This window comes from Furipterus horrens, unplaced genomic scaffold, assembly GCF_987537825.1.
Source record: "Furipterus horrens unplaced genomic scaffold, mFurHor1.1.pri manual_scaffold_7, whole genome shotgun sequence".
Classification (NCBI taxonomy): Eukaryota; Metazoa; Chordata; class Mammalia; order Chiroptera; family Furipteridae; genus Furipterus; species Furipterus horrens.
This window is the reverse complement of record NW_028327177.1, coordinates 34,589,113-34,733,291: the sequence shown is the minus strand read 5'-3', so window position 1 is coordinate 34,733,291 and position 144,179 is coordinate 34,589,113. Positions and strand designations below refer to the sequence as shown.

Here is a 144,179-nt window from a genome sequence, read left to right as displayed (position 1 = left end):
GGCTACTTAGCCAAAAATAATGTCTCTGCACTGAAGCAGATGAATTGTACAGCATAATTTATCCAAAAAAATGAAGCTAAACTTTCTTAACAAACAGCAATTTCATTTATGGTTCCTTTTTTTCTCCAAGGATATAATTCATGTAAAATAGGGATAAATGTTAACTTAATGCCAAGTAGAACATCTCTCTACTAATAATTGTTTCATAAATGTGTTCTATAAACTATCATAACCCTCATTTTTTTGAAGTTGTTTTATGACCTTTGCAAACAAATGAAACACTCACATTTGCTAAGTTCCCTTTACTACCTAATTACTAGAAATTTAAGGACCTAGAAGAGGCTGCAGCTGTTCTGAGTTTCAATTATTTTTTGCTTATCTCCCAAGTTAATAACTTGGAGCTCTAGGCTGAATGCATTTAATTTTTAGCAATGGGAAGCATCAAAAGAGTCTTGTTTCCCATATAACTGAGTGGAACAGGAGAAGTGGGTCACCCACAAGCTTCGGGAACTGACCCCCTTTGCCCCCGCCTCCCAGAAGGGCTCAGCAGATAAGCAGGAACATTGATACCACTGGGAAAAATTGGTTTTCATCAGAAGTCTCAGCAATAAAAGCAGAAAACTGGGTTGGAACAGAAGGGGTGGTAGGAAAAACTTCCTGAATTATAAAAAGTGCCTGTGTAAAATAATAATATACGTTCTTTTGGTGAATCTGAGCACTACTGTTGTGGTTTAGCACCAAACTGTTGAATCACATAGAATCATAGATTTTTCACAGAGCTTAATTGGATCTCAGGCATTAATTGGATCAATTTCTTTATGGCCAGGGAGACTGGGGCCTGGAGAGGTGAAATGATTTATCCAAAGTCATACAGCTCATCTGCAGCCAAGCTGGGAACAGAACACATTTCCTCTTCCCAGTCAGTGCACTTCCCCCCACCGCATCTGCTTCCTCTGCTCCCGAGAGCACCAGTTCTGGGAGAGTCTCAGCAAGTCTCCAGATGGCTGTTTTTGACACTTCTGTGTCTGGGCACCTCTTGTCTCCTAACTTAACAAATCATGTTTTTATAAAATTATTAGGTTTTGTGGTAGATCCAGGCACTTACGTTGAGATTTATTGGATTTGGACAATATATAGATGGCAACTGATGATTGTAGCTGTGTGCTATTGAATTCGTGTGTTTAGAGAATCATATAGCTGGAAGAAATTATTTGGATCAAGTAATCTAAGTCTCTGCTTTGCAGATTAGGAAACAAAACCTTAGAAAATCTAGTGGCTATCAGTTTTAGTACACAGAAGTTTTAATGTCATGTTGAATATTCTATCAAAGCAAAGTTTGTGTGTTTGAACTTTGACTCTATCAAAGATTTAACAGAAATAGTCAGGGGTTTTTATTACATCCTAACTAAGGTTGTTTATATGTATTAGGTGTTGATGAATGTTATTATATTATTCATTGTTTTATTCAATTTTAATGGGAATAGCATGAAACCATTAACCATTAAAAATTATTGGAATGCTGGGGTCAGTGTGTAACAGGAAACCAAATAGTTTAATGTAATTTGAGCAGTAATGGATTGCCACGGTCATCAACATTACCATTTTGATGAGATTGACTGTCAGTGTACTTTTCACACATGGTTCTGTCTGGACACCACTGCTATGCTGTTGCCATCTCACCATCTTACACCTTCACCTGTGAAGTCCTCCCCATCCTTCAACACTCAGGGCAAGTGCCGCTTCCTCCAAGAAGCTTTCATCAGTTCCTCTGAGCCTAGGGTCCCTCGTCCATCACTTAGACCAAATAAATGCTGGTGTACTCTATTCTACATTTTAAGCTCCATATGGGAAGAGATTATCAATGTATCTTGCATTCTTAACATATGCAGTATTTATTAAATAACTATGAAAGCACTTGGCTGGAAACAAAACAGTATATTTTAGAATACTAATGTCGAAAACACAAATTTGAGGAGTCCTAACTTATTAAGGTTGAGAGTGAGTCAATTGTGAATTCATGGAGAAACTGTGTCCAGAACAACTGTCATAAAAAATGTTTTCTTTCAGTTCCTCTCTGCGATGTCTTTATTCACAGAATAATCTGGGAAGTACTGTAACAGTTTCTGAAATACTAAATGATGCCACAAATTATGAGTGGAGTTTTTTAATAATATTCAGTTCCCTGTAATTTAAAAACCACATGGTGGCCTTTTAATAACTATTTTAGTCGTATCAGGTGCATGAACAGACTCTGAGAACCATCTGCTCTGTGGCTGCCAATTAAGTTTGGTGTGTTCTTCCTGACAGGCTGACTGTTCCATTAAAACAAGTGGCTTTTCCAGGAAAAAAGATCTCAGGATTTTCTTCGGTCATCAGATAGCTCTACACCAGATAGGAACATACAAATTTTCTTTGTGTAGGGAAAGGAGAGAATTCTCCTGAAGTCTGACTCATGTTACAAAAACGGGGGGAAAGGGATTTAAGTGCTTATTTCAGTTCCTTTTCCAAACTTGGAAAATTAAATAGTAGCTCAGCCTCAGTCCTTTAGAGGAAGATCTCATTGCAGATGTCAACGTGACTACTCACCCACAGTGTTTAATATATTGTAAATACCCTAGACTCAAGACCTCAACAGCCAAATGCAAATCCTAGTTTAAAGTGTAGAAGTGTTAGTGAGGTCAAAAGCAAAAGAATTCTCCATATGCTCTTAGGTTCTGATTTAACCTAATTTCTTTATAACTGTCTACATTATGGACCCCCCTTTTTTATCTTTTGAATTGTAAAACAGATGAGAAAACTAGTATCACACTGTTATTTATTGGCCATAGAGAAAATGAGTGGCAGAAATGGAGCATGGCCTTTGCATTTTAAACTTGCTCAGGTTCATGAGCCCAGATGACCTCATACTTGGCTAGGCTACTGCTGCTGAGTGGTGAAAATGGATCAAACATACCTATCATAGAGCTCCTTTTCTAAGGGCAAAAGTTCCACAGAACATATTTCTTGAAACAAAGTACTGGGCCAGAAAACTTCATCTGTAATTCCATCTTTGCAGTTTACTTAACTCTGTGAGCCTCATTGTTCCCAGTTTGCAAAATGGGAATAATCACTCACCCTGCATAACTTTTAAATTCACTGTGAAAATCAAGATAGCCTCAAAAATTGTAAAGTCCCACATAATTGTAAGGTATTATTATAACTATGGTGTTACATAGTCACCCTGTGAACCTTTGATTTTCTTTGCTGGGAACGCAGAAGCACATGAACATCTGATACCTCCCCAGAGCATGCCTACTGCTCTATAATCACTTACCTAGAAGAGGGGAGTGGTCTGCCATTGGAGAGGAAGAGAGAGGACAGAAAATCCTGTTGATTAATTAGCACAGAAATCACTTATAGGGAGTTTTCTGTCACCTGAGGAAGTCTTTCCTTCTTGCTCCCCCTTCCTCCTTCCTCTCTCTCTTCACACACACACACACACGCACACACACATATTAATATAGACTTATGATTCTTTTTTGTTGTTGAAGTCAGTAATGATCCATTACTTTCATTATTTATTTTGATGCTCAAATTGTCACAAATTTGGCCATGGGGAGCCCCTTAAGTTGACTCTGGTGACCCAGTGACATGTCCTGTCATGCTTTGAGCTCTTTCTCGCTTATATTTTTCATAAGATGTGCTAGGCTTATCTTGTACTTGCCCTTCCTGAACCCTAGGCTTCATAATTTTTTCCCAAGAAGTTCTGGTTCCTTTTAGCAGAAAATGGAATTTAGAAACCAGGATCTTCACTTTAGATGTGCTCATTGCTACTGCAGTGTCATTGCTTTAGGTCATTTCAGGGAACCGAGGGAAATAAGGTAAAAGAAGTAGCCAGTCAGCAGTATCAATATATATTAGTTTTTATGTGACATACTGAGTCTTCGAGGTGGAAAGTAACACGTGCAGGTGTGTGTGTGTGTATGTGTGTGTGTGTATGATCTTATTTTCTTGGTTTTTGTTTCCCTGATTACTAATAATGCTAAGCCCTTTTGCCATGATTGTCATTCATTTTTTTCTTTTGTGAAAAGTCTGTAATTATTTTTTCTCTTTTGCCTAGTTTTCTACTGGGTTATTTGCCACTCTTCTTATGTATTTGAACCAGTTTTTTTTAAACTTAAAAATATTAAAAATATATACATATTTGAAATAAAGACTGAAACAGATATGTGTATGCATAGCACAGATATGCATATATAGCAATACTAATGATAGCTAAAGTGTGGAAGCAAACCAAGTGTCCACCAAAAGATGAATTGATAAATACAATGTGGTATATACATACAATAGAATGTTATTCAACCATAAGAAGGAATGAAGTTCTAATATATGCTATAATGTGGATGAACCTTGAAAAAAATATGCTAAGTGAAATAAGCCAGACACAAAAGGATAAATATTGAATTATTTCACTTATATAAAATATCTAGAATATGAAAATTCATAGAGATAAAAAGTAATTTAGAAGTTATCAGGGACTTTGAAGAGGGGATATGGGGAATTACTGCTTGATGGTTACAGAATTTCTCTTTGAAATGATGGAAAAGTTTTAGAAATAGTGGTGTTGGTTGCACAGTATGGTGAATGTAGTTAATGTCACTGAATTGCACACTTAAAATGGTTAAAATAACAAATTATATGTTAAATATGTGCATATATAATTATAAATATACATATATAACAATAATAAATAAGTAAATGGACATATTTGTGTGGGTCTCCTTCTGAGCTCTCTATTCTGTTCTATTTACTTGAGTCCATGCCAGCACTGGTACTACAATGTCTTGATTACTGTAGCTATATAATAAATGTCTTGAATTTGAGTAGACTGATTCCTCCCACTTAATTTTCTTTTTGAAAATTATTTTAACTACTGTAGTTTACTTGCCTTTCATATAAATTTTAGAATAATCTCATCTATATCTACAATAAAATTTCTTGCATTTTGGTAGGAATTGGTTAAAACTATATTATTATATCTTCTTGATGTAAAGTTATGTTGTATTCCTATATCCCTCGTAATACGCTTTTTGTTTCATGGTCTAATTTGTTTTATACAGAAACTGCCACTCCATTTCTCTCATGTTGAGTGTTTGCAGGGCATATCATTTCTACTATTTTACTTTAGAGTTATCTGTGCCTTTATATTGTTTGTTACTGATAAGCAATATATACTTGGGTTGTTTTTTAAAATCTAGTTTCAAAATTTCTAACTTTAATTGGCATGTTTGTAGAATTCACATTAAAATAATTATCTGTGTTATTGAGTTGAGATATTTTCTTTTCCCCATCTTCTTTCCTCTGCTTTCATTGATCCTGCCTCTTTTGCATTGATCAAATATTTTTGTATTTTCTTTTCTTCATTATTACTTGCTGTATGTGTTTTATTTAATTTTTTGGTTAATGTCGCTACTCCTTCTTTAAATAGAATTATGTCACTTCACTTAAAATTAAAAACATACCTTACAACAGCTTCTTTTAGTTTGCCTCTGTCCTTTGTGTTATTGTTCTCATGTGTTGACCTCTACATAGAAACCCACAAAATGTTGTAATTATTTTTGTTTTAGGCAGTCACTTTCCTACCTCAGTGGTTTAAAAATGAGAACAAATGGGCCTACTTCTTTCCTCTAGGACCCTAATTACAAATATTATAGAGCACTGGATAGTCCACAAATCTCTGAGTGTTTAACTTTGTAGTCTTTTTGTTTTTCTGTTCTTAACATTTGAAAACTTTCTATTATTTGTCTTCAGGCTCACTGATATTTTTTGTGTAGTCTCATAAGCTCATCTTCATCTCCAAATGATTTAGTTTTTATTTCATACATATTATCTCTAGACATTACATTAGGTTATTTTTATATATTTAATTATTATTATTATTATTATTATTAAATCATGTTTTATTTTAAGCCTTGCACATATTTACAGTAGCTTTTTAAAGTCTCTGCTATAAAATATATTATTTCTTTCATTCCCTTCTGTTTCTGTGACTGATTTTAATTTTGGTTGTGGGTCACATTTTTCTGCCTTTTCACATGTCAAGTCTTGAAGCAGAATACAGACATCATAGTTATTAGATTGTTGCATGCTGGATTTTGCTGTCTTTCTCCAAAGAGTGATGGACTTTCTTTTGGCATGCAGTTAAGTTACATGGATCCACTTGATCCTTTTGGGGTTTGTTCATAATCTTTATTAGGGAAAGTTAAGAGTAGCCTTTACTCTGGGACATGGCCCTCCTGGAGTCTTTATTAAATATTCTCAATATTCTACAAGGATTCTTACACTGACCAGTCAGAATTTGAACATCATTCAGTCCCATGTGAGCTTTGGGATCTGTTCAACTTACGGCTTCTTGTTCTTTGTCTAGTTTCATGAAATTTCAGACTATACATCCATACATTGGTATTCAGCCAATGATGCAAGATAAATGATGTGAAGAATTCTGGAATTTTTTCTATGAAACGTTCTTTTCTCTCAAACTCTGCTGCTCAAATGATAGTTGGTTTGTTTCTTGAACTCTAATCTCTGCCTCATAATCTCAGTGAGACCCATCTGTTCCACTTGGGAGTCCCCCTCTCTGCACAGTAACCAAAAAGGTGCCTCAGATGGAATGCTCAAGTGACCACAGAGCTTACTTCATTTATTTACTTTCTTTCAGAAATGATAGTCCAGTGCCATCTGTTATCAATTTTTTAAATAATTTGTTTCAGACATTTTATTCATTTCAAAAATTGTTTACAGAGAGAGGAAAAAGTATGCTCTCAGTTATGCCATTATGGTATCCTAAGTTCATTTTTCTAATTTGTTTTCATTCTAACTGTACTTTTAATTGTCATGCTCCTAGATAAAATTTCTCATATGTATCTATTATAATGTTTCCAATTATTTTTAAAAATTGTTGTGACAGTTTTTTAAACAGCAGGGCACATATTATTAGTTTTATAGAATTCTTGCTCAGGATTTTTTTCCAAGAGATATACCAAGACATCAGTTTGTGGCACATCTAAAAAAATCAAATCCATATTTTAAAATTCTGCATACTTGCAATATTTGCAAGTGAGCTGATGCCTGGTTTGGATTCACTAATTATGTTTGTGATAATGTTATAAATTTCCTCACTGTCAAAATAGTTATAACAAATCTTATAAACAACATCATTAATGTCAGAAAGATGATTTTAAATTTCCCTTGTTTTTTCAGTTTTTTGAAGTTAACACCTCATTCTTTTTTAACATCAATATTAGCAAACAGAAATGTAATTTTAGAATTCTGTGTCTAAACATATTAAATAAGAGTAACCCTGAAATCTCAAACCCAGATGTTTATAAATAGGCTAGTAAGTACAATTGTAGCAATAAGTTGCTATGTTGTGGAAAAAGCCAATTTTTATGTGAAATAAAAAAATACTAAACAACTGAATTATGAAGAGGTAGATTCATTTTTTAGTAAACCTGCCAAGTTGATCTCCTCAGCAGATTAGTTCTGTATCCCAGCTGTGGCACCCATACTGCCATCAGCACTCTGTCACAGCTAAGGCACAATGTGGCGGTCCCCTTGGTACCACCTGTGGACTTGTGCAGAGCGCTCTGTAATTCAGCTACAGTACTGATATTGTGGGCTCCTTGGTACTGCCTGCAGTCCTTGCAGTGAGCACTGGGACACAACTATGGCACTAATATTAGAGGCATTCTGGTAGCAGTTACCTAGAAAGACTTATGAGTGTCACCAATCTTTGACCTTAAAGAAGACTGATTGCTTAGTTTCCTTCCCGCTCCTTCCCACCTTTGCAGCCGTTACCAGGCTCATCCTTTTGGAGGTTGGTTTTTCCCTGAATGTACATAGTGGGGAATATGGAAGAGAGGATGTACATGAAACTCCTAAAAGTAGTGAGCACACTAAATCTATGCCAGGTACTGTCCTCACAGCCTTACAAATGCTACTTTTTTAAACTTCACTATACTGTGAACTTGGTGTATTATTATCTTCATGTGTGTGTGTGTGTGTGTGTGTGTGTGTGTTTTGTTTTTAAATCAACATCCAAGATCTGATACTGGTCTTGGCTTCAGTAATGTTATGCTCAAAATTACCAGTTTTAAGTTAGAAACTTGCGTAGAAATGAAAAGTCCTGGGTTGTCTCACTCCGTTTCACTCCTCCGCCCACTAAACTCCCAAGGTGGGCAGATGTAAATAAAAAGCAAGGTTCTCTTAATTTTGCTTTCATATATATGTGACAAAAGCTTTTCTTTTTAAAATACTAATTGTAACACTAATGCTGCAGGAAGATGTGCTCTGGCTGGTCTGTCATTTTTGAGTGCCTTCACCTTGCATTAAAGTGGTTTAAGGAGCTTGAAATTTCAGTTTACCTTTAGTAACAACTTCATTTCCAGAGAAAAGATATTTTCACTTTCAATTAAATGATTCCCAAGTGAGAACCCCAGGGCAAGTCAAGTGGGAGGCTAACGAGATGACGGGGCTGCCTGCCCATAGCTGACTCATTGGAAGAAGTACAAGTTCATCGAGGCTAAACTAGAGCATATTGTGGTAGCACTGGTGTGCCGCAGACGGCCGGTAGGAGCTCACAAAAGCTGATGGTTTCAGTTTTGCAAGCCATTGTTAAACACAGCCCTTATTAAAAATTAAATTATATAAACTTTCAATTAAACTACAGGGTGGAGCAAAAGTAGGTGTCCAGTTGTGAGTACTCAAAACACAGCGTTTAGTTTTGTATTATTATTTATTAATTATTGTATTATTTTCCATTCGAACAACTGGACACCTACTTTTGCCACATCCTGTATATTAGGAGAAAAGGTAACAAACACTCAAAACTCCTCGCTTTCCTATTATTTTACTCTCTTCTTTGTTCTTGAAGTTATTTACATGTATTTGTATCTGTATGAGGTGCTAATACTGCATGTCTCTTCCCAACTCCAGTTCACTGGTGTCACTTCAGTAGTTTGCATTTGTTTACGAATTTGCACCGGAGAGATGGCCGTTAGATGTTCACCAGGGCGTGCCACTGCTTGGAGGCCAGCCTGGGTCTGAGAAACGGGTTCCTGCTTCAGGCTGGGAAGAGGAAATGAAGATGGAAAGCAGAGATTTCAAAATGAAGGCATTCCAGCTCACAGAGGTATTGTGCTTGCTTTTCCTATCTAAAAAAATAATTTGTATTAATTGGCAGTATTTACAAATGGGAGACCTTCGTGTAAAAAAAAATCAGATTTCAAGTCTCCTTAGAGAAGAAAACCTACTGCTGGCCACCCTGAGCCATCTTCTCACATGATAGCAGCTGGTTCGAATGATGATTACCCGCGTATCTGTTATCCAGTACAGTCTCACCTTCCTGGTTCAGGTTGTTCTTACTGCTGCTGTAGTGGTGAGTGACCTTAGGGTTAGCAGCCAAGGAAATGGAAAGCATGAGGTGCAGATGAAATGCAGTTAGATGGTTCTAGGACTCAGTTTACAAACACAGGTAAGTCTTCCAATGCTCCTTTTATGGAAAGCTTAGACTTGCCAGGATTTGGCATGACTTCTTAAGAACCCACTCAGACCTGAATATTGAAGAGTCTCTAGCACCTTAGGATAGATGTCACATAGTTAGTGATAGAAGGATTCCAGACTTTACTTAGGGCACCATGCTTTTAGTCAGAGTTTACCATTTATTTTTATTTTATTTATTTATTTTAAAAAATTTTATTGCTTATGCTATTACAGTTGCTCCTGCTTTTTCTCACTTTCCCCATCTCCACCCAGTTCTGCCCTCTTCCTTCCCTCAGTCAATCCCCATATCATTGTCCATGTCCATGGGTCATGGATAAATGCTCTTTGCTTACCTCCTTCACCATCTTTCATCCAGACCCCCAACTCACTCCCCTCCAGCAGCTGTTTGTCTGTTCCTGTCAGTCTGTTCCATGTGTCCATGCTTCTGTTTCTATTTTGTTTGTCAGTTTCTTTTGTTCATTAGATTCCACATATAAGTGAGATCATGTGGTATTTGTCTTTCACTTACTGGCTTATTTCTCTTAGCATGATATTCTTCAGGTCCATCCATGTTGCAAAAGGTAGGAGTATCTTCTTCTTTTTACTTCTGTATAGTATTCCATTATGTAAATGTACCACAGCTTTTTAATCTGTTCATCTATTGATGGGCACATAGGCTATTTCCAGATCTTCGCTATTGTAAATAGTACTGCTATGAACATAGGGGTGCATGTATTCTTTTGTATTGGTGTTTCAGGATTCTTAGGATATATTCCCAGAGGTGAAATTGCTGGGTCAAAGGGCAGTTCCACTTTTAATTGCTTTAAAAGTTTTTGTGGGTATTCCATACTGTTTTCCACAGTGGTTGCATCAGATTGTATCCCCACCAACAGTGCACTAGGGTTCCCTTTTCTCTGTATCCTTGCCAACACTTGTTTGTTGATTTATTAATGATTGCCATTCTGACAGATGTGAGGTGGTATTTCATTGTGGTTTTAATTTGCATCTCTCTGGTGATTAGTGATGCTGACCATTTTTACATACCTATGGGTATGTCTTCTTTGGAGAAGTGTCTATCCAGGTTTATTATCAATTTTTAAATTGGATTGTTTGTCTTCCTGGTGTTGAGCTGTATTAGTTCTTTGTATATTTTGGAGATTAAACCCTTATCAGATGTATCATCGGTGAAAATATTCTCCCAAACAATGAGTTTCCTTTTCACCTTGCTGATTGATGGTTTCATTAGGTGTGCAGAAGCCTTTTAATTTGATGTAGTCCCATTTCTTTATTTTCTCCTTTTTTTCCAATGCCTTAGGAAATGTATCAGCAAAAATATTGCTACATGAGATAGATGAGATTTTACTGCTTATATTTACTTCCAGGATTTTTATGGTTTTGTGACTTACATTTAAATCTTTTATTAATTTTGAGTTTGTTCTGGTGTATGAAGTTGGTGTTTTTGCTTCATTTTTTTTTCTTTTCTCTTTTCTTTTTTTTTGCATGTGCCAGTGCAGTTTTCCTGACAGCATTTATTGAAAAGACTGTCTTTGCTCCATTGTTTGTTCTTGCCACCTTTGTCAAGTATCGATTGACCATATAGACATGGATTTATTTTTCAGGCTTCTTGTTCTATTTTGTTGATCTGTATGTCTGTTCTTATGCCAGTACCAGGCTGTTTTGGTTACAGTGGCCTTATAGTATAATTTGGTATTAGGTATTGTGATTCCTCCACCTTTGTTCTTTTGAAAAATTGCTGAAGCTATTTGGGGTCTTTTTTGGTTTCATATACATTCTTGGAATATTTGTTCTAGTTCTGTGTAATATGCCATTGGTATTTTACTCGGAATTTCATTAAATATATAGATTGCTTTGGGTAGTATGGACATTTTAATGATGTGAACTCTTCCTATCCGTTATCACAATATATGTTTCCACTTATTTGTATCTTCTTCAACTTCTTTCTTCTGAGTATAGGTCTTTCACCTTGTTGGTTAAATTTATTCCTAGGTATTTTATTTTTTGTTGCAATAGTAAATGGTATTGTTTTTCTTAGTTTCTCTTTTTGATAGCTTATTATAGGTATATAAAAATGCCATCAATTTTTGGGTATTAATTTTGTATCCTATACTTTGCTGAATTAACATTTATTTTTTTTAAGATGTAATCACAAAATTATTTATATTAGCTAGATTCACAGACCATAGCAGATTATAAGATAAGAAGCACTGCCCTGACTGGTGTGGCTCAGTTTGCTGGGTGTCATGCCAAAAAGCGAAAGGTCTCCGGTTTGGTTCCTGGTCAGGGCACATGTCTAGGTTGCAGGTTTGATCCCCAGTCAGAATGTGTACAAGAGGCAACTGGCCAATGTTTCTCTCTCACATTGATGTTTTTCTCCTTCTCTTTCTCCGTTCCTTCCCTTCTCTCTAAAATTAAATAGATAAAATCTTTAAAAAGAAAAAGAGATAAGAAGCACTATGAGAAGTCAAAAGTGACAGCACAATATGATAATGGATGATTAAAATGATGAATAAGCCAGAAAAGTTTATAACACACTCAGAACACTTAGTTATGAAGGTAGGGAAATGCAAGCCATTACCGAGGTTCCTGTCTTTTCTCTAATCCAAGAGTTTGCTTTTCCTCAGGGACCTGTCTGCTATGTGTAAGGTTCTTTTTCCTCTCTCTTCACCTGGCTAATTTGTTTATCTTTCGGGTTTTAACTTAATGTTATTTCCTCAAGGAATTCTTCCCTAATTTTCTGGTCAATATTAGGTCCTTCTATTATATACACTCTCATTGTAGCCTAGAGATTTCCTTTATGGCATTTTCAGTCATAATTATAGAAATTTCTGTAGTTCTGTGTTTAGTGTTTATGAACATTCTGGGCTATGAACTCATGAGTACACTCACCATATTTGTTTTACTTCTTGCTGTGTTGCCAAGTGTACATGACGGGTATTCAATAAATAATTATTTTAAATAAATAATGGTCATACTAAAAAGCACTCTCAAAATGTTGCCAGTTATCTACAAAACTTTGGGCTTAATAAAAATGTGAAGTGTGACTGAGTTCTTTATGTATGCTTTTATTTCTTCTTAGTAGATCTTAACACAGAGTGCATGATAAATAAATATATGCTGAATGGGTGATGCCATATAACGATAAATTACTCTTAACAGTTCTTTTTCCTCAGAGCCAGTGGTTCTTAGCACCTAAGTCTTGATAGTAACTAAATACTTAAACATTTTAATTACAAAATTAATTTTAAAACCGGCGATTTCTTTTAAAATATTGGAAGATTCTAGATCTTCTCAAATGTAACAATGATATAAATACAAGAAAATGCAACAGTATGGCTTAAATTAATTAGCCACCTTAAACCCCAAAGTGTTCCCCATTTTACGTTTTTGGATCATAAACGCGCCACAGACTCAAACTACTAAAAATATGTCTGTGTCACCAGGTGATGCCCCAATGGGAAGCTGGCCTTTTCTATAACTAATGATAGGCATTTGTGGTCCAGAGACAAACATGTTTTAGTTAGGAGGAAAAACAATGGTTATGTTTTAATCTAATGGAAAATTAGGAAATCCTAAACAATTTGCTCATCAATCAAAACACTGGAAATTTTGAAAGGAGACTTCTAGTTAACGGTGTTTTCACCTGGGGCTCATTAGTGGTCTAAAAGTTGTTCTTTCTCCAGTTTCTAACTAATGTGTGGCTGGGAGTTGGGCCAGGTGTTTCTTATACTGATTTCCACTCGAATCAACTTTATCTGAAAACCTGCCCCCTTTATACCGCACAAATGTAACCTGTTTGCTGGTTCCATTGAATTAGCTCAGTCTTCAGGGCTGTTCCTAAACCAAGAGGAGTGGGTAGTAATAAAAGCTAAGAACCCTACATTCTTTGTTTTTCTTGTGAGTTATTTTTAACTGGATTTGTTGGGGGTAAGAACCCTACATGTTTGTTTTTTGTTCATCGGATTTTGAGCTAGTTGAATAAAAAAAAATTTTTTTAGGTTGTCTTGCCATTATAAAGGATTAAATAGGGGAAAATACTCATATTCCCTTTAACAGGTTTGTTGAGCAATTAGAGTAATAAGATAATATTTTTAAGTGAAAAAAATTTAAGTTTACAAACAATATCCATTTGTCTTCCAGCAGGTTTCAGCGAGAGAACTTGCCCAGATTTGCATGACTTCCCATCTCTAACGCTCCTTATGGTTTTCCCAAACTCAAGCACACTTCCATTCTCCCTGTACTATGTATGCCCTGGTGAGAAATGCCTTGACATATTATTTCATTTCATGTAAGCCTTGGCCTTGACATCTTTCGGTGTTATAGACTTCCTTTTCAAATCGTGGTTATAAAGCTGCACCAGACTGTGCCGTAACTTGTTCAAAGGGCCATTCAGCAGGGTTTATTACATGCCAAGCATATATGAATACTCTGGGCTGAAGTGCTTTGGTGAGTCATTAAGAAATGAATAATTTTAATGGTTTGGGGAAATGGGAAACAAGTAATAAACTATCATAAGGGGGAGACAACTTATGACTCCCAGTGTGAAAAGGAAGTCAGAGAAAGGTAGAGTGAAAGAAGCTAAGGCGAGAAATGGCAGAATGAGTACAGTTGTGAAAGTGCCCTGTGGTACAGAGGGAAGAGGGACGTAGAATTCCATCTGTGTCTTCTGAATTAGATGAGACATTTTAATGTTACAGAACAGTGTCCTAGATACTTAGAAGAGCACATGGGCTCCTCTTCTCGGAAAAAGTGTCAAGATTACTGAAGGTACAACTGTATAGATATTAGTTATCTACTTTATAGGTATTAGATTACACCTAATAATCTAACTAGATATTAGACTGACTACATCCTGATGCATGTTGGGAGGAAATGCGTTGACATGTAGAGTAATCGTCCACCTTCAGTATCCTCTCACTAGAGCAGATTTGTTTGCTTTCCTGAGTCTCTTTTAAAAGGAGATCATTTTTGACTTCCGGCCAAGATGGAGGCTTAGACGGACACGCTAAGTCTCCCTCTACAACTAGAGAGGAATACAACTACTTCAAAACAAAGGAAAACTAGAAATTCCAGAAAATAAAACTACACGGAAGGCCAACATATGAAGTTATAAACCAGCGGTGCCATTCGGGCAGGTAAGAGTTAAAGAGGGCAAAGCTGTTTGCGGAGCGGCGGGGCGGTGAAAAATCCCGGCGGCAGTCAAGCCCCTGGCAGTGCACGACCCCAGCGCTGGGGAGAGCGGCCACCGCATCGCCTTGAACAGTGAGGCCCAGGGGGGCGGGAGGACGGATCCCGGTCTCCTAGCTGAATAACTGTGTGAATCCATCTTGGACCCCTGCCCCCAAAGAAAGAAAGCACCACAGGGCTGCGAAATAGGTCGCAGACAGGCGCCGGTCGCTGACTTGTGACGCCAAACGGCGCCAGTCGCTGGGTCATTACGAGTACACAGGCACTGCCCCCAACAGCCGGCCCAAGAAAACAAAACGCATCTGTCAAAATGTGGCAGACAACTATAGAAATCCCGGTGACACAGCTCACCAGGCAGCAGATAGAGAACCTGACAGATGAACAGATAAGAAACCTGTCAGAGGCTCAGTTCTGGGCCATTGTTATCAGGTGGCTTACAGAATTCACAAAAGAGCAGGAAAAAGATAAGAAAGAAGTGAAAAACTTTCATAACGAAAGGAACAAAACCGCATATGAGACAGATGGTGAGGAACAAAAATCCAGAGTTCATTTCAACAAACTGGAATATGGAGAAGGAACAAGCAGTCAACCAATGCAGCGAGAGGAAATGGGAAGCAACAATGAGAGGATCAGAAACCTCTGGGACAGCTATAAAAGGCCCAACATAAGAATCATTGGTTTGCCAGAGAATGAGGAAGATGAACTAGAACTTGAAAAATTGAGTGAAAATATAATAAAGGAGAACTTCCCAGACTTGGGGAAGGGAATAGACTTGCAGGTCCAGGAAGCAAGGAGAGTTCCCAAGAGACTGGACCCAGGGAGAACCACTCCAAGACACATTATAATCAAAATGTCAAAAATTAAAGATAAAGAGAGAATCTTAAAAGCAGCAAGAGAGAAGAAAAGAATTATGCACAAAGGGGTCCCAATTAGACTATCAGCAGACTTCTCAAGGGAAACCCTACAGGCAAGAAGGGACTGGCAAGAAATATTCAAAGTAATGAAAATCCAAAACCTACAACCATGAATACTCTATCCAGCGAAATTGTCATTCAGAATAGAAGGACAGAGAAAGTGTTTCCAGGACAAAATAAAACTGAAAGAGTTCATTAGATCCAAACCACTGTTATATGAGATGTTAAAGGGACTGGTTTAAAAAACAGAAGCTAAGGAGATGAAACAAAGGCAAACTAAACAGGCAACGAGAGTGGAAAAGGAACTGTGGGTACGGGAAGCATATTGGGGGGAGGTCAACAGGGAGGGGGAATGGGGAAAGGGAGGGAGATGATATAGGAATTGGGGATCAAGGTAGGAGGGAATGGAATAGACGGAGAGAGGTTGGGAGGAACTGTATGCACAACTAATGGACATAATCTAAAAGGGGGGGACAACTGGAGGGAGGGGGGCCACCGGGTGGAGGGGAGCAGAGGGAAGGGAAATTGGCACAAATGTAATATTTTAATCAATAAAACACATTAAATCTGAAAAAAAAATAAAAGGAGATCATTTTTTTCACTTGGTCGTAGCATGCAACACATTCTGGAAACAGAGAGCCTCTAATTAATGGTAGCAAGAAGAACCAACTCCTAAATTTGTTAGTTCTACTTGCACTATAGTACCCAGAGTGGAGAGTGGACCATTTTTCCCAGTGAGGGGCCTTTTCTGGGGCGATGACTTACTTGGCTGCCCTAGTTTTGAGGCAGAGTTGAGAAAGCTCTCCCCGCTGTGCTGTGCTCCCTGATCACCAGCAGGACAAGGAGTGGTTCCATATCCCAGCTTTCCCACCTTCAGGATGACACTGTTCTACAGACTCAAGTGGCTTGCTCTTCTGCGAGGTAACCTGGACATACCTCCTGCCTCTCCTTTCGTTCAACTCCTAAATACACGCCCTGCACCTACCTGCCCCTCTGTCAGCTTTTTGGGGGAGAAGAGGGGCTGGTTGGGAAAAAAAAATCTACCTTCTCTCCTCTAAAAGAGAATATTGATTTGTATTTGAAATTTTAGGTCACTCTAGGGACAATGTTTGAAATGATTTGCTTTTCTTGACCTAGGAGAGCACAGGAGGTGATCTATATGCAGTCATCAATAACCATCAACAAAAGATAATTTTGATAAATTGAAAAGGACTTTTTCTTACATCACTGTTAATAGGTTCAAATAACCCTCAAAGAGTGGAGAGCTACTACCCAGGTGCATCTTTAGGTGAGACAGGAAGAAATCACATACATTTATACTTATATTATCGTCATCGTCGTCGTCGTCGGCAGCCGTCCGTCTCGAGAGACGATGGTGTAGCTTCTCAAGAGTCTATCTGCACCGCCGAGAATGGCTGTGCAGTCCAACTCGGGAGTGACACGGTATCTGTCTCCTCCCGTGTTGAATCGACATCTTGTGATGACACTGGAGTGTCCTCTCCAGTGAAGCTGAAGCTACAGAGCCTGGGCAGGGTGATATGGAGGGTCTGCTGTTGCCCATGCAGCAGACCCCCCCTCTCTTCGCAGCTGAAGGGTCCAAGGGAAAGACGGAGTCAATACAGCTTGGCTTCAGGTGCGCCGCAGGAGTTGCCGGTGTTGACTACAACGTCAAACCGCCTTAGGGACTCCGGCTCCGGATTTTCTGTCGGGGTTTACTCCCTTAGCCCTTCCCCTGAAGAGGTATGCCGCAAGGCAGCGGAGGTTTTTTGGAATCAGAGTTTTCCTTCTCTGATGTGCCCTGACTGGAAGATCGAACCAGCGACACTTAGCTCGCAGGCCGACGCTCAATCCACTGAGCCAAACCAGCCAGGGTTACTGGGACCACTGACCAAGAAATTCAGGTAAACTCGATCCAGGACTGGAGAAACCCATAGGCCTTCAGAAAAGGCAAATATGAAAGTATTTTGTAAGAGCATTTCCTCAACCAGGGCCCACAGACTGCCACAGGAAGACAGACAGACCCTGTTGGGCACAGCTCACAAACACCCACCATTTGAGGAAGCAGACAACAAACAGAAGAATGTGCCTCCTTAGCACCAGAACTTCTAGTGCCATTAAGAAGAGACTTGAGCCCTTGCTGGTGTGGCTCAGTGGGTTGAGCGCCGGCCCGCGAACCAGAATGTCGCTGGTTCAATTCCCAGGCAGGGCACATGCCTGGGTTGCGGGCCAGGTCCCCAGCTGGGGACGTGAGAGAGGCAACCAATTGACGTATCTCTCCCTTTCTCCCTCCCTTCCCTCTCTCTAAAAATCAATAAATAAAATCTTAAAAAAAAAGAAGAGACTTGAGAATATGGGCACAAACACCAAACATGTGGGTATGTTTAAAATTGTTCAAGGAGGTAAACGAATAGAAAATTATACAGGGCAATGCAAAAAATGACTAATATAGGATGTGCAAAAATAAAAAGTCACTGAAGGTTAATGATTGTATTAAGTACTATATAGAGATGAAGAGAGAAATAGTGACATGCAAGATGGATCTGAGGAAACCACAGAATGTAGCTGAAAGAAGTTGAATCCTGTACAATAGTACAAGGAGATCCCACATCTATATAATGGTATTTCCAGAGGAAAGAATCAATAGAATGGAAAGAGGCAATATAAAAGGGAAATTCCAGAATCGAAGGAGGAAACAAAGTTCCTTATAGAATAAAGGGATTTGTTTAAATCTCTTCTGGGACACATTGTAATGGAACTACAGTCCATTAAAGGAAATCCTAAAACTTACCAGAGAATAAAGTATCAGACTTATTTCAGACTTTCCATCATCAATAATAGGTGCCAGAAGACAATGGCATAATAAATTTGGTGTTGAGCAAAAACATGAATTTAGTATCCAGATAAACTATTATTCCAGAATGAGGGAATTTTCAGGTATCCAGAGAGTTGCTGCTAATAAACCCTCATGGAAAGGACTACTAAAGGATGTACTTCAGCAAGAGGGCTGAATTGAATCCAGAAGAAAGGACTGGGATGCAAGAATTAAGGCATTGGTAACCAAGTATTGACTGTAAATAATTAATAATAATGGGTAATTTAGGGGTGATATTGAAGTTAAACATTTTGAAGTCCACTTGTGGTTCAGGGAAAGGAATTTTAAAATTAAAGTTTAATCAAGTCAGCAGGAGGAACAACAAAAACACTTGTTAAAGAGAAAACACAAAATAAGATAAAGTAAGTTCCAATTGTCTGCAATCATAGCCAATTGTTAAATTCACTCTCAGATTGGTTAAAATATTAACAATTCAGTTATATCAGCTTATTTGTAATAGCCAAAAACTGGAAGTAACAAAAATTTCCCAAAGACAGAAGGGTAGATAAATTGTGGTTGAGTCACACAATAGAAAACTTCACAAAAAGAGTGAGCTAGTGATCCATCCAAACCACACAAATGACCTTGACAACCTTCGAATGAGAGTAGAAGCCAGATCTAGGTTTCCAGAGTTGACTGGATAGGGGCACAGAGAACTTTCTGGGAAGATGGGAATCTTGACCTGGGTGGAGGTCATTTGGGGTACATGTGTGAAAAGTCAAGAACCTTACACCTTTATTTTATTGTATGTAATAATTATACCTCAATAAATTGCTAGAAATCCTGGGGATGGATACAGAACAAAGTGAGTGTACTTAATGCCACTGAACTGTTCACTTTAAAATGGCTAAAATGGAAAATGGTGTGTATATTTTATCACAATAAAAAAATGACTGGGGAGAAAAGATCCAGCAGAACCACACTGAACTGAAAATAAAGGGATGGAATAGCTGACAAATCCAAACCAAAGAAGGGTGTAGGGCTATCACGTCAGACAAACTGAAACTAAGGTGAAACACAGGAAGAGGGACAACCAGGAACACCGCGCAGTGAGGAGAGGAAGTCCGTGGAGCCGACACAAAATCCACAGTCAACAATGTGGCCTTAAAATGCAAAACCCAGAAGGACAGGGCATCACAGAGCTCAAGAGTGAGTGTCCAGGCCTGAGTCCAGGCTCCTGCCCAGGTCTGCAAAGTTGCCTGTCCCCACACCCCACGGCTCCAGGGACACTTATATAAATATTTATAAAATATTTTATACAAAATAAAAATTATGTATTATATATATTCATATATATAATATCACTAAATCACTTTTCCCCCCATGGTTCTGTAATTCCTAGTTGTTAAGCATTACAAAGAAACCAATTCTTTCAAGCCACCAGGAAGGCATCATGGTTATGATATGGCACCTGTAGTTAGGAAGGAAGGAAGGAAGGAAGGAAGGAAGGAAGGAAGGAAGGAAGGAGACAGATTTCATCAGGGTTGCCATTTAGGTTTCTCTTAGCATCTGTTTAAAAAATAATGTATAGGAGTTACATCATATACCTTACCTAGCATGCTCTATGTGCCATCATTTTAATAGTTCCATTCATCTTTGAAGTATGAATTCTTTCTGCAGCCCACCCAGCTTCCATCCCTCCCTTCCTCCTTTTCTTATTTTCCTGTTATGACTTTCTTTCTAAATGTTCTTTTTATACCTTTCTTTTTCTTTCTTTTTAAATTTCAGTACAAAGAATGAAAGTGCCCTCATGAGTTCCACATGTGACCAAATTATCAAGTCCTGTATGCATTCTTGTTGATTTTTTATAAAACTAGCTTTTACTTGCTATTAATACAAAACTATAGGATTATAGCTTATTTGGAATATTATATTTAAACCATTAAGAACTAGGAATTTCTATGAAAAACCCCAAAGAAAAAAGTTTCAAAAGTTCTTGTGGGAACCTAGATCACAATGTAACTATTTATAAGACTGAACTTACCTTTTTCAAGCAACCTGAGGAAGCAACCTTCAAGGAGCATCCCCACTATAAGGAGAGTGTTCGCTATGACCTTTGGCATTTTCAACCAGTTCTATAAAATATTAGGGGTCTAATAAATCCAAGGAAATAGCAATTTATTTTGGGTCATCCTTGAAATTCATTCTACTACTTTTAAGTTGTAGGTCATGTAAAAAGCTGATAAATGGCAATGGGGACTGTCTCCTGTGTATTCTTAATTTCCTATGTGATTTCCATTTTGTTGCAGGGATTATTTAGAAATATGTTAGTTTCTCCCATTTTTATTTTTTAAATCTTATTTATTCTTAACATAATTTTATTGTATTATAAGAAAGCAAGAAAATTCTATTATTTAGCTTTTATGATTTATTTAGGCCTAAATTTAGAATTCATTATGTGATTAATGCAAGATTTGTTTTTGTAGATATTCCATGTGTATTCTCCATTTGGTATAGAGTTTTATGTATGTCTAACAGCTTGGAATTATTAATTTTTATTCATATCTTTGTATCACTACTTAATTTTTGTTCCCTTGATTTGCCACTTTGTAAGAGGGATATGTTAAATTTTTTTATCTGTGATTGTTGATTTTTCTACCTGAAGTCCTTTCATATTTTTCTTTTTCTATTCTGAGGCTGTTTTGTTAGGTTCATGTAAGTTACAATGATACAACTTTTTTCTTTTTTTTTTTTTTTTGCCAATATATAACATTCTTCTTTACCTCACTCTTTTGTGTTATGTGTTAAGATTGCTACCTTAGGTATCTTTTGACCCATATTTGCCTGGTCAATTTTTTCCTTACTTATACTTTCAATCTCTCTTTTAAGTGTATCCTTTTAAAAAGAATATTTGGGTTTTATTTTTTAATCCAGTCTGAGAATTCGCATCTCTTAATTGGTGCATTTAACCTATATACATTCATTTTAATTACTTTATGTTTGGACTTTTTTATCTCATTTTTTATTCCCTTTATTCTTTCCTTCTTTTTTTTTCTATATAGAATTTTTATTTTGTTTATCAGTTACAGTTGTCCTGCTTTTTCCCTCGTTTCTTTCTTTTACTCATTTATTTTTCTTTCTCTCTTCCTTTTTATGTTTTCCATTGGATAGTTCAAGTTTTTGTCTATCGTTTTAAAAGTCAATAATTTTGTCCATATAGTGGTTATTCTTGACTAAAACTTATTCAACTTCAGTCCCTTTTATTGATTTCTTAAACTCATCAAGTTTAAAAAGATAACCTGGTACGTTGCTTCCTCTATGCCACATCATATTGATATTGTCTAGAATTTTTATTTACAGATTGTTAATAGACATATTTTCTTTGGTTATTTTGGTCCTTATTTATCATTGTTTTGGTTCATTTTCATGAACAGTAAACTACAAATTATTTCTTTTATAATCCATAACTCATAAAATATCTCCCCAATTTTTCTCTTCATATTACTTTAATATTTTCTCAATGTGTGTTTTCAAGAAGGATCTTTGTATAGAAAATCTTCTGATGCCTGGAATGCCGCTGAATATTTTTATTACATGTCACATTTTAATGGCACTTTAGCTTGGTGTCAACTTATGGGATGCAATTATTTTCCTTCAATATACTAAATATTACTATATTATGCATTCAATATTGCTGTTGGTAAATCTGCTATCAGTCTTGTTCTTCTGTAGACAATCTGTTATTTTCCTCTGTAAACATTTAGAATTTTTTTGTGTGTGTTTGATATTCTTTGCTCTCGCTATATTATATCTAAATGTATTCCCTTATCTGTATTGTTTAACAAATTCAATCTGAAGTCTTTATCTTCTGTTAATTGTGGAAATTCTATGTTTTATAAAAAATACTTTTTTCTCTTTATATATCTTTTTCTTTCTGGGACTCTTATCACACATACGTTGGCACTTCTATTTTGCATATCTATTTTTAAATATATTTTCTTATTTAATGCTATCTTGGAGAATTACTAAATCAAGCTTTTCATCTTATTGACGTCTAATGTATCCATCCTGTTATTTGTCTCATCCATTATTTTTTAGGTCAGTGTTTGTGTGTTACATACCTAATGTTTCTTTTAAAAAAAATTATTTCTGGTTCATGATTATGTTACACATATTTTCTATTATCTCTCCTTTAATTATATTTCAGGATATATTAAATTCTTGATTTCCACAATTAAGATTGTAAATCAGTATATTAATTCTAAATTACAGTGTAATAAATTAATTGAGCAGATTGGTTTCTGCTTTAGTGGCCCATGGCCTTTTCTTTTGTCTTCTGAATCACCCGGGCTTGTGGTACTCCCTGGAGGTATCAGGTGCTCGGCCAGAAAACATGTGGGAAAGGTAAAGAAGGGGCTGAAGTCCATGTCCTAAACTGCACCAGTTCTAGTGAGTTTAAAGAGAAGGGACAGGATGAGCCTCAGGAGGAGAGGCCCAAATACCCCAAATCTACTACAGATTATTCCTCTTGCTGCCACTGCACCAACCAAATTTCTGGGGCAGGATTTCACTTTTCCACGCTTAGGAAGACACAACATTAGGGAAGGACAGTGGCCATAGTGGTTTTCCACCAGCTATGCAAGCTAGGATGGAAAAGGCTGGGGAACTGAGTGCCCATGGGCACCTCCTTGGTCAGCACCCAGTACACTTCCATTCACTGCTCCCACACAAAGGACACCAGTCCCGGTGCTTTGGGCTGTTTTTGCCCATTTCTAGGGAATGGATGGGCAGTGGTGGTACCAAGTCAGTATGGGTGAGGAAAGAGAGAATTAAATTATTTCCTCCAGCTTATTCTTTCACAGCCACTTCCAGGTCCGCTCTGCTCTGGCTGTGGTCTCCCAGCTCCCACACACATCAGTGCAGGTTCAGCAGGAGGTTACCACGGCCTTCCCTTGTGGTGTTTCTGTTGTGTCCAGTCCTGGAGTCCCTGATTCTCTTTAGCTTCTGTAATTTCTCTCCAGATTTGACTTTTGCAGGGAGAGGTAGCAATGCATTTATCATTTTGACAATAAGAAACTGTGAAGGGATTTCTGACTTGTATCTCTGAGGAAGGTCTCTTTTTATCAGCTGCCCAGGCTCCCAATAACTCTGTCCTCACTCTGTTTCTTCTGGCTGCATATTTAGTCTCCAACAGTGACAGTATCAACATTCCCATAATCAGCCATTTCTTCTATAACCTATTTACATTCAATCCAAATTCCACCTCTAGTACTGTCACTTCTGGTTTTTTTGTTTTATTTTTATATTTGTTGGCCAGTTCCCTCTTTTGATTATTCATTTATGTAATGTCACATGGTTTTATCATTAGGAGACAAGGAGACAACACAAATATATGCTTTGCTATTTGTGCGTAAACTATGTAACTGATACATAGTGACCAGTCACCAACAGTCTTTGAAAGAAGTGGCATCAATGGTCATTGATCACGATATGCATGTTACCTATGTAGTGATATCTGGATTAAAGAGATAGCAGCAAAGTTTCCACTGGATGTAATTTACTCACTGTTAATATAAGATGGAAAGTGAAATTTGAGCCATGTTGCTGGAGGATTGTTGTTATTTTAACTAAATTATAGTGACCGGAATTCATGCATTGTGGAGCAGTGTAAAGTGAGAATCACCTGTCTCTGTTTTATTTATAATAAAGCCAGTTATTTGACAACTAGATGAGTGTGATGGCCATGAACATATGTCACTTACATCTCTGTTAGGGGAGGGTGCTTGATGGATGCCCCCAGGAACTAAGCTCTGAAGCTATCGCTATGTTCCCACCAGTGTCACACTTCCCAGGAGCTGCTCCTAGCCAGTTACTCAGTGTGGCACAGGTAAAAAGGTTCATTCCTGGGACACGGGTAACTTTGCTCAGGGACTTTCCATTGGCCTAGCTGGAAATTTTTAGAGCTGCTCTGCAGTCTGTGGCGCTACCCACACAACCCTCCTTCCTTCCCTCTCTCCTTCATAGGGGTCAGTCACATCTGCATCGCGACCGGAGACTCTCGACCAGAGACTCTCCCTTCCTCCTCCAGCTCTCCCCTTTGCAGACGTTTCCCTCAGTAAATCTCCTGCACATCTAATTTCACTTTGACATCTGCTTCACTAAACTAATACAAGTGCTCCTGAGAGTGGCCCAATAAAATGGGAGTCATATGGAGATTAGGGTCTGTCACCACATGGCGGGTGAAGAAAATGCCATCATGAGTGGTATGTGGGTTACAGATTTCACAGATGGGGACCTAGAAAAACATCCAGAGGAAATGGCATATTTACAGATGTGCTGATTTGGGCACTTGGAAGAATAGCTACAAGAGAGCAGACTTGGCTGGTTATTGCTAAGTTGCCTAGGTGCCCCACAGAGTGAGGATGAGAATGTAAGCCATTCACAAGCAGGTAGAGGCTTACAAAGAGATCCTCCTTTCCTGTGTGGAAGGGCGGAGGCAGCTGGGCAGCAGACCGATGTCTGCTCAACTCATAGAGCCCCAGGTTTGAATGCTCCACCAAGGCAGGTCTTCCATGTTAAGGTCAGAGCCCTGATTAAGAAAACCTGGTTAAGGAAATCTGGAACATGGGTTGGTGACATCTAGGTGGTTGCTTCTGAGGACTTTTTCTCTGTTGAACCCCCAAACCTGCAAAACTTGTGGTGGTGGCCCACCCTGCCCCGGTACAAGCCAGCACCCAGTGCTGGAGACACTGCAGAGGGCACTCTCCAGAGCAACAGGTGCCCCTCGGGAGCTGCCTCACCTGTTCCTCTGGCTGCCAAGTTAATAACCAATCAGATGTTGACCTCATGGTATTTTCTGTTTAGTGGAAAAGACAGAAATTAATGATAACACAGGAAGCTGTGGAAAACAAAAAAAGAGATATCTAATTCGGTGTTGACCAAAGAAGGGGCGGAGAGAATATAGAGACTGCCCAGAAAAAGCCAGGCATTGCCTGGGGTGTCAACCTTGGTGGGAAAAGATGACTGGCTTGGGGGAGGGAGAGGAACCCTACCCAGACGGCAGTGTGCAAGCAGAGACTGGAGGCCTTGGAAAACAGTTCAGTTTTGCGTGTCTGACGTGTAGAAGATACAGAGGAACATTGAGAGATGAGGCGAGGGGGTGTTATGTATTATACAAAAGGTCAGCTTTCGTGAGACAGATTATAGGTAACCCCATGAGGGATGCACCTGGAGAGGAGGGTGAATTGTGTGCTTATATTTATTCTGGTGGCTATGTTGGAGATGGACCAGAGGGCTGGTAGATTTGAGATGGGGGTGAAAAGGAAGGCTGGGAGCAGGGAGGTGCCTTGGGAAGCCATTTCAAAGATCCATGTGAGAAAATAGTGGAAGTTTGAGCAAGCACAGGGGCAGGGAGAAGGAGATAAGATGCATTTCAGAAAGACTTAGAAGTAGAAGGAATAGGCCTTGGTGATGGAGAGAGAGAAGAATAGAATGGTCCTCAGGCCTGACACATAGGAACTGAGTAAATATTTGTTTTATGAATGACTGAGCTGCAATTGAATCTTTTTCTCCTCCCTTAAATCTTATTACTGATTTATGGACAATAGGTTTGTATAGATTTGGCTATACAATTAGATTTGATTATCAGGCTAGTCAATTATTAAAAATAATTTTATGTTCATTTCCTGTAGCTGCTATAACAAATTACCTAGTGACTTAAAGCCAGAAGTCCAAAATCAAGTGTCAGCAGAGTTGTGTTTTCTCTGAAGGTTCTAGGGGAGATTCAGTTCCTTGCCTCTTCCAGCATCCAGTAGCTCTGAGTGTCTGTTGGCTTATGAGGGTATCACTTCCATCTCTGCCCATCACCTTCTCCTCTGTGTGTCTGTCTTGGGGCTGTATCCTTCCAATCTCTGCCTCTGTCTTCACTGGTCTCCTCCTCTTCTGCCCACTTACCTTTCCTCATCCTGTTTCTTCTAAGGATAATTATCCTTGTATGTAGGGACCACCCAGATAACCCAGGATGACTTTCTCTTAACCTAATTACATCTTCAGAGATTCTATTTACAAGTAAGATCACATTCACAGGTTCCATGGAGATGCTGTGGATGTATCTTTGGAGGGAGGATTACCATTCAGTCCATGAAACAAGATTATTGCCTAGTCTCAAGGACTTATCTCATTGTAGTGACATAAAATGATATACAGTATATACCAAGGTAGTTAGCCTTGCTTTATTTTAGTTGACAGCAGAAACGACATTGTTACTTTTTAATAAAAACATAACATAAACTTTCTTGTTGTAACGGAGTTAGAAATGTAAATAGACTTGCCATTTGCCTTCTAAAAATGTTTGTGGAAATTGTGTATATGGTTGAGAAAATGCAGCCAAGTCGAATTCACTGGATTTCCATTCTGAATCTCTTGTCCTTAGGATGACATTTTTCAGTAGGAAAGCCAACTTTTAGCTTCTGTTCTTAGTAGAGCTCTGGTCAAATTTATTGTAATGATTAAAAGAGAACAACTATAAAAAGTTGTCTCAGAAGTCAAATGGAAACAAAAAGTGACATAAATATTTAAAATTATTACAAAAACTTACAGTTGTGGCGAAAGGACAGTCTTGTAATAAAAGCTTTTTAAAGAATAAATGATGTTATCACCTGCCCTTGGCTGCATACGACTCTTATTAGAACTTGACTTTAAGGGAACCAGGGCTGACTGAAGAGAATGCCACTTTTTTTTTTCTTAGAAATTAGGATCTATACATTTTGAGAGTACTTGTTCTATTTGCTTTCCAATAGAGGTGGGAAGTTGGTTCCATTAAGTAGCTGCATAAAAGATTGAATATTAATTTCAGTACAGTTATGGCATTTATTTGATGTTTCAAACTTGGAGATCCAAAGCACAACAATAGAAAAGATTCCGTGTGGGAGACACGATTTTGGTTTACTTGCAGCTTAGGGAGATGGACCAGATCCCTTCTTGGAGTTCTCCCTAGGATTGTTTGTGAGTGAGATTAAATATTACTTTGATGTTTGTATCTTTACTTGTTAATGGGACATGAAAATGGAGTTGATGAGAACTGAAAATATCATTTAATGATTGGACAGGATTTGATTGATAATGGACAAAAGTTTCATCATTATTCCAAATGATTCTCTAGGAATCCCTGTAGTGTGCCCCATCCAGATGCTTCATAAAAGCCATCAGTATAATGAATTAGATGGAAATATGAATCCTTCATCTGGTGTATTTTGACCCCAGCTGGTAATAGGACTGTGACCCAAGGCAAGAATTTCCAGAAGTACTAAATGCAATTGAAATAGCAGCAACAGATATTAGTCTCAGCTATCATGATATCAGATTGTTCTCCTCCAGCCTGGGGCTATGTGAACAATACATGCAGCCCTGTGAGATACTTCTCAAGCCTGGGGCTTTGCGTTGGGATCCCCAGAATCTAAATTCCTACTTGCATAACAAAAAGAGAACCCAGAAAATGTGTTGGGAAATGAGAGTCAGGAAAGCAAACCTATAGTTCAGTTTGTCAGGAATTTATCCAACGTGGGTGGCTCACAACATGGTGTGGACAATAAAGAGGGACCAGCCGTTGGTCACAAAGAGAGAGTTAAAAGACAACTGGCAGCTGTTCCCATTTCTCCTGAGGCCAGGAGAGGAAATGGGTTTACACTGGAGCAGGAGGGATTTAGACTGGCCTATGAAAGGATTTCTGGCTCAAGGTAATGCTTTCTCAGGAACAGAACAATCATATCTCCTGCTTCTGTTATTTAAAAACATAGAGTATGATGTCTTCTGTTGACCATTAGAGAGAGACCAGCAGTTTGCAAGAGTCCCAGAAACACACAAGATGACTCAAAAAGCCTAATAATACAAATTAAACATTTAAATCCAAGACATTGAATAGACTAGTAAGAATGGCTTTTTGAAAACGCTTTGACTGAAATAATATCAACTCGGTATTACCTCACATTGGTCAGACATGCTCATTAATATTTTAATAAATATTTTCTATGGCTACAAATAGAGAACTAGTTGTTACTTAATTTTTATCATGTGTTTGCTGATCAAAATTATATCAGGACTTGGATTTAGTGGGAGAGAAAGGAAACATTAAAAAGAGGCTTCTGGTGATAAAAAGGCAGGAACCCATTTCTTTAGAAAGGAAAGCAGGATGTATTAAGAAACTAGATTTAGGGTCCAGATATCTCTGGGTTCAAAGCCTAACTCTTTACATATTGTCCCCAGGCATTTTCCTAGCCTAGCTAAGCCTTTTCCTTTCCCCTTTCTAAAATTATAACAGTCAACTTGTTGACTGCTTATTTCATGAGAAATACATACAAAACTAGATTTGAAGATCTCCGGGTCTGAGCAAGATGGAAGCACAGAAATAATTTTTCCAGGAAGGAAATCAACAAATACATGGAACCATGCAATTAAAGGAGAAATTTTGTCAAGTGGTTTTTAAATTGACAATCACATCACTATTGTCTCTTAAACCTGTATGCATGGCTGTTAGTTTTTCTTCACTACATAAATAAAAAGACTCATTTACAAAAATACAAGGAACAAGAATGAAGAGCTTTTCTGAGTGATGGCAATTTTATTTTGGCTGTTTCTGCCTCCTCAGTTATTGGCAATTTCATTAATGCTGTTTTAACACAGTTGATTATATATCCAGCTCATTCATTATTTATAGGATCTATGTGTTGTTATTCCCTCATTGATTTCTCAAGACTTAAACATTCTTTACCCCACTGAAAAATAAATGATGTAGTTCTTCAGTTCAGCTTTCTAGGTTTCTCATTTTCACTTGGCACTGTACTAACAGCTCACTTTTATGGAGGAGAAAGCTGGGAACCTAGGTCTGAGTTAGACCTAATCTTTTGATTTCTTTCCTGCCTCTCTTACAAGTACCAATGATATTTTGCCTTGTCCACTCTGAAGGTTATCCAGGTACTTTTTTGACAAAGATAAATAAAAGTGGAGAACTCAGCTCCAACTAGAAAGGACACATGGGGGCCACCTATATATGGCAGCAATTTTGGAGGCTGAGACCAATGCAATGCAGACACCTCTGTGGATAGTGTCAGCTTGACTTTGAGGACCATCTTACCTGGAACCTTTCTGCTTTCCCACTGGCAATTTACAACCATAACCACTGGCCATATATTTAACCTCTTTTTGAGGTTTCTGAATATGTGTATTTCAAAAGTAGACTCAAATGGTTTAGGTAAGATAGATGCATGGCTATGGTAAGTATTGGGCCATGGCAAGGTTGATTTACATACTTTTTTTAATAACAAGAAAAAAATATCTAATTTTTTTAACTAATGAAAAGAAAATATTTAATCAGGAATGGCTGAATGATTTTCTTTTAAAGCAACTCAGAAAATCATAGTGCATTTGCATAATGGTGATGAAGCTTAGAAGAAATAATCTTTTGAGGTAAAATTATATGAAAGATTAAAACATTTCTAAGAAAGGTTTAGATAGAAGTTATGAAATACACCATGCCTCTGTGTGAGACAAGAATTCCTGAGAGTCTGAACTGTGCATCCTCAGTTTATACTTGAAAGATAAACTCAAGCTGTGTGTTTTCCCTGAGGGGCTGGCTCAGCCATTAGAAGACCAACCATGGACTCAAAGGCCAAGACCGTCAGCCTGTTCAGAGTTCACCTTCCTATTAGGACTTGCCTTGAAATGTAATTAGGACATGTGTAGACGTCTTCCGGTGTATGGTTACAGAGAGAGTGGGCTCAACCAGCTTGGACAATGGCATGCAAGGAGACACTGTGCTATTTTCTGAAAGAAGAAAGATAGTTGGGTTGAATCACACCATATTTAACATTTACATACACTCCACCAGAGAACTCCTAAATGCCCTTGCCCACCACCCTTTACTGAGACGCTTGCCATGGCATTACAAGGCCTATGTCAGGAACTTCTTCCCTGGCTCCTCTCTCTTGATTTGAAGAGCTTCTGTCATTTTATATTTTATATTTTATTTTTTGCTCTGTTTTTTTTTTCCTCACTTCTGATGTAGATTAAAGTCTGCACTCACAGCTCCCTCCACTAGTTTAAGGATATTTGATCCTTCAGTATTTATCCATTATTGGCTCTGTTTACCCAAGGGAAAATTAAGTGCAGGGCCTCAGAACAGTGAGCGCTTTAATACGCGGATGCATACGCTGATCTCTGACAGATGTTGGTCCCTGGGAACGACAGAAGGGGAGCTACGTCATTGACTTGGGAAGCTGCTTGTGCAAACCGACTGATCCTGCAGGTGCCGGAGTAGCGTGGCTGAGCGGCAGCGATGCTGAGAAAAATGCCTGGTGCAGGGACCGCTCCCCAAATACGCGGCTTTTCTCACACATGCCCCAGCCAGCTGGTGGGGGATTCTGAGCAGCAATGCCTCGCAGGGAAAATAGTGGTTCTAAGGCGCTTTGAATTTAAGTATTACGGGACTTTCAAGTTAAACTTTGTGTTTTCTATAAAAAGAAAAAAATCTTGTTTGTATTTGTCACTAGGTAATCTGATTTCTAAATCTACCCAAGTATGTTCCTTTTCTCAGGCTACAATGAATATTAATGGATAAAGTGACTTTTGTGCATGTAGATGGGAGGTAGCATGTGTGTGTGTGTCTGTGTGTGTGTGTGTGTGTGTGTGGTCTTGTGTATATTTGAGGTAGAAGAAAGCCCTTCAGGCAGGCTTTTTGGTAAAAACTGTTTGTTTCTGAGTTAACGTTTTTTCTCTTTGCTGTTATAGGAGCTCCTTGGGACTGAGGCGTCTGTCATTTTGTGACCGTGCCACTTTTCTGTGGCGCTGTGTGAGGTGTGTGTGTGAGGTGCAGACTGCCCCACTGCCCCCAGAGTGCCTTTTGAGGGCCTGGCTGTCTTATTCACCTGGGTGTTCCCTTTACTTAGAATGGCACCTGTTATACTATGGGTGCCCATTCTCCCACAAAGGCTCACCCCTGACCCAGACAGGGGTCCCAAGCACCCTATGTAATTGTTTCTATGTATCTTATTCTAGAAAGGGGAGAAATCCTACATGGGCAGTCATGGCCTTGAGACTTAGTGTGAGAACTTCAGGAGCAATGTCTGTGGATACTCATGTTCTTAATCACTACTCATTGTTGAGAGAGCATGATGTAGACTACCATCAACATCTTATCTGATGCAGCTACTCTCCCAGGATGGCTGCCATTACAGTCCTGAGATCTCATGATAAAGAACAACAGCCCTGGAACCAGTCAGCCTGGGTTTGAATCCAGACTCTGCTGCTCCCTGGGTGACCTTGTGACTTATTAGCCTCTGTCTAAATCAGTTGTTGGTGTGGAGATGAAATAAGTCAATCTGTGTGACATACTTAGAGCTGTGCCTGATGTCTATGATGTACCTACTACATATTAATTATCATGTTTTGATACTGAGTTTCCTCTAGTGACTTAGAATGTGGCACTGTCCTGGGTTGGGGCTTTCTGAGACTCCAGGTCTCCTCCTTGCCTGCCCCTCCTGCCCAGTCTGGATCACCTCCATGCTGCTGCTGCCCCGACCCCATGCCTCTCCCAACTCTCAGTCTGGACACCAACCCACATCCCCACTCAGATTCCTCCTAGTGCTGATCCCCGCCCCCCTTGACTTAGGTGGTGTAACTTTAAGTGACTGAAAGGCTCTTTCTGCAATCTTAACTTAGAGGACTTGAATCAAGTGCCTCTTCCCTCAGGGGAAGCCAAGCACTCACTTTTTGAAAATATTGACTGAGTATCTATTAACTGGAAGGCACTGTTCTTGGTGCCTGGACACAGCAGTGAACCAAGCAAAATCCCTGTGTTCATGGAGTTCCCATTCTAGTGGGCGGAACAGAAAAGTATCAAACAGATATTTAATTGAGTGTCAGGTTTCTTGTGCACCCAAATTTTCTTAGGGATTGCAAAGTGGGCACCACAATACTCCCCACCTAAGGAATCTTTGGCCCTCTGGGTCTTCTGGTGCCTGCAGAGCCCAGGACCACCTCAGTCACTTGAGAGCTCTTTTAAGCAAGCAAGAGTCATCACACAGGCTGATGTTCTTCCTTCTAGGAACACGTCTGCGGTGCCTGCAGTTACAAGGTGGAGCTGGGGCTGGCAGAAGGTCGATCTGTCACTCCTAGGACATCACTTTCCAACAGCATCGGAAATCACGGGGCCATGGGAGAGGCAGCTCAGCACCACAGTCAGGGCTTCAGCTTTGGAGTCACACAGAACCTCTGCAATGTCTAGCTTCGCCATCACTTACCTGCAGAACAGCCATTGACAAGTGACTTCACTTCTCTAAGTCTCAGTCTTCTCATCTTTATAATGGAGATGATACAGGGCTGGGAAAAAGTTGGTTTATAGCTTTGTGAAAATTAAGTTAGATCATGGAGACTAGATTTGACACAGTACGAAATAAACTGTAACAATGTTTAAAGTGAATGACCTAACCTAGTTTTTGCGGGGAGATTCATGACAGGAATACTCGGACTCCTTTTTGGCTCTTCTTACATTTGGTGGTAATATTTTCAAATATTTTGTCCTCATAATTGCTTAGTGGTATCTCCCATCACATCATGATAAATAAAGCTCTTGAAGTTTGTCTGTATGAAAGCGAGTTCATTGTTATTGCTGCGGTGGCCCTCACCAGTGCATCACAAGGTGGAAGCCCTTCACCAGCATGTTCCAGACTCTCAGTCCTCAGTGTTTTCCCTTGTGCCACTTGTGACTGCTGACACTCATGTCCAGCACATCCACACACATACATGAGCACCAATACATCAGCTAGAACTCCGCCTCTTTCTATTTCAGCCAGGCAGCATCTCAGACCACAAGAGAACATGCCCTTATTGTAGAAATAAACTTGAAGCTCCTCACATTAATTGCAAAAAGCAATTTCTGAACTTCAGAACCATATTATTGATAAGAAATAGCTTGTAACACAATTTATAAATAATTGTGATTTATCAATGGTTTTAAGCTGCTATTCTGATCAAGTTTACCAGTCATAGATTTGAATAAATCAAAACAGTTCTTGAATAATAAACCAAATCAGCATTTTGAGCTTTTAAAGAAGTAAAGACACCCAGTGCCCTTCCCCTTAAATCTTAATGTATATGATTTTAATGTAACCTAGGCTTTGCTTAGTATTTTCCTTTCTATTCAGTAGTCATAACCCTCAGTAGTGGACCCAGAGATGCACTTATCAGGAGTAAATTGGAATGAGGTGGATATGAAACTAGTGTTGGCCACAGGAAGTCAGTTAATCAGTTTAGAGCTTTCAAGAGGGCACAGCTTGCACCCTATCTGGGCTGCTGCAGGCAGGCGAGGGTTGTCCAGGAAGCAGCAATATTGTGATAGGCCAGAGTTAGCCCCTGGGTTGTCTGGGAGAATCCAATACCTAAGGCATCATCTGAGAATACAGGGAGCAAGGCCAGTCCTTAGGGAGAAGGCACTCTTAGGAAGCTGGTTGAGGGTTTCAGGGAGTGGTCCAGAGCAGGTCTTCAGTGATGGTGAGGAGCAAGCATGAAAGGAAGTCAGACTGACACAAAAACTGGGAAACAGGGAAAGGCTAAACCCAAAGAGCAGGCAGATAACCCATATTTCACCAGGACAGGCTGGGCCCACGCGCAAGCCAGCCAGTATACCCCAGTGCTGAGCACCAAGGCTACCAAGGTGTGTCCTGGCTTAGATTGCCTTGGCCCAGGGGCTGTGCATACAGTATAAGAGGATGCACATTTACTCTCATACTGCTAAGCTGTGCAATGAAATGCCACATCTTTATTTTTCTCAGCTGATCTAATCTCTGGACTGTGGGATGGTCAGGGCCTTATTATTAAATTTTAAGTTCACTTTCTTCCACTTTAATAGTTTGAACTAATAGTCTCTTTTGAATAACTCAGCTATCAGATAAACATTTCGTTGAGAGAACTGTGTTAGTTTGTCTTTGGGTGTGCCAGAGGGCCTTGAGAAAGAACTTGCATTCCCTCTCACAGATGATATTGGACAAAATGTTTAATTAGGGCATCTCTACAAATGTAGGGCTTCATTGCAGGGCTCCTTTCTCCTCTCTTGCCCCTCCTTGGAGCTCTTGACCTCCTCTCCTCTCCCACTGGGCTCCAGTTTCCTTCCTTCATTAACAAGACTGGCCCAGTGCATGAATCCTCGGGATGCAATAGACTCTTCTCCCAGAAGGATGTGTAAAAGGGGGCAATCTAAGCAGATACATATTTATTAGAGTAGAATTTTAGGTCCCAAGGTTCAAAAGTGAAGATGCTTTTTTCTGCACACTTCAAATGTCACTACAGACCCCTCTCGCAGACATAAAGCAATCTTTGGTATCAGCCATGCTCATTTTATGTAGCTAGCCCATGTGTAGTCTACATACATGGTTGGTTCCAGAAAACCCTGGAAGGGCATTGGCAACAATGGAAAAAAAGAGAAGTTCCCAATAACTATAATATAAAATAATATGTATAATATATATAATGATAAATACAAATATAAAATATTAATTATCCATGTTTAAAACTATTTTTCTTGTTTTTTGTTTGTCTTCTTGAGCTCCTCAGACAGTGAACTTGGCCTGTGAAATGATTTTGGAGAATGAGTTGGAAGTGGCCAGGTGAGCGAAGGTGAAGTGCCCTCTAGTGGAATAACTCACAGGAAAGGGAGCTAAAGACAACAGAGCTGCACAACCAGGGAAGGGTGGAGCCCCCTTGTCTGAAATGCAGAGTATGTATAGAAGTCCAAGAGAGAAGGCTGGGAGGGGAGTTGGGAGCAGACCATGGAGGGTCTTACAAAATCCACTAAATCCCAAAGACCACAGAAAGCCCCAGAACCACTTTTTTTTTTTTTTTTCTTTTGCCAGGGGAGGATGTTATCAGACTCACAAAAAACAGATTTGCTGGGAGAATAGTAGTAACTAGCGATGCTTAGGAAGTCCTTATTCTGTGCCAGGATCTAGTCTAGTCCCTTTATATATGTTACCACATTTTATTTTTGAAGCAACTGAAGAGGTGAGTGCTAGAATTTCCTCCTTTACTAAAGCCCTGGAAAGAATCAGCTGAGATTTAAACCAAAGTCAGCAGGCAGGAGAGTCCCTGTGTTTAACCACTGGCAAAAGTGCCTCTTCAAAGACAAGAGGGGCTGGAGTTCAGATGAAAAGAGCTTTAGTTAAAAGAAATAATCTAGGCCAGTGATGAGTCAAATACAGGGAGAAATTTAAGAGATGTATAAGAAATACAGTTAATTAGGTGTGGTAATACACTAAGAATCAGGTAGTGAGTAAGGTTAGATATCTGCCTTGGGCAGGTGGAGGTGCAAAGGCAAGAAATAGGAGAAAAGTCTGGATTTTGGGTAGAGAGGGGACTTCATCTTGGAGTGGGAATCAACACAGAAAGCTAGTCATGTTGAACAGTGTGGCAAAGTGATACATCCAGGGTTATGAATATACAGAGAAGGGACCCTTTCTGCTTGTAGAGGACTTGGATATGTCAATTGGATTTGAAGGATATGTAGATTTCCTTCAGTTACCAAAGGAAGGGCCATTGTAGGTAGAGGAAATCAATGTGCAAACTTATTGTCAGGAAAGCCAGGGGAGTTCCAGGATGTAGTGAGAACTTGGGCAGAGCACACAGTGAGGATCGGGGGGAGTGGGCAGAGCGAGGCTGGGGAGGTGAGCAGGAGCTGTGCTGAGAAGGGCTTCTGCAGGTCTAGGAGCCTCTCATCTCTGCAGACTAGCAACAGATAGTCTCATAAGTCCCAGGGTCAGTTAGTACCCAAGTATGTTTGTGTGTGCCTTGAGAAGGTTACACCTGAGGGGACATGTGACAGGTGCAGGTGAGCTCTTAGGGACCACAAGGGACCCTAAGGCTTGAGCTTGCAGGCGAGCCAACCTCCAAGAAACTTCTGGAGACCCTGCCTTGCACTGTAGCCCAAGAATGGGCCTTGGTGGCAGCTGTCAGCAGGAGAGCATCTTGCCCAGAGGTGTGCTCCCTGGTCAAGGAGGTATGCCCTTGGGGGACTGGTGGACAATGGCAGTCACTATTTCCAAACTCCCCTCTAGGTCATTTTGTCTCTTACAGAGCGATGCACCGCAGCTGCTGCTGAGGACACATCTAATGTATGGAGCAGCTTACTATCCCCCTGCAAGTCATTGTGAACATTAAATGGCACTTTCTCTTCCCGTTCCTCAGTCCCTCAAGTCTCAGTTTGGAACCTTTTCTTTATGTTTTCAACTTGCATAGCAGTGCTCTGTGCCAGTATCCCAGCATTTATTGTACTCGATTACCTGTCCCTTTGATTCTTTGTCCCTTCCCCCGGACTGTGATCTCCCCATCCTCCTTCCAGCCTCTTGCTTCCATGTCAGTTAGGCCTGGAACCTGCCCAGCACAGAGAGAGTCCTCACTGCTTTGTTACTGAGAGTAGTGGTATGTAAGAAGAAAAGAAGCTTACTTAACACGTAAATTTCTCTCGGCGTGGTGGTTAAACCCCTTTTTTTCAATCCCCAGCCCCCAGTCAGAACCCCCTCACTGCGGGCTTTGGGGATGCATTCTATGGAGCAGCATGCTTGTTACCTTCATACAGGATCAAAACGACTCCTATTCCCATATTTCAAATGATAATTTTTCCTGATTATGGGTGAAATGTGCTTACCTGAGGAGGAGTGGCTGCTATGGCTGCTCTGGCTGCTCGTATCTGTGGGAGGAAACGTTTTCATAAGTGAGACACAGTGAAGCCCATAACCTGTGAAATCATTTAAGTCCAAGGGATTGTTAGTGTTCTTTGTGCACGGGGATTGTGTGAAATGGGGCACGCATGTTTCAATAGCGACTGTAGCCCCACTGAGGAAAGGAGTTTTCAAGTTGTGTCTTAACGATCATTGTTGCGTAGGTGAGGAGAGAGAGAGGGAGGCACAGAGACCAGTCATTGAACAGATGAGAAGATAAAACTCGCTTCTCCTGAAATAGTTGAGTGCATTTACCCCTCTGCCATTTGGCCCAGATAATAGTTGTGTGCAGTCTGCTTCCCATCCTCATGCTCTCAATGAAAAAGGAGTGCCAGCCCTGGGGATGGGGTTCACTCCAGGGCATCATGCCCAATATGCTACTTGTTATGGGTGGAAAACTTTGCAGGTTCTTTACCTGAATGTAAGGACACAGAGGAGGGTGACGTTGACTAGTAATCTTGGCAGTGAATAATTAGAAGATGAAAGTTTTGTTCTGAATTTCTGAATCATCCTAGATGGAGAGAAACAGTGGGATTCCCAGGGGAATGGCAGCTGAGTTGAACTGTAAAGCATGAGAAGGAGTTAGCAGGCATAGATTGTGGAGGCGAGTATTCTAAACACAGGGCACAGCACGTGCAAATAGACCACTGTGTTCCCCTCGAAGAAGCAGTTCTGAGATGCTGAAGTACTGAAAGTAGTTCAGTAGGACTAGCATAGAGTGTAAAGATGAGAGATAAACCTGGAGAGGTGAGTAAAAACCAGATAAGAAAGGACCTTACACAGTCCCCTGAGGACTATATAATTTAGTTTGTAGTGAAGGAGAAGCCAATTGAAGATTTTAAACAGGAAAGTCACATTTTTAGATATTTTATTATTGAAAGATAATTTTGGAAGTGGAGTAGGGCATGCATCTAATTGAAGCTAGACTTGAGAAGACACAGCAATGCCACTTTCAGATATATATATTGGAGAAAATTCTTCACACATGGGTAAGAGACACAGGAAAAGAGATTCATTACAGCCTTATTTGCAGTAGTAAAAAGTCAGAAACAATCTAAATACTCAGTATCAAAGGATTAAATCTATCCAATGCTGCAGTCAAATGAATAAAAGTATTAACACAATTAAGTGGCATAAAAGTAATCTTTTATGGCAACATAGACTGACTTTAAAATAATAATATTGAACTAAAGAAAAACAAAGGAAAGTGAAAAAAATTTTGCATGGTATCATTTATGTAAATTTATAAGACACACACAGAACCAAATAATATCTGAATACATATACAGTATGTATAAGTTGTAAGTAAAACTTTTTGAATGAAATGGAAAGTCATACACTAATGTCATGGTACTGATTGCCTGAGGAGAAGATCAGGGAAGGAAGTAGGGTTGAATAAAGATTGTGAATAAAAAATCTATAGTTTTATATGAAATGTAACATTTTCTTTTGTTTTTAAAGGAGATTATAGGATTATATTACATACGTAATTTTTAAAAGGCATTATTAAGGGAAAAAAGTCTCATAGTACATAGCACTCAGTGTTACATATTAATTCTGGATTGTGGGTGTTTGTTAAATTATACTTTATTTATTTTTATTTTTTTAATTTTATTTTTAATTACAGTTTATATTCAATAATATTTTAATTAGTTCCAGGTATACAGAATAATGTTTTGACAATAATATACTTTACAAATGTTCCCTCAATATTTTGAAGTATACTTTATATCATTTGTAGTTGAAAAAATAATTCCTCCTTATAAGTATTTAAAATAGTGAGTGTAGAGTGTGTGTGTCTGTGTATGTCAAGGATCAATGGCTAGAGAAGTGTGAATACTCTCAGAGTCTGATGACTGTAAAACCAAAGGATATGAAAGTTCAAGGAAAATTATCAACAAAGTCAAGATTACAACCAAAAAGAATTGAATCTATTTGTGATTTGGCAGGTCCTTGGTGGCCTTGACACAGGTGACTTCGGCACTGTGATGTGAGTGGGAGTCATAGGGCAGTTGACTGAGAAATGAATGAAGGTGAAGTAGAGGTGACAGCAAGTTCCATCTGTTCTCAGAAGTACCTAGCAAGAGAGTATAGGTTTAATGAAGATGGTCATTACTTTTAGAAGTAGGGAAACTTGATGTTGTTCTTCTGAAAGAGGAACAATACAATATAGAGGACAATTGGCGGTACCTTGGAGAGAGGAGATAACTGATGAAGCTATGGGGTCAGAAGAAGAAATGGACTCTGTGGCGGGAAGGTGGAAGGGAGCCTTCCTGAGGCGTGGAAGTGGAAGGGGATCAGCAGAAAGTCAAGGTTGCAGGGAGGAAAGTATGGAATGATTTTGAGAAAGTTCAGGTCAACAACTTTAATTTTTCTTTACCTTTTTACAATTTAAGTTAGTTGGTATACAATCTTGGTTATATCAGTTTTAGGTGTACGGTACAGAGATTGACATTTTTATACTTTACAATGTGACCACTTCATTAATTCTAGTAATTATCTGTCACTGTTCAAACTTGTCACATTATAGATTATTCTGTCTTTATAGAATATTATAGAAAAAAACTTCAAAAATATATATTCTTGTATAATACATAGATAACTATGTAATTATTTATCTTCTTGTCATTATAATAAATAATCAAAACTAGTAAAAAATATTCTGTTAATGATATCAATTGTTGTTTCTGAAAGCATAATGAATATTAAAAAGAAAAACAAATTACCAAGTAATGTACATAGGGGTATGCCTTTAAATGAAGCATTTGTCTTTAGATCATGTTCTACACTGACATGTCATGTAGGAATTAAATCAAATATACTATGTCCACTATTGTCCTAAGCACATGAAACTACTTCATACAACTATAGTGTTGCAAAACCCTTAAATTATCTGCTGCCCCTCCTCTCCCATCCCTACCCTGATTAATTAATTTGGTATTTCACCTAATTATCTGTGCTGATGGGTATTTTAGCATTTTATTGTGACTCCATCCTCTTATAATGCAAACAGACTTGCAAATATTATCTACTGATTTCATTCATTAAAAATACTAATGGAGTCCCTAATATCACAACCTCTTATAACTTGATTTTCATAGAATCACAAAATTCCAGGATTGGAAAAAATGTTAGATGGCTTCTACTCATCTACTTCAGCTTCCAGTCCATAGGCTGAGTCCTCCCTGTCCATTGAAAACCTGGAGGGACATTAGATCCACAGTGAGGGAATAAGGAACCAGCAACATTTCCCTCTTCCTCTGCCAAGGCAATCATGTATGACTTATTGCCCACTGATAAATATGCTAAGAGCAGTAGTAAGCATTTGTTTCTATTCATTCAGCCAATAGTGGCTGGGCATATATTTATTGAATAAATACAAAGTTATATAGAAAATGGTTGCTTTCCTTGCTGACCAGGAGCTTTGAGTTAAATAAGGGAGAAAAGCTCCCAGAAATGTGGTAAGACACACAAATACCCAATACCCAAGGTAGAGCACAACTCGTTTTATAGTCATACAGCAATTATTTATCTGTGGACACATATATTGCTACAGAGATGTATACTTGACATTGGGGAGTCAGGAGGTCTTTTAAGAGGAAGTGGAATTTGAGTTGGATCTTGAAGGTCGGACCAAACATGTATATTTGGACACGGAGAACTGCTGGGAGAATGACATCCAGGGAGACTGGAGAGAGAACAAAGGCCCAGGGCTGGAACAGGTCTAGGAGCAGAGAGGGCTCCAGCTATAGATCTAAAGCACCTGGAGAACTGTGATTGGAGAAAACCCGGGATAGGTGGATTGAGGTCAGGCTATGGAAAGCTCGGGGATGTGGGCTTTATTTAGGAAACAGGAGAGCTACCTATACACTTCATGTTGAGAATGACATCCAAATACTTTCCATTTCATATGTTTTATTTTTTCAAACAAAAATGAAAGGTAAGTTTCCTTCGTTCACTTACCCCTGTATTGGCTAGATCACAAATAGGGAAGTGGGCACTGACTTTACTACACTCTTGGTTGAGGAAGGAGGGAGTGTAAATCACAGTTGTGTAGGAGCCAGCTGAGTGAGAAGGCTTTCCTCATGGTGATATGGGGTCTGCAGGTGAGGATGATGTTTATATCCTGCTCCACCTCTCCACACTCTGACTTATGAGCTACACTCACACTTAATGTAATTTTTTAAATCAAGAATTTATCTGCCACTTTATCTGAACTAAATCTGATTAACTGTATCATATTATTGATTATTGCTTTTGACATTCACTCACCAAACCCTTTCATTTTCAAAAAGAGAATTTATTCTGATGGGTGTATCATAGTTTCTCCTGCTTCCTGGTTCTCTGAGCAAAGAACCATCTTGAATTAACATATGTCATGACAATACTTGATTGGAATCAGATTGAAAATTTAACAATTTGAGGATAAACTCAACAGGGATACCACAGAAAATCACATACTTTTTAAAATATTTTAGCACAAAGGAAAAGAACAGAAACATAGTGTGAGCCCTGTCTCTTTGGATGCCTTGTGGACTTTTGGTAATATGGGTTACTATTTCAGTTATCTTTCTACTAAAGTGGTGTCTTATTAATTTATTAGTGAATGGTGGAAAATTTTACAGAGCTTTGAGGTGTTTGGAGTATCATTTTAGTCATGAGATAATCTAATTTATATATTCTTGAGAGCTTCTGGTGAAGAAAGCTCCATGGATGCTGATGGTAACAGCACTGCCAAGAAATGACTGTGCTTCCATCCTACCACTGCCTAACAGCAGTTTCAGTTTCCAAAGATAGCATGTGTGTGGCTGTTCCTGAAAAGGAATGCAGGGGGAGGTGGAAGATAGGAGAGCAGCAAGATCCTCACTTAGTGGGGGTTAACACCAGACCGATATTTCTTAAAATAATTGGACGCCAAAACTTGAGTGCAAAAAAAATAAAAGTAAATCAGCCAGATTTTCAGTTAAGAAGTTATGCTGTGATGTTGTAACCTGCTACTCTTTATTTACCTATGAAGAACTAAACTTTTGATACATGAATTAATTTCAACCCAGACCCTTAGTAAATTGTGCTTCGAGACAAACTGCATTGTTTTTTAAGCAGATGTGTCGGTTTAGAGAAGCAGAAGTTGATGGCAAATTACGCTTTTATTTGGAAAGAGTTTTCATACTAGATTATTATAGAGGAGGTCTGGGTAGGTCGCATATTAGAAAAGTTTTCTGATTAGACATATTTGATACATAAATATATTATAATTTTCATAAGAAATAAATTTAACTTTTGTTAATAAAGGGTAATTAGTTAAGAAGGTGGAGCTATATCTTTAACTTCTAATAAATCGCTTTTTAGGAGGGATGGAACAAAGGTTGCAAAGCCAGGAGTTATTGTGCACAAAAGCACCATCTAGTGACCAGAATGAGTAACTGCGTGCATCTGTAAAACGCACAATCCAAAAGAAAGTAAAAGCAAAAGCCCGTTAAAACTCCAGATTCGGGGACTGGCTCCCCTGTGCTCACCTTTTCTGTTAGCCTTGGTGTCGCTAGAAAATGTGAATGAAGAATAATTTGCCAGTAATTTAGTTTCAAGCCCTATCCTTTCAATAAATTCTTAGGGTTTTGTGATTTTATGTATTTTGGGTTGTTTTTTTTTAATGTTTTTATGTTCTTTTCAGTTGAACTGTTTCAAAATGACCTGATAATCATATAAATTGTAAATGACTGGTAATTGACCTACACTGTTCTCTTTCCAGGATGTACTTGAATTTAGAAAGACAACAATCTACCAATCAATAGAGGAATCTATGTGTTAGTATGTCTGTAGCTATTTTTAATAAATAAAAACTTCTGAACCATTTATAATTAGCCATTTATAGCATAACATTTCCTTGGAAGGATGGCATAGTCATTGGAAAATCACTTGGAAACATCAGCCAGGCATTTTATTGCTGGCGATTGGTACTTTTCTATTGCTGAAAAGGATATTACATGTAAAGCAAATCACTACAAAGTTAGGTAGGCATATATGGACATCACGTATTGTTATGTGCTTTTTCTTGTGCAATACCACAGTTCTTTGTTGTTGCTTTATATCCAAAATAAGCTTAGTAGAAGCTAAGAAGTGGGTTTTGACTCTTATGAAGAAGAAACAGATTTCATCTAAGAGTTCATCCAGAGACGTGTATTATCATTTTTTTTTCAGTCTTGGATTTTCATTCCCTACCTGCTGTACACCATGCCTATTCAGCATGTTCCTGCACACTTCTGTGGTTCAGAGAAGTGTCATTTTATCATCAGAGGACAGCCCTACTATTTAGTAAGAAAAGAGTGTCCACACACTAAATGTCCAACAATAGTGGAATGATTAAATAAAATATAGCATATCTGTATGCTGGACTACAGCATAAAACAACTTGTCTAAATACTTAATGACACAGAAAAATGCTTCCAGTATACTTTGGTGAATTTTTTAAAACCCTTATAACTGTATTTCAGTTTGATCTCATGTTTGAAAACATAAAGGAATTTTATATATCCATAGAAAAATATATTAAAGTGATAAAGTCATTATTAATCATGGTTACCTGTGGATGGTGGGATTAGGAAGTAAGTTTTAATTTTCTTTTTTATCCTCACCTGTCTTTTCCAAAATTTTAGCTACTATTGTGCAAAATTGTATTATTGTCTTTAGTTGTTCACCAGTCTCTGTATTTTTTGACTTAACCATGTGATTTCGTATCTCTAATACAAAGGAATATGTATTTTGGCCACCCCTTATATTTTAGTTCACCCTTGTGATTTGCTTTGGTGGATGAAATGTTAGCAGGCACGCCATTGTGAGCTAAGCCCTGGACAGTGGTTTTGCGGTTGGGCGTGCCCCCTTGCACCATGTCTGTGAGAAGACTAGCCTGAACTAGCTTGCGGGAGGGGGTAACACAGGCGTGGAGCAGAGGAAAGCAGAGCAGAGCCCAGCTGACCCTTGCCTCCCTTCGTGTCTCGGTCTGTGGCTGAGATTTTTGTGGTTGCAGCATTATTGTAGCAGTAGCTATTCAATTCATTATTATTACAAGGAAAAGGCTATGTGTGTGATTCAAGCCAGAGATGTCCAGTGTAATTGTGTAGTGGAAAAGAGAGACCCAAGGATGGAGCAGATGTCTCCTCACACAAAACAGGGCTTATCCTCAGGGCTTCTTCCCCACTCTTTTAGATTGTCTTCTTAGACAATGAGATTTAAACACTTTGCAATCTGTAGTCCAGATGTGGAGTGATTGCAAGGACTCTGGGTCGGCTCAACTCATTTACGTGCTTTTCCTGGGATTTTTTCCTTTGCGTTTCCTTTTAGTCATTAGTGGGGCAATTTATCAAGAATATATTTTTTGTCAAAGAAGTTTTACTGTATTATTTTTCAGCTTTTCATGCCCCAATTTGTACTCCACCCTTCTTTCTCTCTTTTCTCTCTTCTCCCCTCTCCATGGTTTTCTTTATTACAACAGTGAAACCACACGAAGAGGCTGCAGTTCTAGAGGGTTGTTTCCAAAGACCTTCTTTTGGAACAACTCAATTTAGTACGGGGCTATTTCCCTGCTCTTCCCTGCCCCACCCCCAAAGATGTTAATCTCATGTTCCATCCTCCAGTTGAAGGGGACTTCAGTGCCTTTACAAACAAAACTTGACAACATTGACCAGTCAGGCTGAGTGCAGTAGAGCTACTCACCAATCCATTTGCCTCATGCCAAAGCAAGTAGAGTGTTAATAGAGGCAGAGGATTCAGAACTAAGGCAGTTTATCCAGAGTGGGCTTTGAGGGATTACTTCTCTCAGGGAGCCAGATGTTAGGGCTGGTCCTGGGTCATCAGCAAATGCTCTGGAATGAGTCATGAACCTCCAAGCCCTTGATCCACAGAGGAAACTGTGAGCTACTCAGGACAGCATAGAGAAGCAGTGACAAAGGACAGAAAATGATAGCAAGCTCATAACGTACCTTGGGACAGGCTGACACTATTTGGCCTCCTTTTTCCTCCTATGCACTCAACCTCAAAGGAGCGAGTGTAGGGAAGAAGTCTATCCCACTTTCACTCCAAGCCCCTCCAGCCTGTGCTGGTTTGGGGAGGAGAAAAGCTTGAAATGAATATGAGGTTCAAGTTTTAAAAAATAAAACAACTGGAGTACACTTTCAAAACTAAAATAAAGTTGTTTTAATAAATTGAAGTGACTTAAGAAGATGGACTCAGGCTGGTATCATTAAAACTGAAAGCCAGCTAGAGTTGAGATTTGAAGAGCCCAGTTAAGAGCAGATATTGGAAAACTAAAAGCATTTCATGTTCAAACTCCCAGCCAGTTGAAACAGCTTTCTAAACCAGCTTCCTCAACTTACTAACCAGAAGACTCAGGATGGAAGGAAGAGGAAACATACAGATGATGCCTCTGTCTTTGACTGCTTATGGCAAGATGGCCATCCCCTGCACTTCCTGCCCCTCCGTCGCTTTCTGGCCCCTTTCTGCACACCCCAGTAAGGACTTGGCTGGTTTTGTGGACCAGTTGCTTTCAGACAAGAGACAATCCCCAATCGGGCATTCTTTAGTGTCCTAGAAGGAGGGGCCAGGTGGCTGAGTTAATTTGGGAAGAGACATTAGGGATCCACACAGTGTGTTCCTAATAAGGTATCTTTCCCTCTTCTGAGCCCTCCTCTTGTACTGATGTGTGTATGGAGCAGGGGGGAGGGCTTATCCCGATTCTCCTAAAACGGTGCCTTGGAATTTTTTAAACCTAGAGTGGGAAGTACTGAGCCCATGTCCTCATCAGTGGGCTATAGTAGTTATGACCAGGAAAACAAGAAGTTTCTTCCATATCTCATACTGGCCATTTGAAATATGTAGCTCACATGAGTACAGTATTCCTTCACTTATCGCGGGTATTACGTTCTAGACTCCCCCTCCACAATAAGTGAAAATTCGTAAAGTAGGAACCTTACATTTATTTTAGTATTTATATATATTTTAAGGCTTTATAAACCCTTCCCACACACTTATAAACCATTCCCAGTCCCTTATTAACCTTTTCCACTCTCTTATTAACCTTTTCCACACTTTTATAAACACTACTTATGTTCTTAAACATATTCTACACTCTTAAACCTACGTAACTTTAACAACATACATACACAGTACTGCAAAATCCGGCGATATAGTGAAAAATTCATGATAAGTAATTAAATATATATTTTTAAATCCCGCGATACAGTGAGGCTGCGATAAGTGAACCGAGATACAGAGAGGGACCACTGTATAGTTCATCCACACTGCCTTTCATCTGCCCAACCAGACCGTGGTTGACCCATCACCTTTGACCTTTATTCCTACTGTTGCAGTCACTAATGATAACGTTGTTCATAAAATACTACCAGAGTGCCAGCTCTGTACCAGCTGCTTTACCTGCTTGTTGTCAGTTAAGTCTCACTACAACACAAATTTATTGTCCGTTTGACAGACGACCTCTCTTCCACCCCAGGTCAGAGCTCTAGCACTGTATTTCCTTTCTGACCCTGTGTCCCTCTGAGGTAAGCTGGGGGCCTTCACAGCCACACCCCACCAGACACCCAGGGCCACCACTGTCTTCATGTGCTTCACTAGCCAGAGAAATGACAGACAGAGCGTGACTTTCCATAACCAGTTAAACCGTTCACAAAAATGATACCTGGATATTCTGTTGACAACAGCATGCAGACTATTTCTTCAATGTCAGATCAGATTGATTTCCTACTGCGTGGGCAAGAGGTCTTCCATTTTGGTGCTTTTTGTCCCCTGCCTCTGTTAGCCTAGGACCACTTTGATGGAACCCCTCCTTTGCAGCTGTCTCCATGCACTGCCTCACTTCCCTCCAGTGGCTCACCTTTCTGGTTTGTCCCCACTTCAGGTGACAATCAGGCCTTGGAACTGCTAGATTAGACCATATGAAGTAGTCATATCTTTTGCTCAAAAGTCAAATACCAGCTTGTTTGTATACTTTCACCTAGTACCTCACACTTACCAAGCCTAAGGGCAGTGTAGTGGGGGTTTTATATTGTGTGAAATCAGCCACCGTACGTTTAATCAGAACTGTTTTAGAAAATGCAATATTTTAAGAAACCTAATGAAAATCTTTTTATCACTTCAAATTTCCTTTCATAGTACGAGTAAGTATCTGTGGCCCATCTTTATTTGACAAACTGAGTTTTTGTTTGTTTTGTTTTGTTTTTCTCTGCTGAAGTCAAGCACAGCCATGTCTGTTTAGCAGAGCTAATGCTAATGTATCACATGAAATATGATTGCATGTCAAGTTGAAACATCAATAAAAAAAATATTAAACTATCTTAAATACTAAACCCAAGAAACTAAGCCAGGAAAGTACTCATGGACTTACTTGAAAAACACTTATAACCATTGTTCAAAAAGGAGCTACTTTAATTTACTTCAGGTGTTCTCAATTCTCAGCAATTAATGTTCTAAGTGAGAGAGAAAAGAGTTTCACCTTTCAGGGAAAGTAAGTTCTCTGGAATAGGATAGTTCTCTTTAAAGGTCATTTAGCTTCAGATTCCAAGTGAGCCCGTTTGCTGCTTGCTCCTCTCCAATTCTAACTTGAAACATTTAGAAAGGTCTTTTTCCTTATTGTTCAAGTCACACATCCTAAAATCCTGCAGCTGTTCCCCCAAGATTGCCAGAAAGATAACAGCTATAAAACTCAAACCACAAGATGCAAATTTTTGCACATTTTCTCAGTTCTAGCCTAGCAAACATACCCTGCCTCCTTCCCTGCCTCCTAAGAGCTGTGACTCTGTGGGGTTTTATGGCTGTTCACATGGAAAGGAGAAGATTCTGCAAATTGGTCTTACCCTGTTCCTCCATGTCTTTAGGACATATAATTTGCTGGGGGGGGGGGGGGGTACTTAGTTCAGCAATGCTGTTTTTGTTTCAAAGGGCAGCAAACGCCGGAAGGGCCATCTTTGAAGTGAGTGGACACAGACCACCCTTTTGCTTTTGCCAGTGAACAAAAGGACACGTTTTCTAGTTCTAACGGTTTGGGCTAATACAGTGTGAAAAACTAAATATAGAATACTTTTGTTAAAATCAGATTAGACTAATTCTATATGAAGTGCTTTAATGAAAAATGTTTAATGGTTGAAATACTATACCTCGGGAGTTAAAGTGCAGGTGCAAGAATGATATTCTATACTCCCCGGAGAGCAAACTAGAACACACTGTGAAATATCAATTAAAGTTTATAGTTGCCTGTGTTGGCTAAATGTCTTTTTCATGGGAAATTTTCATTGTCTTATGCAATGATCATTTTGGGTTAAAATATGTGCTGAATTATGTGGGCATTCCAAGTTATTAAGAAATGGATTTATTTTACAAGCAAGCTGTAAGCATTCTTTGCTGTTTTTATGAGGTCATCGACATGACTTTTAAATGGGGCTCTAGGCCAACTCTGATTCTCACATCAGTTCATTAATTCACACAGCTGTCTTTGAAAACTATAAGCATAATATATACTGCAGACAGAGGGCCAGGGAGGGGGCGGGGTGAGATTTCAAGGCCGTATTTCAGTCCGGAGATCCTGCTGACATCATAAACTATGAGAAGACAGCTTAAGCTGTTTGGGGAACCGCAGTAGCCCCCCTGATGGAAATATGGCTGGTTTAATTGATTCTTTTTCATTTCAGAATATACAGAGTGGGGACATCCAGTCGTTTTTATTCCGAGCAGAGTAAGAACATGAAAGGCAGGCACTGCGGGAATGCATTAGCAGGGAAACCCAAGCAGCAGCCTAAGGTGTGGGGATGGATTTGATTGTGTTAATGATACATGAGCAGCCACGCTGACATGTGAAGGGCATTGGCAGGGTTTGCTGCTCTGTGATTTTGTTTTATAGGCGATTGCGAACTCACCAGCCCAATGCAGAGTTTTCCCAAATGAGATGTGACAGGGATGATACTGTAGTGTGAGTGAGAGGCTGGGAGAACTCTGAAGAAGGTTCCTCGCCCTCTCCCTACTTCCTGGATTGTAGCAAACATTGAATACAAAGGACTGAAATGTGTGGCGGGACTTCTGACAGCTTTTCCCAGTTGGTCAGAAAGAGGCATCACTAATATCTGTATTAAAAACTCACCCTGGTCTGTATACACCCACATGCGGGAGGGTTTGATATCAAACTGAATTTGGAGGGAACATAGACAAAACTAATGTTTATGAGAATGTCCTGGTTTCCAAAGCCTCCTTCAGTGTTAATATGATATTTTTAAAAAGGATATCTGCAGTTTTATATTCTTTAAATTCCAAATTTGTTTTGGTTGCCATGGGAAGGCAGACTAAGCCTCTTAAAGTAATTTCAGTTTTACAAATAAATCCAGCCATATTTTTATGTCTTTGGATGGAGGAAAGTTTTATGAAATGTGACATTTTAAGTGTACTCTTCAGCAACTCTCCATTAAAACATTGACACCTGTGTACATGTGGGTATTGAGATTTGGTTGCCCTTATCTCATTTGTATACACAGATGTCTTTTTGTACATGTGACCTGGAGCTTTGCATGAGAAACAGATGTGTCTTTAAAGAGTGTAACACTGCTAATGCATGAGAAGGAGTGAAAAAATCCAAATTTACTTAAGAGATCAGAGTTGAATCTCCTCTAGGCTCTCCCTACATGCTTTTCATCCGTCTCATACACTTAATTTTCCATGAACAAATGCTGTGGATTTTTCTCTTAGAATCATGAAAATGTGTAAAAGCTTAGCATGTTGAAAAGACTTGTCTTAGTCTGTTTGGACGGCTATAACAGAATCCCATAGACTGGGTGGCTTATAAACAATAGACATTTATTTCTCACCATTCTGGAGGCTGGAAAGTCCAAGATCAGGACTCCTGCAGATGCTGTGCCTGCCGACAGACCATTGCCTCATATAAGGCCTCCTTGCTCTAACCTCACAAGGGGTGAGAAGGGTCTCTCTGGGGTTCCTTTTATAAGGACACTAATTATATTCATGAGAACTCTACCCTCATGACCTAATCATTCCCAAAAGCCCCCCCTCCTGATACATCACCTTGGAGATTAGGATTTCAACTTATAAATTTGAGGGGGATACAAACATTTGCTAATATAGATGGAGGCTCAACAAATAGGAGGCAGTCCCCAGACACTACCTGAGAGAGAGGTTTCAAGCTGGAAGCCACAGCTCTAACTCAACAAACCCCACCCCCACCCCCCGGCCCTGTCACACCGCTACAGCCTCTCCCACAATTCTGAGGGTGATGACAAGATGTTGGGGACTCCACATGGAGAATGTTTGAAGTGTTAAGAAGGCAGATCCACCCTTTGGTAGGCTTGTGCTGAGAAATCCAAGTTAAGTTAAATATGTTGTAATTTGTTTGAAGAACATGTTTTGTGTTGCATTTGTGTACATGAAGTGTGAATACAGCCTACAATGGGTTTTTATTTGTTAAGAGTGATTTTCAATTTTGCATACTAGAGTTGGCAGAAGGATGGACTAAATGACAGCTCTTGTGATTGAAGAGACCATCATTAGGCAAAATTGGGCAGTTTAAATTAAGAAGTAGTAAACTTATAAACTAGATAAAGGAAAAAGAAGTAAGAGAAAAAATTTAGTTTGAGTAAGAGCTTTAAATGTTCAGCAACCAGCACTCAGAGAGTTGGTCGAAATCATGAACTAATCTTGCTAAGTTTTGGAGGGCTAAAACCTCTGGAGTTAATAGTTGGTAGGTGTTGTGGAGCATAGTCTGTGTCCTCACAAAATTCATAAGTTGAACCCCCTAACCCCCGATGTGATGGTATTTGGAGGTGGGGCCTTTGGAAGGCAATTTGGTTTAGATGAGGTCATGAGGGACAGATACCATAATGGGATTAGTGTCCTTATAAGAAGAGGAAGAGACCCCAGAGCTTTCTCTCTTTCTGCCATGTGAACCATCGCAAGGAGACAGCCATGGTCTACTTACCAGCCTCCAGAACTGTGAGAAAAAAAATGCCTCTTGTTGAAGCCAGACAACCTATGATATTTTGTTTTAGCAGCCCAAGCCCCATTGTTCTGGTAAATGCATCCTTTAAAAAATACATAGTTCCTGACTTTTATTTTTTTGTTATATAGATATCTTTTTTTACTTATACATTATAGGTAGCCCCTGGCTGGTTTGGCTCAGTGGATTGAGCGTCGGCCTGCGAGCTAAGTGTCGCTGGTTCGATCTTCCAGTCAGGGCACATGAGAGAAGGAAAACTCTGACTCCAAAAAACCTCCGCTGCCTTGCGGCATACCTCTTCAGGGGAAAGGCTAAGGGAGTAAACCCCGACAGAAAATCCGGAGCCGGAGTCCCTAAGGCGGTTTGACGTTGCAGTCAACACCGGCAACTCCTGCGGCGCACCTGAAGCCAAGCTGTATTGACTCCGTCTTTCCCTTGGACCCTTCAGCTGCGAAGAGAGGGGGGGGGGTCTGCTGCATGGGCAACAGCAGACCCTCCATATCACCCTGCCCAGGCTCTGTAGCTTCAGCTTCACTGGAGAGGACACTCCAGCGTCATCGCAAGATGTCGATTCAACACGGGAGGAGACAGATACTGTGTCACTCCCGAGTCGGACTGCACAGCCATTCTCGGCGGTGCAGATAGACTCTTAAGAAGCTACACCATCGTCTCTCGAGACGGACGGCTGCCGACGATAGGTAGCCAGACTATTAATATTTTCATTGCAGCTGAATCTTTTCAGTTATGTATTTTAGGTCATTGTTTGTACTATATACTTTATACCTTACCAGCAACTTGTAGCAGTAAAATAGGAATGCCCAGAAGACAGTGAAGACATCAAAAGAATTCCTATAAAATGGAGGATAGCCTTGGCTTGGTGACTTAATGGGTTAAACATCATCCTGTACACTAAAAGGTTGTGACTCCTGGTCTGGTCAGGGCAAGTATGGGAGGCAACCAGTCAATGTTTCTGCCCGTCCCCCTTCCTGTCTCTCTAAAATAAATAAATATAACCTCAAGTGAGGACTAAAAATAAATAAATAAATAAAATGATGGCTATTTTAGGACTTGTGAGTACTTAATATTTTTAACCTAGTGAATAAATATGATCTTTACCTTGGTGAATAAAAATGGGAGGTATATGCTGTTTTCTTGTGAGAGTATATAATACAGATTCAATCATGATTGAAGCCTGTTGTTGCCCTTGGGTATTGATTTTTTTCCCTCAGATAGAAAACTGACCTGGGAGAAAGATTCTAAATATTGAATAGATTCATATTGTGACTAGTTTCTATTTCAACTAAAGAAAATCAGTCCACGTCTGATTTCAAATATTTTGCATGTAAGCCAAAGTCTAAAATTCTTTGAGACTAGTACTATGTCCTCATGGCCAGCTATTCCTTCTGAGATTAGATTGCATTTCTTAAGTGAAAATCTGATTCTTTCTCAGGGAAAAAACAGGCCATTTTAGATAATCCCATTATTTTCTTAAAAGGATTTTTTATTACTTATTTTATTTATCCTCAGGAGCACTTGGAAACTATTCTTCAAACATTGAAGGTGGCTGTGCTGATCTGCTGTCTGGGATTGTGGTTCTGTGGCTGGGCCAACAATCCAATCATCACGACCAATAAGAATTCAGCCTCCCCTCACCACATAGGTCTCTGTGTTCCCTTAGTTATCTGGTGTTTTCATGGCTTCCCCTTGCTGTTTCTGGAGCCATGTGGAGTAGTAGATTCCAACAGATCTTCACCAAATCTTAGGTCTCCAGTCACTGGGACACTATTTGTGTCAGTCATTCTTCTCTTTTAGATCATTGTGTTTCTTCAAATTGTGCCACTTTCTAAATGCATTGCACTCCCATCAATGGGCCCTGAACATCCAGACAAAAGTGTATATTTGGGGAATTTGTTTTATAGAGCTTGAGGATGACAAATGATGCCCAGGGTTTGAGATCTCATAAAAACATGAATATATGTTTTACACACTTGTGTAAATTAGTATATATCCATGTGGGTCTTTATTAGAATGTCCTGTTGGGACAAATGTAACATTAACAGAAGTACTTCACATACTAGAGCACAAAGTAAATCTCAGAAAATATCAAAGAATTTTTGTTCATGGAGACAGACTATATTCTCTGACTAGAGAACAATTTAATTAGGATAATTAATTAAGAGATGTTCTCCAATTACATTGGTACTGTTAAAGTTATGTCTAAGTAATTGATGAGTCAATGAAAAAATTGTAATTGAAATTTTACTTTTGAATACAGAAGAAATCCCAAATAAAATATCTTCATATTAAGTTCTCCTGTGTGCTGGAAAAATATATTAGAACCAATTATTGTTTATCATAAAAATACAAGGATGAGTTAAGATTAGAAACTCTATGAAAGTAAATTAACATATTAACAATTAGTTGGAATATTGCATTATTATTTAAGAAAAAATAGTGGTCTACTGAGCTAAAAATGGGGGGAAATTGGCCATAATATGGAAAAATAAAATTAAGTTCCAGATTTACACATATATAAAAATAACCTCCAAATTGTTTAAGGGATTCAACTTATAAAGTAAACTTTAAGACTTCTGAGGAAATGTAGGTAAATTTATTAATGTCATCAGTATAAGAAAGATATCTTGAACACAACATGAAATGAACAAAACATAAAGTAATAGATGAATAAAATTTATGACATGATTATTAAAAAAAACAGATGAAATGAAAATATCCCACTATAAACAAACACATAAATAAGTTACCAAATGGGAGAGGGTATGCAATGTAATTAGCAAAAAGGAATTCATATAAAGTAAATATTTTGAAAGTCCACACAGTTGGAAAATGGGCAAAGGGCCTGAATTTAATGGCTAATAAGCATATTAAAATATGCTCATCCTCACTAATTATAAGGAACATATAAAATAAAATAGCAATGTGATAAAATTTCACACCCACCAGTTTGGCAGAAATCTGATAATACTAAGTGTTGATGAGGAAGTGGAAAATAGGAACTTATATACTTCTAGTGGGAATACAAATTAGTGCAGTCACTTTGGAAGGCAATTTAGGAATATCCACTAAAATTGAATAAATACATACCTAGGGTACCAGGACTGATATTTTTGTAATAAATTGTGTAGGACTATTTGATTCTCAAAACCATAAAAATACAACTTAATAAAAATTTAAGTGTTAAATAAAAATAAATGAAAAACAAGGAAAGATGCCTGGAAATGTAGGCTAAAGTCAAACTTTAAAACCTCCTTAATATCAATATTTGAAATTGATTCAGGTGGTAATGTTAAGCCACTGAACAGTTTTGAACAATAAAATAATAAGATCAAAGCTATTCTTGAAGACTGTGTTGCCAAGATGTGGAAGATTGTTTGGAGGAGTCAATGACCAATAACAAAGTGTTGCATACACTAATCCAGGAGTAAGCTGTAAGAAGCTAAACTGGCTAGGGGTAAGGGCAGGGGCACAGAAGGCTGATGCTAGAAATTGAGAAGATAGGCATAGATTCTAAAAATATCTCACCTGCTAAGCCAACCTTTCCATTTGCTGTCTTGTACTATTGTTAATCTCATACCAGTCCAGTACCTCTGCCCCACTGAAGACACCCTTATTCTCACTCATCCTACTGTCCCCTCATCCCCTAGAGCCTTCAGGCCATTTAGGACAAGGTAGCCTTTAAGACCATTGCCTTAACCCACAACCATATCCTCCTGGCCTTTCCTGAGGGAGACCTCTATGTCCAATGAGTATCAATTATCTCACTCCCTTGGAAAATAAATTGACTGAGGTCCCTCACGGGCACACCAAAGAAACAAAATAGGCCCTCAATTTTCTATTTATTTTGGTTGTATGAACATTCTATGATTTTCCTTAAGAATTCCATCACTTCCATAAATTAAGCACAATCTCCATGATTAAAGCCATCACTTTTGTAAGAAATAGTTAATATCCTGTGATCTAACAAATATATTTCTAGATATAAAATGAGTTTGGAAATATTCCTTTGTCTTCAGTTTTTTTGGAGAGTCTGTGAAAGATTGGCATTAATTCTTTAAATGTTTAACAGACCTTATTTTTAAAGATATTATCTACACTTAGCAGCTATTGGATTGAGGAATTAATAATAGCTATCTCATAGCTGTTATTATGAGAAAATATATCTAAAGTCCTATCACTGGATCTGGAATATAAAAACTCAGTTGAAAGTAATTTTTCCCCCCTATATCTCAGGCATGAAGGAAAACTCAATAAATGTTCAAAGAATTTTTAAAGCTTATCTGCACAGACACAAGTGATTTATATATTACTATAATAATAAAACCTTAATTTTCATTGGTATCTGAAAATAAATAGCACTTGATATAAGATTCCAATTTTTTTAAATAAAATATACTACATAATTAGTTCTTATTGTATAAAAAAGTGGCACTAAAATACTTGATAATGACTTGTTATGAAATTTACAAAATTAAATTAGGATAATAAGTTTTTATTTTTTATTAGTGCATTAACATATTTTCAGGCTAACATTAAAACTTATAATAACATGATTTTGTGAAAATATGAGGTCTGTTCAGAAGGTATCCAGCCATGTACTATGAAAAATAGAGACATTTATTGAAGAAGATATCAGGTACAAGAAACATTGTATATAGGACAATGATGCCTCAATCTCCTCCAAGTAGGCACGTTGGGACCTCACACAGTTCTCCCAGTCGCCACTAGCTGCCCTGTCATATTTTCCTGAATCTCATTGATGGTCTGAAACATCTTCCCTTTCAAAGGCAATTTTAGTTTTGGGAAAAGCCAGAAGTTACAGGGCGCCAAATCTGGGCTGTAGGAGGGCTGGGTCACCTGGGTGATTAGATGTTTTGCAAAAAAAACTATGTGTTGTCATGATGAAACTTCCAATTACCCATAGCTTCAACCTTCTGAATTATCTGAGTAGTTTTTTTGGAGGAATATTCAAACTTAATGCAAAATCTGATGGAGATTCATTGTTCCACTCTCTGTCATTTTGAATGCAATGGCCACATACTACACGTGCTCACTCATGGTGTCTACCGCCTCCACTGACAAGTACAGTGAAGTTGTCATTGTTCACACATGCTCATTCTAGTCCACTCTCCTTGGTTGCCAAGTACATCAATGTTGCCCAAACTGTTCTCATTATATTAACAATGTTTGCACTTTTTCCAGACAAACCTCATCTATTATTGGAAATTGTTTGATAAATCCAGAAAATATGCATTTCAATATTAGAATGTAAATGGTTACAAAAACCATGAAAGCTCTTCTTCTGGAAAGCTTCAAATCAAGAAGATTCAGGTCCCTTTCAAATAAATATTTTTTTGGCATTATGTCCTCTTTCACTTAAATTCCATGAATAAAATTTCAAAACTTCTGAAAGGGACATGAAAAGTTTTCCTTTTATTTGCATTCTATGATGCGCACTCAATTCTTCTTCCTTTTCATTTACAGAAAAGTAAATTAAGTATAACCTATAGTAATTAAATTTAATTTTATTTAGACATACTAATTTCCTAAAAACCAAAGTTGAGTTTCCAGTGTTTCTCATTGAGTTAGATTGGAACTTTGCTAGTGTTATACTTCCTCTTTCAATACATTATGCATCAGGACAAGGCATAACTAGAAGCTGGGAACAAAATTTCAAATCCATTTCCAAATATCCAAATGTTCTGATTTTAACATCAAGTTCTAATTAAATATTGACCTTATTTGTAACATTTAGGAACCACCTAACAACATCAGTTTTTATTAATGACTATGTAAAGCACAGTATGATAAAATGCTTTAAATTTCCAATTTCTTTTCAATAGGAGAGATTTCTTTACGTCATTATTATAAAAAATTTGATCAATTTTATAGTATTTAAGTTGATTTTTTAATGCCAATGTAACAATACTTTTATTTGGTTATTTTCACAACTAGAATTTTTCTAAATTATATTAGCTTTAAATTGGATTATTTAGAGCATAGCTCACACAGATAAATGCATTTAACTTAAATTAGTTTATAGAAACATTAAGTTAGTTTTGCTTCATATATGGTTCTATATAATGCTATTACTTTTCACCTCACTTTTAAAATGAGATGCTTACAAAAGAAGTGTTATTAAGATATAACAAAAAAGAATCCAAATAAAAATCACTTTATATGAAATTTGTCCCTTGCCTTATAAAATTAGTGACCATAAAGTTTATGATGCTGACGGTATATGAGGTGTTGGCTGTGGAAATGGCCGGGTGTTTTTACAGGTAGACGAATGCACACATAGAATGAGTGTAACTTGATCTAAATGGAATTTCACACTGAAAGAATTTATTGCATATTTGACCCATTAGAATTGAGAAAGGAAAAGTATTCCAGAAAAAAAGTGTAGGACCGCCTATAAAATGTTTCTTAGATGAATGTTCTTGCTATTTTGACTTTGAACAAATCGTTTTTTCTTAGTTCCTTGTCAAATAAAATAATTTTCCATCAGAATAAAATGAGATTGCATATTTTAATTGAAGAGTAACTTACTTTGGGTCAAAGATTGAAGTTTATTTTGGAATTTAAATGGAAATTATATAATTGAATGCGAACAATAGTGTATTACCATGACCAAAATTCTCTTTCCAAATTAACTCAGCTTGTGAAGTTTGACACAAATCCTTCTCCATATCCTTGGAACTGACTTCTTGAAGTGGCACAGTTGTCAATAATTTGAAAGGAGCTTTTAAATAGTCAGTGGAAACTTTCTGCCTTTCATCTGTCTCTCATTTAAGCTGCCACAGAGATTGGTCTCTGTCATTATAGATCTTTCTTATAACTTTAAGCAAAGACTTAGTCAAAAAGGGTGACTTCCTACCTAGTTTCCTCCACTAGAAATTTGTGTATTCTCAGCTCCTCTCTCTATTAACACTCTTTACACTCAGTTAATCACAAGTACCTCCCAACAGCTGGCCTTCTCTACTCTTCTAGTCATTTTCTGGAGCCTCTGAGAATCAAATCTCCACTCCTAGGCTGGTAGAAGGCTGCTCCTCAGCTCTCTCTCCCTCATCTCCTCAGTCACTAATCACATGTCTTTTGCTTAAGGCACACTAAAGTTTTTCCTTTCCTGGAATATTTCTGGCCCCTTTATAACTCCATGACTCCATGTTTTTCTGGCTGTACTTTTATTCTGCTTAGCCTAAGGGGGAAGGGAGGAACTACTCACCAGTCAATATTCATCTGTTCACTTCCAATGCCACTGCCTCTGTGAAGCCTTCCTGGCTGGCTTTTCTGTGTTCCTGCAGCATATTTCTTGCAGCAGGTGGCATGTTGTAGTATTTTAACTATACCACCCTACCCCCCAGCTAGACCAAGCTACCTGAGAACATTGATAACTACTTGGCTCATCTGGGTCCCTGACATGGCTGTATTATGTATTCCTGTGCCTTTGCACACAATGTATCTGTCATATAGCAGGTGCTCAAAATATGTTTGCTGAATAAATGCTAGAACCAAAACTCCAACATTTTGGAGGCACTACCTTCAAATGCTGTATTTATTAGGTCCATTTCTCTGGCATTGGAGGCACTGAATAGCAGGCAGACATGGGGGCTTTAGGGGCCCTAACGGGGCAGAGGGGAGAAACAGCAGAGGCTGAGAAGGTCATCAGCCACACTTCATCTGACTCACAGTGGAGCCAGGACCAGGCCTTGTCAATGTGATCAATACTAGGAGGTTTCAAATAGCAAAAAATAACCAAAAGAAAGAGGAAGGGGAAAGGGAGGGAGGGAAGAACAGGATATTGCTGGACACTCCAATCACTAGATGACTGCTCTATGGATAAATACATTTTAAAACAATAATCTATTGAAGTGAAATTCACATAACATAAACCAACTATTTTAAAGTGAAAAATTCATGGCATGTTGTATAGCCAGGAGTGATGAACTGTTTTGGAACTAGACAAATACATAGTTTTAATTCCTCCCACCTGCCACTGTTTCACACAATGTCCCATCAGTAAATGAGGACACGCCATGGCTACCTTCACTGTCAATCTGAAAACAAATACACAGCCTCTATGTGATGAATGTATTCAAATGCCTGTGTGATTTGGGTTCCACCTGGTATGATTCTGGTGTAATTGTGTGACTCAAAGAAGAGTTGGAAATGCAAATCACGGGACAACACGAGACCCAGACTGAAACATTTCTGCTCTGAAGTTTGGGACGTGGAATACATTTATTGTGGTTCTTTGTTTGATTTCAAATGAGGGATGACACACAAGGAAATTCTCTTACTTAAGGGAGCAGCAGTGAACACGCAGCATGGGAATAGTGTAAAATTATGCCAGGTTAACCTCCACCTGACCTAGGCATGTGCGTATGTGTGTGTGTGTGTGTGTGATAATATATAGCAATACTGTATTCTCTATTCATAAGGATGGCAAATGTCAATAAGTCCAAATATTTGTAAACATGTACTTATGATTCTTCTTCATGTTTTCTATTCTTAAAATATCCAATAATAGTTCCATGCAGAGACCAACATTAGCTAGGGTAAATATAAAAATATAAAATTACAGTCTAGAAATCTAAGTATCTGAAATGCAATTAGCACAATCTACAAAATACTGAGACCGTGTGACTATAGTTGATGAATTCTGAATGTGGTCAATGGAATAAGAGGATATCAAATCAGATTATTACAACTGGCTCCTGTGCTAACATATTTTATTTTTTGGTATTTCTTAGTTTTATATTTAGATTAATTTTTTCTGTAAGAAATTTATTTAAACTTTTTTCCTGCAGGTGTGCATTGTGGCACATACAAATATCTGTCAAATTACTATGACCATCCTGTCACCAAGGTAAGACTGTCCCCACATTGTTCACAAATGCCTGGCCCAGAATAATTTCAGGTGACAAAAGGGAACAGGCTGCAATCACCCCCGTAGACAACACTCCACTGCGGTGGAACTAATGGACTGTTAGAAGATTTATCCTGCACCTCAATATGTGGTTTCCTTCCAATAACATCGTCTGTTGCTTGCTCATTCGAAGGCATGACTTCAGCAATGCTGCGAAACCAAACCACATGCTCTAGCTCCTGTAAGGATGCAGTGCCTGTGAGTATTAGCTTTGTTTCCTTAGTGACATCAGTTTGTTTTAACATTCCCACCAGGGATTCTATTGTGAGAGGAGACATAAATTAGGCTTTACCTATTTATTCTGAGTTTCTTATGAGCAGAATGTTGATGAAATAATCTTTGAAAATCCAAAAGACCCTGCACACTATGGCAGCACAATCCAGGTTCTCCCTCACTATCCCATCTGATATCCTTCTGAAAAAAAAAATAATAATAAAGAATTTTTTAGGCGGGAGACAAACACAAGGGAAAGAGGGGGTTTGGGGTTGAAATTAGGGACAGATGAGAACCCCAGTGCTGCGGGGAAATATATCTGCTCACTTGCTCGCGCAGTGTGTGTACTGATTCTCAGTCCTCCAGCTTCCTCTACTTTTCCACCCCATTTGCCTCCCCCACCAGCAAGGTCAGCTGCTCCAAGGAGCAATTTATAAACTTTCAGCTCATATTGTGGTTGCAGTTCCAGGACTGACATGAAATTAAATCAGTCTTGAGTGCTGTAGGATACAAAAGCTACCTTCCGAGTGTACTGCGCCCTCCAGACTCCTCATAAATCTTGGAAAGGTAGCATTCCACCAGCAACTGCCCAGTTTCTCCCCTCACAAAAGGACCTTGAAATGGAAACAATGAAGTTTTCTTCAAGGCCATATTTCATACGTTGGAAAGAAAGAAGTATAGGGAAGGCGCATTCTTTTAAGCCCCCTTTTTCAGCTCAGGGGCAGGTGCGTGTGAGACAGTGTTAAAGAAGCTGTCACTTGCTCTTCCTTGCTCCTACACCAGGGCCATGTGGTGTGAAAGCACCCGGAAAAGCTGACTGTACCCCCAAAGTTTCTTGATTGTTTTTCAAGAGCAGAGGTAAGTCTTTAAAAGGTCAGGGAACCTAGAAAGTATCTTTGCTCCAAACGTGTCACCCCTCAATTTCCAGTGACCCCGAGGCTTATTGCTAGAGGCTCTCCAGTGTGGCTGAGAAGGAACCTGAAGGTGACGCTGTCAGCTGGTTAACGCTGAATTCTGCCCGATGATGGTTCACGTTTTCTACTGTTTTAAAATTTAATCTTGAACCTTTAGTCAAATCTGCCTAAAATCTTGGGACACAGAGTCAGCGATCCAGCCCTGTGCAAAGTGTTTTCTAGGCATTAATATCTAGTGTTCTCCAAACCTCTCTGAGTGAGGTGTTATTATGATCTCCCATGATGGTTAATTTTATGTGTTAACTCAGCTAGGCCATGGTATCCAGCGCACCCAGTTTTGGCCAAACACCACTCTAGATGTTGCTGTGGAGGAATGTCTTAGATGAGAGTATGATTTCAATAAGTTGACTTCGAGTAAAGCAGACTACCTTCTGTATTGTCGGTGAGCCCATCCAATCAGTTGAAGGCCTCAAGGAAAGAATTTCCTGAGCAAGAGGGAATTCTGCCTTCGGACTGCTTCTGGACTTAGATCACAGCGTCAGCACCTCACCTGGGTCTCCCGCCTGCAGGTCTGTCCTGCAGATTTCAGACTTGCCAGTCCCATGATCACATGTGTCAATTACTTAACATCAATCAGTCAGTCTCTCTCTCTCTCCCTTTCTCTCTCTACTCCTCCCCCCACTCCCTCCACTCCCCCCAGAGATTTCTCTGGACAATTCTGACCAATACATCTCCATTTTATGAATGGTGAAACAAAGTCTCAGAGTGAGAAGATAACTTGCCATAGGCCACACAGCTAGTCAGTGGCTGGGAGAGTACAGGCCATCCCCCTTCAAATCACACTAGAGCCTGTGTTCCCTCCCAGCCTGCGGCCAACAACCACACAAGGGGCACGTGAAGAGTGGGTTGTGTTTAATCCTGTCATCGGTTTATTGGAAAGCTTTTCACTGCAGCCTGCGTGAGGGAAACTGATTTGCTGGGTTGAATGTGGCCACCAATGTGTTATTTCCCTTAATCTAAACAGAGCCTCAGGCACACTTCATTGATCATGCCTTTAAGCTGAAAGGTTGCCTTAATGCTGGCCAGCAAATATTATGTTTCTCAGGCAGCCCTGTGCTGTCAACCACATTTCCTGATCTACTCTGATTAGATATATAAACAGCTTCAGTAAAACAGAGCCCGAGCTTTGCTGTTAGAAATATAAGATAAGGCTTCCATAAAGATTCATCAAGAGCAGAGAGGCTGTCTAAGTTAGGCCTGAGCCCTCTGAGCTCACAGCTCCTTTTCTTGGTGTGTAAGAAGGGTCAGTGGGCAAATAACCATGATTTATAATCATGTTTTAATAGTGACTGGTGCTTCAGCAAGGGGACACCTTGGGAAGAAGAAGAAAGGGTTAGAATAATTGAGCAGGGTCACAAAGTGGTCTTGCATGAGTGACCCAGCATATGATGACATAAAAATAACAGTCATTTTATATCTACTAAGAAGTGTCACCCTGCTGAGAACAGGGAAATGGGCTGAAGGTTTAGGTACACAAGGCTGAAGAAGGAAGACTCCCCTGAAACTCAAATGAATGAGTCAATTAGGGAAAGAAAGCCATTGACAGCAAACATTTTATACCTGCATACCTTTATACCTTCCACGCGCCTGATTCCCATACTTCTTATAGTGTAAACAAGTACAAGATGGGAAAAGTTTAGGAATTTTATTATAAATATATATGTTTAATTGGCATGTGTTTCAAAATTCTCTTCTAACATCTGTCCCTAGGATGGACTAGATGACTGAAAGGGTTTTTCCAGCTCCAATTTCTTTGAACATACATAACTTTCAATATTTTTTTTCTAGAAGTATAAAAAGGGTTATCAATATCAGTTTTAAGGAAGAAAAAGTAAAGTGAGAGTACTCTGGCCAGTGTGGTTCAGTGGTTTGGAGCATCATCCTGTAACCAGAAGGCTGCGGGTTCAATTCCCAGTCAGGGCACATATCTGGGTTGCAAGTTCGACCCCTGGTCCAGACGTTTATGATCCCCCGGTCCATGCATGTGTGGAAGGAAATCAGTCAGTGCTTCTTTCTCATATCAGTTTTTCTCTTTCCCTTCTTCTCTCTCTAAAAAGCAATAAAAAATATGCCCACAGGTGAATATTAAAACAAAACAAAACAACTATTTGAAATTGCTTGGTAAAAAAATGTAAGAAGTTAACATGCTGGATGAAGTTTTCATGTGCTTGCTATTTATATGTAGTTTCTAAAGGATGTATTGCTTACATAAAGAGTAAATTACTGTCCACTTAATGATCACTTACAAATTTCCTAAATTAACCAATACAATTTCTACTCAATACTAAAAGTAATTGCTAACATTAATTGAGCATCTACTATGTACCCAACTCTGTTCTAAGCACTTTATACAAATTAACTGAGAGATTTATTTTTTCAGTAACCAAAGAGCTTGCTGCTTTTTTCCCTCTTAACCTTAGCTTGTAAATTATACATGCTACATTTAAACACTTCTTCAAGTAAAATAATATTCCCCCAGGTTAATCCTTGGTTTGGATTAATAGCAAATATAAATGTCTTCATTCTCCTGAGATGATAGCTTTATTTTCCTGGAATTATTATAACTGGTGGTTCCTATGTCACTGTGCATGAAAATCACATGAGGAATATTTTTTAAATGCTAGTTCCTGAGCCATAGCCCCAACTGTTGACTCTCTAAGGGTGAGACACAGGAATCTGCATTCTAACATGGAAGGTGCTATTTTTAATCCTTTTTTCAGAAGAGGTAACTGAGTCACAGAAAGGTTAAATAACAGCCTGAAGTTGCACTGATAATAAGTGGAATTGCTAAATGTAACCATAAAATGATTGTAGGTTTTTAAAAATAATTGTATTTTAGTTGGTTTTAGTGCTGTTTGTGTTTCTACGACAAGCAACATATTTTCGTTGTGCAAGAAACTCAAATATTAAAAGCTAAAATGTTATTAGGCTGCATTGAAGATTCATGGGGGAACTTGGGCCACCTGTCTGATGCTTCCAGAAAAATGAGCGCATGTGACTGTCTTCCATTCTTTCCTTTAGATCAAATATCCTTAGGCTTGGTTTACACAGGCAAATGGGTTTCTCTTATTAGAATGACTGAGAGAGCCCCTCAGCCTGACGTGGGTCCATGCGGGTTTATGAACATGGCTGTAGAGAGGTCTAGGATCGTCCGTGTTCGGGAGGAAGAGGCAAACCTGAGTGGAGAAGCGGGAGTCCAGGCTGCTACTCTTGTCCCTGTCACTGGTCCCTCTGCACAGCCCTGAGCAAACTTCAGGGCCTGTCTGAGATCACTTCTAGCATTGTCTGACAAGGGAGTCTGCAGCTTCCCTCATGAAGGCTCTGAGCAGCAGTTCGGGGCAAGCATTTCATGATCCCTTTTGGGAATAAAGGCAAATTCTTCAAAGGGGACATAAAATGAATCTCTGATAAAAGCCAGACATGGAAACCCTAAGAAAAGTTTCTCACCTTCAGTTCAAATTGGCTTGTTTGACACCATGACATGACACTACAGCACCAAGCCATAGGTGTTGGGGAAGGACAGGGTGCACCGCAGAACCAATATTCTGTTCTGTAATTCATTTTTTTAAGTTCCAGCATTTTTAAGGAAATGAATTTCATATTATAAACATTGTGCTCAAGGCCTTTACTATAACAGGTAGTTATTTCCTTAATTTTGTCTTAATTCCCAATCACACAATGCAGAGTTAAACAGATCTGGCCTTTGACCATTTAAAGCTCTGAAGTATTTACATGTAAACCCAGGAGCATTTCAGTGTGCTGTGTGCAGGGTGATACTGATGGGGTTCCACCATGCTACAGTGCATTCTTTGGTTGTAATTTCCTGTTTATTTCAGGTAAAGAAGGGTCTTGCTACCACAGACTGGAGTCAGACACAGGCCACTTGCATCCACAAGAGCTGAAGTTACAAGGACCTTCTCTGTTTTTTAAACAAGCAGTGTTTGCTCTAACCTCTACAAGGTTTAGCCCAGCCCATTTCCTCCTCGTGTTTATGCTACATTGCACTATTTACATATTTCTTCCAAAATCCTGATTGCAACTCACACATTGTGATTTTTATTTTTTATTTTTTACCCCTATAAGGTAAGACCTTTTCCTAATATATCACATCCCACAGTTGCTACCTGTGGTATTGCCAAATTCATTCTCTTCTACTGTTCAGTCTACTGATTACCTTTTAACATCTGAAATGAAAGTGAAGCAGACAATGATTCAATTTATAAAAGAAATAGGACAATTTTCTGCATCCTCACCTTTACAAAATGCAGTTCACCCCACCCTACCTGTTAAGTTTAGTGAAATTGAAGGAAATGTCATCTCCCCAGCTGAAGTGTGAGCAACTAGAGTAATGAGGCTGAGCTTTCACCATTGGTGGCAGAGTTAGGGGCCTCTGCAGAGCTGAATGACTACCTACCAGGGTCATTGTGCCTACTTCTTAACATAATGTCTTTCAAAATGCAACTGTGATTGGGGATTAAGCCTTTTGCCCTTAAATCAAGTACCCAAGAAATACTCATTTTTAGTTTCTGACTAATCTTCTTATTTTCAGATGCAATGCTGACTCATCTTCCTATTTTCAGATGCAATGCTAGGTGGACTTATAGAAATGCAAAGTAAGGAGGTAGTTTAAGAATTAGCAAACAGTCCCTTAATGAGAAGTTGATCTAGCATGGAGGGACATCCATGTGGGTGGCTAAAGCACATTTTGTGAGGGTATCTTATAATTTTATGACTAGCTCTATGAATGAGCCCATGCTCAGTGGCAGGAGATAAATAGACCAAGTCTTCGGGAAATTCTAGAGAACAGTTAAGCGATGACCCTTGTCAGTTTCTGTTTCTGTTCTGATTCAATTTTTAGTTTTGTAGGGCATTGCAGACTTTTATAGAGGCCTGAATACTGTTCATCTAATCCAATGCTTATCAACTTCAGGCTATGACCTTCCGGGAGTAATCCTTTGTTGTGGGAGTTGTCCTGGACATTGTAGGATGTTGAATACCACACTCATCAGGTACAAGTAGCATCTCCGCATCCAAGTTATGACAACCAAAAGTCTCTGTCCCTCATTCTCTGCCCCCCTTGGGTATCACTGCTTTCATCTTATACTTCTCAGGTCACAGAGGGCAGAGTAGGGTGTAGGCTGCATCTCCACCAACTGGGTAAAAGTAGATACTTCCTATGGGCCACACGCAGACCCTGGAGAAGAGAGTCAGTCACTGTGTTTTGTATAGGACCCCTCTCTGGAGGACTTCCAGCCTAGAGCTGCACTGATCAATGAAAACTCCTTTTCCCTTCCCTGTAGGAGCCAGAGGTGGACTGAACATGGAAGGAAGGGTTGGCAAGAACAGAGAGGAGGGGCAAAGTATAACACATCCTCTCCACACTTTAGTCTTCTCAGGCCAGCCAAGCTAGGACAGAGGAATCATGTTAAATTAGGTGTGAACTGTTAGCTTTCAGAGTGAACTTTTTATTACCTACAAGTGACTGGAAGGTTTTTACCAAGAAGGGAAAAGAAATGAGTCCTCAGTATGCGTTTGTAGGGTCAGACAGAATTAATTACTTTCAGCTTGTAATTTGCCCAGTCTTAAATACTATGAAGGGCATATTCCCAACTTTGAGATCCTCAAACTAAATGAAAACAATGCACATCTTGCATTATATTGCCATTACGACATGGAACAGACATTCAATAGGAAAATAAAATGCCCTAAAGAAGAAAAACATTGGCTTCTGTTCACAGAAGGCCTGAAGTTTGTCCCAGCTCCACCCTATTTTGGCTTCCTCTCCTGTAAACCGTCGACTTCCCTGGGTATCATGTTCTTGCTTCTTACATTTCCTTTCATGTCTACATTCTGTAGTTCACAGTGATGAGACACATTGCTGTTCACTCTTCCTACATGCGGTGGTGACAGATTAGCCATAAGCTCCTGAATCTTCATCATCACCCACTGTGATATAATTAGATAATTTTAAGTGTTGTTCAGATAAGACATTAAATTATGTCAAATCACACACTGGTGAAGTTATTTCTTTTTCTTTTGGCTTTAGTGATTTTTCCTGAATGTTGCCAAGTGGACTAGTATACCTATGGACATTCAGTCTTTGAGCAGATGTTACAGAACCCCTGGGCTACTCCAACTGAAACCTAGCACCCACTGGCTGTTTAGTTAGGGGCCCGATTGCCTGCCACCAGAATTATAACTCTCAATACCAGAGTTTAGTGAAAAGAAAAAGAATTGTTTATTTAACAGTTATATAGATTTAGATTATTTGCAGATTTCTGCCATTAAGTCTTATGTTCCTTAAAATACCCACAAACACATATTTCTTCCTCCCCCTACCAAATCAGGCTAGCTTTAGAAAAGTTAGAGATACTGTTTCCCTACTTCCTAGACATAGTTCAGCTTTACCAGTAGCTGCCAATCATTCAATTCTGATTGGGGGAGCTCCTGTCTGTGTTAAGGGGCTTGCCAGCTTTTAATCCAGAACCTTGTGGATTCTCAGCCTCCCTGTAAACTGCATAGAGTTCTCCTTTCTCAAAACCGCATGGTCTGACCCTCATTTGTAATCCACATGGAGAACTCCTCAAAACCGCATGGTCAGTCCCCTTCTTTTCAAAGCAGCATGGTGTGTGTGTCCTTCTTAAAACCACATGGTGTCCCCTGTTAAAATGTCTGCCGCTTATTTTTAAATCCCTGACTGCATCCTCTGACGCAGTGGGTGTGGTAACCAGTTCTGACCATTCACAGAACCTCACGCAGTCTCTGTGTTTTCTTTCCATACCATATCATGGTCCAAGACCCCTCCCATCTTCCTGGGCCTTGGATGCATTAAATCCATTTGCATAACAAAGACACCAGCCACCAGTCTCAGGCATGTGAAGGCATCCTGAAAGCTGCTTCCCTCTCCCCATCTACCAGTCACAAGCTCTGGGGGTTTTGGGACACCCCCCTTCTGTAACACAGATCTCAAGTTCAGAGCTGGAATTTAATAGCATAGTTTTGTTTTCATTGCACTTATTTTATGATCACCTTCTATTTATTATAAACAATATTGATTTTATTAATGGTAATGTTTAAAGCATTCTTTAGAACTGTGATTTTCAACCAGTGTGCTGCAAGAATTTTTAAAATACACAACATCTGACTATTTAATCAGGGGCACTGACTACTTTTCTCTTAGTTTGTCAAATAAGAAAATGACAGCAGCCAACACTAGCTATCTGGAAGGAATGATTCAAAATTATACCTATTTCTTTTCAGATTGGCCAAAAAAGTATTTTTTGATGTACTCTCGAATTTTATTTTATTTTTTAAGTATATTTTATTGATTATATTGTAGCAATTGTCCCAATTTTTTTTCCTTTGCTCCCCTCTACCCAGCACCCTCCTCCCCCAACAATACCCCCTGCCAAGTGCATGCCCATGAGTCGTACATACAAGCTCTCCTGCCTCACCCTTTCGTATATTCTTCTTCTTGTTTTTTTTAAATAACTAATTAATTAATTATTTTAACAATAAAAAATAACAATCCCTCCCTCTCAGACTTAAGACCCTTTATAATCTTATAAAGGACATGGGCGAAGGTCTTGAGCTCTTCTAGCTGCTTCAAGCTGGACATGGTCGTCGTCCTACCTACCCTGTCCAGAAATCCTTAATAAGAGTGGGGGTGTGGAGGGGAGGGTGGCCTTCCCACATGGGGAAGGATCGTGCAGACTCCAGGTCGGTTGGCTGTCCCTGGACAACGGTGTGCTTGGTTTAACAGGCTGGCATCCTTGTTGTATTCTGGAGGCAACAGATCTGGCAACAGGGTTAAAGACATCATTCAATCCATAACCACTAGATGACAAAAGGCAGGTATTAATTTTTCAATGTCCCACATTAGGGAAAAGAAGAGCTTCTTTGGAGGAAGGTGTGCCAGGTACATCTCACCTGTCCAAAACCCTTTTGCCCATTATGCTTAGTTTGGGCTGAGGGAAATAGTTTAGGTTTCCCCCCTCTCAGACCTCTGGGCTCCTTCTGTCCAAGCCATTAGGACAGAAAAGAGAAACCAGTTTTAAAGTGAAGCCCACAGACCACCCCATTCTTCACCAACTCAGCCACTTAGTTCAGCCAAACCATTGAGTCTCAGGAGGCAGCGATGCAGACAGAATTAAGTGAGGCCTATACGTACAGACAATCACTCAGGTAATGAGATCATAGGCTTATGCCCTCTGATTCAATTTTGCTCATTTGTTTTTGTTGTTCATTAGTTTCCTGTAATAGGTGATAGCATAAGGTATTTTTCTTTCGTTGCCTGGCTTATTTCACTAAGCACAATTCTCTCTAGTTCCATCCATGTTGTTGCAAATGGTAGAAGTTCCTTCTTTCTTTCAGTACTTATTCATTGTCATTTTCCCCTTTCGTACCCGTGTTCCTATCCGTCTCTCTCTTTCTTCATCTTCTTAAAGCAGACCCTTTAGCATCTCTTGCAATGCTGGTTTGGTGGAGATGTATTCTTTTAGCATTCTTCTGTCTTGTAAACTCCTTATTTCACCTTCCATTTTGAATGAGAGCCTTGCTGGGTAGAGTATTTTTGGTTGTAGGCCTTTGTTTTTCATTACTTGGAATATTTTTTGCCATTCCCTTCTGGCTTTTAGCGTTTCTGCTGAGAAATCTGATGAAAGCCTTATTGGAGCTCCCTTGTATGTTATTAGTTGTTCCTCTCTTGCTGCTTTTAGGATTCTCTCTTTGTCTTTGAATGTTGCCATTTTAATTATGATGTGTCTTGAAGTGGGCTTGTTGGGGTTCATCTTCGTTGGGACCCTTTGTGCTTCCTGGACTTGCGTGACTCTTTCTTTCCTCATGTTAGGGAAGTTTTCTGTCATTAGTTTTTCAAAGAGGTTTTCTATCCCTTGCTCTTCTTCTTCTCCTTCTGGAATTCCTATGATACGGATATTATTACGTTTCATGTTGTGCTGCAGCTGTCTCGGAGTCTCTTCAGTCTTGTTCAGTCTTTTTTCATTTTGTTGCACTGTCTGGGAGTTTTTGTCTACATTGTCTTCCAGCTCGCTGATCTGATCTTCTGCTTCCTCTAGCCTGCTTTTAATTCCTTCTGCTGTGTTCTTCAATTCAGAGATCCTATTCTTCATTTCCTCCTGGCTCTTATTGATAGCTTCTATGTCCTTTTTCATGCTGGTGTAATTCTCAGTAAGTTCCTTGTAGTTTCCCTGGAGTTCTTTGTAGTTTCCGCTGAACTCATTGAGCTTCTCCATAATCTATGCTTCCAATTCCATATCTGATAGTTGGCTCCCATCTATTTCATTTAGCACTCTTTCTAGGGATTCTACATTTTTTTTTCGATGGGGGGTTGTTTCTCTGTCTCCCCATTTTTGTGACTCCTATTGTTTTTTGGTGCTTCTTAGAATGATCTCGCTGTCGAATTTTAGTAATTAGTTTATGTGTGTCATGAGATTGAAAAGGTTGAAAATCACTGCTTTAGAATAATATTATTTATGCATCTAAAGCAAGTCAATTTAAAGAAAATGTGAACTCTTGATAGGACAGGTGGTACGCGAGATCAGACAGAATCCTGATGATGGCATGTCTAAAGTTTGCGAGAGTGCATTCAGGCATTTCCTTGACCTTATCAAACCTCAGTAATTCAAATGTTTCTGCTCCAGAAAAATGCTATGCCACATGTCAGATCCCACCACCACTAGTGGGCCTAATTGGCACAGGTGGCCTGGCAAGTAATCCTTCCTGCAGCGGATTACTGATGGAGATAAGGAAATGACACCCGCTGGTGACTACACTACCCATGTCAGAGGCTTTGACTCCCTTTCCGGCTGCTCCCTCAACCCAGCTGGCAGTTGGATGTCCTCACCGTGCCCAAGGTGCAGCACCTCCGCAGGAGGCCTACGCTTATCTCCAATGAGGATCTTCTGTTTGTTCTTTTTTTTTGTTGTTTTTTTCTTTTTGTCTTTGAGCAGCAGATCTACGTGACTCCAGAATTTCAAAGAACAAGTGTCTGTGTATGTGAGCCCATGATGAACAGACCTGAAAGGAACTAGAGGAGGGCTGGCCATGGCAGGTCTCTAATTCAAGTGCTCCTGTCCCCCACAGCCTGCCCCACTCGCCAGTGGAAACAGCCCTCACATAGCCCGCCTTCTTGCTTAGTGTCCTGCAAACTCTTTGATCTCGTGAGTTGTCCCCAGAGTCAGGGGAGCCTGGACTGGCAGCCCTGCCCTTTTGACAGCTGGGGAGAATTCCTGCCTATGCCACCCCTGGGTGGGGGACTGGCCAGGCAAGGTGAGGCATCAAGCTCTGGAGAAAAACATGAAGTGACAGCTCAGGGACCAGGAAGGTGAGGCACTGCTCAGGTACTGCGGGCAGCCAGCGGCAGCAGCAGATGTCGCTGGTCAACCCCCCCCCCCAAACTCCCACCAAATGCTATCTCCTGGTTACTAGTCACTGCAGACATTGATAGTGATGGCCTGAGGCATGCATAGCCTCACAAAGAGCCCTGTATTACCCTCTCCCTTCAATTTAGGATTGGTGACACCCTTTCCTCCTGAAGGCAGCAACCTTGAAGGACCTACAGTCACCCTTTGGAGGGGTTTGCTTCAGTGGCTTAAAGGACATCTGTTCTAATCTCATCTGTCTGACTATCCTGTCCCTAACTGCAGTGTGCAATTCTGTGCAGCACTTCTGCCCAGTCTCTCTTGGCTCCAAAGCCACAGAAACCAGCCCAGAGGACGTGGCCCTAGACAGGACAAGTCGTCCAGCCTGGAAACCCTGCCTGGAGAAGCCCACCTCTTCCACTCAGCACCTTCAGCCTGGGAGCTTAAAAAGTACTGAAGAAAATATGAGGCCAAGACACCTTGGTTCTGTGTCCAACTCTCACTAATGGGCTGCCTGACTTTAGGCAAGCTTCTAACCTCCTCTAAAAATGGATGGAGTTGGACCAGGTGACTATTAAAGTCCCTTTCAGCTCTGATGGTCCAAGATGCTAAAATTCTACTTCTTGAGAATATAAAAATATAACACAATCCCTTCCTTAGGGATATCATACACTTTTAGGGAAAAACACTAACAATTAGAAAACAAATGCCACAGGCTTGTTTCACATATGGCAAAACAGAAACAAAACTAATAAAAAATATATATTTAAGTGATTTATTATTTATTAAAAGCTCTCCAAGTATAAAATATTAAGGACAGCAATCAAATTAAAAAAAAATAAAAAGATATGACTCTGTTTCCAAAGAACCTATATATAAGGTCTGTCTGGAAAAAGTCCAGCCATTGTTAATATAATGAGAACAGTTTGCACAACATCAGTGTAACCTGGCAGCCAAGGAGAGGGGACTGGAATGCACATGCGTGAATCATGATGACTTCACTGTACTAGTCAGTAAGGTCAGAAGATGCTGTTGATTGAGTACGTGTACTGTGTGGCTGACGCATTGAAAAATGACTGAGCAATTTGAGCAACAAATCTGCATCAAATTTTGCATTAAGCTTGAACATTCCTCCACAGAAACTATTTGGATGATTCAGAAGGCTGCAACTATGGGCAGTTTCATCACAACAATGTGCCCACTCATGCATCACATCTTGTGCAGTGTTTGGTGAAACATTAAATCACCCAGGTGACTCAACCCTTCTACAGCCCAGATTTGGTACCTAGCGACTTCTGGCCTTTCCAAAACTAAAAGCACCTTTGAACGAGAAGAGATTTCAGACTGTTGATGAGATTCAGAAAAATATGATGAGGCAGCTGATGGTGATTGGGAGACCTGTGTGAGGTCCCAAGGTGCCTACTTTGAAGGGGACTGAGGCGTCATTGTCCTATGTGCAATGTTTCCTGTATCTTGTACCTCCTTCATTAAATGTCTCTATTTTTCACATTACCTAGCTGGATACCTTCTGGACAGACTACACACACACACACACACAAAGAATCTTTTTTTTTTTAAAGACATTTGTACTAAGTCATATAATTGTGAAAAACCACAACACAGGCAGCACCAAAATGAAATGAAGAATAGAGAAACTGAGTGTAATGCAGAAGATTAAGGCAAAACTGTAGCTGCCTTTAAAGAATGGAGAAAATAATGCCTTTTATATTTCATTTGCATTGTATCTAAAACAGTGAAATAAGGCAAGAGTGGATCACGTGATCTTTTGTTGTTTTAAGTCAAGACTCAAGACAATTCAAGTATGTCCACAATGCCATTATTAATGACACTTATAATAAGTACTACCACTCACTGCTGTCTAGTGTTAACCAGATGAATAGATTTTTTCCAATTTGTTTTCCTGAACTTCTTTCCCAGCCCTATGTATTCAGATTCAAGTGAAGGCTGCACATCATTTCTTCTGAACATCTAGTCTTGGGCTGAGATGTCTGTGTCCTGAAAAACCCTGTGTTTCCTGCCCACTCTGTGGCCCAGAGTCTCAGCTTCTTCTCAGTTCATCTTCCCTGGACCTTCATAATGGGTACCAGCCCTCTTCCATGGACTTTCCCTTCAGATGCCCTAATCTCATAGGTCAAGAAGAATTCATTGCTGGGTAGAAAGTGTGTAGCAGAAAGAGAGAATCTATTGATCACAAATAAATTGGGGAGGTGACTAAGAAAACTACTTCTCTGTTTTTGTAAGTGAGCTTAAGCTTTCACTTTGATAAAATTTCAAATCAAAAGAAGGCTCTTAACTTTGTATTGAATACTTTAGTTGCAAAGCCTCTGAAATATTTTCTAAAAACCAACTAAAAGTTTTTAGGCAAACATCAGGTGGCTCTCATATTTGTCTAATAAGTATATTAATTACATCTCTAGGCACATACAGAAGTTGACTTTGTTTCAAATGTCTCCATTTGCTCATGTAAAATTCCTATTATAGTTGTTTTTAGGAATTTACTAAACAACAAAATCAACAAAATACCATACTTAGACAACTTAGAAATAGAATTTAAAAAAGCAATTTACTCATAATGTTAACATTTAAATAGTCTACATTAATAAAACACTATCTTAATTCTATCAAGCTTTGAGTAATTTGTATAATTCCTTTACAGCAGTGAAACTAACATATAGAACATTCAAATCACATTTTAAAAGAGATAAAAATTATTTATATGTTCCAGCATCTTCAGAAGTAAACATATCTGGAGGTTGAATTAACTCCTGCTCTCAATATGAAGGGACAGAAAATGAGCACAGCCATTTGGCAGAGAGACATTTCATGTCCTAACAGAAAATGAGTTGCAGCAGGAATATCCCTTGCTCTCTGTTTAGTTCATTCATTCCTTTCCTTCCTTATGTGTTGCTCGATAAGGCAGTTTTATCTTTCCTGAAGATGGAGATTTTCATCCAAACCCTCTCTTACAGCCACCTTAAACTGTTCTTCAGGCTTCTACCGTCTCTAGTCACTTGAGTTGGATTCTGATGCAACTTCTAGAATCTGGTGTAAATCCTTCCTGTAATGCCACCCATTGTTCAGCAATCAGTGGTACGCTAACCCTTCCAAACCAGAGGGCCTGATGTCAGCTTGTCAGGAATTTTGCAAGCATCCACCTATTCCCCACCTGTTTTTCCTTGCTCTCTTCATTCCTGAGATGACCAGATCACAAGGAAAATTAATAATTAATCCTTTTTTGGTTTAGGCACATTGGTGGTTGTGAATCAGCAGCTACTGACTTCAGGGGTTGGGCGGGGAGAACCAGTGGTCTGAGTACTTCCAGTAAGTGTAGTGGAGGGAGAAAAGGAGAGAGCTCCAGAGCGAAAGTGTAGGCAGGAAGTGAGATAGTCTTCTTTAATCTTTCTCTCTCTCCAACTTCCAGAGCTAGATGTAGGAGAAGTTCTGCTAATAGGGAAGGAGAGGATGATGGACCACACAGTATCACATCTGCAATGAGAGAACTTTCTGCCACCTCTACCATACTGGCCTTAGGTGGGCTCTGCTTCATCGTTTAAATATTCTGACCTAAGTGTGAGCAAAATCCCTTAAGTCAATAACTGGCTCACAGTTGAAACAGGAATAAAGTGCCCAAAAATAAACTACAGTAAATTCTTGGGTAAAAAGAGAAACACACATAGTGCCGTAAAACTAAATAATTTGGCTTGCAAAAAAAAAAAAAAAATGCTTGCTCTCTGAGGGCTTTCAACTGTTACCCCCATTGCCCCTGGACCTCCAGAAAGAGAAGACCTTGCCTAGACTGTGTCATTGCCTGGTGTCCATTGTACTTCCTCAAGACTTGTTTTCTGTTTAAGATTGGCAGAAAGTACAGACATAGACATTATCTAAGGTCCTGTTCCCTCTTTCCTGTGTTCGTGAGTATTACACACGTGGCCCCAGGCAGCAGTCCATTTCTTTCTCCATTTCTAAGTTACAAATATAATTTCATTAAAAGTCCTTTTGAGTATTACTAGAAGTTTGGGCAGGCTTTGGCTCATCTAGGATTTTGTCTTTCCTAAGTATTTACCCTAGTGGTAAGGGATATGTGTATTTGCTCTAAAAACATGATCAAATGTGTGACCCATGCTCATTAAAGAAAAATTTTAATCAGAGGAATTTACTTTTGAAGTCAAGTAAGTTATTCACAGTCCTTTCCTTACCTCACTCCTGTGAAAAATGAGCAAATGATAAAGAGAAACACTTGTATGCTTATTTTTTTCCTATCTGTCTACTTATCTAACTGTCCAACCATCCATCTAGATTGATGTGGTTTCTTTAATTCCGTAGTGGTCAGACTTCTATTCAACTCTCTTTCTGACAGTTCTGGATGATGTTTGTTCTATCTTTTAGTTGTAATTTTGATGTGGTTGTGTGAAGAGGCGAGCCATATCTGCCTGCCCCGCCATCTTCTTATAGTGCATATTGTCACTCAGCAGTCTGTTGTATGAGTGTGAGTGTGTCTGAGAATGTGTGTGACAGTGGGGGGTGGGAGCCACCAAGACATCTGAGTCCAGTGTGGGGTGCACCCAACACAATGACAGTAAGCAGCTGTTGGAAGCCCTGTATTAGATGGACAGATGGTACCACAGCTGTACCTTATAGACATAATGTCCATTGTAAAGAGGTAAGAAAGAGAAGAAGAACCACAGCATAATAGCACCTATATAAATAAAAACACACCCACAACAGCACTGTTCAATATAACACAGGGGTGTGTACATGGCTAGAGATTCCTGAGGGTTGTTGTCTCCTAGGGTCATGAGGGAATAAACATGAGAATTGGGGCAAAGGGGAAAATAAAATAAATCAAGAGGAACATCTTGAAGGAGGTGAATATAGAATACACCACGTTTCCCCCCTTATTCATAGATCACAGTTCTATCTGTCTTTTGTCTAAAATCCATCATTTTATATAGTTTGTCCAGTTTTGTAGTTGTATGACGGGGAGGTAAGTTAGTGCAAAGTCCATTATTTACCATAGCTGGAGAAATAAATGCCTTTTTATCTTTTAAATATTATTTTAAGTTTGAATTTAAATTTTTCCTATTTCTTTTGCAGTGCTTTAGTTTTATCATTTTTACCGTTGCTTATAAATGGCAGACAAGAGTCATGGTTATAGGAAATGGTAAATACCCTTTTCAAGTAATTTATAACTTATTTGTCATTTTCTATGGCCTGAATGTCTATGTACCCCCAAAATTCATATGTTAAAATCCTAACCCCCAAATATAATTGTACTAAGAGGTGGGATCCTTGGTAGGCGATTAGGTCATGAAGGCAGAGCCTTTGTGAAACTAATGCTCTTATAAAATATGTTGCAGAGAGATCCTTCATTCTGTTCACTGCTTGAGAATAGAATCAGAAGCCTGTGACCCTGGTGAGGGCCCTTACCCAACCACCTTGACATGCTCTTCTAGGACTTCCAGGCCCCAGAAAAATCAATGAAAAGGCAAGTGACTGACACTGGGCATCAAAAGAAAAGAGAGCATTTGTGATGGCGGCATTTTTGCCTAAATGCAATGGATGGCTCACACAATAATCACTGGGGTGACTAGATAGGTTTTACATTTATTATGATCATTGGCAAACAAAATACAGAAATAACACATGCTATCTGCAGTAACATTCATGCATATCGTAAGGTCTGTTGATTTGAGACTCAACTCAAAGTGACATCAGGTGTGCTGGGAGCAGAGTGATGGGGCCATATCTTACGATCAGAACAGAGCACACAGGGTTCCACCCACGGGATTTTCCAGCACAAGAAAGCATGCCAAATAGTAGAACCCAATGTAATCCTTCACTGTTTAATGAATTACATATTGTATAATTATCAAGGAGGAATCTAGTATTGACATTTGTATTCTAGCTCAACTGTTACATTTATTACTCCTTATCATCAGAAATGTGTGTTCCAGCAAATTACTTTCTACCTATTCAAATAATGAGAGGTAAAGTCCAACCTGAACATATGAGCAAGGATATCCCCAATACAGAGTGACTGGCAGAAAATATGACTAGGGAGAGATAGTTTACTCATACATATGACGCAGGAACTATGGTTTCACATGGAGGAAAATAGAATCAGCTTTCTGCCTTTTCCTTACCCTTTCCAAACTGGAAGTTAGACCCAGTGTGTATATTTGTATATTTGTGCTTAAAATACAAGAAACATGTATGCAGGAAGCCCTGCTGCAATAAGTAGCTACTGCTAAAGTCACTGTGTTTTGGCCCTTACTGCTCTCAGTACAGAATTCCATTTGCTATTCCTTTGTTCTAACTGCTCTTTTTTATACCTATCATGAAAAGAACTATGGTTATCTTCATCCTCTGTCTCTGAGATGATTTCCATCTTCTGAATGATGAGTTTAATAAGCTCGTGCTGTTTTTCCAGAAGAGAAGTCACATCCTTCAGCCTAAAAGGACACACAGGTTTCATGAATTTATTTTAGCCCTTTTGAGTGCACAAAGGCCTTGATACTAGAAGTGTTCTGCATCAGATTACCTGTGCACAGGTTATAGCCAGAATCCTTTTAAGTTTAAGCAATTTTCCTATGGTTACACTATTGATTCATGGCTCATTTATTTCTCTTCCCACTTTAAAGATTAAAACACTGTTGCACAGAAAGGTTAAGTGGCTGAACTCAGGCAAATAAACCCTAAAACCCTCACACCCAACCACTGTACACTATATAGCTTCTCCAGGGATTCTCAAAATCTGTCAGAGCTTTGATGTATGAATTGGGATGGCTCATGAGGACTGCAACATAAGATACTGATTGGTGAATAGCAGCAAATAAGTTGCTGGGTCTAGAAACTCATGATTCTCAATCTACTAGCAACATCAGTGAGTTAAAGCATGCCTTAACACATTAGATACACACAAATATACAGTATAACCTTATACTATGCATCATTATTTAAGAGTTTTATGTTTCTCAAATACAGATAAGAGAAAACATACATACCGGTATTTCTGCTTCAGTATTTCTACTTCTAAAGCTGTATCAACATTTGGTACTTCTTGTCTTGTTTCTTGGGTGCAAAAGATATAATGAAATACACGCTATGGGATAAAAGAGTAACAGTTACTCAAGTTAAACTCAACTCAGGAACCATTTCTTGAACATGTGCCATGATTCAGCTACTGAACCAGGGTGTGCTAGCGCAAATACTTGAGAGCCATGGCCCTCAAGGGGCTCAGAGTCTGTTGAGAGAAATAGACATGCAGAGAGATATATAACAGAATTATATACATTCTAACAGAGGAAAATACAAGATGTATAAGTAATGCAGAAAGAGGACTGAACCGGAGTGGAGGATTGTTTAGGAAAAGGTTTAAATGAATCATTTTTATGAGAAAATTCCCATGAAAAATGCTCTTCATAAGTGGTGGTATTTCATACAGGATTAGTTGTTATTTCTCTCAAACTGCCCTGCACCATTATCTGATACAGCTGAATTTCACATGGGGAAATTTCTGAAATGCTATGTTAATATCTATTAAAAATGTATAGCCTTTAGAGCATTAGTGGGCTGGAAATGGTAGAGGGAATGAGGTAATTCTAGGAGCCCAGACAAGAGGAGACGGCCACTTGCACAGGCCACCCAGGAAGTCAGATGGCCCAAACCTGGGATTGGCTGGATGTGAGGGGTCAGGAAAAGGGAGGAAGAGGTCAAGGCTGACGTCCTGCACAAGCAAATGACTGGTGTGGACATTAATTGACATAAGGGACTTTGGAGAAAGATGGGTTTTTTCACTTTTTCCCCACAGGGGAGGGCATGACACAGGGAGGAGGGAGAGTTGTGAGCTTTTACATGAGTTTGTTTTGGACACACTGAATTTGAGGGACCTTTGAGACACATCAGGGAAGATGTCAAGTACACAGCTGGATATAGGGGCCCTGAATGCAAAGGAGAGCTCTAGCCCAGAGGAATCAATGTTGAGCTTCTGTGTTAGGTAGTAATTGCAACCATGGATGTGAGTGAAATCAGAGAGGAAAATAGTATAGAGTCAGAATAAAGCCTAGGCTGATACTTAGGTTGACTTTATCTTTTCATGACACTATACAATGGAAAATTAACCTACAAAGAATTCAGAATATTCATAGAGGTAAGAAGAAGCCCAGAGATGGTTAGAATTAATATCCAGTGCTTCTGACTCTTAATATAGTCCATTTTCCCTTATAATGTAATGGCCTTGCTTAATCTTTGTGTGTTTTCTATATGTATACATCATACATGTTCTTTATATGCACAGACACACTGCACATATATGTAAATGACATGTGATTAGGGGAAAACAAAGCATTTCTCCTCTATGAAAAGGATAATTAAATGGTATAGCTGGTCCACCTGTCCAATGCTCACAGGGACATAGCACATATTTAACACTGAAACTGTTGGAGCCACTTGGAAACAGAGATAAACATCTCCCTCTGCACGGCCCATCATTTTATCATCCTGGCTGCATCCTGCACTTTTTTTTTTAAAGCACAATTATTTGCTTCCCACAAGCAGAGAGATTCAAAGTGTGGAAAAGGGCACCCTTAGGGATACACCATGAATGAACGTCAAGTAGTGTCACCCTGCTTATGTGGAGGTTTGTTCCAGGTACTTACTAATAACCCTCTCTTATATCTGGGTCTGTTGGGATACACGATGACGGATTTCTGATCCACTTTGCGTAGGAACCAGAGAGGCAGCTTCTTCTCTAAGTTGGTATGAAGTTCTACCTAAAGAATATTTGGATTTAATCAATAGGAATGCTTAATTAGCATCTGGAACAGTCATTGAACAGACACAATCGTTACTACAAGCCAACTGAAAATTAACTCCGATGTCCCAATGTGTGCATAAGCAGCTGGTCTGGCCAGGTTCCCTTCACCCCTTTCACCTCACCCACTGACAAGGCAGGGACTAGCCACCTGGCTGGCCATACGTTGACACAGACAGAGGCTCAAGAAATTTCTCAATTTCTCTGTGGAGATCGCTATAGGAATTTCCCTTTTCCTTTTTGATTTCCTGACTCCCAGAGGTACACCAGAGACATGCACACCAGGCACAGCATGGCTTTCTTCAGTACTGAGAAAATGCCCATGTTCAACAGCTTGTTCTCAGAGCTCAGCTCTTCTTATGGTGTATAGTCAGGATGGTGCTGACTTCAAAAAAATGTGATACCCACCTGCATAGCAATCCTCTTCAGCAGTGCATGCTTCTGGACCTCGGCAATGTCACCAACTGCCAGACCAATCTGAAGCACAGCACAGCATTCAATCACTACCAGTTTAATGGCTTATGTCACAACGCCCTGAAGCTCTCTCTGGGTCCTGTGAGAGTGGGCGTGGAATTTACTAGTAGCTCCCTGGAAACACTGCTCACACACCTTACAGGAAACTGCATAACCTTTATAACTTGGTAACAGTGATGGCCATGTGGGTGGATCCAATAATCTTAACTGTTATCATGAAAAGTTAAGACACAAATTAATCTGAAATTCATTTTAATTTAAAACTAAAAGTATGTTCTTTTTGGAGAGGGCATGGGTGATGTGATAGGAAATGCAGTTGGTAATACCCATGCAACATGGTTGGAAACTGTAGGAGTTTAGCATCTGAAGTAAATAAGAGAGACTGGACAACATGGAAAAGTTAAAACATTAAATTCAGGGAATGAAGGAATTTATATCTATGTTTGGCAGGAAAAGGTACATTTTAGGGGTTGGTGAAGGTTCTGGTAAAAAAAAAAAAAAAAAAAAAGACCCATTTAGAAATCCATGGTTAAAGAGAATTAGGAGAGGGGAAGGTCTCAGCTCAGTTCTATTCAGTCCAAATTAAATTGCTTACATTCACTCTCTCACTATTAGACACTCGGTACCTGTCTATTCTGAACCAGCCCCTGCTTGCTGCAACCTGAGAGGAAAAGCCAATCCCTGCTCTCACGGAGCTCAAAGTCAAGTAAACTCCAGGAAAGAGGGGGGGCTCTGTCTGTCCAGGTCACCACTGTGTGCCCAGAATAGTGCAGAGCACATAGTAGGCACACAAAGTAGCCACTGAATGAATAAGCAGTGAGAGTATATCCCAGGGTGTGTGAACTAGCATTGAGAACCAAATATAGTCAGCAAGTAGGTTTTACTTGGTGGGATAATGTTTTGGTTTTTGATTTGCAAGTCCTGAGATGGGCATTTTCCCTGGTTTAGATCAGCCCCTTGGGTCTGCTGCATGGGCAACAGCAGACCCTCCATATCACCCTGCCCAGGCTCTGTAGCTTCAGCTTCACTGGAGAGGACACTCCAGCGTCATCGCAAGATGTTGATTCAACACGGGAGGAGACAGATACCGTGTCACTCCCGAGTTGGACTGCACAACCATTCTCGGCGGTGCAGATAGACTCTTAAGAAGCTACACCATCGTCTCTCGAGACAGACGGCTGCCGACGAGATCAGCCCCTTTCAAAACCAAAGGTCTCATAACTGCGGCTTCATACGTGAAATGTACTTGCCTGGGCTCTGAAGACATCTGAGCTTGTGAGTCATGGATTTATAGTTTGTGAGTCATCTGAGCTTTTGAGTCTCACTATAATTTATTAATATAAGTTATAAGCTTATTTGTAAATGTAAATCTCATTTACATTTACTAATTTAAGTAACAAATGAACAATGAAGTATTAATCAAATGCTATTAATATTGAATAGTAGCTAACATTTATTAAAGGCATATCATGGTTTAAATGCTTTGTATTAGCTCGCGTCATCCTCATAATAATCTAGGAAGTAGGTTTTATTATTACCTTCTTCTGATTCATGCAAGGTCTGGGTAGCATCCAGAGCAAGAGGACCCTTGGCTGCCATGCTCATGGATTTAGGCTGAATTGAAACTTTAAAAAACTCATAGAAAAAAATTAAAAGAGCCACTGAGAGGTCCAGCTTTTCATTATCAGAACATCACTGTGATAATTTGCAGGAAGGATTAAGCAGAGAAATGAGACAAGATAAAGAAATTCTCCAGTGTACTGCAGCAATACGGATGAGGAACCATGAAAGTGAAGGCTAATATGGAGTAGGTCTAAGAGGCAAACATTTACTGGAAAAAAAAAAAAAAAACCTGAGGAAAAAGGGGGTTGGTGGATGGAGAATATTTTCCAAGATATGAGAGACAATTTGAAGGAAGGAGAATATTGTCAGTCTCGGTTCTGTTGGGTTTGATTTTGTTCTGGGACATGCAGGCAGAGAAGCTCAATGGGTATTGGATATGTGGATCTTGAGTAAGGCATCGACCTGTACTACTGCTCAGCCAAATTCTCCTCTAGATAATGATCTTCCAAAACATAAGTGATTCTAAGAGAGGAATGTGGGCTTTGTGTCACTCTCTATTACTCTTAGTGCCATCTTTTATTTTTCTAGGTCACCAAAATAAACTTCTGGAGTTGTGTCAAGTAAGTGAATCAAAACATTAAGTAGTCTGTGTTATTATTTTTTCTTTCTGGAAACACTGCTTAGCACAGTCCCTGGTGCATAGTCAGAATTATAAAGTCTGTGGAATATGTGCATATTCAAATAAATGAACAGGGGAAAAAACATGCCCTGTAATGCTAGATAGGGCTCTCCATGGACCTGGGGTATATTCTTGCCTGTGTTGGCCAGCATGCTTGTGGCTGGACAGGTTCTTTGTGGAAAGGCATGATCATGTCTGCTGGGGGTGGTCAGCCTTTGATTGTTTTAGGGAGGGGCACTTGAATGTTGCAGGTGCCCTCCCCATTTAAATCTCTGGTCCAAGAGAGATTCAAGAAATGACTTATTCCTCCTTCACACCATGAAGGTGTCTGTCTAAACTTCAGCCTTCTCTTCCACCTGCCAACAATTCCAAAGCACATCATTCATCTTTATTCCTTTTCTGCCTTGAAGTTCTTCAGAGCATTTATCAGCCCCAAGGCATGATGCTACATATTTCTTTGTTCACTACTTAACTTCGTGACAAGTTTATAATTTTGTGGGGACTGGGTATTGATCAGCCTTGTTCATGACTGTTAACACTTGGATCAGAGTCTGGCATTTAGAAGATTCTTGATAAGCATTTGCCAAGTGAATGCACCTTTGCATTCCCTGGGCTTCACACTGTGCCTGGCACACCCCAGGCACATTGAAAGAATTAATGTCATAGGTGTCTCTTTTTCCTTTCACGGAGGGAGATTATGGAAACGAAGAGCAATTACTATTAAATGCCCCAAACGATCAAACAGGAAATACAAGGATAAATTACTTACAAGTAAATTCATGAGGACAATTGGGACAAACATTGTGAAGATAATAAGTTGTGCAAAGGATAGAAGTGGATATGCCAATTCATTTCTCAAAAATGGTTCTAGAAAGGCATCGCGATAATTAATATCTCCTAGCATCATGCTGAAGGTCTGGACTATAGAAAGCAATGGGGAGCTGAAAGCATCCTGAGGAAAGATGGTAAGGGAAAATGAAATGCAAAATACATTAATGAAAAAATGTTTCCTGGAGATTAAAATGATAAAAATCATATTTAAAATATTTTTAAAGTCATAGAACTATAGTTACTAAAATACAGTGATAAAAACTACTAATAAACTAGTAGTATAGTCATCGAAATGGTCTTTTCTGCACATACAACAAATCATCATACATGACACAGACTTTTTGACAATGGAAAAAGTCATTTAATAAGGCTATACTTTTTCCTGTAATGAAAATCACTTGAATACTAATATATCAGATAAAATGAGAGCATCCAAATATTGTTGTGTCATTATTGCTTTTATATATATCATTAAGATTTAAATATAAATACCTATTTCTAATATTTATAGCAATAATATGAACCACAGCTCCTCACCTGTATACCCAGGAGGACATAGAAGCTGAGTCCAAAGGCCAAGAAAAGGAAGACGAACACGACTGTGGATCTCAACAAGGTCTTCATAATTACCTCCAACATAACAATGAAAATTCCACAGTTTTCAAATCTAGGAATATTTAAAAAATTAAAATATTTATTCACTTTTCTGGTCCAGTGTATGTCATTCAGTGTCAGTATTTATCATGCACTAGGCACTGGTTTTCACAAATGAGGTAACAGAAGTCAGTTGCTTCCAAAAAGAAGGCATGAGAATTCATGAACAGTCAAGTCTTATTTTCAAGCTGTTCATTCAAGCTGCTTTGTTTCTTCTTGTTTTCCTCTCTTGACCACTTAACCAAAGTAGGAGAGAGAAGTCATAGCTTCCCAGGATCAGAGACAGTGCTGCCAGATGATAATGGGGTGAAAGGAGAGTTGTGTGGTGCATCAGTGGGGGGTGATGAGTCCATGCACCTGCAGGCACCTGTCACAGGACACATACACCTGCTTCACATTTGCCATCCTTACAGCTCCCTGAGCATTCCTGTGTCACCCTTAGCAACCTACATTGTAAAATGTTTGGGTAGATAATGGGTGTCATCTTGCCACTATCTTGTACTCTACCCTTGGCAAAGATACCCTGTTAGAAGGGGAGCCACAAGATTTGAAAGTTGGAAGGGACTTCAGAGGCTTTATAATTCAAGTTCACAGAGACAGCCAGTAGCTTGCTAAGGTTACTGATAATGCCAAAGCCAAAAGAGTGGCACTGCCTGGACCTCTTTTAAAGCCTCTTGCCTTCCAGGACATTGTTCTTCCTACCAGATCATGTCCTTTCCAGAAGTAGGGGGCTTGGGGGGCAGGGCTCAACTCCAGGATTGGAAATGTTTTGGTGAAATGCCGATACCTCTGACTTCTGAGCTTAGATCTTGGGCAAGTTATTAACTCAGTGCCTCATCTTCTTCTTTCATAGACTGTGAGTGATAACATTTACCTCTTGCTAGTGTTAAGATTATGTGAAATGATATATTTATCTCAACATTAGCAGTGATGGAAGGCAGCCCTTCCTTCCCCTCTAGAATTAGATTCTTTGGATTTACTTTTTCTCTTCTATCAGTATTATCCCCATACCAATAATTTCATTTTGATTGTGTTAATCTAAAGTAAATAATTACCAAATAATACCAGACAAAACAAGAATAGCCAATACTTTTATATCCATTGGCTCCCTCAGATTTATCTAGACCAGTGGTTCTTGATTCAGGGTGATTTTGCCACCTAGAAGATACTTGACAATTGTCTGGAAACATTTTTTGTTGTTCCATGGATGGGGGACGGTTGCTACTTGTATCTAGAGGATAGAGGCCAGGGATGCTGCTAAACATTTTACAGTGCACAGGACACAGCCCCACAACAAAGGATCATCTGAACCCAAATTTCAATAGTGCTATGTTTGCAAGAAACCTCATCTACATTCTGAACTGTAAATCTCTCTCCCAGTCTCTGTAATAGTATATAAAAGATATCTTCACAGTCTACAAAACCTGGATAAGGAATAAACCAGTTATGCATTTATGGGATTTATAATAAATAGTTCTTCTTTTGATATTAAACATGCTTAAAAGATACAGATATCATCCAAGCTGGTTTTACCTCTGAAGATACAATAAGAAGTTCATCCAATAGAAGTAAATAGCAATTGCTCCACATTGCCACTGCACATGAGCTGGTATACCAACAAACAAGGGCAACACAAAAATGATGCTTGTTGTGTAGATAATCCACTCAAGTCCATTGTTGGGATCCAAAAAGTAATTCCTTTTCTGTGGTTGAAAAGAATGAAGAATTACCACATTTGTAGAGATGTAAGACCTAGCATCTTATGGATGGTTATGTATTATATGTAACCAATCACAACAGTTTTACATTTTTTCTGGCATTGCAGCTGGGAAGTTTAGGACCAAGGAGTCAGCTCCTGCCATGCTGGACTGAACTCAGAGCCTTGGATCTATGTCATTGTTGAAGGTGGCGCAGACTCTTGCATTGACCTGGCACTTTGGGAGTCTGATGCCTCAGGAAATTCTATGAATTTCTAGGTTTTCCCTATGGAGTCCAATCAATTTTAAGGAAAACACAGGGGATGAGAGGAGGCTGCATGTTGGTTTAGCAATTCCTTTCTGTCTGTATATGGACATGAATGTGGATTTCTCAGGATATACAGTATTCCTTCACTTATCGCGGGCATTACATTCTAGGCTCCCCCTGCCCCCCTGAGATAGGTAAAAATCCGCGAAGTAGGAAACTTACATTTATTTTAGTATTTATATATATATTTTAAGGCTTTATAAACCCTTCCCACACACTTAGAAACCGTTCCTACTCCCTTATTAACCTTTCCCACTCCTTTATTAAACTTTTTCACACTTTTATAAATACTGCTTATGTTCTTAAACATATTCTACACTCTTAAACCTATGTAACCTTAACAACATACGTATACAGTACTGTAAGATCCCGTGATATAGCAAAAAATCTGCAATAAGTAATTAAACATAATATTTTTTAAAATCCCGCGATACAGTGAGGCTGCAGTAAGTGAAGTGCGATACAGAGAGGGACTATTGTAAAGCAACTAAGGCTACTTATAAGGAGGGGTGAGACCTGTGCTAAGAATCAATTACCATAATAATTTGGTATATTTTCTATTCTTAAAGATGTCATGTAGAGTAGACCATTCAAATAGCAATAAAAAATGTGGCAACCAAATTTGTAATTCTCGTGTTTAAAAAATGAAAATGATGAGATACTAAATAATATGTCCTAAATCATTTAATATACAGTGGAACAATACAGCTTAACTCTCAGAACTGTGACAATTTACTGAAACTATATACAGATAAAAGTACTTGCAATGAATATTATAAAACAAATGCAAACCACTACTATCATTATGCAAGTACTTATGTGCTTATGTCACATAATGAGGTAATTTTCACAGAAAATAAGGTATTGTGTAAAAGATACGTAACTTAAAAATATAACATTCATAAGAAGTATACCCCAAAAATGAATAATAAAAGTCTTAGAAATGAAAGATTGGCACCACTCATCAACCAAAACAAGGACCTGTAGATAATTTCCATAATTCTTGCAACTGTTCTGAACTTCATAGAGTAGAAAGTAAAAACTGCTTAAAAAGTTTCCAACTTTCATTATAACTTGAAATTATATATAGTAAAGAAAAGTATTCCTTTTAGGAAAGGAACTCAAAGAAAAACACATTTTGAAATGGGGTCTTGGCCCAAGTAACTTCTTTATAAACATTTACTTTCAAAATCTAACCTTTATGTTAGCAAAATATTAAACTGATATCAGATAAAACACAGAAAAGTCATTCATAAGTTCATTTGTAGCCAGATTGACCCATATAGACTTGTCAATTTGGAACATTTCTGCTTCAGATGTATCAAGTAAGCACATTTCAGTGTAGGGCGTGTATCTAAAACCATGTGATTTCTACATTTGGAAAAGTTTATGCTTGGTGTTTCCAATCTACACAATTGTCAAGGTATGTGACTTTTATTCTGACATACTGTACATTGTTTCACTAATAATTTAGCAATTAATTTATATTCTTCATATTAAAATATTTATAACTTTAGAGACATAAAATGCATTATTTACCTGTTGGAAAATTTGGAGCACTTCTTTGCAATATCCAAACAAACTTGATAAGACAACTAAAATCATACACACTTTTATAAAATATGAATTCTGAAATAAAAGTAATGTAAGAAAGCACTTATAAGGATATACATTAAAACAACACCAATTTCTTAATAATTTCCACTATAAAATATTTTTGTTTTTTTTCTTCATTTTTATGTACTGTCCGTATTTGCTTTAAACAGAAAATTACTGTTATGCCAATATAAAGATGACACATACTCATTTCATAATGTCCAAATTAAAAGTGGTTTAAAAACTGCCAACTGAATTCTGAAGGAATACGAATCTGAAGACCTATGTAAAAAATTATTTTACTCTGGTAAAATACACATAATATAAAATTTTTCATTTTAAGGGTTTTACATTTTATATGTACATTTATATTTTAAAATGTACAATTCTACAGCATTAAAAATATCCAAGGTGTTATTCACCATCACAACCATCTTGCTCCATAACTTCTTTATCACCCCAAATGGAAACCCTGTACCCACTAAGTATCACTCCCCTCTACCGACAGTTCCTGGCAGCCACAATTCTGCTTTCTTTTACAGCAATTTTCAAGTTTTATACTTCAGCATGCAAGCTAGCATCTCATACATGTTACTTCCTTTAAATTAATTTACAAACTTTTTTATTAACCTATTTAATTATATTCCCTCCCATTCCACAAAGAATTTTAGGACAAACTGCTACAATATATGAATTCTATAGGCTACTTATATAATCAAAGTCCTGATATTTCAGCCTTATTATGGGGTTAGTACTTCTTTTATTTATTTATTTATTTATTTATATTTATTTTTTGGTTTTTCGATTACAGTTGTCCCATTTCCCCCCATTTCTCTCCCCCACCCAGCCCACCCCTTCTCCCACAATCATATCCCTCCCCATTGTCCATGTCCATGAGTCATTTTTACACGTTCTTTGACTAAACCCTTCCCTTACTTATCCCCCTTCTCACCCTCCCCCCTCCCCCCTATTGACTGCTATTCTGCTCTTTGTTCTATTCAGTTCCTTTGTTTGTGTTGTTCTTTAGTTTCCTGTATTAGGTGATATCATGTGGTATTTTTCTTTCTTTGCCTGGCTTATTTCACTAAGCATAATTCTCTCTAGTTCCATCCATGTTGTTGCAAATGGCAGGAGTTCCTTCTTTCTTTCTGCTACATAGTATTCCATTGTGTAAATGTACCACAGTTTTTTGATCCACTCATCTACAGATGGGCATTTAGGCTGTTTCTAGCACTTAGCTATTGTAAACAGTGCTGCAATGAACATAGGGGTGCATAAGAGGTTAGTACTTCTAAGGTAAAAAGAATACTTTTAATAATCTTTTCCTTTAAAAAACTTAAAATATGAAAATAAATGGAAAAATACCTTGGTGTCTAGTATTTCTAAATGATCACTAGTTTCATCGATGATTCCAGTTGAGTTGAAAGCCAGACCTGGCTTTATATTGACAACAAGAAAGGTCATAGGCAGGAGACCAAGGCAGTAAGATCCTAGGTTCAAAAGATGGGCTCTAAACCCATAAGCCAACCTACAGAAAAATAAATAAGCCATAATTGAAGAGTTTCAACAAAAAATATTTCTTTAAGATACCTGTGGAAAAGTAGTTAGGGTCTCTCTCAGAAATCTATTTGCTAAATTCACTGAACTTTAGAACCAAGAATATCTTTGAATTTACCTTTTTCATTTTCAAATAATCAATCTCGACTTCCTAGTCAGCCATCACCCAAAAATCTCTCACCAGTTAACGGAAGAACAGAGACACTAGGGCATATTTTCTGACTCTAAGTTAATTGCTCTTCCCAGAAACACACCTCCCACTTCATTTATGTCGACTATGGCAGGGCCCAGGAATGTTTCTCGTTGTTATATAGTGATTTCTTGCCAACCCAAAATATGTTATTTAATATAAAAAATAAGCAATATCATAATTTTAATACCAAAATATGCCTTCGACATGTTTCTTTTTCAAAGTGTACCACATTAAAATACCATTAAAACAAAATCACTTAGAAGACTTTGAATATATTTAATGGAAATATCAGTAAAAAGAAATACTGCCTAATACCCACCATTTCATAAGTAAATATTCTTTACACACAGGATGGTTGAGAAGCTCTATGCGGTTATATTGTACCATCATCTGAGAAATAAGAAAAGATCAGTAAAAATGCAATCCTATTAAGCTACCAAGTATAAACTAAGCTTTTTGTTTGCTGGTTTTATAATTTTATTTGATATTATAAAAGTAACAGCTGTTTATTTTAGAAAATTTGAAAAACCAAAAATTACAACAAGAATGTATTTTTAAAAAACACAAGCTAGAGAGAAACATTTTCTACAGATGCAAGAGTCTGATTCATTTTGTCTCTCTCAGTTTCTCTGCTGTTGAGCTGGCATAAGCTTTTCAATCTTACACAAGTTACAATTGGAAAGGACTTCAATAAGCAAGAGCTACACCCTTGGTCTTTGCTTGAAGAAACTCAAGCTTACGTTTCTAGAAAAATTTTAAACAGTAAAGTACACATAATAGTAGTTAAATTAGTCTGTATTTTATGTTTTCATGCATTATTGATAACTATTAGTATCCATTTCAAATTAACTTTTAAAAACTTTTATTGTATTAAAATTAAAATTTAATTATTCAATAAATACATAGAAGAAGTGATATTGGCCAGATAGCAGAATAGGAAGCCCCAGACCACTCTTCAGCCACTGGGATGGGAGACCCCAACTCCACAACAATACACGGACCAACTGCCTTTGTGAGAAAGCCAGAAAACTAGCTGAGAGGTTCCTGCACCACAGGTGAGCCCGCAGCCAAAGACAGTAGGAAAATTCATGACATTTACTCCCTACAACCTCTCCCCCATCATGGAACAGTCAGCCAGAGACAGGGAAAACTCCCAGCTCCTAGGCTTCTCCCTGAAGAGGGAGAGAGAAGAGTGGAGCATATGTTTCACGTCTAACTTTTCAGAGGGCTGCCGTGGGTCTGTTTTCTGTCTTGCCTGAGTCTGAGCCTGGTCCATCTAGACTTTCAGACTTCTGAACACAATAATTTCCTGCACCAGACCAGCTACCCTCCAGAACACCCTCCTCTGCTCTCCTAGAACTAATGCTACTTTATGAAGGCGCCATCCAATCACATGCTTATGTGCTGCCCACTGAATGTGGTGTTTTTATTCAAGTGAGCCTGTTTCATGTAAATTATACTGAGTCTATATTATTCAACATCCAGTTCTTTTTAAAAGCTGCAAATATTCTATTTCATCCTGTTCTGGTGGTGGAGACAATGAACTCTTTCTGATAAAGTACTGCCTATTCTTTCAAATACAATGGGAAAAACCCACACGCAGACAAAAATTCTCTAAGTATAACTATAGTTAGTTACTTTTAGGCACTGCTATGAGCCTGAACTATAACAACTGCAAAACAAAATCTACTCCAGCAGAGCTAAAATGCTTCGCATGAGCAAATGTGAGCATCATTGCCATCACCATTTCGTGGGCATAAGATCCATATGACTGCTCCCTTCACATTCCAAGTGCTCAGTAAGAGAAATGAATTCATTTAAGGTGAATGGAAATTCTGAATTGGTCTAGACCAGTGGAATTTTCTGCAGTAATGCAAATGTCCAATATCTTTGATGTTGAATAGGAAACCCACAGACTACATTGGCTCCTAAGTGCCAGAACTGCGACTATGGCCAATAAAGAAATAAATTTTTAACTTTATTTTATGCTAATTTAAGTAGTCACATGTGGCTCATGGTTACCATATTAGACAGCACAAATCTAGGTCCTAGACCAAAGTTTACAAATCTAACCCTCAAATATGTTTTACTTTGCTTGCACAAAATTTTATTTGTTGCCAATATTTATACAAGCCTAGGTTGCCATTCCCACATGGCAACAACTTGTTGATACAATAGCTATTGTCCTTTCACCCCAGGAGCTCATCACACATCTGTTACCTGTTTCCTCTGCAGTTATTTGTGGTTGAGACCCCTGGTTTAGACTGAAGTAGATCAGCTGCATGGCTTTTATTGCCTCATCTACTAAAAATGGAAATGCAGTCTTCGGAATAAGAACTGGTTTAGAATGAGTCTCTTTGGAAATTCGGTTCATATTGAGCATTTAGGGCCTGCTCTCAGATTGCGTTTATTCTTCCTGAAGGATCTAAGAGCTTCTGAAAGTTCAGTTTACCATGGAGCCCAGTGCTCAGCTGAACTTGGAAGCTATGATTGTAAAATACCAAGCCCTGCATTTTCCTCTGATTTACACTGGAGCAAACTCTTAAATATGTAGTATGTCTGTATTTAGAGGGGCAGCCTGGATTCTGGGTTGAGACAGGTTTGGCATGACCATTAGGACTAAAGTGATTAAGAGATGAAATTTTAAGGAGGTCAAATTATAGCAATTATAGAAAATTATTGCTTTCTTTACCAGAAAAATAAAGGGTTGGCCACACGGCAGACAGACATAAAACTGTAAACCTGGAATTCTCTCCAGGCTCCTTCCTGAACTATGGTACCAAAACATTACAGAAGCTTGTGTAGAAACTACGTACATAATGAAAACACTGGACTTACATTGATGGTTGAGAGAGGCTCATATGTAACGTCCTGTGCATTTTTTTTCGTGAATTCTAATGGGCACTGAAGATATCTGAAATTATACTCGATCTATAGAAGATATAATTTTTAAAAATTATATTCTAGGATAGGCCCCAAAACTGTTCTTGACAAATCACATACACAAACCTACAATTCTGCTGAAAATTAAGTGATTCAAATAAAGTTGAGTCATTTCATTGGAACAAAAGTACATTAAGTTATTATTGCATATTAGATTTAAAACTAAATATTCTAGGAAGCCTTAATTCAATTGATTTTTAGTTCACATTCATGGGAAAAGATGAATTCTCAAAAATTCACTTAGACCTTTTAAAACATCATTCTTCAGGCAATACTATGCAAGAAAATATAAGACTAGGAACAACCCTAAATAATGCTATTAAAATCAATTAAAATATTGGGGGAAACTGAGGATCTAAGGGGCAAATTGTCTTATAAGTATGTAATGACAAATGAAAACAATAATTACCACCTTTTGAGATTGTGAAACTCTACTAACGTTTTTAATATTCTTTAAAGAATTGTAATAAAATAAACTAAATTATCATAGTAAAATAAGCTTACACTGTAGTCTTGGCAGGACTTGTCTTCTGTGGAGGGTGTTATGCAGCAATCTAAAAGTACCTTTGAGAGGAAAAATGGCTAAGATATTGGGTGAGAGAGTAGATAAGAGACAGGATTTGATCCCATTTTTAAAAGAACACCAAGACATTTCCTCCCCTTCCTTTGCTTCTTGTTCCTCCTAGATAAACTGTAATCCATGCCATTCAGGAACAAAGTTTAAAAAAATAAAATGTTACATATACCACTGCACACCTCAGAAATACAAGGAATTCAGAAAAATATCATGCACTTGAGAAACAAATTAAATTTACTGAAATCTGAGAAAGAAATATTCCACTCATTCTGCCTCAGATTTGATGTCTTTCTGGGATTCTAGAGAATATATAGATTATTAAGGATTCCTTTATTCAGCATCTTGTAGTGATAATTTATTGTGTGTAATCAGCTCTCAGCTGAGCCTTGGCCAACATCCCATCTGTATTCTTGAGCCTGAAATTCTGTGTTTGCTTCTGTATGTCGCTCTCTGAGCAGTACTGACTGTCTTCTTCTAGAGCAGCATAGACAGGATAGTGGGGAATAGCTTCTACAAGGAGAAATATCGCAGGTCCTCCAAGTGTTTAACAAAGGGAGAGAATACTTAAGGGATCATTAAAGCCTCCCCTAGGGTATGTGAGGACAAATATTTTTGTGGGGCCCCTGTCTACATAAATGGTTTGAGGCACCCCAATCTGTGTGTTGGTACTTTCCTGGTGGCCTAAATTCATACCCTGAGAAAGAAATACTACCCAGTCAGGTTGCCCTCCTGGACCCGGATTTGGACAGAAGGCCCCAGATGATCTCATCAGTATGTCACCCAGAGTTCCTGGGGCAACTGGTCCACCCTTCCTAAAGGATGCAAGGGTGAAGAGCTGGACAATACCCTGAAGGGGAGCATCAGGGAGCCAGGCCCCAGTGGCTGGTCTCCACACCAGAAGGCCTTAAGAAATGGCAAGGAAGTCTCTGTTGGTGATGAGGTAGTGGTACTAAGGGTCCTAATAGGTATCATGAAAATAAAGACAAAACTAGTCAGTAGTGCTATGCAAGCCAGAACTGGAGAGGCAGGTCTGATTGTTCAGTTTGAGGAGTCTGGAGTAATCAGCGTAGGCACAATGAAGGATGGGCTGGGGAGTGGACAGCCCACAGTGGGAGGGGTGGTGCAAGTTATTCAAATGTGTGGTGTGAGGCCAAACTGAAACACCTTTAAGTTACTCCATTAAAAAAAAAAAATCACAATACTAAAACAATACAAAGTAATCATAGAACACTAGAAAATATATAGTAGCATAAAAAAGAGAAGAAAAACCAATCATAATCCCGTACCTGTAATAATTCTGGTTAATATTTTGGTATATTTTTTCAATTATGTTCTAAGTTTTCTATATGAAAATATTTCTAACTTTTTTTACTATTATTAATAATGCTGTACAAAACATCATTAGATATAAATCTGTCTGTCATGTGCTGGGTTTAATCTAGCATAATCAGTCACACATTCTAAGGCCCACAGAGGCCAGGCAAGCAGTTTAAATGAATGAATTTTGCTAGCCTTCAGAGCTCTTTTCCATTGTCCTTCAAATGTTGGCTCTCCTTGGGCTGGCTTTTATCTTCACAGTTTGGTTTTTTTATTTATTTTACTTTTAAAATTAATTTTGTAATTGCTTCCATTGGGGTTAAATTGGTTATAAAATTATATAGGTTTCAAATGTACAACTTTATAATATATTGTATTGTGTGTTCACCACCCAAAGTCAAGTCTCCTTCCATCACTATTTATTCCCCCTTTACCGTTTCTGCTTGCTCCCCATCCCCTTTTCCCTCTGGTAATTACCATACTGTTGTCTGTGTCTATTGTTTTTGGTATTTTTTTGCTTCATCTCTTCACTTATTTCATACACACCCCACCCCTTTCCCCTCTGACAGCTGTCAGTTTGTTGTGCATTGATGAGTCTGTTTCTATCTTATTTGTTTATTTTGTTCATCAGATTCCACATATAAGTGAAATCATATGGTAGTTGCTTTCTCTGACTTAGCATAATCCCCTCTAGGTCTAAGCATGCTGTTGCTAAAAGTAAGATTTTTTTTTTTTTTAACTCATCAGTTTGGATAGAAGCATATGTAGAGAAATGTCACTTTACTACAAGGAAATCAACTGCACAAGAATGGCAATACCTGGCAACTAACACCTGGTATTAGAGCTGAATATACAAAAGAAGAAGGTGGGGTGTGAGAGATGGGAGCTGCTCACCCCATCTAAAGGAAGCAGCTGCTACTCACTCACCCAGCGATTCCTGCCTTGTGCACACTAGACCTTCTGATTTTTTACAGGAACCCAGATATCTGGATCCTTATGGGAGCCTCCTAGTTTTAAATGCTAGCAGTTAATGCAAATTTGAAAAAATAACATGCATTCTATTAATAACACATCTAGAGAATTTGTCCAGCCAGCAACCACCATTAGTAGACTCTGCTCTAGATTTGGATTATTTGAATAAAAAAATCTGTTGACCATATTTACTACATTCCACATAGCAACTAATAGGATAATCTTCTTTAACCCAAGTAAGTCCTTAAATACTTGTTGGCTAACTTCCCTTATAGACTATGTAAAACTAGAAACTTTATTTAAAAATGGAAATTACTATTATTTAGGTTATGATTACAACAATAAATCCTCACATTATATTGTATGCCAAGATATACCCAGAAGGAGTTTTATTTGAAGAGCTTACTTTCATGCATTCAGGGAGGTATTCTACCATTTCCATGACTGGACATTTATTGCTTGGAGAATTATGACTAAAAACACTAAGACATTCTTCCCATCTGTAAACACAATAACAAAAAACACAAGTCTTAATCTGTTCTGTACAACAACAAAACTACCAGTTGATAGTCAAGATTATGTCTATGAGAAACCTGAATTGATCTCAATGAACCAATATTTGAATAAATTCATTAATAGGGTCTTTGCCCATTATTGGAAATTAGAAATGTGGGTAAATTCCAGGATGGCTGTTATAATTGCTGTTCTCTTTCCCTAAATGCCTTTAAAGAATGTAGATTTTTGCCTTCTGTTCTTCCTGAGATCATGAGCTGGTCATGTTGGGTAGAGATATTTATATTCACATACATACGATAGCAACACAGTACTGGGCACAGGATATTTAGCATTTAATCCACGTATACATCATGTATTGAATTAAACTACAAAATAATGTGTGTCAAGTGTATTAACAACCACAGGTGCTGCCAAAACATTGCAGAGTCTGACCCTTTTTTCATTTCCATCCAGTTGGACAGAATAAAAAGATACACATGATACCAAGGAGGAGATCAATTTACAACAGAAAATAAAGAACCCATTTACCTCCAAGAGCCCATCTATGTCATGAGAGACTAGTTCTAAAAACTACTCAGACAAATTTTCTGTTAACCCTATCAGCAAAATCCATCTAGAAAATCTGCATAATCAGTAGAAAACTTCTGGTTGCTTACTTGCATTGACAGTGCTTCAAAAGAATGATCAGCAGGGGATCTTGAGACTGTGCCATGTTCCAAAACACAGGCCTTATCTGCCTTGACCATGAGGTTGGTCACCTCTGTGTCCATTACTGGGTGACACTGGGCCCTTGCACATATCTGTCTGTGGTTTTATAGAAAAACTTATACACAATAAGTGGGAAAAACTACTCTCCAACTTCATCATTAAAACTCCTAGGAGTCTGGCTCAAAAATCCACAAGCACAAAAGATCACATGTTAATGGCAATTTCATAGATGGCATTACTAACAACAAACTTGGAGGATATTTTCACCAACATCCAGTTTGGGGATTTCTGTTGGCAAGAGAGTGTCGGGGAAGTTCAAATAGGGCAGAGCAGAGTGTGCTTGACAATGACCACGATGCCAGACACTGCACATGCTTGAACCCCCAAGTCTCTTAAGACAGCCGTGAAGGTGATCCAAGCCCCCCATGTTTCAGAAATGGAAACTGAAGATAAGAGAGGTCAAACAAAATGACTGCTGTTACCCAAAGAGTTCGTTAAAATTTCCTGTAAACAACTGACATTTAAAAAATGCTTAGAAAATGTTGATTAAGCCCTGGCCTAGTAGCTCTGGGTTAGAGTGTTGTCCCAATACACCAAGGTTGTGCGTTCAATTCCCGGTCAGGGCACATACAAGCAGCAAACAATAAATGCATGGATAAGTGGAATGACAAAATCGATGTTTCTCTCTCCCTTTCTCTCCCTCTCCCTCTTACTCCCCTTCCTCTCTATCTCTAAAAAGAAAATCAATAAATAATGTTGATTAACAGCTGAAACATATTCTTTTTCTCATTCTGTTTCCTCTCAGGTTGTGAATAATCCCTCATGCCAGGAGACACTCAATGACAGTGAACAGAAAGGCAGCATACCTTTTGTTCCTGATGGTCGTAAGAACCACCTCCTTTCTCTTGTTGTGAATGGCAAGGTGCAGAAAGGAGGCCTGCTGCTTGTTCAGGACAATGTCAGCACCGTAGCTCAGAAGGAGGGCGATGGCCTTGGCATGGCCTTCCCTTGCAGCAAAGTGAAGTGCGGTGTTCTTTTAGAGAAAATAGAATATTTACTACCATGGTTCATTATTGAACTGCTTAAAAGAAATTATTAACCAAACTATCCATTTGATACCAAAATGCATAAAATGTAGAACTGATGTTCAGAATAAAGCTTCAAGATAATGAGTTTATAGTTCAAACATGGTGTGTGTGTGTGTGTGTGTGTGTGTGTGTGTGTGTGTGAATTCCAAGTGGTTATTTTGCTTTGTTTCTGCAGTGGGATGATTCCACGAGGACAAAGGACAAGCTGTCAGGGTAAGGATCCTGAAATTACCCCAGGAAAAAATATTTAGGAGAGATATATCATTTCATAGAGTAGTGGTTCCAAGATTTGGGGTTTTCACAGGCTTGTAAATAAAAATAAATTTAAAAAATCAGAGCTTCAGCCCTGGCCAAGTATCTCAGTGGTTAGAATGTTCTACCACACCAAGGTTGTGGGTTCAATCCCTGGTCACAAGAAACAACCAATGAATGCATAAATAAGTGAAACAACAAACCAATGTTTCTCTCTCTCTCTAAAAATCAATCAATAAATAAATAATTTTAATCAGAGTTTCTAAAAAATTGACAATCTTTTGTTTTGCTATATAAAGACATTTTTAGAAAGCAATGATAATCTTCTATCTCTATCATTTCATGAAAGAATTTACATTTCAATACTTGCCCTCCAAAAAAGGAGGAAGAACATCATCTCAGAATAAAGGACAGTCCTTCAAATCAAATGCACTTAGTTTTATAAAGATTTACCCCTACCGTCTTCATTTTTCTCGGTTCACCATTGTTGAAAATTTTGTCACCAATCCACACAGACCTATGAACCAGTCTCTAGGAGACTAAAGAGGTGTCCTCAGCATGCACACACCCCTTAGTATTCTCCATATTCTTTTCCTCTTTCACACCTTCCTCTATCTAAGGATCTGCATAGCAAGAACCCAATAAAAAGGCTATGAGCAGGACAAGGGGGAGAAGAGGTTGGTTAAGGAGAAGGCTTTACTGCAATTTTTGAAGTTGCTTATATGCCAAGGTTTGGGGTAGGTATGAAGAACACAGTACATACCCCTTCTTCATCTGGCTGATCTGTTGTGCACCTCAAATTAGTGTCGAGAATGACCTTCATGGTCTGCGTGTACCCGCCCAAGGAAGCATGATGTAAAGCAGTCCAGCCATTGTGGTCACTGTTAAAGAGTTAAGAAGAGATGTGTGCATTCCCCTTACAGAAGAAACACGGGATGGTATACCACCATTTTAAAAGTAGGTCTTATGACAAAGAAAAAATGCGATCTAAGTTCTAGCAACTAAACATTTATTATGTATTAATAACAAACGAGCTAACTTCAAACCAATGGTCTTAAATGATCTACCTATAATGTGATACACACATATTTTTTAACTTAGCAGATTAAAATGTAAAAGTATATAAACACAATAACAAAAACTTGGGGGCAGGTAAAGATGGAGTTAGCATGTCTGTGTCGTACATATTTTTCCCAAGGCTATAATGTATTGTATGCACTATTTTAAATCTTGTTCTGTTCTTTCATTGAGCATTGTATCAAAAATTTCCATGATGATTTATTAGTCTCATGGACACTAGTTATTACTAATAAGAATAATAAAAAGAGTATCATCATCTTATAATACATCACTGTAAGATACTTAACTTAGTGCCACTTAGCCTTCTGAGAGTTTAGGTCTGAAGAGATCCTTCTTCTCTCCTCTCCAAGATGCTTACTTAATCCCTTTGGGAAATGTTTTGTCTTTTCTCACAGTAATTTAGTATTAAAGACAATGAAGTCTTGACATTTTTTCCAAATTATAGATAGAAAAACACATGTGAGATTTTGACACAATTTAATTTCAATGCTGGTGAGCAACTGTGCTAGGGTGCAAGAGCCACCTCGTTATTTCCGTTGTGATGTAATTAAGCAACAACTCTCTGGCCTGGGTTCACCAGGGTCCCCTCTGCAGGTCACTGCCTGTGTTCCCATGGAAGCAGGAAGGAACTGAGCTGAGCATGCAGTTCCCAGCTGCCTTGCGATGTTGCTGGGATTGGCAGTCTGATAAAGAAATGTGTTTTTGAACATTAGCCTAATGAGCTCTTTGCTCATTCACCTGGTTGACATTAGAAGATAGCTCATCATATGTCTATAAAACTTCTGCGTTTTTATTTTCCTTTTGCAAAGATGTCATTTAATTATGCTACCTTTTTATTGTGTGTAATTATTTTAATTCCGTTTTGCTCCTTGTGTTAGAGTTAAGTATAATGAAATTCAGGAATATTTTATATCTCAGGTTGTTGTTTAAATGGTGCTTTTTATATCTACCATTCACCAGATGGAATGAAAAGTAATCTTTGCTTTTGCATGGGGTGTGTGTATATGTACACACTTTTGTATCTGTGTTAAAAGATGGTAGCATAGTGAAGTACAATAAAATATGAGCAACTGTATTTCAAAGCTCCTGGGAACTACTCTGCACAAAGCCATTTAATCTGTGACCCTGAACAAGGTCTTCAACTCTATAAAAATCTCAATGTCTTCATTTGTCAGTAGGCAATAATACTGATTTGTCTTTTAATATTTCAGAGGTCACATATGCTTCAAGGAGTAAATTAGATAAAAGTGCTTAGGGAGATAGAAAATTAGGTACCATAATAAAAAATAAAACAGAAAAACAACCTGGAAATAGCTGAGTTATATATATATATAATATATATATATAAATAGTCTTATCATATATCCTCACCTGAGAAATAAGGCACCTTTTTTCAGAAGAAGCTGAACTACTTTATCATGCCCATTTCTTGCAGCCAGGTGGAGGGGAGTCATTCCATGAAGGTCACCTTCATTCAAAAGCCTTGTATCACTCATGTCTTGCAGGAGCCTCTGACAGGTATTGATACGGCCATAACTTGAAAAAATGAGGTTTCATATGTTTAAAGCAAATATCAAACTGAAAGTTGACTTGCTCATATGTCACATAAACTGACCCTTACCTGGCTGCAAAATGTAGGGGTGACTGCTTATCTTTGCTTTTGGAATGAATGGATACATTAAAGCCAAGTAGATTATTTACAGAGACAGGGACTCCCTGTCTACATGCATAATGTAAAGGAGTACACCCATCGTTGTCTTCATCCATAACCAGCTTTTTGATATGTTGCATCTATGAGAAAAAAATTAACATTCTAAACATAACTCTGCTATCATGCTAATTATAGTGTTTTCCAAACTAGTCTATAAGATAGTATTTTCCAATAAGGGCCAATATGTATCCCTTAAGGACAAAAATATAAACAACCTGAAGGGTCACAAAGTAAAATAAACATGGATGACGGTGCATGCTATCTTCTTACAGTGCAAATTACTATAATGTACGAAGGCTCTGGGAAGTCCTAAGAGTAGGGAATGTACTTAACAGTTTTAACCTAGCATTTTCCAAACATATTTGACCATGGACTACCCTCCACAGACCTCCCTTCACTTTTTTCCCCCAAATAACAATTAAGAGCTTAATGCTAATGTGTTCTATTAGAAGAAAGTGATGAAATATTAGAATTAGGTTTACTCTATATTTTGTATGAATGTTAAATTAAAAATCAATGCCAAATGAACAGCTTAATCCAATCAATAAACACATACTTTTATTAAAAATATTCAAATGCATACATTTTGATTCTTTATTAAAGATATTGGCAATATTGAAATCTATTAGAAAAATATGATGTGCTTCAGATGCACCTAATATTTAATAAATATTAGTCAGTGAATATAAAAATAGAGAGAATGTTTTCAACATGTCAACAAGTATGATGAACAATTGTTTTTTTTTTTTTAACTGATGATGGTATACTGCTAACCCACGCATCTACTTGGCCTTTTCACTGATACCAATTCCTAATGGTCAAAGAGTGAAGGAAAGCTGACTCTATATATATATATATATATATATATATATATATATATAGATAGATAGATAGATAGATAGATAGATAGATAGATAAGTATATATGGGAACCCTTTGTAACTTGAGAAATTCAATCCCAATGTAATTTATTATCACCATCACCACTATATTGTAAATAAATATTTAAATATCACACCTTTATTTTTAAATAATTTTTAAATTCCAGAACCAGCCTTCATAATAATAAAAATCATAATAAGCAAAAATCACTTTACTTTCTGTTGAGCCCAGCTCCGTTTCTGGGAATCCACACACATGCATATATATTACCTGCATAAACTCAGGTTGCAAATTTTTTAATCCATAAGGTTGCTGTACAGTCAAATGCAAAAAGTTACGTCCAAGATGATCTTTTATGTCTACCTGGGCACCTAAAAGAGCACAATATAAATATAACTTCTACTCATTTATTTAAAGCATGGCCTATGGTGGAGTTTTAATTTAAGAAAAAAAAAACTTGATTTAAATCTCTCTCAAACTTTAACTTATAGGAAACTTCATTTAGATAAGAAAACTAAATATAGTTACAAACAGGTTTACCTACTGTTGTACTCCATGTGTATGTGTAAAGGTGGGGAGATAATATATGATTTATTACATTAATTAATATAGGAGGTCTTACCTTTGAAAGTATAAACTATAAAGATAAAGGGGTTAGAGATGGAGAGAGAAAAGGGGATGATACCTTTATTTTTTGCTATTATCACATCAAGTGAGTATTTAAAATGGAAACAGTTATAGTACTTATATTGCATAAAATTAACCATTGAGAGAATGTAGATAGAATGTTCAGCAAAATGCCTGGGACATGATAATTACTTTATAACTATTATCTAATTATCTTTTTAAGTATTGATCCCTTACTGGACTGAATATTTTTCTAGACATGAGAAATATTCCATTTACTTTTGTATTCAAGTACTTGGCCTGATGCCTGGCCCACAATAAATGGTTAATGTTTAACAAATGGAGTAGTAGTTCTAAAGGTTCAGCTTGGACTTTTGTGGTACCTTTAGCGAGTAGCAAATTTACAATATTCCAAGATGCAGAAGCAGTTGCTAATAAAAGTGGAGAGCGTCCTTCAGAATCAGTGCGATTAATATCTGCTCCCTAAAATAGAGCAAGTCTTTCAACAAAAAGCTTATAAACAGACAAATCAACTTACATTACAATCTGTAAATAATATTAACTCATTGGGATAGAGTGACCATAATATGGCTAGCACCCAAGCATATGGCTAACTACAGAGCTGCTTGAAAATTTCCTATAATTTGTATGTGGTACCATCAGAAATTAAGGCATTCTTTTATAATTTCAACAACAAAAATTATTCTAACATGTTAATCTTTTGACTGACATCTGACTATAGATCTCTGTTACTACCTAAACCATAAAATAAAATCCTTGACCTTTAGCAATAGTTGAGTTCCAACTCTAAGAAAAGATTTTTAAATGTCTATAATAAAAAAAATCTCCCAAATTTATTGCATACATGATTTCAAAAATATTCACAAGAAATTGCTCACTTTTTACAAAATCTACTTCATCTGAAAAAGATGAAACTATCACCATATCAAGAGTTGCTACTGACAACAAACACACGTTAAATGCTACAAAGGAAACTACATTCGTTGCTGATATGGTAGGACCTAAATAAATCCATCATATATTCATCTGTATAAATGGCTTGTTAAAATTTAACTCGAAGTTAATTCCTCAGTTTTTCATTATTGAAAAACAGCACTGAGGCAGCTGGGGGTAGAAGCTTATAGTGGGTGGTCAAGTGACTGGTACTGCCTGTCCCACCCCCACCTCAAAGCCTCTTGTACTGAAGAAGGACCAGTAGAATCACCAAGGCTAGCACTCCAGAGCTTTTCTTGTTAGGTACCTACCCATTTCCCACACTATACACATTGACACAGGCAGCAAAATACCCTTTGATACTTCTAAGTTCATGATAATGCAGTTTGGTTATATATTCAAGCACAATGTAGTCTACTTGCAAATGTGTTGATCAATTATCTTTTTGTAAACATTTTGCTAATAAACAAAAAATTAAAATTTGGTTTATTTTTCAATTCATATTATATAATTATATGATTTTTCAACTGTAAATAGTAATAAACTGTCAATGAAATAGTTACCACTGAAATTAAGTATTCTGCTAGTTCGTGGTGATCAAATAATGAGGCCCTGCAAAAAGAGAATTATAAGCATATTAAGCTACTATTCATATAAAATAAAGTTGCTATATTCAAAAACTCAACTTAAGTGATTATGTAATAATATGATAAAATGCTAGACAATTAAGAACATTTCAAAATCTATAACTGGTTCTGATTAGGGTCATATTTTCAAAGTAATAGTAATGGAGAAACATCAGATACATCACAAGATTTTCTTCCTCATCTTTTAGTAAACCTGTTTTCTCCATGTAAAATCATCAAGAAGGTGTTATGAAATGAGTAACAATATCTGTCCTAAAAACTTGAGTAAAAGATAATAACTGATTTTTACTGTTAGAACAGGGAGGCAGCTAGAATGCACACCTGGACTTTTGATATATGCTAAACAACCTAGCCCTTTCCTAGAGGAAGTGTTAATGGACCTAACCTGATATGTTAACTAACCTGGTGGGGGGAGGGGAAACAATGAGATGCAACTGACCTACTGAATATGTTGATAAGCAAACTCACCCTCATTGAAATGTGTGTTTCACAAGTATAAAAAAAATGTGCCTGCAGAAGTGCAGGTGGGACTCCTGCGGGCCCACAAGGAGGACCAGGAGTCCCCATTCCCCTTGCTCCTATGGGCCCTTGGGTTGGTCCAGGAGTTGCCTCTCACCTCCACTCCACTCCCCCCTTTTCCCTCAATAAATCCATTGCCTGACCCCACAGTGGTCTCTGGGTGATTTCTCAGAGCAAGGCTGTCCTGACAGTTACCACTGTTGACCCTGGGGTATAACAACAGTTCATGCACCTAAAATTCATCTGCAGGGTTCAAAATGCCCCTCTTTTGCCAAAATTAACAAGGTACAGTTAGCTTTCCTGAGATTTTATGGAGCCAAAAAAATTATGGCAAGAATTGAAGTCATTTTCATATTATCTCACAGCTGATCATAAGGATAATGTTACTAAGCAAATAAAAGTTTTCAATCTATATCAAAGCATCACCACAACAAATGTTAATGCTTTAAAACTTTGTTTCCTACAGAAAATCTTATTTCCTTGTTCTCTTTCAAGATTATCTTAGCTTCTTCCGGCCAAGATGGAGGCTTAGACGGACGCGCTAGGTCTCCCTCTACAACTAGAGAGGAATACAACTACTTCAAAACAAAGGTTAACTAGAAATTCCAGAAAATAAAACTACACGGAAGTCCAACATATGAAGTTATAAACCAGCGGTGCCATTTGGGCAGGTAAGAGTTAAAGAGGGCAGTGCTGTTTGCGGTCGCACCCAGAGCGGCGGGCTGCGAGGAATCCCGGCCGGTCAAGCCCCTGGCGGTGCGGACTCCGGCGCTGGGGAGAGCGGCCGCCGCATCGCCTTGAACAGTGAGGCCCAGGGGGGCGGGAGGACGGATCCCGGTCTCCTAGCTGAATAACTGTGTGAATCCATCTTGGACCCCCGCCCCCAAAGAAAGCACCACAGGGCTGTGAAATAGGTCGCGGACAGGCAGGCGCCAGTCGCTGATTTGTGACACCAAACGGCGCACGCCGGTCGCTGGGTCATTACGAGTACACAGGCACTGCCCCCGACAGCCAGCCCAAGAAAACAAAACGCATCTGTCAAAATGAGGCAGACAACTATAGAAATACCGGTGACACAACTCACCAGACAGCAGATAGAGAACCTGACAGATGAACAGATAAGAAACCTGTCAGAGGCTCAGTTCTGGGCCATTGTTATCAGGTGGCTTACAGAATTCACAAAAGAGCAGGAAAAAGATAAGAAAGAAGCGAAAAAATTTCATAACAAAAGGAACAAAACCGCATACGAGATAGAAGGTGAGAAAAAATCCAGAGTTCATTTCAACAAACTGGAATATGGAGAAGGAACAAGCAGTCAACCAATGCAGCGAGAGGAAATGGGAAGCAACAATGAGAGGATCAGAAACCTCTGGGACAGCTATAAAAGGCCCAACATAAGAATCATTGGTTTGCCAGAGAATGAGGAAGATGAACTAGAACTTGAAAAATTGAGTGAAAATATAATAAAGGAGAACTTCCCAGACTTGGGGAAGGAAATAGACTTGCAGGTCCAGAAAGCAAGGAGAGTTCCCAAGAGACTGGACCCAGGGAGAACCACTCCAAGACACATTATAATCAAAATGTCAAAAATTAAAGATAAAGAGAGAATCTTAAAAGCAGCAAGAGAGAAGAAAAGAATTATGTACAAAGGGGTCCCAATTAGACTATCAGCTGACTTCTCAAGGGAGACCCTACAGGCAAGAAGGGACTGGCAAGAAATATTCAAAGTAATGAAAATCCAAAACCTACAACCACGAATACTCTATCCAGCGAAATTGTCATTCAGAATAGAAGGACAGAGAAAGTGTTTCCAGGACAAAATAAAACTGAAAGAGTTCATTAGATCCAAACCACTGTTATATGAGATGTTAAAGGGACTGGTTTAAAAAAACAGAAGCTAGGGAGATGAAACAAAGGCAAACTAAACAGGCAACGAGAGTGGAAAAGGAACTGTGGGTACGGGAAGCATATTGGGGGGAGGTCAACAGGGAGGGGGAATGGGGAAAGGGAGGGAGATGATATAGGAATTGGGGATCAAGGTAGGAGGGAATGGAATAGACGGAGAGAGGTTGGGAGGAACTGTATGCACAACTAATGGACATAATCTAAAAAGGGGGGACAACTGGAGGGAGGGGGGCCACCGGGTGGAGGGGAGCAGAGGGAAGGGAAATTGGCACAAATGTAATATTTTAATCAATAAAACACATTAAATCTGAAAAAAAAAAAAGATTATCTTAGCTATTCTTAGCCCTTTGTATCTAGATCTCAAAATAATCAGCTTGTTAATTTTGACCCAAAATTTACATGAAGTTGTATTGTATTTAAATTATATTAAATGCATTTAGTAATTTTAAGAAATAAATCATGACATTAAGGCCCCATTTGATTTGTTCTTTTATCTTCCCAGTCTAGAACATTGCTATTCAACATAGGAACTGCAGACCAGCAAAAATGACACCACCCAGGAGTCCATTAAAAATGAAAATTCTCAATAAAGTTGGGTGCTGAGGCTCCAAAAGGTCAACTTGTCAAAGGTTACATAGCCAGGCAGGGTGGAACCCCATTACTCTGACTCCAGAGCTCACCGTTTCAGCCAGAACAATGGGCTGAGTTCTTTGCAGTACAAAAGTAACAAAAAATTCTAGCCCAAAGAGCAAACTTGCCTTTGAAGCTCAACATAAACTCCAAGTGTCACTGGCTATTAGAAGGTCATTCTAAGATCCTAAATCAGTATTTGGTTAATCAGAATTGGACTGAACTGGTCCAAAAAATCTTCAGCCAATCCAAGTTGAATATGTCTAGCTAGGTTAAGGATATTTATGGGTCGCAGAGATGGATTTATTTTTTTCTAAAATAATTCCTTCTTATGTATATTTATTTATGTATTAATTATATATATTAAGGCTCTATTCTAAATGGACACTTATAAACTTTATCCAGATCATTGTGTTTCTAAATTGGCTAAACATTGGAATCACTGGATGAGTTTTAAAAATTCCTAATACCTAATCCAAAAATTCTAATGTAATCTGGGATACGAACTGACATTGGGATTTTATAAGCTCCCCGTGATTCTAATGTGGAGCAGTTAGAGAATCTTTAGGTTAGTCTATTTATTGAGATATAGTATTTCAAAGGCTTTTTCTTTCATCTCTAACTGTACCTTTTTCATGTAACAATCTTTGATTCATACATGCCAATTTGCTTCTCATAATGTCATCCTAATCTGCTTATTTTTATGTAACTGATTTCCTTTAAATTTCTGAAAGTCTTAAATAATATTATTTTAAAACTATTTTCAGATTACCATATTATTACTACTTCCTTGGAAGTAAAGTAGTCTTTTGTTGATTTTTATTGTCTTTTATGAGTTTTCCTTTAGGCTAGGAAATTTTAGTTGGCAAATTCATCCTAAGTGGGAGTTCGTTTCTATCCAGGCAGATGCCCCTGTGCCTGGTGGCTTTGCAAATGTACATTGCATCCCCCATCTTTCAGTTTAGAACCAGATCTTATATCAGTAGATCAAATTTCCTTTTCCCTGAGGGATATTGTAGGCTTCCAGCACGATCACAGTTGTGTGTGTGTGTGTGTGTCTGAAAGAGAGAGAGAAGCAGACAGAGAGACAAAGAGACAGATATAGCTCATCTTAGCCACATAGGAAATATTAAGTCCTTGTCTTCCCCAAGGAATTGTCCTAGCATCTAATATGCCCACAGTTTCAGATGCTGTTTTCTCTGATGTGTATTAATGTTAAACTCTGCAGAAATATTTATCTTGTTTAGAGTGTCCCTATCATTTCATAAAATGATGTTCTGAAAACCTTTACCTATAATTTTGGAGGTGGGCAGAAAGGGAATGGGGTGGCAAAAGTGGAACATGCATATATATCTGCTCCATTATCTTCACTAAAAAAGAGGAGAAGACACTGGAGGAACTGGAACAGATTCAAAAGGGTGTGGAATGCCATGCATGTTGATCTTCTGAGCATATAGGCAATTAATCTTGAACCTATATCCACTGGACTAAGAATTGACCCAGAACATGCCACTAGTGACTCTGTTCTTTCAAAATCTATTTAAGGTTCTACTTTGATTCCAGAGGAGCATGCAGTTTCCAGGATCTTTGTTATCTCTGTCCTTTTCTTTTGAACCAGAGAATCTGTTTAAGTGCTAACTTCTTGCAGGTATAATTTAACACCTGAAGACTAAAAATCTATACACAGGATGGTAAGTAGGGCACTTGCCTGTGAAGCATTGTCTCCTGATTTCCATCCACTGCATTAACAATATCGCCGCTACCAGAGTAGGAAGTTATCATCAGTTTTACAATCTCGGTGGCTCCCTGGGTGGCAGCAAAATGAAGGGCTGTGCACTTCCCATTCTGTAATGAGTCATGATACCAGAATCAATGCCTAAGTCCCAGTGGAAGGATATAACCTAAATTCAGCTGTGAGTTTTTTTCTTCCCAGGTCAATAAAATCAAGGAATACAGAATTTAAGATGATGAATAGTAATCAGTTCCATCTGCTGAAAAGTATCAGCATAAAAATCATAGCTGGCAATTTTGTTTCCTTGCAACCTGACATCTCTTGACAGCTCTGACAATATTTCTATCATTGACAGTATCGTTATCTTTACTGGGTCTGTATTTGTGTTTGCAGTAAGTTGTTTTGGTGGCTCTCAAAATTCTTTACATAGATTAAAATTTGGTAGACTCTCTTGTTCTGCTTCTACATGCACAGCAGAAAATAGCTGTGTCAATCTATCGGCAGCCGTCCGTCTCGAGAGACGATGGTGTAGCTTCTTAAGAGTCTACCTGCACCGCCGAGAATGGCTGTGCAGTCCGACTCGGGAGTGACACGGTATCTGTCTCCTCCCGTGTTGAATCGACATCTTGCGATGACGCTGGAGTGTCCTCTCCAGTGAAGCTGAAGCTACAGAGCCTGGGCAGGTGATATGGAGGGTCTGCTGTTGCCCATGCAGCAGACCCCCCCTCTCTTCGCAGCTGAAGGGTCCAAGGGAAAGACGGAGTCAATACAGCTTGGCTTCAGGTGCGCCGCAGGAGTTGCCGGTGTTGACTACAACGTCAAACCGCCTTAGGGACTCCGGCTCCGGATTTTCTGTCGGGGTTTACTCCCTTAGCCTTTCCCCTGAAGAGGTATGCCGCAAGGCAGCGGAGGTTTTTTGGAGTCAGAGTTTTCCTTCTCTGATGTGCCCTGACTGGAAGATCGAACCAGCGACACTTAGCTCGCAGGCCGACGCTCAGTCCACTGAGCCAAACCAGCCAGGGGATGTGTCAATCTAATTAACTATAAAAGAGCTATAAAGCATTTTGGAAAATAATTTATGACCATTCTAAAAGAAAAGCCTTGTGTAGACTATAGGAAGTTACCTCCATCAGTTCCAGCTGTGCACCATTGTCCAGGCACATCTTAATCATCTCCAAGTCACCACTCTGAACCGCCATGTGCAGAGGGCTAGCTTTTCCACCATTCACAAAATTAATATGAGACTGTCTGTTATATCCATGTTCCTCACCTTGAGAAGAAAATAAAATTCAAGATAGCAGATATTATAAATGAATAAAAAGAATTTTTTTAAAAAAGAATGCTTAACAGCTCATGTATAAATTCTATTAAGTATTTTTCAAATCATTAACATCCACCAGCATAGACTTCTTTATAGTATATTGTGTAGGAAAGCCTCTACTCACCAAACTTTAATATTATTTCCATGCATTTTTTTGCACCTGAAAAGGCAGCCTGATGAACAGGATAAGATCCCCATTTATTTGATCTACATGGCTTAGCTCCATTTTTTAACTGAAGGAAAAGAAAGAACAACAACAAAAAGTCAAAAGACACATCTTAAACCTCACATTGCAAGGATGGGCAAGGATTTACATGCCTCTCCCAGACCATTTCATTATCCTGTAATTATGTAAAACTACATAGAAAAGCTTCAAATGACAAAATCTAGGTAAGAAGGTAACTTTGGAACTCAGCTAAGATTCTGAAATACAGACATTATATTTTCCAAAGATGAGGTAAAAACATAGACACAAAACATCAATCTTAATAGCCCAGAAAACTAAAGTGAACACATTTTTCAATGGGGTTAGTGAGATATTTTTAAACATTAACATGATTCCTCCTACACCCGGCCTCAATTCCTTATACAAATAAAGTGATATGATAATACTTCCCAAATTCTTTCCATTTGATTTATGTAAAATTATGAAATGATTAGACCAGCATTCTTGTTAACTATGAAAACCAGGTATTTTCACTAATGGAAATTCTTCGCTAAAAAAGACGCTAGAAGAACTGACCCCTGAGTCAATCAATCATTTTCACCTGTCATTTTCTATAGATCATTGGACTTCGGTTTTGCTTTAAGTATCTTTTATTATCATAAAAGAAAATATTTTGAAAAAGCAGAAAAGTGTGACTAAGCAAGTATTACCTATAATCTCACCATCAAGGCACAGCATTGATTTATATTTTGGAAGACAATGTATTTATTTGTCTTATTTGCAAAGGTAATTTTTATGTGTATACTTTGTGATCATACTGTTCAGAAAAGATTTACTTGCCAATATTCTTTAAAAATATAATTTTATCAAGTACATATTTCATTTTGGGGTACACAAAACTTTAAACAATGAATCCTATTAAGTGAACTTCAATTTCTTTTTTCAGTTTTCCCCTCTGACATATATATATATATATATATATATATATATATATGATATCAATGTTAATGTCAGTGATAATTTTAATTATCTCCAAGATGTATTCCCAGAACTGGAATTGGTGAGTCAAAAAGTATTCACACCCACAGTGAATGAAATTCCCCAACCCATGAAAATTACTCTAACACTGGATATCAACAAGATATTTTTTTCCATCTTTCCAGTTTAAGAGGTAAAGAAAAAAATCTCACTGTAACCTGTTCCTCTTTGATTATTAGAGAAAGTAATTAAACTTTAAGTACCTCCTTGCCAATATTACATGGAGTGTTATCTTTTCCTGATAGATCTGTAAGAATACTTTATGGATAAATTTATGTTCATTTAAAGATAAATAAATATATAGATATAATGATATACTTTGTTTGCACAGGCCAAGTGCTGTGTCACACACAACCCAGTACCAAACTATCCATATATTCCCTGCATAAGGCCAGAGTGTATTTTGTGTTACTCTTTCAATTATGTTGATGAATTAATTGCTAGTACTTTTAAGACTGTACATTGTGAAATTCATCAACCTATAACATAGCACATAATATAGGCTGGCTCCAGAGCTTTGATAATGCACTTTAAAAAAATATTTTATGGTTCTTTAAAGGTCTTTAGTCTTTTAGTTAATATGAAATTTTAATTACTTTAGGTATTAATCCATTAAAAGTGAATTTATAATTTTTTTTAGAATTGTGCATACTGATCTTTTGTCATTTAAAAATTACCATCATATCCAGGTAAAACCCTTTGTTATTTTTAATATTATGTATTCATTTGTGCTTTATCTCCTTTGTTTTGGTTACATTTGCCAATCTTTTTCTATTTTACTATCCTTTTCAAAGAAATAACTCTTTGATTTATCAAATAATTTCAAAATCATTATTATTTGTTTTGACTTTACTATTTATTTAGTCCATTGGTTGTTTGTTTGTTTGTTTTGGTTTATTCGAAGCTCTTTTCTAAATTCCTGATTTGAGTGTTATTTAATTTATTTTTATTCTACTTTTGGTCTAATCATGATAGCTTTCAAGAACATGCATTTTTCTCCAAGATATCCAGTAAATATGTTAGAACATACTTGTAGAGTTAAATAAAAGGGAGATATTTTTAAATTTTTTTTTATTTCAGAAAGGGAAAATCTAGTGGTAAAAATATAGTACATGGCTTGAATAACATAGATGTGATTAAGAAATATTGGGGGGAAAGCTCTTGCCTGGAATTCTAGCACCACACTGGACAGGGCACTAGGTGGAGCAGGAGTCTGTCACTTACATGGGTGTGTCCAGTTTCAGGGGACCACCCCAGAGAGAAGTGACTCTCCTTCAGTGCTGTGGCCAAGGACCTTAGCCATTATTGTCACAATGAACTACCTTTTTGAGCACCCATGACAGCAACTTCTTCTTGTCTTGGTAACATGAATGGCTATGTTTGTCTTGGCTTTTATTTCATGGGCCCAACAATAAGTCTGCAATTGACTATACTTATCTTTCCTTTGACTATTCAGAAGTTCAAAGTTAAAAGTATGATCTGCTTCAATTAACATACAGGCTATTGTACTTTGTATTATGTATTCTAGCCTGATCACCGGCTTCATCTTAATTTACCTGTCTATACTTTCTTTTCATTTCGCTCTCACATTTTCTTGAATGCTTTTCTGTTAGTCTTCTGTAAGCAATCTCAGGTCCACTTAAGATTTAAGGTGTGTCTGTGCATAAATAAAAACACACAGAACTATCTTTATGGCATTTTTTTGTATTTCATATTTTGCTAAAAAGAGAAACTGAGTGTTGTTGTAAATAACAATAATTCATGTTGTACTAATGAAAAGGGAAAGAAACAGAAAGAAAAAAAAAGATTAAAATACAAACCAAAATCTGCAGAGCTTCACTGTTATCTTTGGAGCACGCGATTATCACAGCCGTATTTCCGTTTTCTCCTTCCAAATTAACATTTGTACTGCTGTGCTCAGTCAAGGCCTGCACAAAAGGGGAGAGTGATTGTCAAAGTTAACCTGCAGCTTTCAAAACAGGGTATTTAGATTATAAACTCTTGGATGCCAGGGGCAATGTCCTTATTCATCATTTTTCATCCCTCTTCCATAGACCCTGGCACGAAACCTTACATATAGTGGGTACTATATAAATTTCTCAAACAGATGAATAGTGGCCACTTCGACATCACATCAATTAAGGCAATATGCAGGTGTGGAACTGGACATAGAGTAAGAATTGTAGATATTAGTTAACATAGTTCACTTAATATTTCTCACCTGTATTAAGTAACCTATGTTAACTAAAGTGTTCAAGAAAATAAATCTGTTGACTGTGTGGGTCAGGGAAGAGGAAAGCAGGGAAAGAAGGGAAAAAGGGAGGAGGGAAGAGGAAGAGAGGAAGAAATGTGTTTTTTCCTCCTCTGGTCATTTTTCTTTTACCTAGATTGCAAGTATTCTGGGAAACACCAATTAAAACTCCATTTTCTTCAGTAGAAAAGAGTTTCATGTAACACTGGTATAGCTCAATTAATTCAAACTTAGTCTGGAACAGAAACTTTTTCTATGATGTAAGAAATGAGCATTCCTGACAAAATGGATAAATAATTTTTCTGATGGAACTTAACTAAAGACTTGTTACCTCCCTCACCTGGTTTGCTTCCAGGTGATTACTGTCCAAGAATCTACAGCTTTAACCAGTCTTTATTTTATATTAAATCTAACAACACTTATCTCATATAAATGTCTCTCCTGAGAGAGAAGTCTTGAGATTGGTCTACTAGAGGACTTTTCTCTTGCAGCAAGCACATTATAATGTGCTTATAATTAAATTGTTTAAAAAGAACTTATTAAGACAAGCTGTTTCCTAAAACCTTGACTTTTTAAAAAAGCATACAACTTCCTACCAGAGTTCCCTGTTAACACAGTGCATATGGGTGGCGAGAATCCTCATCATTTCTAAAAGGCATTTAAATTTCCTGGTATGCAACGTGTTAACAGAATGTGTGCTGATGTGTGAGCAAATGAATCAAGCTTACTAAATGGCTCCTAAAAGAACGTTAAACTGAGATTTCAGCACATAAGAACATAGAGAAAAGTATTGACGGATGAAGGAAAACTAGAATGCAAGGTTCACTCAATGGGCTTTAGGCACGTTCACATTCTGCTCTTAATAAATGGTAGGTTCACATGCAAAGTAACTTACCCAAGTCGTAAGAAGAGATTTTTCCTTCTTTACCCTCTTAGAACCATAGACTCAGATTTGCAGCATATATTAGGGTATTACTGTTGTATTGCCATAAGCACCATCTTTCATAAAGCTGTGCTTAATTACATGGGGCAAGGGTCCCAGGAGAGCAACTACACTGTGCAGTCACTTCAGAGTCACTCATGACCAGGCAAGTTGGAGTTGCTCAGGTGAGGCCTCCAGATGCCCCTTTGATGAGAATCCAAGAAGCTTCATGGGAGGGTCAAGCCAATGAATAATCTGAGGTTAAGCCCCTCGGACTAAGGCCTGCAAGCAACTGAGAAACAAGGCTCCCTCCTAACCAACTGGCCAGTGGGCCTCAGGCATCCATGCCAATAGAGTCTGCAAGAGCTGGAGGAGACCATGGATAACAACTTTTTAGTTTACAACTATAGGGCCATGGTGGAAGGTTTGGGGAAAGGCTGGCAGACCAGACAATGGAAAAGCATTCTAAACTGGCCAGAACTGGTGAGGCACAGGCCTGACCCATGGAGGTAACTGGGAGAGGCAGGAGGAAGACAGTTCACAAGAACATGAGACACCCCAAAATTCCTCCTCCTCCTTCTATTCTCTTCATCTCAGATGAAGCAGAAGGGTCTGAAAATATTTTTTAGAGGAAATTATGGTTGGTAAGACCAAGTAAAAGAGAGACAATGTCATTTTCTTGTAACCCTATTTCTCTTCCTGTGCTGGTGCCACCCAGGAAAATTTGTTATAGCCTCCATTCAAATCTATCGATCACTTATGGGCTTATTTCTAAACTTCCTTTTTTATTTCTATGTGATACTTATCTTTCTGTATTTGTTGGCCTGAAGAGTTCTGATTTCTAATTAGTAATAGCCTTTCAACTGTTACCTGCCTTTAAATTCTCAATTCATGCTTTCAGAGCCAAGATTAATTAAGACAATGGGCATTTGTTTCTGAAAAGAGCTTTCAGAGGAAGTTCAAGGGTTCCTTGGGGAAATACTATGTGACATCCTTGGGGGTTGGGGGTGAGGTCCCTGCAGTCACTAGTGGCCCTATCTGAATGATACAGAAGCAGCATCTGGCCCATGAATGATGCAGACATTGAAAGAACAAACAAACAGGCCACTGGCAGAGGCTTTTCCAATAACCTGCTCAAGGGGCTGTCCTGATTCCTCTTCCTAGGTGCTGATACCTAAACTCTCCCCCTCTCCTTCAGCCAGAACCCTGATTTACTCATTCATTCATTTACTCATTCCTTCAAAAGTCATCATTTATCAGCAGTGCTGAGGACTGGAGGTATTGAGATGAATCACACAGTCCCCCCTCCAAGGATAACCAGCCAGACAGGGAGAGAGTACATGAATGTGTGATTACAATACCCTGTGCTAAGAGTCAGGACAGATCTATATATAAGGAAAGTGGAAAGGGGACTCCCCTTATGCCTTCTATGCCTGGAATAAAGGGGTCAAGAACTCAGGGGGCTGAGAGGATGGTGTTTTGGCTAAAAGAGCCTAGCGCTCATGGACCCCTTGAGATCTCTTTGGTGATTTATAGTCAAAGCACGTTTTGGTGTGGTGTGATGGACCAAATGGTTTTGTCCCTAAAAACTGAAATCCTAACCTCCAACATGATGGTATTAAGAGGTATGGCCTTCAGTAGCTGACAGTCTTGAGTGCAGAGACCTCATGAAGGGAATTCGTGTCCTTATAAAGAGACCCAGAGAGCTCCCTTGCCACCTCTGACATGAGAGGACACAGCATGACAACAGCAATCTATGAACTAGGAAGCAGGTTCTCACCAGAAATGGAGTCTGTCTGTGCCTTGCTTTTGGACTGAGTTCTCAGACTCTAGAACTATGAGAGAGAAATGTTTGAGGTTTAAGCCACATAGCCTATGGTATTGTGTTATAGCAGCTCAAACTGACATGTGACTTGGCACAGTAGCCAAATGACTTGCAATATTGTTTCTACAGGAAAATTTATTATCCAAATTGCCTACCTTAGAAATGAATTTCTGGGACATGATCCATTTGGAATTACAGTCCTCTTTAAGCAAGCATGTGTGTTTCCCAGGGTGTCTGAGATCTGAGATGTAGTTTGAAAACCAGGGCCTAAACTTTACCCTTTAGGCACTTACCAGGGTTTCCTCTATTTGACCTAGCATATCCTCAAAAAAACAAACAAACAAAAAAAAAAACCTAAGAAATTTCTCGTAAGTATTGTAATGCCTTCTGCTAAGATTATCACATGTCATCCACTTGAACCAAAATAGTAAACTATAATCATGTTTTTTGTCTTCACTGAGGTGCTTATCACCTTCTTCCTTTTAATCATCAAATCAGTAAGGAAAAAGCAGTAAAACATTAGCTTGCCAATATCAAGACAAGAACAGAATTCCTAATTGTTGCTTTCCCCAGTTATCTGATAGTAGGCAAGTGATTTAATTCTCTTTGCTTCAGCTTCCCCAGCTATGAAATGAGAATAACAACAGTCTTACTTAATAGTTTCTTTTAATGAGGATTTAAAAAACTAAAATAAATAAATCCCTTAGAAAAATGCTTGGTAAATAAGAATTATTTATTAAAGATAAGACCACGTCATCATCATCATCATCATCGTCCTCATTATCATTGTCATCACCACTAGCATGCCCTGGCAGCTCAGGTTGGCCGCTCAGTCAGGCAGGGAGAGCTGTCCATGGTCCCAGCTTACCTTCACCACCTCATTGTGCATGGCCTGCACCGCAAGGTGGAGGGGTGCCATCATGCTGGTGTTTCGGAGGTTTGGGTTGGCTCCTTTGCTAAGAAGAAACTTAACACTTTCAACCTGGTTTCTTTTTGCAGCCCAGTGCAGAGGAGTATTTCCATAATTGTCCATCACATTCAACACTAAAAAAAGATGCCAAAATATGGGTAAGGTGTTGCTTGGACTGGATTGAACACCTACTGCATCCTTATTCACTTCAAAGTTCAGTGCCAGGTGCTACTGTCATAAGCTTCACCATTGTTATGAAAAGTAAAAAATACAGCTTCAGTTCTCAAGAAACACCTAGTGGACCCCTGGAGGGGATGCATAGAATTATGATGCTGACTTTGTCAAATGAGTTAGATGTCCACCTATGGCAGCAATAAGAAACAGATTTTCCTATTGCCACATTTTTATCTGTGGTATGAATTTGGGGATTGTTATAATGTATTGTGCTTAATAAAAGCAATAATTATATGCCAAGCACTGTACTAGGCTCCATATAACCATAATTTCATTGAACCCTTCAACACCCCACTAGGAACCATGACTATTTTTCATAAAGATGATGCTGAGGCCTAGAGGGGTTCAAAATCTTGCCAACATTATACCACTTAGTAAAGAGTTTGGTAACTTGCCTTACTTCTTTGAACCTCAGTTTTCTCATTCAAAATGGTTACAAAAAGAATTTTACACACACACATACACACACGTATACATACACACACACACACACACACACACATATGTTTTGGGGAAGAGAATATGAAATCATGTCTTCATGCACAGTGCCTGGCCCATTGCAATGCTTCAAAAATGCTAATAGAAAAAAAAACACAAGATACATCACTAATAAACCACAAGACTGGAATTATAGCTTGGGCCTCTGATGCTATCTATGGTTTTCACATATTTCTATAATATGGTATATTGTACTGTTTACTCTGTGGTCTCAGCAGAGGAATGGACAGCATCTTATATCTATTCTCAAGTAGACATGACTGTCCGCTTTATCAACCATTTTAAATAGTGGCAGGATATTTTTATGTCTGAGGAGGGAGAAAAGTACTCACTCATGATGATTATTTGGGGACCATCTACAATACCTAGAGCCATGCTACAGCCCTGTCCTTTTAAAAATTTATCCCTGCACTATTTCCTTTAATTCATCCAAAAGCATCATTCTCAAAAACGTACACACACATAACACTCACAGACTCATACAACCTAAGTCTTACTTATAGACATATATATACACACTTACACAAATCTCTTGTCCATTGTGTCTGATCAAGACTGAGCACTTCATTGAGCACTTCGGTCAGCACCAAACTTAGTTATACAGGGGCCTGAACTTACATATTTCTATTCACTAATTAAATAATTTGAATTTGGCTTTTATCTCCATACTTTTCAGAAATCATTTTTACAAAGGTCCTGATGCTATCTAAGGTAAGGGTGTATTGTGATCTTCCTCCTACTTGATGTCTTTGTGGCAACTGACCTTCTAACTCATCTGTCCCAATAAATTTTCCTTTGTTGTGTGTATCATCAATCTCTGACCTACCACTCTCTTCACCATCCTGCTTCTGCCTTTTCCTCTGCCATCCTGCCCTTAATGTTAGTGCTCTCCTCTAAACTACCTTTAGGAGTAATTTAGTGGTCTCCTAAATGATTTCCATGCATTTCCAGTCTCAGCTACTTCCTACGCAACAGTGGCTTGTAGGACTGGCTCCTTTCCTTTTATATTTCTAGTTGCCTACTGGATATTTCCAAGTGAATATACCCTGGGCCTTTCAAACAGTGTGACCCAACCAAATTTATTATCCCATCACATGTCACACTCATGTTCCTTCTGTTTTCTTCAATGCCTCCTTTTCTGGATGGTTATACTATTAGTTTCATCTCTTTAAGAGTTTCACAGTCACTGCTTGCCACTTTCTTCTTGCATTCAATCTTTTATGAAGCATTGTTGATTCCACATGCAAAATAGCTTTTGAGTCTCTCCCTTTTTCCTTATTCAAACCTCAAAACCTGGTGGACTCTCATCTTCTTTTTATACTAAAATAGCTTTCTAATTGGGATCCCACTTCCAATGCATCTCCCACAATATTGACAAAATGATCTTAAATGATAAAGGCCTTAGCACAGCACCTCAATACTTACATCTCTGTGGCATTCACCTTCCTTATTTGACTACAGCTGAGCTACTCAGATAAGGCTGGGTATATGAGGCTGGGGTTGTGGGAGTATGCTACCTCTTCTTAGAGTGTCGGTTTTATTCAATGATTAGCAATTTAAATGTAGAATAACCTCAGTGGAAATAGTACAGAAGGACACATGAAATGTATAAGAATTTTTATGATCTTTCAGAAAAATTTAAAGAAAATCTGTGCTTGCTATGCAGTCCCAGATCTCTGCACTATCCTTGGCAGTGTTTCAGTGGAAAAAAGATAAGGAATGATGGTCTAGAGGAAAAATCACACTTTGAGTTATTCAAGCTCTTTATAATCTGGAACTAATTTACCTTCATAGTAATTTTATAGCATTTTTTCAATGAATCTAACAGGATAATGGATAGGGAACAATCATCGTAACATTCTGTTACCTTCACAAGAGGAGTCATTGAGGATCATCTCCATCAGCTCAACTTGACCTTCTTCTGCAGCATAATGCAAAGGGGAGGCATTCACATCATCATATTTGTTTAACTTCTTTTGTTTCTTCATACAGCTTTGTAATTCATTTGCATTTCCTTCAAAAAGCACCTAGAAGTATATATTTTAAATGTTACCTCAAACAAACATATGTAAAACTTAATAGAAGTTCATCTTTAAGAGTTACCATCCAAAACTGCTTCTCATGCTTCCAATAAGGTAACCTTTTTTTGAAAAATATAAAATACTTACAGACATAAAGAAAGTGCAAGCGGATGCCCAAACACTGATAAATACATTAAACAAATAATTTTATTTTCAGATCATAAATGTGTATATACTATAGAAATAAAGGCCTTGAGAATAGTTTTGAAGCAAAAGTAAGGAAAGTTATCTGAGAAAGAAGTATAGTGAACTTATAGAAGAATTCTCTTTGCCAGGTGAAAATGTAAACTACAGCATGAGGGATTTTGGTAAAATAAAAAGATTTTCATGAATGCAAGAATTAAGTCCAGCAATCTAAATTTCTGTCCTCTCTTTGGCCTTCCTGCTTACAGTCAATTCCCATCCAATGTTTCCTTTCTTATATACCAAAGCTAGAATCATGAGCATTGTCAGGTCATTCACTTGGTCAGTAATCTAGAATGGCTACCCACGCAGTCCTGGGAATGAGTATTTCTATCACTGGGGTCTTGTAGCAGCTAAGTCAACTCAGGTTCACCTCCTCCTCATTTTCTGCATGCAGCAAGAGGCCATATATCAGGGCATCAAGAACTCATGCCATTTGACCAAAGGCACAGTAAGTGGCAAAGTCAGAATTTGAACAGGAGAAGCACGGAATATATATTTTGGCTGACTGATGAATGCTAAAAGTCAGCCCTGCCTAGTGTGGCTCAGTGGATTGAGCACCAGCCTGCTAATCAAAGGGTTGCTTCTTCAATTCCCAGTCAGAGCACATGCCTGGGTTGTGGGCTAGGTCCCCAGCTGGGGGCATGCCAGAGGCAAACACACATTGATGTTTCTTTCTCTCTCTTTCTCCATCTCTTCCCCTCTCTTTAAAAATAAATAAATAAAATCTTTTAAAAAAGTTTTTTAAATAAAATCAACATACACAAGAAGCAAGGTCAAAGCCACCATCATACAATGAACCACTGTTCACTGACATAATAAAATGTTATAAAGCCTAAGAACAGACTTTGTAGAGTAGGCTCAGTGTGTTTTGGCCCCATTGGCTGCTCTCACTGGCCTGTAAATGTGTAATTCCAAACAGATGTTCATGACCAGTGATGTCAAGGTGGGAGCAAGAGCTTTTCTAAATATCTCATTTTTCTCTAACACTTTCTTTTCTTCATGATTTTTATATTATTATTATGACTGGGCTGAAAATGAGTGACCACAGGTGACATTATGTTTCCTCCTCATGAAATTTTAAGGTGACAGCATTGACATTCTGAGTTTGATTCATTCTCACAAGACATGAAGAAAAAAGTCTCAGGCTTGTCTTTCTCTTGAAAAGCTCATAACATAGAGAATTAACTTATTAAAAATTAAATAAATCTTTAAAAATTATTTTATTCAATGTTATTAATGTTACTATAGCAAACACAATCTTACAGAAGCCTTCAGTCATAAACTTGCTTCTATGATCCTGCCTTGCATAATTTAAATTTTTAATAAATAGTTTGAGTCAAAAAGTACATTATGTTCTTTCTAAAATTAATTCATCCTTTCTTAATATCTGTATTAACTGACAACCTAGTTCCTTATTCAACTACTTGAAAAATCTTAGTATATGTTTTATACATAAAATGAATAATTTTCAAAATCATTAGTTGTAATCATATTTAAGTATATTTCAATTGACAATTTTTATTCAAAGTTGCTTCTAGAATTCCTGCCTATATTTGAAAGTGAATATTTAAGTATTATCAATCAATATGAATGACATACCTGACATGCCTTATTCTATTGCAAACATTTCTACATTGTTTAGATATGATGGTATCATTGATCACACACTCATTCAGAGGCCCCAGAAATGGCATCAAATTAGGTATACTGATATTTGATGCCAAACACAAGGCCAAAGCCAAAACTGAATTGCAGATTTTGACACCAATTTGACGTTGACAAAGCCAGTCTCAACCATATCCCTGCACTGCACACAGTGGTCTGATCCAGAAGCCAGGCTCTTGAGCACCACACTGTGCTGCCTTGTGCATGTGGATTTGACCTTTCCACCCAGATGACGCACCTTTTTCTCTGACCTGGTTCCAATCCACCTATCTTCCCATAGCCCTCCTAAATCTTCCCTCCTCCTCCAGCCCTCCTGGAAAGCTGTAGGATCCCTCCCTCTAGTCCAGCCTCTTGCAATTGCTCGTGTGTGCACAGCAGAGTTTTCCAGAGGCCACAGATGTATGGTGACATAATAGTGCTGACACTTACTGGAATGCATGCAATGCAGTCTCAAGTTTTTAAATGTTTCTAATATGGTATATTTGGTAGCTATAACCTCATCAGGAATCCTCATTTTGTTTAAGTGTAAAAGGCTTCTGAGACAAAAAAAGAAGTGTTTGAAAAATTCTCTCTAGTTCTTTCTTAACACTGTCTATGTTACTTGTGTACTACATATTTGTATACTTATCTGCCATGATACTTTCATATGTAAATAATTTTCCAGAAAGACATAAGGAAGGAAAGAAAGAAGGAAGGATGGAAAACCCAGAGCTCTTACAGAGTAGCAGGTGAGGCCATGTGGACTATTAGACACACTAGAACTTCCTGGGGCTGTTTGGTGAATTTCAACTTCCACAAGGCTTAAAAATAAATGGGAGAAATTAATGGAATCTCATTCCAATCCTGTGACAATATAGACTAAAAGTTTCCTCAATGTTACTTCAAGCTTTGCAAATATGTTAGCAAACAATAAATTTGTGTGAAAATTTTCTGACGTTATTTCTTGGCAAATACTTTACCAGTGGACCAAAATCAAAATCTTCTACAAGACAGTAGCTTTTTCAGGGAACCCACTATAAAATGACTATTTTCTGAAAATGCAGAAATGTCTCCAAAGAAATGATCCAGGCACTTACTTTAATCCTACTTTTGACTGTGACTGGTCAAATTTGACACTTTGTAATATATGTGTCAAAACTCATGATTTGTTATCTTAAAGATAACCAGAACGTTTCTCACTATTAAAATTATTTTATTGAAATAAAATAAAGTGTTAAAGTATTTATTGTATTTTAATGCAGTTAATTAAGAATTGAGTATTAAGCAGATCCAGGAAGTGCAGGTCATTCTAAGAAGCACCAACAAACAATAGGAGTCACAAAAATGAGGAGACAGAGAAACAACCCCCCATCGAAAAAAAAAAAGGTAGAATCCCCAGAAAGAGTGCTAAATGAAATAGAGGGAAGCAAACTATCAGATATATAATTGAAAGCATGAACTATGGAAAAGCTCAATGAGCTCAGCGGAAACTACAAAGAACTCCAGGGAAACTACAAGGAACTCCAGAAAAACTACAAGGAACTTGCTGAGAATTACACCAGCATGAAAAAGGACATAGAAGCTACCAATAAGAGCCAGGAGGAAATGAAGAATACGATCTCTGAATTGAAGAACACAGCAGAAGGAATTAAAATCAGGCTAGAGAAAGCAGAAGATCAGATCAGTGAGCTGGAAGACAATGTAGACAAAAACTCCCAGACAGTGCAACAAAATGAAAAAAGACTGAACAAGACTGAAGAGGCTCCGAGACAGCTGCAGCACAACATGAAACGTAATAATATCCGTATCATAGGAATTCCAGAAGGAGAAGAAGAAGAGCAAGGGATAGAAAACCTCTTTGAAAAACTAATGACAGAAAACTTCCCTAACATGAGGAGAGAAAGAGTCACGCAAGTCCAGGAAGCACAGAGGGTCCCAATGAAGATGAACCCCAACAGGCCCACTTTAAGACACATCATAATTAAAATGGCAACATTCAAAGACAAAGAGAGAATCCTAAAAGCAGCAAGAGAGAAACAACTAATAACATACAAGGGAGCTCCAATAAGGCTTTCATCAGATTTCTCAGCAGTAACGCTAAAAGCCAGAAGGGAATGGCAAAAAATATTCCAAGCAATGAAAAACAAAGGCCTACAACCAAGAATACTCTACCCAGCAAGGCTCTCATTCAAAATGGAAGGTGAAATAAGGAGTTTCCAAGACAAAAGAAGGCTAAAAGAATACATCTCCACCAAACCAGCATTGCAAGATATGCTAAAGGGTCTGCTTTAAGAAGATGAAGAAACAGAGAGAGACAGAGAGGAACATGAGTACAAAGAGGGAAAATGACAATGAATAAGTACTGAAAGAAAGAAGGAACTTCTACCATTTGCAACAACATAGATGGAACTAGAGAGAATTATGCTTAGCAAAATAAGCCAGGCAACAAAAGAAAAATACCTTATGCTATCACCAATTATGGGAAACTAATGAACAACACAAACAAATGAGCAAAGTTGAACCAGAGGTATGTAAACAAGGAATAAACTAACAGTAACAAAGGAGGAGATGGGAGGGAGAGAACGGGGTAAGAAGAGGAAGGGTCTAGTCAAAGAACATGTATAAATGACCCATGGACATGGACAACTGGGTGGGAACTGAATGTGGGAGAAGGCGGGGAAGGGTGCAGGGAATCAAGAGGGGGAAAAAAGTGAGACAACTGTAATGGAAAAACAAACAAACAAAAATATTTTAGTGGGGGGGAAAAATAAAAATATAAAGAATGGGAATGCAAGTTCAGTGAATATTAGAAGGACAAGGATTTTCCTTCACACTGTATATTTTTCTCCTTATCTGATCCCTCCAGAGTTTGGCATTCTAAACAAGTAAGTAATGACATAAGTTTCTTTGCATAAAACTAATAAGACCAGTTGTTAATAGAAGTTTTTATTGACTAAGACTTTGACTGGAATTTCATGCCTAAAGGAGACATGCTTGGGCTCTCGTTGTTACCAAAAAGCACTGAGGAACTGGGATTGACTTTCAAAGGTAATAAAAGCCCACAAGATAAAAGGCCTGGTACCTTGGTTGGATGTGCAGTCCATGGCAATCTTTCCAGGGAAGGAATGAAGGTTGTTTTCCTGAAAGATGGCTAGAAGGGACCTTAAGGCACAATGGAAAACCAGAAGGACTTGGAAAAGACAGGTGTTTACAGGCAAGGCTGAATGCGAGGTATGTGGTTCTGCTTCTGTGCCCTGAAGGGCAGACTGAAGGTCACCTTAAATGCTCCTTGCATACGTTCCAGCAAAGCGGAACTAAAGATCATGAGTGATCATTTTCTGCTCTTGTTGTGTTTATGCAAATGAACAGGATAAATTAAAAATGGACTTAATGCAGTCCCTTTAATGACAAGGAGGGTAATCTTAGTGAGAAAACTTATGATTCAAGGAGAATCACAATGCTCTGTGGTAGACTATAAAGTAGTGCAGCTAACCGTCTTTAAAGTTTATCTTCATTTAAAGTTTGTTTTGATTTGAAAGTTAAACTATGTCTGTGGTATTATCAAAGATGTTTAATTTACAGGCAAGAAGAATGTCAAATGCCTTGCAACTGGATGTCTTTTCAATAAGACAGTCCTACAGATTTAGAGACTTGTATGTGGGTTATGTTACATAAATTAACGTGTGTTTTCTCTTTTCAAAGGGCATAAGCCTATGATCTCATTACCTGAGTGATTGTCTGTATGTACAGGCCTCACTTAATCCTGTCTGCATCGTTGCCTCCTGAGACTCAATGATTTGGCTAAACTAAGTGGCTGGGTTGGTGAAGAATGGGGTGGTCTGTGGGCTTCACTTTAAAACTGGTTTCTCTTTTCTGTCCTAATGGCTTGGACAGAAAGAGCCCAGAGGTCTGAGAGGGGGAAAACCTAAACTATTTCCCTCAGCCCAAACTAAATATAATGGGCAAAAGGGTTTTGGACAGGTGAGATGTACCTGGCACACCTTCCTCCAAAGAAGCATTTCTTTTCCCTAATGTGGGACATTGAAAAATTAATACCTGCCTTTTGTCATCTAGTGGTTATGGATTGAATGATGTCTTTTAACCCTGTTGCCAGATCTGTTGCCTCCAGAATACAACAAGGATGCCAGCCTGTTAAATCAAGCATGCCATTGTCCAGGGACAGCCAACCAACCTAGAGTCTGCATGATCCTTCCCCATGTGGGAAGGCCACCCCCACCTCCACACCCCTACTCGTGTTAGGGATTTCTGGACCCAAGGGTAGGTAGGACGACAACCATGTCCAGCTTGAAGCAGCTAGAGGAGCTCGAGACCTTTGCCCATTGTCCTTTATAAGATTATAAAGGGTCTTAAGTCTGAGAGGGAGGGATTGTTATTTTTTATTGTTAAAATAATTAATTATTCATTTTTTTTTTAAAGAAGGAGAATATATGAAAGGGCGAGGCAGGAGAGCTTGTATGTATGACCCATGGGCATGGACTTGGGGAGGAGGGATTGTTGGGGGGGGTGCTGGGTAGAGGGGAGCAAAGGGGAAAAAATTGGAACTATTGTAACAATAAATCAGTAAAATATACTTATAAAAAAGGAATTGAGTATTTAGAATTCATATAATAAATGTCAGTTTGAATAAATAAAACAAAAATCATTTAAATTTTGATCTTTGATTTTTGCTCCCTTAACATAGAATAGTGCCTAAGGAATCACTCTTCCATGGTAGCCCCTTAAATGGAGATGTGTTTCTTCTCAGTTACAAAATTCTATATAAGCTACATATACCTTTAGTGAACACAGGATATGACAGTGGGCATCAAACCATTTTCAAATTTATACACGTTCAGCAATAAATTAAAAAATGAGCTTCTTACGTAAATAGACTCTTTCTTAATGCCTTACCCTATCAAAAACATGTTTGCCTGAATCTACTTGGAAGTCTTTTAGCACCTGAATATGTTCTTCCAGTGATAATAACAGGATTATATTGTTCACCTCACAGAGCCAGAAAGAGCAACTTATAGGTCTGGTCAGCAATGTGCTGTCAACAGAATCCCAGTTACACACTCTTGGGAACAAGTACGAGGTTCAGATGCTCCTGAGGAACTGCTAAATTCACAACGGCATGAGCATGCCAAAATACTTTATATAGGCTCATCAGAGGCACTAATCAGTCTGAATGGTGTACATGATAAGTCAGCCTTTGAAGGATTTCTTAAAGAAAGTTTTGCAATAAGTGAAAAATATGATTTAGACAAACCATTGCATATTCATTTAGTGTAGTTTTGTCACGTCACAGACTCACTTCGGATTCTTCAGATTCTGAACTATGACTACATACAGAACTCAATAAGAACACCTTTAAAGAAGCAACTTCTTTAAAATAGAGATATCAAATACCTCTGTTTCACGTTACTTTAATGAAATGCATATAAGTGATAATGGGGCAAAAAGGAGGATGCTAAAGGGAGACATTATAACAAATGAAAGATCAAATGTTAAAGTATTCACCTTGAAGAAAAGTCACTGGAAAAGGATAAAGGTATATCAGATTGTTTTATCCACATTTCTCATCTTGTAAGTTTTCTGCTATCCTTCAATGTTGTCAGTATGCCCAAGATACTATGTATGTGGAGAAAATATTATACACAGTATCTTTTAAATCAGGAAATCCTTAGAGTTCAGAACTATTAGGAGAGTTATGTGTATTGATTTCTAATTCATCTCACCCATGAGATTTCTATAGAATGATCTGAAACTACTGCAGGTAATAAAATATATAAATCCATCCATAAGCTCTACGGTGGCTTCTCAACCAACGTAAATGGCTCTACTTAGGTAATCAAAGAAAATATTTCTGGTATGATTTTCAAAATTTTATAACTTCTTCCTGTCCCATAATATTAATTCCAGAGACACTATCCTAATGCTTGAAACCTGCTCATGAGCTCAGTACTGGGGACTAAACCAAAAGACCTTGATTAAATTGTTAATATTGAGGAGGAAGAAAATAGTCAGTGTTCAGTCTGGATGTGCAAATAGACTCAGCTTGGGAAGCCTGGTTTTGGAGTTATGTGATTAACTGCACATGCCTGGTTGACACATATGATTGGCAAACGGCAATTTGTACAACCAGTTTAGAGGGCAATTTGGCAATTTCTACCAAAATTAAAGTTCTACGTACCTCTTGATCCTGTTATAACTTTAACATACAAACATACCCGCTAAAGAACCAGTGGACAGAGAAAAGAAGCCACATCTCTCCTTGAAGATATTCAATCACATGAAATAACAAAACTAGACACGAGCTAAGTGCCCGTGGATGCAGAATTGGTTAAACACATCATGATACATTCAGGTAAGGGAATACTATACAGCTGCTAAAAAGAGTGAGGTACACCTCCAGGTGCTGATTTGAAAAGCATTCTGAAATACACTTTGTGAGAAAATCAAAGTATAAACCTCTGTGACATCCCACTTTGGTGAATAAAAAGCTACATGTTATTAATGTGTGTATCTCTATAAGCAAACTCTCCCTGGGCGGTGGGGCGGAATACATAGGAACTGTTAATATGATTCCATTGTGGAAAGGGATTTGTAGTAGAGGTTTGGAGAGACATTTGTAAACATATATTAATGTGTAAAAAGAGACTCTTCTTCCTGCTGACAACCTGAGGAAACCCAGTTGAGTTTCTGTGCACCTACAGCCTCTGCCCTCACACCGCGCCATCAGAGGGTGGCAATAGCTAATTCTGGCTTCAGATCAGATGTCTAGGGAACTGCTTAAGAAACAGAAGCCCCATCCTAGTTCTTGGGACCCTCAAGGACCACCTACACATCTTCAAAGGGTCTTCCCCTCCGCAGAGTCTAGACCAACCGCCCCCCCACCCCCACCCTTACACACACTTTCTGGAGGATTCTCCAGCCCTGCCATTCCTGTAATACTTCCCTTGCAGGTGCTGGTTTCTCTGTTCACTCCACAGAGCAAGTATGCTTCTCACCGCCAGTGCACTTCTGGAAATCAGACTACCAGGTACAGCCCTTTAGCTCCTTGGTTTGAAATAAAATCTACAAAAAAGGTCTAGCAAAAACAGCACACGCTCCAAAATTGTCCTGACTTTAGGCAGTTGCCTGTTTGCCAAATGCAAAGGATACATTTTGGGGGTCGGTCTCCCCAGACTGCCATTGGCCATCCACGAGCAAGAGGTTGAACAAACAAGCAAGCAACCAGGACAGAACAGGCACAGTGCGCGCCCCTTCTGAACGCCACCCTGCGCCCCCGACCACCTCCAACCCACCCGCCACATTTCCAGAGCGTCCCGGCGTGCACCGCACACGCCCCAAGACAGCAGCCCTCACCTGCTGTGTTCCCCGCACTCCCATCCCGAGGCTGCCCGCTGGGAAACCTCAAAACCCGCTGGGCAAAACGAAGAAGAACCCACGCCGTCCCGACCTCACCGACCCGACCGCCGGTCACCCAGGGTACCTTAAACGAGTCCTTGGAGTCGTCCAACTCGTCCTCCACGCCCTGGTAGACCACGCCCTGGGGCTCCTTCTTCCCCCCAGCGCGCAGCACGTTCCACAGGCTGCGCCTCATGGATCCCACCCCGGATGCCACCTGCTGCTGCAGCTGCTCGCCACTGGCACCTGGGGCAACAGATCGCGGTGAGCCGGCGCTGAGCCGGCGCCGAGCGGAGGCCTGAGTCCGAGCCCGGCAGTCCCGGGATGCGGAAAACTTGCTCTGCACGAGGCCGGGACACTCTTGCGTAGAGTTCTAGGGACTTTGCTGCTTGTAGCTCAGGAAGAAGAAGGGACGCAGGGTGCAGGCGGGGACGCGGACCTTGTGGCCGTGCGCACGGAGGGGCGGACACGCTAGTGTCCCCCGGGCTCACTGCTTTAGGCTGAAAGCGCGAATTTCCTGTCCCCCCCCCCCCGCATCCACCCCCCCCACCCCGCCACCCCCCCCAAAAAAAACAACCACCACCCTAGTTTAGGTGTCAGGCCAGGGTAGATACAGCTTAAAAAACAAAAACAAACAAACAAAAAACACTAAAAATCTCCACCCTGCCTCACAACCAGGGCAGGGGCGAATGAGAGAATACTGGGAATATTGGAAAAATTACTATTTTTTAGAACTTTTTTTTTTTCTTTCTGTAAAGCCATTGAGCCTGGTTTTTCCTTGTCTGTCCTATTTTAGAAGCCTCTCTGATTTGGAGATACAGTTTTTAGAAAAACTTCCATTTTCTAGCAGGTCTCATTTCCTCTAGATAACAATTCTAAGCCACTTAGGGTTTGGTTTTTCAGAATGGCTAATCCAATGACTGCTAGGTTAAGGTAAGTCAAGTGGTCTTTTGTTTTCCTTCAGCTTCCTTTGAAAGGTTTACGTCCGTGGGCCTGCACTGCCTTCACTAATCAGCAGCGTAGGTATCAGTTGTGGAGGGGAAGGTGTGTCTTCTCAGTAGGAGAGGCTAGTTTTTCATTTAGGTACGGACAGTGGAACCTCTGAAGCGTGTCGCCACTATGTTTAGGCCACAAGATTAGAAAGCAAAAGACTTCTTTCCAAAGCCGATTACACTTGGCACAGGAGAAAACGTTGCCACTCTTTTTTTTTGGACACTGTGTGTTCTCCTTTGAGACCCTGACACAAGTCCCGGTGGATCCAGGATCTGGCATAGAGCCAGCACTAAATAAAAGTAATAAAAGTATGTGGACTGCCTGACTCAGTGGCAGCCCTGGGATGAACTCAGGGGCAGTAGAGTGATTATGATGATATTGAGGCACTATGGGAAGGTCCCCTTGAATCTTCTAATAGATATCACAAGTTGCCATCAATTCCACTCCTGACTGGAATTCCATACACGGTTAATACTGAAGCTATCACCCGTCATCAACCCTTGTGGCCTTCTGAAAGATTAGTGAGGGATACAGCCAGTATTCAACTTTACCACCTGCGGTTTTCCCATCAGCATTGTATTCACGGAGTACAGACCCAGAAACAGCTTAGGTTAAAGTGGGAAATATATTTGAAAAAAAAAAGTAATTAAAAAAAAGATTCAGAGGGATAGGGGAAGAATATTTGATTATTTTTGTCTGCTGTTCATAGTTTTAAAAAGAAATGCCTCAGAAGAATATTAAGACTTTCTTTTTGTTATTGTCTATTGACTTTGATTAATTGCTCTTCTCCTAACACTTAGCTGAAAAAAAAAGAGTATAAAGAGGAGTCTGAAAGTGGTCATTCTGGAAGCCTGGCAGAGAGCATGTCCTGGTAGCAAGCATCAGCTGCCCTTGAGAGGGGAATGTGGGGGCCAGGGAACTCTAGCCTTAGAGTCGTGCCCAGAGGAGGGTCCCAGGAGGTCAATGTCCTCTTCCCTCCTCTGTTATACATTAGCTTCAGCTGCCAGCACAGAATCCTTACAGGGTAATACCTTTTGCACCCTTGCTTCTGAATAAAAAATAGAGAGAGAGGGGAGGCGCTTACTAGCCTCTATTTGATGCTGCTCCCCAGGTAATACTTGCACACCATCTCTATATCTCTGTAGCCATGGGTTCCCCCATCATTCTTCCCATTGCAGTATTCCTTTGCCATGTTTAACTTGAGTTTTCCTTTATTTTTGTAGCTCTGTAGATCTGTTCCTGTCTGCCTTCCATTTCTCCTGGTGTCTTTAACATTTCTAGGCTATCGGTGCATTGATTTTTGTTTCTCCACCTTGGTTTGGATTTACTCTTTATTACAAATACATTTCTTTGCAATTTCATAGGATCTCAAATGGGAAGGAAGACAGTGTGTGTACTTAACCAACTATCTTACTCAGATTGTTTTATCTTATTTTATAGGTAATTTTTAAAAATCCTACCATTTCTGCCAAATTATATGGCAAGGAAAAAATTTTTTATACAGCACATCTTAAAATATATAAGTTATATTAGAAAAGGATTGCGTCAGGAGGAAGGGAGGAAACTAATGTTCATGAGACTCCACTACTCACCAGGCCATGTTGTTAGTTTGGTGACAACCAAGTTTCAGATGGAAAATTCTGGTTAATATACATAAAGCATGAGATAAGTTATACACACATATTACTGTGAAATGCTTTTTTTCTACCAGAGAACCAGAGAAACTCCATGTACTTTGTTACAGAGAAACCTGAAGCAGATCCTGTCCTGTGTACTTCCCACAAGACCAACTGATACAGCACCCTTGGCAACCAGGGTCTAGAGAGATTATTGGACTAATTAATGAAAATGCAAGTCTGATAAGATTATTTAAAATATCAGATATTTAAAAAGCTAATTAAGTTGGCCCCCTAGGTAAGGAAAAGTGGCTAAGAGTTAATTGTATTATGATAATTAGTATCTCAAATTTTAGAATAAAGTATGGTATATAAATTTACTTTATTTGTATTAAATTCTTGTAAACTGGCACATATATTATTCCTTAACTTAATCAGATGATAGGATTAACCTTTATGTTGTAAGTTTCTGATTCTAACTATTTAACCTGAAGGGACAGCCAAAATCATAGGATGGAGTTAATCTTACACCATTTCTTTTTCTTTTTTTTTCCTGTCACACCACCGATTGAAGCAAAACAGCACAACATGCTGCCACTTCACCCAAAAGTGGTGTTTTCACTTTGCCCTTCTTTGACGGCTCAGTGGGTCATTAGCGAGAGGCCCAATGAGTGCTTTTAAAAGGGGACACCGTTTCTAGTTACTTCTAATTATTTAGCTAGAACCAACAGCCAAAATTTAAACTTTGTTTCTATGCTACCTGCCAAACCTAAGTGCATCCTGGACAACCACAACTCAAACAATTCAAACAGAATTGGATGCGAAATTAAATTTTATTTCATCCAATTCATGATGGGGAAGAACCAGGAGAGACTAAAATAACATCAAATATAAAATGAGAATCTACATTCCTTATAGTTGTGAGCTAAACTGGCATTTCAAATATATAATTAGTATTACAATTAATCTAATTTCTTATATCAGAAACCTTGATTCATTTAACATCTGAAATATATGTATTTTTTAAATAAGAAAGTTATAAGATATGAAATAAAAATTATGCTTACCTTTATTCATGGAATTTGACATCCTATTTCTGATGTTTCACAGGCAAAATATCCAAGCAAAGAACTGCTCCTTTTCTCACAGTCTGTAGGCGTCACCCACTTTTATAGACCCATGTAATTATACAAGGGGTGGTTTATTCTAAGAGTCAATATTATGCTTTTTTTATTGAGCTACCTAATATAAATGATGGGTGAACATTAAATTTTCATAACTTGTGCTTTAAAATTTGATTACTGGCTACTGAAAAGGAATCACCTGATATTATTGCTTATAAGCTTCTCTCACCTACACGTCTTCCTTTATAATACTGTACCACAAATCAGAATAATTAATAGGTAACCTTAGGAGAATTATCTAGCTGTTGCAGAAAAATAATGGCCATACTTCTACTGAATAAAAAACTAATTGCCAAGAAAAGTAAGTGAAGGATTGCAACATTGTCATTTACTTGTTTAAATCTGTTATATACCAGTAAATTGGGGACAATATTGAGTTACCCAGCAGAAAATTAACATGAAAAATGCCTCATGCCATAAGCATGTATCTGTGTCTTTCACAGATAAGATTTGAAGAAAAATAAACTCCTAAAAAGAGTAGTTAACGGATTACCCCGTGAAATCGGCAATGTTCTTTAAAAAGTAAGCTAACATTGGACATTAAGTGTGACAGCTTGGTTGAAGATGCTTCATCTGATGCATTCTCTGTTTTCTGACCTAAAGAATTTTTATTCACTCACTCAGCTATTAATGAATTCAGAAATATCTATTGAACAGTAACTACATACTAGGTAGTCTAATTATTGTAATAAGAATTGATACTTCAATCATGAAGAGTCCAAAACAGGTATTTTTAATCATCCAGAAATTTCCTTCAAGTGGTGGCTCAGAAACCAAGATCCCTATCATACAGTGACCCTGTCTTCTTTATCCTGCAGCTTCCCATGTGGCTATGTTCATTTCTATCAAGCCACAGAAGAGGAAAAAGCCTGGAGCAGCTGGAGGAGTATTGTTTTGGGTCATTGAGCGGGGCTGGGAAATGTCCCATCTGCAGGTGCCATGAGAGCACAGCTATGTGTGGGAAGTTGGTCAGGGAAGGCTCCCTGAAAGACGCAGAGTTCATCTTATTTGATGGGTAGCAGCCAACCAGGAGAAAAGTGGAATGGTGAAGGAAGATGCATGTGAGCATGATCATGGAAGACAGAAGGAGAAGCATGGGCAAACCCTGGAAGTGAGAGAAGGTGGAGAAATGAGGCATTGCAGCAACATAGGTTCCCCTGAGGAAGCAGAAGGAAAGGACTGTGGATGCTTTTGTAATTTCATCGTTCATGTTATAGGGTTTAAAACCTTTTTTTTTTTTTTTTTTTTGAGCATTGTAAGGGAGGAAGCAAGCAGGCCAAGAGTGGAGTCAGTAAATTCAGTAAGAATGGTATAATGATCATACAATCAGAAGGAATGGAAATAGAAAGGAAGGATTTACTGGCCCTCTGGGACAGGGGCTTTACAGAAGTTGAAGGACAATTTGAAGGTGAGATGAGCGAAGGGTAGAGAATCTAGAATGATTTTCAGGTTTCTGATTTCCTGGGAAGGAGAGAAGAGGAAAGAAAAGTGAGGTGTATTCAGAGAAAAATGAGGAAGAAAAGATCCCATCACTCAGACTGAGCCATGAAATGAAAGAGTTTCAAAATGGTAGAAAAATTTAACTTTTCTCCAAAATCTGTATAAAAGTGAAGAGAATGAGGACAAAAAAGTATCCTTTCAATATGGAGGTTAGAATCTCACTGGTGACCTTGCTAAGGGTAGTATGAGAATTTAAATCTAGAGATTAATAATAAACACTTCAATTGGAAATGATAACACATCATGTTTGGTATAAATAATAGTACAGTTTACTTTAGTGTTTAAGTGATTCTATTATAGACAGAAGAGGCTTTAATGGTTATCACAATGATATTGGGTAAAGTTTAAAATGAATCTGAATATATTCTGAATATTAAAAACTTATCTCTAGTTCAAAACTACGGAAGCACCAACCCTGATAATTCTCCATGCGGAGACTTTCACCTCTGCTTAAATTTGTTCAGAAATTTGGTGATGATAAAGCACATCACTTTTATTGCTAAAACATCATAAGTGTTTTAGTTTGCCATGTTTTCAATGATTTAATATCAAAATGATAGAAAATGATGCTATAAGTGAGTGATGACTTGTATGCTGAATATGAAAGCATTTTTCAAAACTTCATACTGAGTAATAACTTGCTTATGTTACTATTTAGTTGTCAAAAGTAAACATTTTAATAACATATGCAGTATAAAATCTCTGAAGAAGAAGGAATAACTTATAGGAAGTTAGCAAAACTGAATAGAATAGAAAATTGTGGTTTTACTAAGAAAATAACCTCTCAAAAAATAAAATGCAATACTATATTATCTGCAATAACAAAATCTCAAAGATGTAAAAGTGTTACAGAAATTAAACTATTAAATATATTTGATTATTCAATCATTGATAAACTTAAGTGGAGTTCTTTTTTCACTAAATATTCTATGAGAAGTTCAAAAGCTAAAGTGGAGAATGACCTGCATTTATTTTAAATGTATAATATGATGAGTTATGTATGAGTTTGTAATGGGTTATTACAAAAGAAAAAGGAAAAAAGTAACATGTCTTTTACATTTGGTTGTTTTTGCTTATTTTGTGTGTGTGTGTTGGTAAGTGGGGAGCTCACCAGGGATGAAGTAAATACAATGGTTTTGTACTACAAAGTAAAACAACTAGACCAATATGGAGAACTCCAAAAGCTGGTCTGTTACCCCAATAAGGTCAGCAAATCCACTTCCAAATTAGCATCTATCCACAGAAGATTTCACAAATGATCTGCTGAACCAGACTCTTTCAGACTAAGAGACCGAAAGGTCAGGTGATGACATAAAATTTGAAGCATGAGGACCAAGGTTTGAGTCCCTACCTGCCATCTGGCAATTTTTTAACCTTAGGTTTGTCATTTACTCTACATTCCTGATTTCTTAGACACAAAATAGAAATAACAATGAAGCCTCATTAGGGTGATGTTAGAAACAAATTAGACAATGTAAGAGAAAATGTTATTAAACCACAAAGTGCTGTGTGACATAATCATCTGGGTTTTACAAGCAGCATTACAAAATGTTTATTTATTATGCTGATGACTATTTCAGCAGTACAAGAAAGCATTAGGACCACAGTACCGGACAGAACATTTATGGACCTTTCAGGTGGAGAAACATTAAATCTTGGACTTTTCTAAAGTCAAAGATGCTTTATCGTGGTTCTTGGAAATAAACATTTGGGGTAATAATTATGGAGTAATTTTATAATTGTATCACTGTAATAAAAGGGAAGTAATGTTTTATGGTTCCTCTTCATTCCGGAATCACCAAGATACTTACCGTAATAACTGGACACTGTTCACTATATTGATGGCTGACATTTATTAATAATCACTGTGAGCCAAGTTTCATACTTATTATCTCATTTCAGTGCTTTACGTTTATTATCTCATTGAATTTTCATGGCAACTTATGAAGTAGGCCGTTTATTTTCCTCATTTATAAAATGAGAATATTAAGGCATTTATTTACTGGTAGTTCCCAGTCAGTGTATTAGTCCCACCTTATTTGTGGTTTTGCTTCCTGTGGTTTCAGTTACTTGCAGTCAGCTGCAGTCTAAAATATGAAATAGAAAATTTCAGAAATAAACAATTCATAAGTTTTAAATTGCACACCCATCTGAGTAGCTTGAATAGTATGATGAAATATCACATTGTCTTGATACCCCGCCCCACCAGGACACATCCTTTTATCGAGTCTCCACGCTGTAGACACTCCCTGCCATCTTCGTTAGAGGATCTTCTATCACCCCTACAGTAGTACCCTAACATTACGTCACAATGCCCACATCATCCACCTCACCTCTGCTCATCACGACAGCATTTAATCATCTTGCATTATCACAAAAAGGGTGAGTATAGTATAATATATTTTGAGAGAGATGGCGTTTTCATAACTTTTATCAGTATATTGTTATACTGTTTTATTAGTTATTATTAATCTCTTACTGTGCCTCATTTATAAATAAAACTTTACTATAGGTATATGTGTGTAGGAAAAAAACAGTATAATGGGGTTCAGTACTATCTGTGGTCTCAGTCATCCATTGGAGGGCTTTGGAACATATCCCCCTAAGGCCAAGGAGTGACTATGTTGTGTGGCTTTTAAGGGCTGTTAAAGATAGAGATTACGTAACATCTTGGTTGTTGATTCTAATACTTAATAATCTGTGTGCATCAACAAGTTACTCACCTACTCCCTTCATTGTTCTGCTCATATAATTGTCATTTTCATCTGTAAACACTGAGACTTGATAACCTGATGCATTCTGACTGTTTAATAGATACTTCAGACAAAATGCCTGCCAAAGAGAAATGTTTCCAGATATAAATTTCCTGTGTTGTAGTTAAAGAAAACAAAAACAAATAATAACTCAAGTGCTTAGTAAGACACAAAATTAATCCTTGGGGGATAACCTAAGCACAGACCCAAGGGAGACAACCAGTTAATCTTTAATATTGTTCAAATTATGAACCAGAGGGCACATAATCAATCTCTTTTCTTTTCCTTCCTTTCTTTCTTCCTTCCTTCCTTCCTTCCTTTCTTTCTTTCTTTCTTTCTTTCTTTCTTTCTTCCTTCCTTCCTTCCTTCCTTCCTTCCTTCCTTTCTTCCTTTCTTTCTTTCTTCCTTCCTTCTTTCCTTCCAGCCTTCCATCCTTCCTTCCTTCCTTCTTTCCTTCCTTCCTTCCTTCCTTCCTTCCTTCCTTCCTTCCTTCCTTCCTTCCTTTCTTCCTTCCTTTTTTTTCTTTCTTTCTTCCTTCCTTCCTTTCTTTCTTTCTTCCTTTCTTTCTTCCTTCCTTCTTTCCTTCCTGCCTTCCATCCTTCCTTCCTTCCTTCTTTCCTTCCTTTCTTCCTTCCTTCCTTTCTTCCTTCCTTTTTTTTCTTTCTTTCTTTCTTCTTTCTTTCTTTCTCTCTTTATTTGCCTTTTAAAAAGTTATTCTTTACAGTTGTCCTAATTTTCCCTATTGCTTTTCCCACCCCTCCCATACTCTTGCTCCCCACCCACTTTCTTTACAATTTATTTTAGTACTATTGAAAATATCAAGGGAAATACCAGGTCTTTAAATATTTAACAACGTTTGAAATCTCAGTTTATATATTGAAATAAAATATTGCAGTGAATACATGGCCAAACAGTAATCTCCCATTTTAAATGGTACATTCATTCAATTAACATTTGCTGAAGACCATAGATGCTGGAGGTATAAAAAAAAGAAAGAAAGAAACAGTTGTTGGCCTAAAGACCTTCTTTTAGAGGGAAAAGCACTTAGGTGCAATTGTAGGAGTCAAGAGATGTGCAGAAGGCACTTAAGGGAGTAGAAATAGCAGAAAAGGCTTGAGGGCCTGAAAGTTTGACGTAACTGCTTTAATGTTCTTGGAGCATAAAACTGATGAGGTTAGTGGCTGCATAGCTGGGTAGAATGAGATTGTGAAAGGCTTTATCTCTGGTCTTGTAAATTGTTTGAGGCACCCAAAAGGTGGAGCAACACTCAATTTGCTGCTGAGAAAAATTAGTCTGGTGCTGGTGTTAGGAATGGGTTGAAGGCATGAGACCTAAAAACAGAAAGATGGTTAGAAAATCCTAATGGGTAGTTACAGAATAGCCGTGGGGATATAAAGCACAGTACAGGAAATGGAGAAGCCAAAGAACTTATGCTTGACCCATAGACATGAACAATGGTGTGGGGATTGCCTGAGGAGTGAGGGATGCTGGGTAGGGGGAGCAAAGGGGGAAATTTTGAGACAACTGTAATAGCAAAATGAATAAAATATATTTTTTTAAAAAGAAAGAAAATTCTAACAGTGATGGCATGGGTCTGAGTGTTGACAGACCCTCATGCAAATAACAAGACTTAGTGAATGGAAAGGCCCAGTGAAAGAAGCTGGAAACTGCAGTAATTATAAATAATTCATGTGGATACACGAATGGGAAATCTATCTGAGATTGCTATTCCTGGATGGTGGGTGGTATAATTCATCTTAGGTTCAAGAAAGGAGTCTGAAACTTAAGTACTGTTGAAACCATTGGAGTAAATGACATCAACCATAATGAGTAAGAAGAGCAAAGATTGTAAATCAGACTAGAATTGTAAATAACTAGGGATTGGTGGAGAAATAAAAAATACTGTGCAAATGAGTAACATAAACAAGAGTGGCAAAACTGGGGGCCTGTCTTGTCCAAAGCTTTCTACTTACTCATAGTGTAGGCCATGGACTGTCAGCATTGACATTCCCTGAAAGCTTGTGAGAAATGTAGAATTTTAGGACCAGACTCAGAGCTGCTGTACCCAAATATTCATATCAAAAGCAAAGTTTGGGAAGCATTGGTCTAAAAGGCATAATTGTTTTCCTGCTCTAGGTCACTGCTTTGATGTGGGCATATGGGCCTGGTATTGTCAAGTCTTCTGATTTTTCAGAAGGCAATTTCCCAATTTTAGGGCCCTTCCATTACAATCAACAGATTAGGTGTTTATATTGCCAAATCTCTGATTTTCTATATAGTTGCCTCATTGCTATTTCATTGCTCTTTCCTAGTCACAAGCCTTGTGAAAAAATTAAAACATCAGGAAAAAGCCTTAGCAAATGCAATAAATATTTGGAGAGTAGATAAACTCAGATGTGTTTATTCCAGACTAGTAACCACCATATGATCTGTATCTTCATCCGTTGATTTTTTTTGTTCGTTTGGTTTTTTTTTTTTTCCAATGAACAGTATGTACAAATTTTATTGTTTTTTTCCAATTAATTAATTTTTTAAATATGATTTATTGATTATGCTGTTACAGTTGTCCCAATTTCTTTTCCCTTTGTTCCTCTCCACCCAGCGACCCTCCTCCCTCCAGTTGTCCCCCTCCCCTTAGTCCATGCCCATTGGTTGTCCATATAGTTCTTCTCAACATCTTCCTGTCTACTCCATTCCCTCCTACTATGCTTCTTAACTCCTGTCCCACCTCTCTCCCTTTCCCTTCTCCCTCTCCACACTGACCTCCCCCCATAATGTTTCCCATACCTATAATTCTTTTCCCACTCTCATTGCCTACTTAATTTGCCTTTGTTTCGATTCCTAGCTTCTGTCGTTGGTTGTTGTGACACAGTTTTCATTTTAATGTTCATAGTTCTGATTCTCCTTCTCCTAAACAAGTCTCTTTAACATTTCATATAACAGTGGTTTGGATCTGATGAACTCCTTCAGTTTTACTTTGTCCTGGAAGCATTTTCTCTGCCCTTCTATTCTGAATGACAGTTTTGCCAGGTAGAGTAATCGTGGCTGTAGGTTTTTGCTTTTCATTACTTTGAATATTTCTTGCCAGTCCCTCTTTGCCTGCAGAGTCTCCTTTGAGAGATCAGTTGATAGTCTTATTGGGACCCCTTTGTATGTAATTCTCTTCTTCTCTCTTGCTGCTTTTAAGATTCTCCCTTTATCCTTAATTTTTTACATTTTGATTATAATCTGTCTTGGTGTGGTTCTCCCTGGGTCCAGTTTTTCTGGAACTCTCTGTGCTTCCTGGACCTGTAATTTCATTTCCTTCCCCAAGTTAGGGAAGTTCTGCTTCAATATTTTTTCACATAATTTTTCAACCTCTAGTTCTTCTTCTTCACCTTCTGGCAACTCTATGTTTTAGATGTTGGCCCGCTTATAGCTGTCCGATAAGTTTCTGAGCCTCTCCTCATTTTCCTCACTTTTTGTTTCCCTTTTCTGCACTGGTTGACTATTTGTTCCTTCCTTATGTTCCAATTTGTTGATTTTATCCCTGGTTTTCCTTCCCTCACTACTTGTTTCATATGTGTTTTTGTTCATTTCAGCAGGACTGGCCTTCATTCGTTCCCCATCTTGTTTAAGATCTGCTGTTAAGTCTGTAAGCTGTCTTGTAACTATAGCTCTGAACTGAGCCTCAAAAAGATTATCTATCTGCTGGTCGGATAGATCATGTATTTGCTTTCTGGTCAGCTGCATGATTGGGATCTCTATCATGATCCCTGCCATCCTGACAGGTTTGTTTACCTTTGCTTCCTGGGTGGGGCTGTCACACCTCCTATACTATAGGGGGCAGAGCTCCGTGTGCTCGTCACTACTCGGCGACCCTTCTCACCACACTGTGGCATTTTGTGTGGGAGCGGAGGTCCAAGATGTATTCCTGCCATTCACTTTCTGCTGAGAGACTGGGAGCCTCCTCCTCCATCCCCATGCCCTCTAGCCCTCAAAGTCCGAGGCAATGGGGGTCTGCCTTCCCCGGCTTTGGAATTGTGAGCTGACAGGTTTGGTCTGCAGCCAGGGTTGCTCCACAGGTGTTTCTCACCTCCCCTTAAATATGGGTGTCTGTGCTTACCGCAGTCCGGCCGCCCTTCACTGCAGCTGCCACCTCCAGGACTGCTTGACCTCTTCGCCTTGGCTTCACCCCTCCTACCTGTCTGTATGAGCACCACTTGTTTATGACTTCATACACTGGACTTCCATGTAACTTTACTTTCTGGAACTTCTGGTTATTTCTGGTTTTGCAGTAGTTGTAGTCCTTCTTAATTGTAGAGGGAGATGGAGCATGTCAGCCTAGTCCTCCATCTTGGCCGGAAGTCTTTTGTTCCTTTTTGTGGATTTTTGTACTGCCTTTTGGGAAGCTTTGATACATTTCACAATGTTATTTTTGTTTAAGGAAAATAACTTCGTGATCTGGTATATAAAGATGAACTAGAATCAGAAGTGCATATGCTTTTAATGATTTTTGTGTGGTGGTGACAAACTTGCATTCAACTATTCACACTCCTTCCTACTGATTCTTTATTGAGTTATTGTAGAATTGAAAATATCTGTCCAAATATTATCTTCATTTCAATTTATTAATTTAGCTAGAGGAAGTGTACAAAAGTGACCTGACTTGTGAGCCTTCTGTTAAAAATACATGTATAATATATGTGTGTATGTACTATATGTATATAGAGCATTGTTATGTCTGTGCACCAGAAATATGAAAAACTAAGTTGTTTTTATTTGTTTTTCTTGCTTTTCATAGTAATACTGTTTGCCTACATCTGGCAAGCTTTCATATAACACGTGTTAGAGAATGCGGTATTGGAAAACTCACGTGAGGACTTTCGTTGAAAGTGGTACATGGCAGACAACTAGAGTGCAACCCAGGACAGATGTTGTTTCTTGCCTGCCTGACATCCATTCCATCACTTTCTTTGATAACAAATGAGCTTTGATGAGCCCCAGGAACTAAGCCATAGCAGGTCTAAACTAATCATGGAAATCCCATTCCTTTTTGCCAGTGATTGGGTGGAGTGTGAACATCTAGAACTTGAGACATGGGGAGTTTGGCTGGGAAGCAGTGGCTTCTGAGAATTTTTTCTCCTTGATTGAAGGAAAAACCATCTGATGAAAGCCCTTTTCTACCTGCCTACCTCCTTGTTTCATCTTTGGACATTGCCAAGTAAAGAATTAATGCCTGGATCTGCAACAACTATTTTGAGACACGAGGCAAGTGGCATGAGAGTGGGAGCTGGCGGGCTGAGAGTAGTGCAGAAGGATGAGCAGAATCTGCATCTGTGACACTGCTATTGAGCTTCAGAACCAGCTCTGGAACTACTTTACTCTGTACTTTTTGTTAATAAATAAGCCGTCTTTCCCTTGCAGTTAAAAACATTCCTTCTCTTTAGGTTCTGGGACCCAATAGCAGAGTGCGTTTTGGGGGAGGTTTCCCCACATCAACAAACAATTCTTCAGACATCATCAGAATGTCCTGTAATTCCACTCAATTCAGACTCTAGAGACAGCTGCAGATTCCACAGATTAAGGACTTAGTCCCCTAAGACTGCCCTCCTCCCTGTGCAGATGCCAGCAGAAAGTCCAGGTTGTTACCTCTACTTCAGACCAATTGGCTATAAATCAGAGATTTCCACCACCTCCACCTTGGGTTTGGTTAATTTGATAGAACAACTCAGAACTCAGGGGAACATTTTCCTTACTAGATTACTGGTTCATTATGAAAGGATAGAACTCAGGAACATCCAGATGAAAGAGGAAAATAGAGCAAGGTGTGGGGAAAGGGCACATCATTCTGCCCAAATCTCCATGTGTTCACCAACCCAGAAGCTCTCTGAACCCATTCCTTTGGGGTTTCTATGGAAGCTTATTACAAAGGTATGATTGATTAAATCATTAACCACTGGTGATCGAACTCAATCGTTCAGCCTTCAGCCCCTTACCCTCTTAGGAAGTCAAGGAGTGAGACTGACAGTTTCAACCCTCTAATCACAAGTTTAGCTGGTGACCAGCCCCCATCTTTAGGTTAACATAACATAAACCTAACATTAACATTATGTTAATGTAACATTATTGTTATAATAACAATATTAACATTATGTCAAAACAATTAACATAAAAAGATAGCTTTCTAGGTCTCTCTGCCAGAAAGGGGGGTGAGGACCAAATATATATTTTGTTATAAATCACAATATTATACCTTCTCACACATAGCCTCTCCCAATTTCTCATTGAAATGCCAATGACACAGAGAAAGCACTAGTAACTCATTCAAAAACCAAAACAACTACAACATAAAAGCCCTAACTACTCCCCTTTCTCCTTTATTAAAACTGACACAAATTTGGAAGATGTCTCTTGGGTGTTGGAAGAAGTGGAAATCAATCAAAATCAAGCAGAGATTAGTCCTAAATTTTGGCTTTTTATT

At 38.6% G+C, this 144,179-nt stretch overlaps 1 protein-coding gene and 1 non-coding gene across 2 annotated transcripts; both read right to left on the bottom strand.

Annotated features, from left to right (window-relative positions):
- Positions 1-77,329: 77,329 nt before the first annotated feature.
- Positions 77,330-129,866, bottom strand: TRPA1 (transient receptor potential cation channel subfamily A member 1). The gene is made up of 27 exons (XM_090282814.1): positions 129,756-129,866; positions 120,217-120,376; positions 117,576-117,751; positions 113,530-113,637; positions 110,630-110,738; positions 110,309-110,454; positions 109,161-109,297; positions 104,315-104,363; positions 103,181-103,280; positions 102,441-102,541; positions 101,200-101,369; positions 100,950-101,114; positions 99,262-99,379; positions 98,025-98,191; positions 96,341-96,434; positions 93,573-93,632; positions 92,964-93,056; positions 90,445-90,515; positions 89,741-89,903; positions 88,319-88,408; positions 86,288-86,457; positions 84,638-84,767; positions 84,039-84,221; positions 80,962-81,030; positions 80,399-80,512; positions 78,746-78,843; positions 77,330-78,193 (listed from the first exon to the last, which is right to left on the bottom strand). The coding sequence occupies exons 1-27, from the start codon at positions 129,864-129,866 to the stop codon at positions 77,995-77,997; spliced, it is 3,351 nt and encodes a 1,116-aa protein (XP_090138940.1). The 3' UTR covers positions 77,330-77,994.
- Positions 129,867-132,830: 2,964 nt separating this feature from the next.
- LOC150004263 (small nucleolar RNA SNORA21) lies at positions 132,831-132,966 on the bottom strand. Its single transcript, XR_016512534.1, has one exon. It is a non-coding gene; the product is annotated as a small nucleolar RNA SNORA21 (small nucleolar RNA).
- Between the last annotated feature and the right edge of the window lie 11,213 nt (positions 132,967-144,179).

Coding starts and splice junctions, on each gene's coding strand:
- TRPA1 (XM_090282814.1), bottom strand. CDS start 129,866: ATGAGGCGCAGCCTGTGGAACGTGCTGCGCGCTGGGGGGAAGAAGGAG. Junction 120,377..129,755: donor ACTCCAAGGACTCGTTTAAG/GTACCCTGGGTG, acceptor ATATACTTCTAG/GTGCTTTTTGAAGGAAATGC. Junction 101,115..101,199: donor CCCCTACATTTTGCAGCCAG/GTAAGGGTCAGT, acceptor CATTTTTTCAAG/TTATGGCCGTATCAATACCT.